This window comes from Pelobates fuscus, chromosome 8 (genome assembly GCF_036172605.1).
Source record: "Pelobates fuscus isolate aPelFus1 chromosome 8, aPelFus1.pri, whole genome shotgun sequence".
NCBI classification, from domain to species: Eukaryota; Metazoa; Chordata; class Amphibia; order Anura; family Pelobatidae; genus Pelobates; species Pelobates fuscus.
Window position 1 is genome coordinate 137,630,570 of NC_086324.1, and position 135,239 is coordinate 137,765,808.

General features: G+C 40.8%; 1 protein-coding gene across 1 annotated transcript; it reads left to right on the forward strand.

The window, feature by feature from the left end:
- The first annotated feature begins 25,534 nt into the window (after positions 1-25,534).
- On the forward strand, positions 25,535-112,107 carry LMTK2 (lemur tyrosine kinase 2). The gene is made up of 14 exons (XM_063430342.1): positions 25,535-25,880; positions 46,788-46,912; positions 48,302-48,446; positions 53,440-53,513; positions 55,955-56,073; positions 56,253-56,340; positions 81,493-81,626; positions 88,831-88,915; positions 90,216-90,337; positions 92,462-92,611; positions 97,312-99,991; positions 101,254-101,392; positions 102,706-102,951; positions 111,299-112,107. Exons 1-14 carry the CDS (start codon positions 25,781-25,783, stop codon positions 111,325-111,327), a joined length of 4,236 nt encoding a protein of 1,411 aa, XP_063286412.1. The 5' UTR covers positions 25,535-25,780; the 3' UTR covers positions 111,328-112,107.
- Positions 112,108-135,239: the final 23,132 nt, after the last annotated feature.

Below are 135,239 nucleotides of genomic sequence, written 5' to 3' on the forward strand. Positions count from 1 at the left end.
CCACTTGATTTCTGCCGCCAGAGACCTGAACTCTAGTGCATAATCCACCAGTGTTCGGTTCTCCTGTCTCCTGTCTCCTGTCCTGGCGCAACAGTAATCTGGCTGCATTAACCTTTCTACCTGGAGGGTCAAATGTTCTTCTAAAAGCAGCTACAAATGCGTTATAGTTATAAACTAATGGGTTATCGTTCTCCCATAGTGGGTTGGCCCATCTCAGAGCTTTCTCAATGAGTAGGGTGATAATAAATCCTACTTTTGCCCTATCTGTAGGATAAGAGCGAGGTTGCAATTCAAAGTGGATACTAATTTGGTTTAAAAAACCACGACACTTCTCAGGAGCCCCACCATAGCGTACTGGGGGGGTAATGCGAGAAGAAGCACCCACTGTGGCTACCTCTAGACCTGAACCGACAGGAGAAACAGGGATCTCCTCTGGTGGGTTATTGGCACAAGCTAATAGAGCCTGTAGCGCAAGCGCCATCTGATCCATTCTGTGATCCATGGCTTCAAACCTAGGATCAGGAGCAGCCAGCTGACTGTTTGTACTTGCAGGATCCATTGGCCCTGTCGTAATGTCAGGATCGGGACAGGGATCCAACACGCAGAGTACAAACAGTAGCCAGATACGTATACCGGACCTTAGAATGGCCGGACTAACGTAAGTAGTACAGTATAGAATGATCAAAGACAAGCCGAGGTCGAGGGTAACAGAAGACAGGTAAGCGAGAGACAAGCCGAATCAAGGGTAACAGAGATAAGCAGAGTAAGGTAAACAAGCCGGGTCAAAACCAAAAGGGATAATAGAATACACAAACACTGAGTGACTAGAACAAGCTAGAACCACGACAGGGCAATGAGCTAATGAAAGAAGCTCTGTTAAATACCCTGTTCAGAGCAGTAACCACGCCTCCGAGGCGTCCTGATTGGTCCTGCAGCAATTGACTGACAGGTCGTTCCGGGGGAGTGTCCTGATGACTACTTCCTGCCTAGATGCTGTAAAAGGCAGTCACTCCCTCGCGGCCGGCCTAGCATGACCGGATAGACCGCGGGGAAGGGAGCCATCAGACCGTCTGGATGGAGGAACAGCTAAGTCTCTGCCTCTTTCGGAGGTAGAGACCACAGGTACCCTGACAGTCACTTGGCAGATATGGATTGACACCTATCCTAATGATCCCTGATACACACTGACACAGAGCAGAATAGAGACTGTTCCCCCTACATCAGGTCACTTGGCAGATATGGATTGACACCTGTCCTCAAAACCCCTGATACACACTGACACAGAGCAGAATAGAGACTGTTCCCTGTCCACAGAGACCATGATACACACTGACACAGAGCAGAATAGAGACTGTTCACCGTCCACAGAGACCATGATACACACTGACACAGAGCAGAATAGAGACTGTTCCCCCTACATAGGGTCACTTGGCAGATATGGATTGACACCTGTCCTCAAAACCCCTGATACACACTGACACAGAGCAGAATAGGGACTGTTCCCCCTACATAGGGTCACTTGGCAGATATGGATTGACACCTATCCTAATGATCCCTGATACACACTGACACAGAGCAGAATAGAGACTGTTCCCCCTACATAGGGTCACTTGGCAGATATGGATTGACACCTATCCTCAAAACCCCTGATACACACTGACACAGAGCAGAATAGGGACTGTTCCCCCTACATAGGGTCACTTGGCAGATATGGATTGACACCTGTCCTCAAAACCCCTGATACACACTGACACAGAGCAGAATAGGGACTGTTCCCCCTACATAAGGTCACTTGGCAGATATGGATTGACACCTGTCCTCAAAACCCCTGATAGACACTGACACAGAGCAGAATAGAGACTGTTTACCGTCCACAGAGACCATGATACACACTGACACAGAGCAGAATAGAGACTGTTCCCTGTCCACAGAGACCATGATACACACTGACACAGAGTGTCCGCGTGAAATAGGGCCGTGAGTAATGACGTCACGGGTAGCCTGCCCATAGTATCGCATAGGGTGGAAGAGCTGATAGGACATCTGAAACGTATTGGGATGGAGATGCTTAATTGTTCTCCAAAATGCTTGACACCACCCCATAGTGAATCTCTGCAAACTTTAATACCATCAGAGGAGGAAGAATGTGGCAGCCCACTGGGATTATTCGAAAAATTTCAAATTGATGATTTTCCAGACCCTGGGGTTGACATTAGTCCAGATTTACATCTTGTGACCCATGAGGATGTTCCAGGCACTACTTGTGAAATAAAGACAGATAATAAAGTGAATGATCCTTCTCCTTGGGACTTGCACCCTGTCATTGAAGGTGGAGTAGGCAATGGCAAGAGCATGCTGTGGGTAGTCAGTGCAAACACTCTCTTCCCGGTGAATAATGAGGAGACTAACTATGATGACGTTATTTGCGTTGAAAGTAATGATGCCAGAGATCTTTTGAAACCATATGGAAGGAACGAATTGGTTAAAAGAAAGGCAAGAGACCACCTGCATATAGACAAGAATACGCATAAGAGAAAGAAGAGAACAGGTGAAAAAGAGAAGCTGCAGACTGCCTATCTGCAAATAGTTGAGTTATGTCCTGAAGATGTCCGTGTTACCACAGTGCAGACTCTGTTTGATACACTACTGAGGAGAGTCAGAGAAACCCCAGATCTTCACGTATTGGATGAGTCGGTGCGTGGAGTTGCAGAGAACGTAGAACAAGAAATATTTAAACTTTTCCTGTGTACTGACAGCAGATATACATAGGGTCACTTGGCAGATATGGATTGACACCTGTCCTCAAAACCCCTGATACACACTGACACAGAGCAGAATAGAGACTGTTCCCTGTCCACAGAGACCATGATACACACTGACACAGAGCAGAATAGGGACTGTTACCCCTACATAGGGTCACTTGGCAGATATGGATTGACAAATCCCTGACAAACAGCTACCACATGCAAGGAAGGCAGCAGGGGCGCAAATGACCCACTCCCGACGCGGGAAGGTAGTGACGACAAATAACAATACAGGACTCTTTAGAGGCCCTGTAATTGTAATCAGTCCACTTGAAATCCTTTAACTTTGATCAATTGGAGGGAAGTCTGGTGCAGAGCCACTGACCCATGCGCAGGGCCAGCCTTAGGCCTTTGGGCGCCCTGTGCAAGAAATCTTCACCCTGTCACACCCATGTGCAAGAAATCTTCACCCTGTCACACACACACAGGCAGACAGCCATACACACGCACACACACAACTGCGACTGACTAGGTTTGTCACCTCCTCAAAAGGACGCATGAGCCTACAGGCATTGCGCATGAGCGTCCAGTAACGTGGCAAAAAAATTCCCAGCTCCCCAGAGGCTGTCCTAGCACCCCGGTCATACAAATATTCATTAACAGCTTTTTCTTGTTGGAGCAGGCGGTCGAACATTAGGAGTGTTGAATTCCAACGTGTAGGGCTGTCGCAAATCAAGCGCCTCACTGGCATGTTGTTTCGCCGCTGGATATCGGCAAAGTGAGCCATGGCCGTGTAGGAACGCCTGAAATGGCCACACACCTTCCTGGCCTGCTTCAGGACGTCCTGTAAGCTTGTGTACTTATGCACAAAGCGTTGTACGATCAGATTACACACATGTGCCATGCACGGCACATGTGTCAACTTGCCCAACTTCAATGCCGCTATAAAAAATTTTCCGTTGTCACACACCACTTTGCCGATATCCAGTTGCTGCGGAGTCAGCCACTTTTCCACCTGTGCGTTCAGGGCGGACAGGAGTGCTTGTCCGGTGTGACTCTCTGCTTTCAAGCAAGTCAAACCCAAGACGGCGTGACACTGCCGTATCCGGGATGTGGAATAGTACCTGGGGAGCTGGGGGGGTGCCGTTGATGTGGAGCAAGAAGCAGCGGCACAAGAGGACTCAGCCGAGGAGGTTATGGAAGAGGATGGAGTAGGAGGAGTAGAGGAGGTGGCAGCAGGACTGCCTGCAATTCGTGGCGGTGTCACCAACTCCTCTGCAATGCCACGCATTCCTTGCTTGTCAGCCGTCAGCAGGTTTACCCAATGCGCAGTGTAGGTGATATACCTGCCCTGACCATGCTTTGCAGACCAGGTATCAGTGGTCAGATGGACCCTTGCCCCAACACTGTGTGCCAGACATGCCATGACTTCCTTTTGCACAATCGAGTACAAGTTGGGGATTGCCTTTTGTGAAAAGAAATTCCGGCCGGGTACCTTCCACTGCGGTGTCCCAATAGCTACAAATTTTTTGAACGCCTCAGACTCAACCAGATTGTATGGTAAAAGCTGGCGGGCTAATAGTTCGGACAAGCCAGCTGTCAGACGCTGGGCAAGGGGGTACTGAAAAAAGGAGATAGGGCCGCACTAAATCACATCAATTTAAACACAGGGTGCTACTGGGCAAGGGTCAGCAAAAAAAAAACAAGAAATGTATGCATATAGAAAGAATCCCAGGCACTCACTGTGATTGTTCTTCAAGCAGGTTTATTGCAACGTTTCGACCTCAATGAGGTCTTTTTCAAGCAAGGGCAAGGGGGTGACTTGGTGACATTGGCTTCTTACGCTCAAACATGTCCTTGACAGAAACACATGACTGTGGGCAGATGAGCGGGAACTGCTCAAGGCGGGAGACGGAGTGGCGGATGGTTGAGAGGGGGCAAGAAGGACAGCAGTGGTTGACGTGGCTGAAGATGCTGGACCAGGAGGAGGATGGCGGCTTAGAGTAGGCGTGCTGCTTGTACTCATGTGTTGATCCCATAGGCGTTTGTGATGTGAGATCATGTGCCTACGCAAAGCAGTTGTACCTAGGTGGGTGTTGGACCTCCCACGACTCAGTTTCCTTTGGTACAGGTTGCAAACGGCATCGCTGTTGTCAGAGGCAGACACACAAAAAAAATGCCACACTGCTGAGCTCTGCAATGACGGCATTCTGGTGGTGGACACAGCATGCGTTGATTGGCGTGCTGTCGGGCTGACCCCGGGTGCCGATGCATGCTGTCTGACTGTGCCACTAGCTCCTTGCGACGACCCCCCCCTGCTTCCAACTCGTCTCCTCCTCCTCCTCTCTGTCTCCCCATCTGAACTTTCGCCCTGTTCTTCTTCTTGCCGAGCGGGCACCCACGTGACATCCATGGACGCATCGTCATCATCAACCGCTTCGCTTGTATCTGACAACTCAGAAAAGGAAGCAGCAGCGGGTACAACATCATCATCATCACACCGTACCTCCATGTGTTTAATGCTGCCTGCCTGAGACATATCCCTGTTATCTACATCCTCTAGCAATAATGGTTGCGCATCACTCATTTCTTCAAACGGGTGTGTGAATAACTCCTCTGACATACTAAGTAAAGCGGCTGTGGTGCTAGTTTTGGTGGTGGCGGCAGGCGGGTGAGTGCTATCTTGAGAGGTGCCTGAAGCTAAGCTGGAGGAGGATGGTGCGTCAAGGTTCCGAGCGGAGGCTGTACAAGATTGGGTGTCCTGTGTTAGCCAGTCAACTAAGTCCTCAGAACTTTTCAAGTTCAGGGTACGTGGCTTCTGAAAACTGGGCATTATTCTAGGGCAAAAGGGAATCACAGCACCACGACCACGACGGCCCCTGCGGGGTGGCCTGCCTCTGCCTGTAATTTTTTTGGGGATTAGTGGTACTATGCGTGCAAGCTACTGTGAGACCAGATATGATTGGCAATGTGCACTGGAACAGTTCTGCAGAGCACACGCTGAAGGAAGGACTGACAGAGCCGCTTGAAGACAAGTAACTGCTATTCAATCTATAACAGTGAAAAACCAATTTTGGTTTTAAAAGCACGCTATAGAGACACCAGATATGATTGGCAATGTGCACTGGAACAGTTCTGCAGAGCACACACTGTAGGCCTGAGACACCCGCTGAAGACAAGTAACTGCTATTCAATCTATAACAGTGAAAAACAAATTTTGGTTTTAAAAGCACGCTATAGAGACACCAAATATGATTGGCAACTGTCAAAGCACGCTGGAACAGGTCTACAGAGCACACGCTGAAGTAGGCCTGACACCCAGACGCTTGCAGACAACTAACTGATCTTCTATTACAGTGAAAAAAAATGATTTCTTTAAAATCTAGAGCTTAAGCTATTGTTAAAACAGATATGAGTGGTGGCACTGACTGTGCAAATGGGCAAGGCATCCAACCTGACACAGAAGCTGGCAGGCAGGCAACTGCTCTTCTATTACAGTGAAAACAAATTATTTATTTTAAATGTAAAGCTTAACCAATTGTTAAAACAGATATGAGTGGTGGCACTGGGCAAGTAGGCACAGTATCCAATGTGAACCTCACACAGAAGCTGGCAGGCAGGCAACTGCTCTTCTATTACAGTGGAAACAAAATTTTGGTTGTAAAAGCACGCTATAGAGACACAAGATATGAGTGGCAACTGTCAAAGCACGCTGGCAGGGTTGTGCAGGGCACACGCTGAAGGAAGGCCTGACAGAGCCGCTTGAAGGACACTGACTGTCTGCTATTAGCTTACACTGGAAACCTTTTTTCTTTGTAAAAGCACGCTAAAGAGACACCAGATATGATTGGCAACTGTCAAAGCACGCTGGCACAGGTCTGCAGAGCACACGCTGAAGTAGGCCTGACACCCAGACGCTTGCAGACAACTAACTGATCTTCTATTACAGTGAAAAAAAATGATTTCTTTAAAATCTAAAGCTTAAGCTATTGTTAAAACAGATATGAGTGGTGGCACTGACTGTGCAAATGGGCAAGGCATCCAACCTGACACAGAAGCTGGCAGGCAGGCAACTGCTCTTCTATTACAGTGAAAAGAAATTATTTATTTTAAATCTAAAGCTTAACCAATTGTTAAAACAGATATGAGTGGTGGCACTGGGCTAGTGGGCACAGTATCCAATGTGAACCTCACACAGAAGCTGGCAGGCAGGCAACTGCTCTTCTATTACAGTGGAAACAAAATCTTGGTTGTAAAAGCACGCTATAGAGACACAAGATATGAGTGGCAACTGTCAAAGCACGCTGGCACAGGTCTGCAGAGCACACGCTGAAGTAGGCCTGAAACACAGACGCTTGCAGACAACTAACTGCTCTTCTATTACAGTGAAAAAAAAATATTTATTTTAAATCTAAAGCTTAACCAATTGTTAAAACAGATATGAGTTGTGGCACTGGGCTAGTGGGCACAGTATCCAATGTGAACCTCACACAGAAGCTGGCAGGCAGGCAACTGCTCTTCTATTACAGTGGAAACAAAATTTTGGTTGTAAAAGCACGCTATAGAGATATGAGTGGCAACTGTCAAAGCACGCTGGCACAGGTCTGCAGAGCACACGCTGAAGTAGGCCTGACACCCAGATGCTTGCAGACAACTAACTGATCTTCTATTACAGTGAAAAAAAATGATTTCTTTAAAATCTAAAGCTTAAGCTATTGTTAAAACAGATATGAGTGGTGGCACTGACTGTGCAAATGGGCAAGGCATCCAACCTGACACAGAAGCTGGCAGGCAGGCAACTGCTCTTCTATTACAGTGAAAAAAAATTATTTATTTTAAATCTAAAGCTTAACCAATTGTTAAAACAGATATGAGTGGTGGCACTGGGCTAGTGGGCACAGTATCCAATGTGAACCTCACACAGAAGCTGGCAGGCAGGCAACTGCTCTTCTATTACAGTGAAAAAAAAATATTTATTTTAAATGTAAAGCTTAACCTATTGTTAAAACAGATATGAGTGGTGGCACTGGGCAAATAGGCACAGTATCCAATGTGAACCTCACACAGAAGCTGGCAGGCAGGCACCTGCAATTACATTACACAGGAAAAAAAAAAAAAAAAAGCAGCCTGATGTTATAGCCCTAAAAAGGGCTTTTTGGGGTGCTGTCCTTACAGCAGAGATCAGATGAGTCCTTCAGGATTGTAGTGGACACTGAATACCCTAGCCTAGCTATCAATTTCCCTATCTAATCAGCAGCAGCTAAACTTTCCCTCCTCTCACTAAGCATGCATCTTCCGAATTAATCGAAAATGGATGCTGGGAGGGAGGTTGGAGGGTGTGGAAGGGAGGGAGTGCTGCTGATTGGCTGGAATGTGTCTGCTGACCGAGAGGCACAGGGTAAAAGTTTGCCCAATGATGACGAATAGGGGGCGGATCGAACTGCGCATGTGTCCGCCCGCCGCGGCGAACGCGAACACGCTAAGTTCGCCGGGAACTGTTCGCCGGTGGACAGTTCGGTACATCACTAACACTGACACAGAGCAGAATAGGGACTGTTCCCCCTACATAGGGTCACTTGGCAGATAGGGATTGACACCTATCCTAAGGATCCCTGATACACACTGACACAGAGCAGAATAGGGACTGCTCCCCCTACATAGGGTCACTTGGCAGATATGGATTGACACCTATCCTAAGGATCCCTGATACACACTGACACAGAGCAGAATAGGGACTGTTCCCCCTACATAGGGTCACTTGGCAGATATGGATTGACACCTATCATATGGATCCCTGATACACACTGACACAGAGCAGAATAGGGACTGTTCCTCCTACATAGGGTCACTTGGCAGATATGGATTGACACCTATCCTAAGGATCCCTGATACACAATGACACAGAGCAGAATAGGGACTGTTCCCCCTACATAGGGTCACTTGGCAGATATGGATTGACACCTGTCCTCAGGGACTCTGATACACACTGGGGGGGACCTACTGTCCTCCCCCCGCCCCCACCCTTGTGCAGTGGGTGGGGGCCATAAAAATAATGAGGGGGGACCTACTGTCCTCCCCCCCGGCACCCACCCCTGCGCGGTGGGTGGGGGCCATAAATCACAATGGGGGGAGGACCTACTGTCCTCCCCCCGCCCCCACCCCTGCGTGGTGGGTGGGGGCCATAAAAATAATGAGGGGGGACCTACTGTCCTCCCCCCCGACCCCCACCCCTGCGCGGTGGGTGGGGGCCATAAATCACAATGGAGGGAGGACCTACTGTCCTTCCCCCGCCCCCATCCCTGCGCGGTGGGTGGGGGCCATAAAAATAATGAGGAGGGGACCTACTGTCCTCCCCCCCGGCCCCCACCCCTGCTCGGTGGGTGGGTGCCATAAAAATAATGAGGAGGGGACCTACTGTCCTCCCCCCGCCCCCATCCCTGCGCGGTGGGGGCCATAAAAATAATGAGGGGGACCTACTCTCCTCCCCCCACCCCCACCCCTGCGCGGTGGGTGGGGGTCATAAATCACAATGGGGGGAGGACCTACTGTCCTCCCCCCCGGCCCCACCCCTGCGTGTTGGGTGGGGGCCATGAAAATAATGAGGGGGGGGACCTACTGTCCTCCCCCCCTGGCCCCCTTCCCTGGGCGGTGGGTGGGGGCCCTAAAAAAAACAATAAGGGGGGACCTACTGTCCCCCCCCAGCCCCCACCCCTGAGTGGTGGGTGGGGGCCCTAAATAAAAATCCCCCCCCAATCAAAGGTGACTAGGGGTCCCCAAGCCCCTAGTCACCCAGCCCCCCACCCTAAAAAAGTTACCCCCTACCTACCCCCCTCACCCTAAAAAATTGTGAAGGGGGAATAAAATAACTAACCTGTAAAGAAAAATTCAACTTACCATTTGACGTCTTCTTTTTTCTAAAATCTTCTTTTTTCAGCCCCCAAAAAGGGCAAATAAAAAGTCATAAGAACCGACACAATAAAAAAAAATAAAAAAAATCCATCTTCACCCATGGAGGGCTCCGCGCAGACTGAGCTCTGCAGGGTGGGGAAGGCTTATAAAGCCTTGCCACGCCCTATAATTAGGCTAAGAACACTCTGATTGGCTGGTTTAAGCCAATCAGAGTGCTCTGTGTCATTTTACACAGCGTGGGAAAGTTCTTTGGAATATTCCCACGCTGTGTAAAATGACAAAGAGAACTCTGATTGGCGGGCTTGGAATCTAACCAATCAGAGTGTTCTGTGTCATTTTACACAGCGTAGGAAAGTTCTTTGGAATTTTCCCACGCTGTGTAAAATGACAAAGAGCACTCTGATTGGTGGGCTTGGAATCTAACCAATCAGAGTGCTCTGTGTCATTTAACACAGCGTGGGAAAGAAAGATCTTTAAATAATCTCCCAGTCCAGTGATGGCCACAGCTGGTGTGGACGTGGTCGGTGCCAGTCGTGAATATGTTGCAGTACAACTGCATGGTGCAGGAGCGGATTCAGAACCTAATCTCAGGAGGGCCACTGGTAGATTATTTAAAGAAACAATCCAGGCACAATAACCACTACAGCTCTCTGTAGTGGTTATGGTGCTATGAGTGTCATGGTGCCCTCCCAGGGAATAGAGACAATAGTAGAGAATAGGGGCAGTAGTGTGTGTGAAGGGTGCAGTGTGTGAGGGGTGGAGTGTGTGTGTGTGTGTGTATTTAGGCCTCTGCCCCTGATCTGCCTGCTTGGCTGACATAATCAGAAGTGTTTCGCTGAGCCAGTCACAATGCTTTCACATAGGATTGGCTGAGACTGTCAAGGAGGCATATTAGGGGCAGAGCCAGCACAAGTCACAGTCCTGGCCAATCAGCATCTTCTCATAGAGATGAATTGAATCAAGTTCAGTTTCTCCGTGCAGAGGGTGGAGACACTGAATGGCAGTGCTGCTCACTGTGCAGCTCTGCCTCAGGAAGCACCTCTAGTAGCTATCTAAGGAGTGACCAGTGGAGTTATCACTAGGCTGTAATGTTAACACTGCATTTTCTCTGAAAAGACCGTATTTACTGCAAAAAGCCTGAATAGAATGATTCTGTTTACAAGAACAAATACAATAAGCAGTAGTTGTTCTGGTAACTATAGTGTCCCTTTAAATATTTTTTAGATAAGAATTAGTCTCTGAGTAGTGATGCCGCGAACACAAAATTTTTGGTTTGCGAACGGCGGACGCGAACTTCCGCAAATGTTCGCGAACCGGCGAACCGGGCGAACCGCCATAGACTTCAATGGGCAGGCGAATTTTAAAACCCACAGGGACTCTTTCTGGCCACAATAGTGATGGAAAAGTTGTTTCAAGGGGACAAACACCTGGACTGTGGCATGCCAGAGGGGGATCCATGGCAAAACTCCCATGGAAAATTACACAGTTGATGCAGAGTCTGGTTTTAATCCATAAAGGGCATAAATCACCTAACATAACTAATTCACAATGGATGTGGATTGACACCTGACGTATGACATATTGGCACCTTGACATATGGATTGACACCTGTCCTCAGAGACCCTGATACACACTGACACAGAGCAGAATAGGGACTGTTCCCCCTACATAGGGTCACTTGGCAGATATGGATTGACACGTGTCCTCAAAACCCCTGATACACACTGACACAGAGCAGAATAGGGACTGTTCCCCCTACATAGGGTCACTTGGCAGATATGGATTGACACCTATCCTAAGGATCCCTGATACACACTGACACAGAGCAGAATAGGGACTGTTCCCCCTACATAGGGTCACTTGGCAGATATGGATTGACACCTATCCTAAGGATCCCTGATACACACTGACACAGAGCAGAATAGGGACTGTTCCCCCTACATAGGGTCACTTGGCAGATATGGATTGACACCTATCCTAAGGATCCCTGATACACACTGACACAGAGCAGAATAGGGACTGTTCCCCCTACATAGGGTCACTTGGCAGATATGGATTGACACCTATCCTAAGGATCCCTGATACACACTGACACAGAGCAGAATAGGGAGTGTTCCCCCTACTTAGGGTCACTTGGCAGATATGGATTGACACCTTTCCTAAGGATCCCTGATACACACTGACACAGAGCAGAATAGGGACTGTTCCCCCTACATAGGGTCACTTGGCAGATATGGATTGACACCTATCCTAAGGATCCCTGATACACACTGACACAGAGCAGAATAGGGACTGTTCCCCCTACATAGGGTCACTTGGCAGATATGGATTGACACCTATCCTAAGGATCCATGATACACACTGACACAGAGCAGAATAGGGACTGTTCCCCCTACATAGGGTCACTTGGCAGATATGGATTGACACCTATCCTAAGGATCCCTGATGCACACTGACACAGAGCAGAATAGGGACTGTTCCCCCTACATAGGGTCACTTGGCAGATGTGGATTGACACCTATCCTAAGGATCCCTGATACACACTGACACAGAGCAGAATAGGGACTGTTCCCCCTACATAGGGTCACTTGGCAGATATGGATTGACACCTATCCTAAGGATCCCTGATACACACTGACACAGAGCAGAATAGGGAGTGTTCCCCCTACTTAGGGTCACTTGGCAGATATGGATTGACACCTTTCCTAAGGATCCCTGATACACACTGACACAGAGCAGAATAGGGACTGTTCCCCCTACATAGGGTCACTTGGCAGATATGGATTGACACCTATCCTAAGGATCCCTGATACACACTGACACAGAGCAGAATAGGGACTGTTCCCCCTACATAGGGTCACTTGGCAGATATGGATTGACACCTATCCTAAGGATCCATGATACACACTGACACAGAGCAGAATAGGGACTGTTCCCCCTACATAGGGTCACTTGGCAGATATGGATTGACACCTATCCTAAGGATCCCTGATGCACACTGACACAGAGCAGAATATGGACTGTTCCCCCTACATAGGGTCACTTGGCAGATGTGGATTGACACCTATCCTAAGGATCCCTGATACACACTGACACAGAGCAGAATAGGAACTGTTCCTCCTACATAGGGTCACTTGGCAGATATGGATTGACACCTATCCTAAGGATCCCTGATACACACTGACACAGAGCAGAATAGGGATTGTTCCCCCTACATAGGGTCACTTGGCAGATATGGATTGACACCTATCCTAAGGATCCCTGATACACACTGGGGGGGGGGGACATACTGTCTTCCCCCGCCACCACGTGGTGGGTGGGGGCCATAAAAATAATGAGGGGGGGACCTACTGTCCTCCCCCCGGCCCCCACCCCTGCGCGGTTGGTGGGGGCCATAAATCACAATGAGGTAGGACCTACTGTCCTCCCCCCGCCCCCACCCTTGCGCAGTGGGTGGGGGCCATAAAAATAATGAGGGGGGAACCTACTGTCCTCCCCCCCGCCCCCACCCCTGCGCGGTGGGTGGGGGCCATAAAAATAATGAGGGGGGGACCTACTGTCCTTCCCCTGCCCCCACCCGTGCGCGGTAGGTGGGGGCCATAAATCACAATGGGGGAGGACCTACTGTCCTCCCCCCCCGGCCCCCACCCGTGCGCGTTGGGTGGGGACCATAAAAATAATGAGGGGGGGACCTATTGTCCTCCCCTCCTGGCCCCCACCCCTGAGCGGTGGGCGGGGGGCCCTAAAAAAAAAAATAAGGGGGGGACCTACTGTCCCCCCCTAGCCCCCACCCCTGAGTGGTGGGTGGGGGCCCTAAATAAAAATTCCACCCCCCCCAATCAAAGGTGACTAGGGGTCCCCAAGCCCCTAGTCACCCACCCCCCACCGCAAAAAAAGTTACCCCCTACCTACCCCCCCTCAACCTAAAAAATAGTGAAGGGGGAATAAAATAACTAACCTGTAAAGAAAAATTCAACTTACCATTTGACGTCTTCTTTTTTCTAAAATCTTCTTTTTTCACCCCCAAAAAAGGTCAAATAAAAAGCCATAAGAACGGACGCAATAAAAAAAAAAAAAAACAGCGCAAAAAAAATAATGCATCTGCACCCATGGAGGGCTCCACGCAGACTGAGCTCTGCAGGGCGTGCTCTGTGTCATTTTACACAGCGTGGGAAAATTCCAAAGAACTTTCCCACGCTGTGTAAAATGACACAGAACACTCTGATTGGTTAGATTCCAAGCCCACCAATCAGAGTGCTCTTTGTCATTTTACACAGCGTGGGAAAATTCCAAAGAACTTTCCCACGCTGTGTAAAATGACACAGAGCACTCTGATTGGTTAGATTCCAAGCCCACCAATCAGAGTGCTCTTTGTGATTTTACACAGCGTGGGAAAATTCCAAAGAACTTTCCCACGCTGTGTAAAATGACATAGAGCACTCTGATTGGTTAGATTCCAAGCCCACCAATCAGAGTGCTCTTTGTCATTTTACACAGCGTGGGAAAATTCCAAAGAACTTTCCCACGCTGTGTAAAATGACACAGAACACTCTGATTGGTTAGATTCCAAGCCCACCAATCAGAGTTCTCTTTGTCATTTTACACAGCGTGGGAAAGTTCTTTGGAATTTCCCCACGCTGTGTAAAATTACACAGAGCACTCTGATTGGTTAGATTCCAAGCCCACCAATCAGAGTGCTTTTTGTCATTTTACACAGCGTGGGAAAATTCCAAAAAACTTTCCCACGCTGTGTAAAATGACACAGAGCACTTTGATTGGTTAGATTCCAAGCCCACCAATCAGAGTGCTCTTTTTCATTTTACACAGCGTGGGAAAATTCCAAAGAACTTTCCCACGCTGTGTAAAATGACACAGAGCACTGTGATTGGTGGGCTTGGAATCTAACCAATCACAGTGCTCTGTGTCATTTTACACAGCTTGGGAAAGTTCTTTGGAATTTCCCCACACTGTGTAAAATGACAAAGAGCACTCTGATTGGCTTAAACCAGCCAATCAGAGTGTTCTTAGCCTAATTGCAGGGCCTGGCAAGGCTTTATAAGCCTTCCCCCGCCCTGCAGAGCTCAGTCTGCGCGGAGCCCTCCATGGGTGATGATGGATTTTTTTTTTTTGCGCTCGTTTTTTTTTTTTTTTTTTTAATTGGGTCGGTTTTTATGGCTTTTTATTGGCCTTTTTTGGGGCTGAAAAAAGAAGATTTTAGAAAAAAGAAGACGTCAAATGGTAAGTTGAATTTTTCTTTACAGGTTAGTTATTTTATTCCCCCTTCACTATTTTTTAGGTTGAGGGGGGGTAGGTAGGGGGTAACTTTTTTGGGGGTGGGGGGTGGGTGACTAGGGGCTTGGGGACCCCTAGTCACCTTTGATTGGGGGGGGGGTTATTTAGGGCCCCCACCCACCACTAAGGGGTGGGGACTGGGGGGGGACAGTAGGTCCCCCCCTTATTGTTTTTTTTAGGGCCCCCATCCACCGCTCAGGGGTGGGGGCGGGGGGAGGACAATAGGTACTCCCCCCATTGGGATTTATGGCCCCCACCCACCGCGCAGGGGTGGGGGCCGGACAGTAGGTCCTTTTTTTTTTTTTATAAAAATTAATATTTCATATATCTTCAATCTTTAAAGCATCCAATATCTTCACAATTCTTAAAGATAAGTCTTGAATATTATATTTTATGGCTTCAATGTGCGTGTTTTTAATTACGTTATCTTTCAAACCCATGTATATTTAAACAATAACCAGCTGTCAGTTACATTCATTAATATCTCGGAGTTAATTTCTTGGAACAGATTTTTAATTTATCATATTATATACATAGTATACTTTCTAAGTCCTGTATCCCAAGCAACTCTTGTACAATAAGGAACCCATCCTCCTGTTTACATTGATCAATCTGTAATTTATGAGCCTGCCATTATATTGCGGCAAATGCATATCTATCCAAATGAGGCATGCCCAGGACCCCCTTTTTCCTAGTTGCATATAATAATTTCCTTTTAATTCTTGGCTTTTTTTCCAGCCCAAATACATTTTTCTGTAGTTTTAGATAATAGTCTGACGAAAATGTAGGGAATTTGATTTGAATCATACGAATAAAATATAACCACTTGTGACAAATATAAGCCTTGACTATAATTAGTGTTCCCATCCATGATATTAATAGATTTTTCCCAACTTGCAATGTGTCTGTTAAACTCTATCAATGGAGAAATATTTATTTCCCATAGTTAAGTTATAGAATCCGGTAAAAAAAAAAAAAAAAAAATCGAAATAGGTGGTGCCTTGATTTATGATCAATACCTTTTGGCACTGGGTGGATTGGACATTTTCCTATAGAGTGATGCCTAATTATTAAAACACAAGCCACATTTATTTGAGCCAAGATGGTTTTCATAAAGGGGAAGCTTGATTTCTTATTTGGAATTTTCCATTGCAATGCATTGAAGTTAGGTTGCCAAATATTATTGATGTAGAATTATTGAAAAATCTTTATTGAACTTGTATTGAATTATTGTACTAACTCCATTTTAACTGCACACTGTGACAAATCCTCCATTTTGTCCTCATAACCTGACTTCTCCATATGAAAACTACATTACATGACAGAATTGCTCAGCACATCTAACACAATAGACAAAGACTGTATTTTTCCATAAAGACATGATTAACACAGGAATTGCTGACTTTCCCTTAACTTGATCACCGACCGTGTAAAATGACGCTCAAGACCCCCTTGTCCCCACCCGTGTCCAAAATAATACCACCTCTTGGTGGGTGGACACGAAGCTAACCACTTAGTTTTTGATCCAATTAATAATATTGATGGGTGGACACTGATATAGTCACATAACGTTTAATCCAATTAATGATGTTTATTTGTTATTATCTGATATTCAATGATGATGTCATTTTGCCTCTAAAAAGATCTGCATCTTCTTTTTCCACCCAGATTGTATTAAATTTTCTGAAGTGCTTTTAACCTGAACTCCATGTGTCAGTGTGAGCTTACTTCTGCGTATACGCAATTTAATCATCTCAGATTTGGACAGGAACAGATAGACATTTAAACATATTTGTTTATTTCTAAATTAATCTACATCAATTTGGCGCCCAGAAGCGTGGGGCATCGGGCTATGGCCTCTGGCCGGTGAGCCGTCCTAAGGAAGATGCTGTTGGACGGGGGAATCCTGGGGGTAGGAAAGGAGACTGATCACCTCCAGGTACACGGTAGAGACTTCTGCAGAGCCACCGGTATGTTCCGGCCCCTTTGATTGACCCGTCCACGTGTCTGTGACTGCTTCCCGGGAGGACATCAAAGACAGGTAATATCTTGCCCGGTGTCTCGTTACTCACTTGTTTACCTGCATTTTAGTCTATCTGTTGCCTGGGTGTGTTTGAATTGTTTGCCTGTTTCCCCATTTTGAGATAAAGGGGGGTGGACCTGCAGGGGATTTGCCTGGGGTTCTCTGTCTTGCTTGTTTTCCCCTTTTTGGGATAAAGGGGGGTGGACCTGAGAGGACTTGCCTGGGTCTTCAGTTTGTCAGTCTATCTGTTTGTATTTTACCCCTTTTGGGATAAGGGGGGGTGGACCTGAGGGGATTTGCCTGGGTCTTCTGTTGCCTGTTTTACAGCCTAGCTAGCTTCTTGGTAACCCACAGCTTCGGCTGGGGGGAGTCCGGTTTTGGTAACCCACAGCTTCGGCTGGGGGGAGTCCGGTTTTGGTAACCCACAGCTTCGGCTGGGGGGAGTCCGGTTTTGGTAACCCACAGCTTCGGCTGGGGGGAGTCCGGTTTTGGTAACCCACAGCTTCGGCTGGGGGGAGTCCGGTTTTGGTAACCCACAGCTTCGGCTGGGGGGAGTCCGGTTTTGGTAACCCACAGCTTCGGCTGGGGGGATTCCGGTTTTGGTAACCCACAGCTTCGGCTGGGGGGATTCCGGTTTTGGTAACCCGCAGCTCCGGCTGGGGGGATTCCGGTTTTCTTTGGTAACCACAACCCTGAGCGCTGGGGCTGGTGGAATTCCAGTTTTCTGTTTATTTGTGAGGGGGGCTTAGTCTTGTGGCAGGGGACTCTGTTTCCTGGGGGAATTCAAGTAGGCATTGCTTGTTTTTCGCATCACGTGGTAGTGAGACTTATAAGTGGGTTTTATAGGGGCACTACGGGAGTGAGGATAGAGGTGGCCACATTCTTGTGAGCTACTGTGCAGAGGGAGGCTGACGGAACTCGGACCGGTGTCAGTTGTTTTCCGTGGCCGCTGGTAGTGAGACTTACGAAAGTCGTTCTCCGAGCGGGGACACTACGAGGTTGAGGGAGGTGACTTTGGAGTAAGCACACGAGTAAAGGAAAGGGATTACTGTTGATTTCATTTGAACTGTGATGCATGCACTGTATTTCAATTGTATTGTTGTCTTGTTTGTTTAATTAGGAGTCTCATGAACTCCTGTGTCTGTCTCTAAGGATTTTCCTTACCTTTCATCTTTTCTACACTTCCTATACTATTACACTATCCTCTACTATTTCTCTTGTGAGAGAAGTGATTGGTCACACACTTCTCACCCCACTCCAATCCGTGGCTACCACCTCGGGTACACGGAATTAGTGACTAGTCTGCGTTTTGGGAAGATGCACTTGGAGGGACCCACCCTTTCTGAGTGGCAGCTGACCATTGTAGATAATCTGTTTAATCTTCTTTCCCCTATATCTGGGATGCCTGTATAGGAGGGGAATGGAATGGGGTTAAGAAAGCCCAATAAGGGCTGGCTAGCGCGTGTGATCTAGTTGAAAAGATTGCTAAAGTGTGTAAAATTGCTGTGCCTTCATGTGGTAGATTGCAGCTAGAATTCAGCAGGAAGGTTGGGCTGAGGAAGAACTAGATCACAAAGGGTTAAGAATATATGTATATTATAATAATTGTTTTTGTATTTTGTGTTAGCCATTACCCTGGTAGAGGGTGGGGGTTTTGTATTGAGTTCCACTGAGAGTATTACTATATTGTGATTGACCTGACTGGATCAGGGATTATTTCAATTATTGCTATAAGTATGGGTACCCTAGGTGTATTGTCTAAATGTTGTGTTTTTTTTGTGTCTATTTGCTTTTGCAATAATTGTAACGTAACTGTCTTTCCAGCACTGACATGGTTAAAATGTCATGCTTGCAGTCCCCCCTCTCCTACCCCTCCCTTTTTGCCTTCTGTGAGACAGGGGAGGGAGGAGGAGGGGGGGCGTGTTTGGGACTCAGTGCGATTCAGATTTGTGTTCCGTAGAGTTATTACTGATAAGACTTAGCAATGGAATTTTTTGCTAGAAAATATTCTAATTGTGTATTTTGTTATTTCAATTGAAGTTGATAGGATCGTGTGGGAGACTAGCTCACAAGATTACATTCCACCTTTCTGAGGCTGTATTTCCTTTCGCGGTGCAAAGTATTTTCTCCAAGACTGTTGTATAAGATAAGGAGTCGGGGATGTAGCTCAGTGTTTATTACGAAGGTTAGGAAAGTGAATCTGATGCAGGAATAGAGAATTATTTGGACGAATTAAGAATGTAAAGGCAAGTGTGATTTGTTGCAATACTATGCAATGTGGATAGAGGGAATATGCAAAGTTGTTACGTTAGATTGTGAAGAGGAAAAGTGAATTGGTAATTGTTTGAATCCCGTGAGTTTATTTTTTGCACCATGTTATTTCAAAGCTTCACGGGCTGTTAAATGTATAATGCTTTCATTCGTCAGCTGAAATGCCCTAAAAGAAAATGGCCCCTAGAACAAAAGAAGGTTGTCCTTAAAGAGACACGTCAGTCCTGGCTCCTGCCCTCACTCTGCCCTTAGTGAGGTCATATCCGCCCATATATATATCGTGAATCCTACTATTAATTTCCCTATATCAGGAAAGTGTCTGTGAACAAGTGTGTTTTAACTTTGTATAAAAAAAAAAATTGATAACATGATGGAAGAGGGGTTATCTTAAAGAACATTTACTAAAAGAAAGTTCTAATAAACAAAGATTTCTTGAACAAATGGTAATACAATTAGGGATTGGTTTCAAAATGTTTTGATTTAATTGAAAAGGAACCAGTTAACATTCTAAGCATAACTATTAACAAATGAATAAGGTGGGAGTGTGTTCCAATCTGTTTTTTTTTTTTGTTTGTTTTTTTTACTGGATAATGTTTGCCTCCAGATTAAAAGACTGACTAACATAATTTTTGTTGTAAGCCCAGATATTTTATTATTGCATATGCATAGGAATTGAGACTTTGGGCATTATAGTGTATTAATTCTAAGATCTGTTACTAGCAGCAAGTGCTTAGCCTTATGCCTATCCCACGCATGCTTAAACACTTCTACTGAGTTAACCTCTACCACTACAGTTGGAAGGCTATTCCATGTATCCACTACCCTCTCAGTAATGTAATGCTTCCTGATATCATTTTTAAACCTTTGTCCCTCTATTTTTGCGACTATGTCCTCTTGTTATGGTAGTTTTCCTTCTTTTAAATATAGTCTCCACTTTTACTGTGTTGTTTCCCTTTATGTATTTAAAATGCTTTTATCATCTTTTCACCAAGCTATACCTGTCAAGGTCCTTTAACCTTTCCTGGTGAATTTTACCCTGCAATCCATGAACCAGTTTAGTAGCCCTTCTTTGAACTCTCTCTAAGGTATCCATATCCTTCTGAAGATATGGTCTCCAGTACTGTATCCAGTATTCTAAGTGAGGTCTCACCAGTGTTCTGTACAATGGCATGAGCATTTCCCTCTTCCCACTGCTAATACCTCTCCCTATGCAACCAAGCATTCTGCTAGCATTCCCTGCTGCTCTATTACAATGTACATTGTCATCAACAGCCAGAAACTGGAGAACAAGAAATGTGAATTAATGTATAGCCATTTATAAGCTTAACAAAATCTCCATTATCTTTTCCATTTATTTTCCAGAAGACAATGTTATTTGTCTAGTTCGTATGTTTTAAAGATACATTATCAGTGAAGAGTAGAATAAATTTTATCCCATTTGCGAGACATAAAAATTGTGATAATGTATATTTGTGATATAAGTAGGAATTACATTTTGAGATGTTAGATATAAATTATTAAATTAAGAACGAGAGTCAGGGATAGCGTCTGTCTCCGCGGGCACAAGACCCCGTGTGGAGAAATGGTGGGCAAGCCATCATGGGCCACCCATGGGAGTGAAACGTTCGAGGCTTGTGGAGACAAGATGAGCATGTTAGCCTTTTATTATTTTTCTCTAGGGAAAGCATAGGGCCAGTTAATAGTTGTTGTACATGGGCTATTTGCAGCCTCCATTGCATTTCTACCTAGTCTTGATTTCTGATGTATCCTCCATTGCTACATCACCTGTCTGCTCCCTTACCTGCCCACCCCCGCTTATTCCTCCCACCGATCCCTCCCCTTCATCTGCAGTCCCCCACTTTCTCCTACTACCCCTCCCTCTACTCCACCTTCTCCTCTCTCCTCCTACTTCTCCTCTTCTCCTCCTCCTACTCCTCCCTCTACTCCACCTTCTCCTATCTCCTCCTACTTCTCCTCTACTCCTCCTCCTACTCCTCCCTCTACTCCACCTTCTCCTCTCTCCTCCTACTTCTCCTCTACTCCTCCTCCTACTCCTCCCTCTACTCCACCTTCTCCTCCTCCTACTCCTTCTTCCTGCTCTTACTCCTCCTTCTTCTTCCTACTCCTCCCTCTACTCCACTTTCTCCTCCTACTCCTCCCTCTACTCCACCTTCTCCTCTCTCCTCCTACTTCCCCTCTACTCCTCCTCCTACTCCTCCCTCTACTCCACTTTCTCCTTCCACTCCACCTTCTCCTCTCTCCTCCTACTTCTCCTCTATTCCTCCTTCTCCTACTCCACCTTCTTCTCTCTCACTCTATCCGCTACTCATTCTTCCATCTCCCCACCACCATATCTATATCCTTTATATGCTTCCTCCCTTCTTATTCCTTACCAATTTCCTCCACCCATAGACAACTCTGCCTCTACCTGACAACATTACATTTTGAAGGAAAGTTGCTCTGGCCACTCTTCCGCCACTTCCCAGGGGGGAATACCACACTAACGAAAAATTATTCAGACATGAAAGAACTGTTTTGGGCACTCTCAAGGAAATAGTGCGGTCCTGACCCAGATTCCCATGGAAGTAAGACACCTGTAAGGGAGGTGGCTGTCCCTCATGTTTTTTCTTTATCCCTCATGTTTTTTCTTCATTAAGGCCCCAGAAATCTCATGAAAGGAACACATGAAACACTAACAATCAATTTGCAACTCTCTACAGAGGGGGGGTCAGCAAGAGAACTGTAAATAGAAAGACAAATACCCCCCAATCTCACACAGAAATAGGTGAGGAAACCTCTTCTACTGCTCCTCATGGTTGCTTTGAACAGATGAAAGAAGAAACAAGACACCTTTCAACAGAGCATGCAGTAGCTTTACCAGATCCTGACTCCACTCTGTTTGCGGATAAAGAGGAAAGGTACCATACTGGATTTGCTGTTGCTACAGAAGATCAGGTACGTCAAGCATCTTCACTTTCCTCACTCACATCTGCTCAAGACGCTGAACTGACAGCCTTCTCAGTGGCATACAAAATGCCTAAAGGAAGACATGCCAATACCTACACTGACTCAAGACATGCCCTGGGTGCAGCACATTATTTTGGATCAATCTGGAAGATAAGAAGCACCACTCAGCTGACTAAAAGCTGCCAACCAAGCCACAAGTGCACCAAGGGAAGTGGACAGAATGGTGTCCGCTAAAGAAACTTCTATACTCACCATGTAGATCCTACCTACAGATCTCAAGCTTCTAAAAGAATGACAAAGCAGCTGCTGACCCTGAAGAAATACAAAGCTGGAAAAACAGAAAGGGGCAACCCTTGAAGACGGGCTGTACTCCAACATTCTCAAGCTCTGTTTACCCAAAAACATGTACTGGGCAGTGAGCCCATGGAACTTTATACCTATCCAAGACCCTCATGAACTCTTTGATCTCTAAATACTCTAAAGCACCTAGAATTACTCCTCTAATCACCAGTCACTGCCGATCCTGTGTTATTTGTGCCAAGGACAGCTCAGGCAGAAGAGGAGGAGAATCCTAAGCACCTAGCTAACTCTCAATATCCCTTTCAAGAATCCAGGTGACAAAGAGCTACTGGGTCAAATATGCACTAGTTATAATAGACATTTTGTCAGGATGGCCAGAAGCCTAGCCGGTCTTTAATGTGACAACCAAGACCATATACCCAATAGTGCATTGTGAAAGTTGCAGAGATCACTCAGTGGATTCATTGTTCCAGATTCAAGACTCTCTCTCTCTCTGCAACATGAGAAGTAACATTTGTTGATTTTGACACACTTTTGACTCTAAAGAAAAAAAGATACCAACAAGTAGGTGTTTGATGGCCATAATAATGCCTGACCACTTGCCCTCGATGGAAAGCCGAGGACCCCAAAAGGAGACCTCGTGAAGCTAAAGAGATCCAAACGCCAAGCTTCCTCAGGATTATTTGCCCATCCTGAGTTTGTGGTGATATTAATATTGACTAAATGATCCGAGTCCACCTACGCTGATGTAGCGTGGGACAGGTTTAATACTACACCCTAGCCAAGGTTATTATGTCAATACACATAATACATGACAAAGTACTCTTGACACACCACATTCATGCTTCAAAACATAAAAAGGAGCACCCCTCTAAAGGGAAAGTTTGATATATATATATATATATATTGATGCCATAGGTGAGCCAAGGGGGGTACCAGATTTTGCAGTAAAGGGAAAGTTTGAGTCCATTTTCCCAACCGTCACTGCTAATAATAATAATAATATTTTGATTTGCATTTATTATATCTATTGCAACCAACAACGTTTACCTGTCACCATGACTTGTTGTGCCTATATTCCAGATAACACAGGTCCATATGGTAATGTAAGCTTGTCTATTTATGATGTCCCTCTGAAGAACTAAGAAGACTTTAAGAACCGTTACTTCATAGGGTTTTGTGCCTTTGGGCTAACCTGTCTTCTGAAACTAACTAATAAAGTTTATCTCTTAGAATATTAACATTTCATAGGGGGGACTGATGTAGAATTATTGAAAAATCTTTATTGAACTTGTATTGAATTATTGTACTAACTCCATTTTAACTGCACACTGTGACAAATCCTCCATTTTGTCCTCATAACCTGACTTCTCCATATGAAAACTACATTACATGACAGAATTGCTCAGCACATCTAACACAATAGACAAAGACTGTATTTTTCCATAAAGACATGATTAACACAGGAATTGCTGACTTTCCCTTAACTTGCAACATAGTATAATTTGAAGGCCATGAGAACACAGTAGTAATGAAATGTTCTATTCATAAGAGACCTTGCACCTGGCCACGAGGCCTGAGATCACCGACCGTGTAAAATGACGCTCAAGACCCCCTTGTCCCCACCCGTGTCCAAAATAATACCACCTCTTGGTGGGTGGACACGAAGCTAACCACTTAGTTTTTGATCCAATTAATAATATTGATGGGTGGACACTGATATAGTCACATAACGTTTAATCCAATTAATGATGTTTATTTGTTATTATCTGATATTCAATGATGATGTCATTTTGCCTCTAAAAAGATCTGCATCTTCTTTTTCCACCCAGATTGCATTAAATTTTCTGAAGTGCTTTTAACCTGAACTCCATGTGTCAGTGTGAGCTTACTTCTGCGTATACGCAATTTAATCATCTCAGATTTGGACAGGAACAGATAGACATTTAAACATATTTGTTTATTTCTAAATTAATCTACATCATTATGATCAATGTAATTTGTCTCGGGCCAGATTGAACTTCCTTTTGTAGTGGGATTTCCTTATTCAGAATTGGAATATTAAATGCCAGATTTTGTGCCACATTTTATAATCAATAACATTTGGTTTAGGCCAGACTGAACTTTTTCCTATAGAGACATGCCTAATTAGTAGGGAACAAATCGAATTTGTGCGACTCAAGACAGTTACCATTTATGAAAAGCAGAATTCTCCATTAAAATGCTTGAAGACGTCGGTGCCGAATTTGGTGTACTATCACTTGGCTAATGCCAAATTTAACATTTTCAAACTTTTAAGATGGTCGTTTCGCACATAAAGAAACTGGGAGCCAATCTGAATAAGAAGCTGAATGAACAGGAAGCTAACCGCCGCCTTTGGTTAAGAAGCCGTCTTAATAAGACGCTAAGATCAGCATATTTTAGATTGTAAGCTCCTTTGGGCCGGGCCCTCTTTACCTAGTGCTTCAGTATGTCAATCATATTTTGTTCGAATTCATTATTATTAAAGAGCCAACACATTTCGTACAACAGGTGGCCTAACCTACGAGTTAGACGCACAGGAACAGAGGGCGTTCAAAGGAGCCTTAACTCTAGTCTAGAGGGAGTCTAGTGCCTGTTTGCTTACCTATTGTACATTGCCCCAGAATAAGCACCATATAAAGAGAGAGAGGGGTGTATATATAAATACAGTATATATAATAATAATAATAATATATATATATTTTCCCCCAGAGTCCACTCATGTTTGTATTTCCTTGTTGATCACCATCAGGCCAGGTATTCAATCTTTACTCCACATTCCATTTACATTCCTCACTTCCACCCAACTCATCCAGTGACATCACTGCTCTCACCTTGACTGACAAGCCCCGCCCCCTTCCCAGGTTTTTTTTTTTTACTGGTGAAAACAGATACCAGGCTCGCGTTCCTATTGGCCGCCGGTTCTGCCAATCGGAAGCCGCCTCCCCCTCCCTCCGTAGCTCCCGCCTTCGCCCACTGCGATGTCAGAGAACATGGCGGCCGTTGTGTGGTGAAGCTGGTTCGGGTGCTGGTCGCAGTGTTTGGCCCGGAGGCCGGTTCACTATGAGCGCGCTGGGGGTTATGGTGACGGACAGGCCCGGGAGGATGTCGTGGCGGTGTCTGGGTGACAGCGGCGGGCGGTGTTGAATCCCCGGACTGTGTTGGTGCTGCAGCCCCCCGTTATAGCCAGTCTGTCAGCCGGTGTCCGCGCTGTGTAACCCCCCCAGAGACCCTCACACCGCCCGGCTCTGACATGGCACGGCAGCCGGCACTGCGCCCCCTGGGCCTCGCTCTCTGCATCATACTGGCTCTGGGCAGAGGCCAAGCGGCTCCACTTCCTGAAACAGGTGCAGGTAAGCAACCCTGAGCAGCTAGGACTGCAACTCACATCAATCAGTGTAATTATACCTGGGACAGGTGCAGATTAAGAAAATGGATACAGCCCTTTACCTTCATACCATGGAAACTGGCTAGCTGGGTTAAAAACCTGCTTCCACTACCTTCATTTAGCTGCTAAGATTGCAACTCCCATCACACCCTTAGTGTAGGGTTATTCTTGAGACAGCCCTTTACCTTCATACCATGGAAACTGGCTAGCTGGGTTAAAAACCTGCTTCCACTACCTTCATTTAGCTGCTAGGATTGCAACTCCCATCACACCCTTAGTGTAGGGTTATTCTTGAGACAGCCCTTTACCTTCATACCATGGAAACTGGCTAGCTGGGTTAAAAACCTGCTTCCACTACCTTCATTTAGCTGCTAGGATTGCAACTCCCATCACACCCTTAGTGTAGGGTTATTCTTGAGACAGCCCTTTACCTCCATACCATGGAAACTGGCTAGCTGGGTTAAAAACCTGCTTCCACTACCCTCATTTAGCTGCTAGGATGGCAATGTCAATCACACAATCAGTGTCGAGTTACTATTCATGCAACAGGTGCAGGTAAGGAACACTGACAGAGCCCTTGACCTTCATTTAGCTGATAGGACTGCAACTCCCATTACACACTGTTAGTGTATAGTTATTCTTGAAACAGGTGCAGATAAGGTAGCCTGGGACAGCCATTCAACTTCATATCGTGGACATCAGCTATCTAGGATAAAAACCTGCTTCCCCTACCTACTTTTAGCTGCTAGGACTTCAAGTCTCATCACACACTATCAGTTTAGTTATTATTCCTTGAACAGGTGCATGTACATGTTCTGGAGGTGAATTCTCTGTATGTTTTGGACTTTCCCCTAGCCCCAAGGCAGGTTTAAACTACACCCCACCCCCCCCTCCCATCATCATTAGTGTGATGTGAATAATATATTTTAAGCTGGTGCAGTCATAAGACCATTTTTTTTTTTTTTTTTTTAATTCCCACAATTCTTAGGAGAGGATAATAGGAATTTGATTTACTGAAACAATGTAAAATAGTGGTGTGAAAATATATCCTTTTTATGTCATTTATTTTTGTTCACTCACACCCCATGGGGGCAACATGCCCGTGCATTAGGACTTCAATTTTATTCTTAGGTGCGGATGATAGGAATTTAATATCCTGAATCAGTTGTAATTAAGATACAACTTAGGGCACATTCTGCAAGCCTTTTCATTAATGCCATAAACAAAAGCCTCTTGCGCTCATCAGATGTTATGATTGAAATTACTATAACCCCACCAGAGAATATAAATTGCACATCCTCAAACAGTGTCAGGCAATAGTAGAGTACTGGTGGTAAACTCTGGACTTGGTATCATAAGGTAGCTATTTGAGATCTACAATCTTTCTTTCCATTTCAGGGTTCCCACAGGCTGTTATTGGACTTACAGTACCATAAGTTGCCTGTTACATTTATCAATAACTGGAAATTGTAGCCCGAAAAGCTTGAGGGTACTGTTACTTTTCTTTGTAGTTATTGATGGATCTGTAACATCACATTATAAAAGTTGTGCTTCCTGAACCAGGTGCATAGTAAGAGTTTGGACAAGACCTACGCTTCAAATAATCTTGTATAACTGATAACTTACTCCAAACCCTTTATCTGTAGTTGTTATGACATCAAGAGTGCTATGTTGCTGTAAGGAGTCAAATTGCGTTTGATTGTTTTGACTTTTTAGTTTTTACCTAGGGTCTGCCTGGTGCAACTCCCTGCATCCTCTACCAATGATGGAAAGCTGGAAGCACCTAAGCAGGAGCTTTTTTTTTCTCTTTCTCTAGCTAGCTGTAGTGGTTATGGTGCTTAATGTTCCTTTAAAGCACCGCTCTCTTTATACTAAAATTACGGTAATATATTTAATTCCGTAATCTACTAGAGTACCAAAGGTTGCATAAAACACAGTATCCCTCCCTGCTGACTAAATGTAGAATTTTCAACTGTTGGGAAATATGTTCCACATGAGCCAAACAGTCAGCTGTGTGTCATGGAAAGTAGTCGACTACAGTTCCAAAGTTTAACGTTTCTGTTCTATGCAAATTATTTAGAGTTGTTTAGGATGCACAATTGGTTATTCGTTTTAAACAGCTGTGTAAGGTTACATTTTTATATTTCTTCATAATTATGACTGGCTATGCTGTTCTTTTGTTAGTAGTATTCCTCCTTGAGTTTTTCCCCTGCAAGTTTTTTCAAGTTTTGGATCTCTGTTCTATAAGTCATCGCCACGCATGAAAAAATATTGCTAAGTTTTGCCAGTCAGAAGGACTAGCCCACACCTTTATGAATTTAAAGGAACACTACAATGTCAGGAATACAAATGTATTCCTGACACTAAAGATCTGAAATTATTGCTTAGGGCCCTCTGTCCTTAGTTTGAAAAGTGTGAACTCACTTTTTTTTTTTTTTACTAACGCCATCAGGGTTTTGTCGTGGCTGCCCCTGCCCCTGCTCCACCTCCTTGGCTGAGATCATCATCAAATTTGATGATCTCAACCAATCCATAGGAAATCATTAGGAGGCTGTGCCAATCAGCATCTCCTCATAGAGGTCCATTGAATCAATGCATCTCTAAGGGGCTTTTCCATGCAGAGCGTGGAGGCGCTGAATGCCAGTGCAGCACTGACACAGGATGCATCTCTAGTGGTTGTCTGTGTGACTGACACAGGAGGTGTACCAAGGCACCAATGTAAATACTGCCCTTTCACTGAAAAGGCAGTATTTACATTAAAAAGTCTGCAGGGACATGCTATAGACACTATAACAACTATGTTAAGCTTTAGTTATTCTGGTGACTAGTGTCCATTTTAAAAAAGAAAAACTGAACTGTTTAGTAATTTTCTTCTAGATTTTCTATCTCATCACAGATGAGTGGTCTAGCGGGAAAATCTAGTTACAGTATGTACCTCTTGTGTGCATTTTTTCTCAATTGGAAGCCAGTGATAGCCTGTGTCAGCTGACTTTTCCAGTCTATCATCGGTGTCGAAGGCACTTCCTCGTTGAAGCAACTGGCTGGGACAGAGAAAAAGGGGCCGAGAAGATGGGTGCTGTCTCAACAGTTTTAATGTTAAATTGTTTATAAACGGTTTAACCCTTTAAGATAACACGGTCACCAGGATTCCAGGCACAATTACAACTTCATTGGGATTGTGTCCGGAGTGTTCCTTCAAATGAATAAACATACCAGAAAGTTCCGGGCACAGAAGATCTGATCTATAATGACTTGTTGATTCTTCTTAAGTGCAGTTTCACTGCTCCGTTTTGGTGGCACCAAGGCCAGGGTGTTTGTGTCTTGTAGAGTTGCCTTTAACTGTGTAATAAATTTTGTAGCTGGTTACACGTTAATCATGGATGTATGCAAAATACATAATCACAAAATGCTGTACTAAGGCCCATGACCTCTTAATTTCACCGTTTGTATGACTATCCTCTTTGCATTATAGTTCCAAGTCACTTATCTATTGTACTTTTTTTTATTTTATTTATTTTTATCTGTACCCTGATATCCATAGCAATAAAAATCAATGCAGCAAACAATGTTTCCAATCTAGATGGCAACAAATATTTCTTGGTACTTCCTGTCGTTTCTCCAGGAAAAGGAATGTTTTTGACTTCTCTTTGCAGGTATGCATGCAGGGTAAACCTGTTTGTGTCAGGTATATTGTTTTGTTTAAAATACTATTAAAATACCAAGTTTATCAAATTAAGCTTATTGTACCAAACACTTCATTTAATAGTTATTTTTTTTTTTTTTATCTTCTCCCAGTTTCAATGCAGTTTGCTCGATATGTTGGCTTTGAATGAAAATTACGAATATCATCTATATTTTCAGTAGACAGATGACACAGGTGTTTTGTTTTATTTTTATTTTTTTATATCTAGCTAGATATGTTTGAGAGTTTTACTGTTGGATAAGGGGGCATTTTTACTGGGTTTTCTCATTGTAATTCAGTTGGTAAAATATTGGAAACTGTTATCTGCATAACTCAAGTAGAAGGTAGTGCTAAAACCACTAAGTGTGAACTGTTTTAATCGTCAGATATTCTGGAGTCACTAAATGGTAAATTTGTTATAGCAAATCTAGACTTTTTTTTTTTTTTTTGGGCTCGATTATTTTCAGTTCTACAGGTAAATTCTTCTGTGGTTCACTTTATTCACTATGAAGTACTTTTTGTAATTGCATTCAGCCAGATGGGTCACATCTATTTTCAAATGGATCTCATTGTAGCCTTCATTGTTTGACATGCTATTTTTATCATAAGTTGTGTACAACCTTTGAACATGAGACACTAATACCATCTGTCCTTGGCACACAGCTTTATAATACTATTATTATTTTTTTTAAATTCTTTTATTTGTGCATAGTGGGAACAAACATGCCTGCACTGCCATAATAGCTGGTGCAAGCAAATATGAGACATATTATAACATAGGTGAGGCACTGAAAAACATTGCACATTTTATGTTTGTTGGAAAATCTGAATATATATATAACATGTTGTGTGTTTATACATTAAGCAGACTGATATGCTTCAACATATTGAATAATGAAGTTAGTGCTTAGTTGCGTGAGTACAAGTCATCTCCCTAAAGTCGTTGTGCGTCTGGCTAAACTTTCCTGACATAGATTATGTAAAGTAAAACTTGCTAGATGCTAGGCATGTCTGGTCTAACAGTGTAGTAAAATAAATACAGCATTTAGGCATTAGTAGTCAGGTTAGTTGTGTGGTCAGGTGAATCCCTGTCTCCCCTGACTGCAATAAGTGGGTCGGGTTTAGGACCCTGGGTGATCTATCCTGCCTATGCTTGTCCATAATATATCCATAGCAATGCATGGTATATCTCCTGGGTAAACTGGTGATATGGGATATCTGCCTGGCTGCATCCGTAGCAGTAATGGCTGAGGGTACAAAAACTTTTCACAATTCTCGATTGCTTATAGCAGAAGAAGCCAGGTTTGACATTTAAAGAACAATACTGTTTTAAGCCTGCAGCTATGTATAGACATATTGACAAATATTATAGTTTAAAATGATAATAAAAATGCATCAAATACCACAAGTAGTAAAGTTACTAAAGGAGATCACTGATAACTGTGCTTATCTGCAGAAAAAAAAAGAGGTGTGTGTGTGTGTGTCTACTGGACGTTTCAGATTATGCAAATATAAGCATTCAAATGTGTGATACAGGCTAGTTCTAGGTACTCTGCATTAGTTTGCTAGTCGACTGCAAGTTATTACATGGAAGAGGTATGTAGCATAGGTGGGCAACGAGCCTAAACTAAAACAAAACATGTACACTTTTATGCCGTTAAAGCGCTGGTCAGCATTCTGTAGTCAAAGTCCTTGGTCGGTGACCTGTCTTGGCCAGCAGCTATCTCACAGAGTCATAGTCAACCGATTCCCTGGATGGGCATCTGTAGTACATACGTGTATAGTCCATTATGGTTGTGCTCTGCTCTCCGCGTAAGTCCCTTGGGCTTTGCCCAGTTGCTAGACAGTGGTGTGGCATTCCTCTGTTCGCGGTGGATGTCGCAGGGAGCCTGGCTGAGAGCGGAGTTGGCGGCTCGGACGGAGCAAGGTAAGTCCATCCCCCTGCCCCGGGCCAGTAGCAGGGCCGACATCTTAGGGCCACGGTCCTGGCTTTCACGAGGGGCCAGAGCTCTCTCCCTTTGGGAGTGGCAGGGGTGCAGGTGGTCGGCCGCTGAGTGTGGCGGCGATGTCTCGGGGTTGCTCCCAGCTTTGCCTTCAGCCTGGGTGGGCCAAGAGTGGACGGGACAGGCTTTTGTGAGATCGCTGGGCCTGAGGGGGACCTCTGTGTCATCTGGCTCTCACCTCTCCGGTCCGCCCCCAGTGGTTGCGCTATTTTCATTGCGGCTATGTTTCAGGGCTCCCCTGCGCTGTGGTGGTGCGGGTGGGCATAGTTTGCTCGTAGTTGCCGCCAGAATTCCCAAAAGTGTTTGTCCAGCCAGGCGAGTATGTCTCCGGAATGTGGGAGCCATGCATTCTCCGCCCTGTTGACTTGGTCGTGTGTCTGCAGGACTGCTCTTACGGCTTGTCCTCTTGTTTGCGTGTGGGTCACTTCTCCCAGTGGGGACCGGGATGAAGTGTCCGACCTGGTAGGCTTGTGATTTGTTTGCAGTGCTGACTTACAAGCTTCCGCCGTTTTGGAGGCATTGCTTGAAGAGGTCGCAGGCTTAGTCAGAGGGTGCTGGGCTTTGGGTTCGCCATCTGGCGGGGACCGGGATGACTCCCACCGGTCCATCGAAGAGAGAGAGTGTTCCAAGCGTACTAGTGGCTGTGTGCGATTGGCGATAAAGCGGCCTATAATATATTTTATTACACTTTTTTTCAGTGACTGTATAAATATAGGGGTTTGGACAGATATTTATGAGCAAATTGAAACATGAACTTCTGGATCCCATTGACTTGCAACAATACAGTAAAAATCAGATCTGCTTTTAGAAGCAATTTGGTGGCATCAGAATCCTTCTGTCATAGTTACTTGTTGGCAATGCCATTTATCATATGCATGTTATATGAAGTTAGGTATAGTAAATACTCGCAAAGCTTTATGTAGCACCAAGTTTCTGCACCTGCTACTTTACATAGATATCCTATGTTAATATTAAATAGACTTTATGGTGTAGTATCCTATAATTATGTAAAATCGACTGCATGCAGAAATGAGTAATCAGTGACTCAACTGTAGTAAGCATTTGGGAGGAAATCTGACACATATACAGTGTGTGTGTAAATTTTTTCTTTTTTTTAGATAAAGGCAGTGACTTATTCAGAGAGCAAACGTTGGTAGTCTCTGGTTTTCCATTTTGTCTGCTTGGATCTAACTGTACTCTGCTTCTTGTTTTTGCAAATTTATGGCTATTTCCCCCTCTCTTCTCATGTTAAAGGGACACTATAGTCACCTGAACAACTTCAGCTTAATGAGGTTGTTCAGGTGAGTGCTACAGCTCCCTGCAGCCTTTTTCTTGTAAGCACTGTATTTTCTGAGAAAATGCAGTGTTTACATTGGAAGCTTGGAACACCTCTTGTTGCAGTCAATCAGACGGCCACCAGAGGGACTTCAGAGTTCAGAGGCCCTAAAAAGGCCTCGTTCACGTCTGACGTATTCACGCATGGGTGAATACTTCAGACGTGCTATCAGCACACAAAGCACTGTGAACGTGCTTTGTGTGCTGAGGCTGTCATCACTGCGGTGGGAGTGGCTTGAGCTGACAGCTGAAAACCGACGAGGAGGACCCACAGGGACTCTTTCTGGCCACAATAGTGGTTGAAGGGGGGGGGGGGGAGGAGACGGCGGGTGGGGGCCATGAAGATAATGAGGGGGGAGACCTACTGTCCTCCCCCTCTCCGGACCCCACCCCTGTGTGGTGGGTGGGGGCCCTAAAAATAACAATAAGGGGACCTACTGTCCCCCCCGGCCCCCACCCCTGTGCGGCGGGTGGGGGCCCTAAATACAAAGGGGGGGACCCTAGTTAACTCCCCCTTCAAACAAAAATCTCCCTACCTTACCCCCCTTACCCTTAAAAATAAGGAGGAGGGACCTTTAACTAAAAACCTGTAAAAAAAAAAAAGAGACAAAAACAACTTGCCATTCGATGTTTTATTTCTTCTAAAATCTTCTTTCTTCAGCCCCCAAAAAGGCCAAATAAAAAACCATAACCGACGCAATAAAAAAAAAAAAAAAAAAGAGCCATCCAATCAGAGTGCTCTGTCATTTTACACAGCGTGGGAAAGTTCTTTGGAATTTTCCCACGCTGTGTAAAATGACAGAGCACTCTGATTGGCTTAAACCAAGCAATCAGTGTTCTTAGCCTAATTGCAGGGCGTGGCAAGGCTTTATAAGCCTTCCCCGCCCTGCAGAGCTCAGTCTGCGCGGAGCCCTCCATGGGTGAACATGGATTTAATTTTTTTGCGCTTGTTTTTTTTTTTTTTTTTTAAATTGCGTCGGTTATTATGTTTTTTTTATTTGGCCTTTTTGGGGGCTGAAAAAAGATTTTAGAAGAAATAAAACATCGAATTGTAAGTTGCTTTTATTTATTTATTTATTTATTTATTTTTATTTTTTACAGGTTTTTAGTTAAAGGTGAGGGGGGTAGGTAGGGAGATATTTTATTTTTGGGGGGGGGGTGAGGGGTGACTAGGGTCCCACCCCCTTTGTATTTAGGGCCCCCACCCACTGCTACACTATATATAGTGTTTGGAGTAGGAGGGGGGCGGGCACACAGCGAGCTCAGCTTGCGAACGCACATGCACGGTAAAGCGCTGTGTCTTCATAGGGCGGCTGTCAATGCCGCTCTATGAAGAACCCGATTGGTGCAGCGCGAAGCCGCGCATGCGCACCACATCGCGATGACGCTTCTCTCAGAGAAGCGTCCTATTGGGCCCCGCGATTTCGTCATTTTGATGAAAAAGGCGGCGCTGGAACGGAGGTAAGTTTTTAATATAAAAACGCTCCGAAAATTATTTTTAATAAATGAAAGTTCATATAAAAGCAAGAAGGAAGGCTGGGGGACCTGTCTTTCTTGCTTTTATATGCTGACTATAGAGTCCCTTTAAATGTGCACTCTGGTTACTTAGTCTTACAGAGAAGGGGGGCACATTGAGTGCAAATTTACATATTTTATTACTTTTTAGATGGCAATCTGAAACTTGTATGCTAGCTGCTTTTTTTTCCAGATTACTTAATAGTAGTATAGTTGCAACAAGCCCTGACATTATTCTCATTCCTTTTCATACTAGGCCAAAGGACACTGTTTATATATCCATCCTTTGGCATTTTGAGTTTGACACTCCTTTCCTTTCCATTGGTTGATGCCTTTGTCTTCGTTATGCTTTATGAAGAGGGCCCTCTATAGTGGTTATGGTCCCAGGAGTGCCTGTACCCATCCTACCCCCGGGTGCTTGCATGCATTCTGTTGTTGGAGAAGCCAGATGTCTTCATGGAACAAAGTGGCTTCGATATAGGACCTTGCTCATTGGTTCAATGAGTGCGACCTTACTTAGCCCAGTGGAGCTGGCTGGATTCTCCAAAGGCACAGACAGCATTTCTGTGTGGGACCGAAGAAAGTTAAGTTGCTCTATAGTGGTTTTAATTACTCTTGGCACTATAATCACTACCACAGGCTGTAGTATTTATGGTCCTTGGAGTATTCTTTTAAGGCAATGCATAAAAATGTAGTACTTGTTAAAAATACTTGCAATCTTACTTAAAGGGAAACTATAGAGCCAGGAAAACAAACTTGTTAACCCTAGCAGGTAATTATCGCAGTTTATAAAAACTGCAATAATTAAGTGCTCAAGGTGATGGGAGTGTGCACCCAGACCACTTTGATGAGCTGAAGTGGTCTGAGTGCCAACAGTTTCCCTTTAGTGTCTTAGTAGAGCAAAATTGGCTGAATTGTGTGGGGGGGTTTGTATTGTCCCAATTTAACACCACTCAATTGTTCTCTGCATACCCTATACCAGGCATAGGCAACCTTCGTCACTCCAGATGTTTTGGACTACACTTCCCATTATATTTGCTAGCGTTATGGGGGATGTAGTCCACAACATCTGCAGTGCCGAAGGTTGCCTACCCCCTGCCCTATACCAAAATTAAATTTCACTTATTTCGCTTTGAAATCTCTATTCGGCTTTATGGGGGCCATTCCATTTTTAAACGGGAGGCTAGGAGAACAAACTAAGACATCATATATGTATTTTTGGCTTCCAGAGCAGTATTCTACATTGAGATAACTGACTACTGAATGAGCGCTTCCTGTTGAATTTCAAGTCACTGAAGAAGTGTTGTTCAAACTTGTGGGAAATATAATATATGGAATTATGTACCATATGGCAAACTCTATGCAGGCTTATACATCAGGTTGTCTTGATGTCCTTTTAACAGGGAGACTGGTACAAACAATACATGGTATTAGATGTCTGTATTTAAATCAGTCTGCCTGTTCTGCTATAATCAGACTCTTGCAAGCAGTTTTCATACACACACAGTTCGGCTGGACATGTTTTCTCTTTCTAATCTTCTTCTATAAAAGGAATGGTGAAAAATACATTGTTCTATATTGGAATGGCTAAGTACAAACGTTAACCCAAACACAATATGGTAACAGCAAGACAGTGAAAATAAAAATTACTGTATGTTCTGTAAAGTTTAATGGGATAAAATGTCTATAACCATATGTGTAGGGAACATGTACTGAAAATATTTGGTTACAATAATCATTGTCAAAACAGGCCACTGATAAATTTAGTGGGCAACATATTTTGCCTAAAGACTGTGAAAGATATGTCTGCGTGATCCGATATTGTGTATCCGTATGGTCGTTTATGAACAGTTTGATACTTACCTTCATGTGTAGGGCATACACAGCTCTAGTTGCCTAAATTGGTATCATAAAGTAAAAGTCTATCCCTCTGCATTATCATGCCAACTCATACCATTTAACAGTATTTGTTGGCTCTCAGTTCATTGTAGTAGCTACCGTATAGCGTGTGTCCCTTTAAGATCCTGTAACCAGGCTATTGCTGTTGCAGTAACCCTATCCCAGGCCGGACTGGGTATACTTTGTATATGGCTACGGACTGATGTGTATATACACTGATCAGCCACAGACCAGTGACATGAATAATTCATTATATCATTACAGCAAGAGCTGTCAAGTGGTGGGATATATTGGGCAGCAAGTGAACAGTAAGTTTTTGAATTACATGTGTTGGAAAATCAAAGTGACTTTAAATCGGGCCAAATAGAGAAGGCTAAATGACTGGGTCAGAGCATCTCCAAAACAGCAAGTTTAGTGGGATATTCCGTGTATGCAGTGATTAGTACCTACCAAAAGTGGTGCAAGGAAGGACAATCTGTGAAACAGCGTCAGTGACATGGGCGTCTAAGTTTGAAAATCTCTCACATAATAACATTAACACACTCAAAAGAACTTAATAGAATAAAGAGAGAGAAAATACATCTGGAGAACAAATATCCTTGTAGTGCAGCTAATTAAAATATTACTAACAAGGCATGCCCACCTTAATAAGTAGCAGTGATAAGAATTGTAACTAACACATCTCTGCAGTAGGCATCAAAAAAGTAGAGCATTGAGAACAAAAAAGACCAAAATGAAACTGGGAACTGAACGTGTTTCACGTTACTGGACACATTCTCAAGATGTATCAGAGCTGGTCTGGCTCCACAAGAGACCTACACAATATTGGGCAGGTTGTGGCTAATGGTTAGAGGGACACTAGGCACCCAGACCATTTCACCTTTGAAGTGGTCTGGGTGCTGTGACCCTGTCCCTTTAATCCTGTAATGTTAACTATTGCAGTTTATAAGAAACTGCAATAATTGCATTGCAGGACTAAGACTGCCTCTAGAGCCTGTTAGAGGCACTTCCTGCTTGCTAGGTGACTTTTGGTCAACTGATGCTGGACGTCCTCACGTCCATAATATCCCGACAGGAAAGCATTGCACAGATTTGTATTTCTAGTGCTCAAATATCCCTATGATGTTGTGGCTGATCTGTGTGTGTGTGTGTCTTTGTACGCTTGTGTGTTGCCATGGGAATTTCTCAACAGCAATTTGAGTAATTAAGTGCCGATACTGTAAGGAAGCTGAGAGTAACGTCACATAGGAGGTACATACAGCACCCCCTCTTGCTATAATGAGGAGGCACTGGACCAGGCAGGTAGATGTTTGATCTGCCTACCTGTCATAGGGTTGCAGGACACCACTTTTATACTCAGTTGACTGGTGCACATGCTTACTGGAGTACATGTACCATGCTTTTAGAACTAGAGCTGTACACCACATTACTCGAGTTAAAAGGAAAAAACCTGTAGGATAGGAGGGTCAGACCTCAAGGGTGGACTCTTTAAGGAATATATTACATTGGATGCTGCTGCCCATGTTTTACATGACCACACTTTGCTTATCTTATGAAAACCCAGCATATGGCTGCACCTTGTATTGTTCATCACATAGTACTGTCCATCATGAAGACCTAAATAATACCACAGCACAAGACAGAAAATGGGTAGCTGTAAAGATGCCTTGCATTAATAGTGGGATGTTAATATTTGATATTTCTATGCTTTTATCTCCAGGTATGACTAAAGGTAAGAACTAGATTAAAAGGATAAGCATGAAAGAATAGGTATTTGGGCTCATAAATAATGTATTGCTTGGTTGTCACAAGACATTGGGTGTGCTTGAAGGTAGTGAACTGGATGACTTGCCTTGTTTCTCTTATTGAAACATTAAACGTAGTATCATTTGAGCATCTCTGTACATTTTTATGATTGGCCATACCCATACAACAGGAAGAATGCTTCCAAACCACATTTCTGTTACGTTTTGTTTTTAGATGGTTTTCTCTATGTTCATTGTTCATGCTGGTATTTAATGTGGTGCAATTTCCTGGTGTTCAGCCTCTTGATAATGTTTCTGTGCTGTTTGAGATTTGTAGACACACCAGGAATAGTAATAAGCCTACCCTCCGTTACTCTGTCTGCCTGTCGTATGTTACTTTGCATTTGAAAAAGGCTTGATACACATCTTTACCTAATGGATGTTTGTAAACTACTCCTATTTGCTGTGTTTTTTTTTTTTTTTTTTTAAATCCGTGTTAAAGGAACACTATAGTCACCAGAGTTACTTTAGCTAAATAAAGCAGTTTTAGTGTATAGATCATTCCCCTGCAATTTCACTGCTCAATTCACTGTCATTTAGGAGTTAAATCACTTTGTTTCTGTTTATGCAGCCCAAGCCACACCTCCCCTGGCTATGATTGACAGAGCCTGCATGAAAAAAAACTGGTTTCACTTTCAAACATATGTAATTTGCCTTAAACAATTGTATCTCTTTCTCTGTAAATTGAACTTTAATCACATACAGGAGGCTCTTGCAGGGTCTAGCAAGCTATTAACATAGCAGGGGATAAGAAAATCTTAAAGGACCACTTTAGTGCCCTTGAGGGTACCCCCACCCTCAGGGACACCCTCCCGCCGGGCTCTGGAGAGAGGAAGGGGTTAAACACTTGCCTTTATCCAGCGCCGGGCGGGAAACTTTCCTCCTCCTCTCCTCCTTCCTCGCGACGTCATCGGCTGAATGCGCATGCGTGGCCGGAGCCGCACCCGCATTCAGCCGGTCGCATAGGAAAGCATTCACAATGCTTTCCTATGGACGCTGGCGTCTTCTCACTGTGATTTTCAATGAGACAGCCACTAGAGGCTCTGGAGGCTGGAATAACACTCAGTATAAACATAGTAGTTTCTCTGAAACTGCTATGTTTATAAAAAAAAAAAAAAGGTTTAATCCTAGAGGGACCAGGCACTCAGACCATTTCATTAAGCTGAAGTGGTCTGGGTGCCTAGAGTGGTCCTTTAATTAAACAGAACTTGCAATAAAAGCCTAAATAGGGCTCTCTTTACAGGAAGTGTTTATGGAAGGCTGTGCAAGTCACGTGCAGGGAGGTGTGACTAGGGTTCATAAACAAATGGATTTAACTCCTAAATGGCAGAGGATTGAGCAGTGAGGCTGCAGGGGCATGTTCTATACACCAAAAATGCTTCATTAAGCTAAAGTTGTTCAGGTGATTATAGTGTCCCTTTAAACACTCACATTATCATAACCACTACAACTCTTTTGGAATGCCAGAAATATCCTGCCCCCCCTCCATTGTAAGATGTGAAATGTCAAGAGAGCATACTGAAGTTCCTGCTTAGGAAGTTTATCTATACACCAAAAATTGCTTCAATGGATGCTATAGTCACACAAACCACTTTCTCATTGAAGTGTGCCTGTTTTTTTTTTCTCCCAACATTTGGAGGGGCAGACAATAGGTTTGTGGTTCAGGGACACTATTGTTTGAGGATTATACTTTTGTATTTCTAACATTATAGTGTTCTTTTAATGCATATGTTTATTTTATTACTGCATAGGCACCCCAATGAAATAGAAGCTCTGCAGTTATCCTCCCCCCATTTTATTGTAGCATAATATGCACTTATTTCCCCCCACCTGTTGGAATTTCTGAAGTCTGTGTATTCAAGAGAACATCATTATCCTACTAACAATTGCTAATCTTTGTTTTAAAATTAGATTTAGTCATTCTCCCATCACTGTGCTTGTGGGCAGAAACTCTTGTAGTACACTCATTCTGTGAAACATGTGAATTGTGTTTTGTTTAAATGAATTTGATGACTGTGAATTGGTTAAACCCACTCACATTTTTTACACCATTGCTTTATTTTATTTTTTCCTTGACTACTGAATAAAGCTTATAATACATTGGCAGAGATGGAGTGCAGCATTGATTAAACATGTTTTCAATGGTGTGTTTTATTTTACACCATATTTGCCTTTGTGCATCTATAACTTTTCCTGACTTTACATTATTGTGGGTTTTAATGGTACAAAAGCTGTATGGATGGCTAATGCCTCGTTTCCACTGAGCGGATCGGTTCGGTTCAGTTCGGTACGGTTCGCTATTTTGGGTGTTTCCATTATGAAAGTGGTCCATACAAGTGAACCGTACCGATCCATTCAGGGTCCTGCTTCAGATGTAGGGCCATAGAAAATGGAACGGTTCGGTTAGGGTGGAACTACTATAGAATCCATTGATTGGTGGACAGGAAGAGCATTTTTTCTAAACCCTGCATGGCCCTGAAGGTCTGACTTGCAGTGGAAACGCTCACCAGAATGGGCTGGTCCATTCTAAACCTTCCAAACTGTACCAACCCGAACCGATCCGCTCAGTGGAAACGAGGCATAACAGTCTTTCTTTTAAATTGATGCTGCAGAATCCTCAGAAAACCTTAACCCCTTAAGGACCAAACTTCTGAGATAAAAGGGAATCATGACATGTCACATGTCATGTGTCCTTAAGGGGTTAAGTTATGTATTTTCTTATTTATTCCTCCCCCCCCCCCCCCCCACCCCTTATTTTATTTGAATTAAAAAGGGAAGTCTCTACGCCTTTGTCTTAAAATACGAAGCAATGGATTTGTCCATTGTTTTTGTTTAGTGTAAATTTGGGAAGCTCCACGGACGCCTGTGTGATAAATGAGGAAAATACATAACCAGCTGTTAAAAATAAATAAATAAAAGCTGTAGAAATGTCAGCAAAAGACTGCAGTAAGATCAGAATGCTCACTGCAGCAAATAAAATGTCATGAATCTCCCCCTTCCCCAGACTGGCCTCAAACCTTAGGTATGATTCTACATTCCAGTGTGTATAAAAACTGGTTCATTCTAAAAAAAGCGAAGTACGCGTTTGTCTTATTTAGCTAATATGTAACAGATAAATCACATTTTCCACTATAAAGCATAGTTTTTTATCTAGCTTGAAGTACAACATAAAGGAACAAATGACCTACAATATATCAATATATACACAGGTACATCAGAGGTTTCATTTACAGAGGAGCTAAGTAGGCATTTATTTTAACTTGTTGACTTGCATTTTTAGGCATATATGTTTATTTGTGTTTGAAATATTTGTCTATCATATAATTAAAATAAAAGTGTGTGTGTGTGTGTGTATATTTTGTTATTGTAATCACTCTTTTGGAAACGTTAAATGAACACGAAAGTCACCCAGGCCACTTCATCTCATAGAAGTGGACCTGGGTGTAGTGATCCTTTTACTTTAATCATTCAAGGTAAAATACAAACACATCATTGCTGTCTTTACAGAACTGAAATGTTTACCTTTAAAAGATTTAACACACCTCCAGTGTATACTGACACCCACTGGAGGCAAACCACTGAGTAAAACTATCATGTGCCCTTGATAGGAAAGCATGGATTCAATGATTTTCTATGATGAAGCTAGGATCCGCAGCACTTGCCACACATGCACATCAGGACCATAATTGGTCAATTGCTGAGGAGGACATCCCTTCTCCATGAGTGGGAGGAGGAGAGGTAATTGGTGCGTAGGGAGCATTGACGCTGGAAAAAAATAAGAAAAATAAAAGCTTTTTACTATGGCATACATGGTGACCTCTATAATTAGGGAAAGGGGCACTAAAACATTAGGAATATAGGCTTGTATACCTAATGATAGTTACTTTAAATGCATATTGTATTTTTTTTTTTTTGTCAACAGTAACATAGGAATATATTTGCTAGACTGATTTCAAAGTAACTCCACAGAATTCACCCAATAAACACTTGTTCTGCAAAAACTGCAATTCACGAATGCAGCATGTCTTACTATTTCTAGGCCTGCTTTTATAGTATCGATATCATATATTTTATAAACAAACTACAAAAGTTACCAAGTTTTTAAGCCCTCTTTTTCGCAGAAGAGAATTGTCACTTTACAGGGAAATACATCCGAGATTGTGCCGGAGATAAAGTTCCTGTTTGAGCGAACCCCTCAGTAGAGGAAAAACAAAGTCGTTAGCACATAGCAATTAGGCTCAGTGGTGGGTTTTAAGCCATCAAATGTCTCTATCAAGCTATAAACTAAAGTGCACCGAACAACATATTATATAGGCAAGTTTAAATCTTGAATAACCAATGAGTGTTGGGTTTGCATCACTCGGTGGATAACAATGAAATTAACTCCTCTTAACACCGTGGTAACTATCTCTTACTAAAGTGGTTAAATTACATCCAGTCACTATTTAAAGATACGTTATAAAACACTTATCATGCCAGAACATTTCTACATGTAACTTACAATAGTTAAGTGTAATTCTATAAATTATAATCACAATATAAAGTGTACAATGTACTAGGCCACATTTTAAAGAAATAGTGTATAATATTGGTATAGTGCATTTTGAATTGGGACCATATATTCATTTTAATGTCCTACCATACATAAAAAAAAAAACCACACACGCACAACCCAGTGTATAAAGTTAATGTGATGAAAACCGGTATTGGCAAGATTTAAAATGTAATATAATTAATTTATATATTAAGTTAGAAAATAAAGACCCTGTAAAGTGCAAAATGAAGGTAATGTAATCATAGCCTTAATCCAAAAAAAAAAAAAGGACAACACATTGAGACAGAAGGTATAAAGGATACTGCTAAAAAATCGTAAATCTTTATTTAGATAACAAAAAAGCACAAAGAATTCAAAACAAAACAATCAAGATAGACCACTCAAAGCACACAATTCTTTGATCCTAAAATAGGAGCGAAGTAGCATGGGGCACAATATTGTAAAGTAGTGGTTTCAAAACCAGTATATTTGTATTTTTTTTTTATGTTCCCTCATGCCCCAATGGAGATACTAACGAAACCTGTGCTGTTGGTTTGCCATGAAAACCACTGTCCTAAAGGGTCCCTACTCTCATGGGCACTATTAAAACAGACCAGTACAAAAAAGGATCTAGTATCATGAGGCTGTTTTATAGGATCACAGACACGGGTGTCTACAAGGTTGCCAAGTCTGTCATAGACAACCTCAGCACACCCTAAAATATGGTGTGCCTACATATACCCATAGATCTAAAATATAGACCTATTTCAGCATAAAGCTCACAATTGTAGAGTAATAATAAAGGTAGCCTGATATCTGAATTGCAAGATTAAATATATGAAATAAACCTATTCTCAAAGTCGCCCAACCTTTTATACGTGTTTCGGTTAAATGTACAAAGTTAGGCCTAAATAAATATTTATGCATTTTTAGCTTTATCCATTATACCATCCAGGCTGTGTTCTGATATGGTTCTGTCACTCTGTGGATTAATTTATATTTTGTGCAGTGCTATATTACTAGTAGAAATGGAACATCTGTTTTTCTCCAGAGAAAACCTATGAAAAATTATTTGATTTCCATTTATTGACATTAAACCTACATTATTTGCACTTATAGGTTTCTATTTTCATTTTTTTGTGTATTTTTGATATTTTGTATTTTAATTCTTGTTTTCTTTTAATCTATATTACTGTTTTCAATTTTTCTTTAATTTGTATATTACATTCTATTATAGAATATTGTAATGCTTACATATATTGAGATGGAGCACAACTGCAGATCTCATAGGACTTAGATTGTTGACTAGGATAATTAGAGAATAGAATAGGAACTGTGTATTCAATTATGGATAATGAAGGTACTGTATCTTTAATTACTTCGCTGTTTGTTTAAACGGAGTAAGCAGCTTCTGACATACATTCAATATAGCACATTGGAGTTTGCAACGGAGGAAATTAGAATGAAGTTGAAGCAGGGGATTCGTTTTGGAGTTAGAGATAGCAGGCCTGAGAGCAGGATGTTGCATGAATGCTTAACAGACTTGAGAGCAGGCTGTAGCTGGAATGCTTAGCGGGCTCGAGAGCAGGTAAGCTCTTATTACGGATGTAGCAATTTACTTGGCTTCCAAGGGCAAAAATCAGGTTCCCAGAGTTCTCCTCCGGGGATGGAAGTTTCGCAAACAGGATGAGGAAGGTCCAGATACTAGCCGTGGTCGAGGAGAGGAGAAGGAGGGTATGTAGATTTCCTGTCCGGTTCGGTTCACAGGTAGAGGTTTGAAGAAAATCTTTAGCCGGTTTGATATCGCGGTAACGCTGTTCAATAATCCAGCGTCTTGTATCTGGCGCGGTCGCATTATGTAGCGTGGGGAGACCTCATCAGAGAAGAGGGTGTGGCTAGGCTCCGTCAACCCGTAAGAGACCAGGAAATACCGGTAGTTCAGGCATGACAAATATATGTTAGCTAGCTTAGCCAATTGCAATTTTATCATTACATCTAAGCAATGACCATTAAAATATACTGTAATCATTCTCCCTCAATATTAAAAAAGAAAAATGATGTCATCCAAAAAACACAAAACAAATCCTCATAATTTATTCTAAATGAAAATTCAATCTTCAAAAAGAACTGCATTTGTGAGGTACAAAATTGGCGTAGCTACTTCCAACATGTTTTGTCTTTTTTCCACAAACATCCATGCAAAAAAGCCATTATGTTGCTAATCACACCGCCCCTCCCCTCCAAAAGCTATAATTAGTCATGCAAATAAATGCAGTTAATCTATTATTGTAACGTACGTTTGGTATTTTGCATACCCATTCGTTCGTATGCTCCTGAAAGGCTAGGGACTTGGTGATTATAGCCCGTTCGCCTGGAGCGCTGATTTGTCCGTTCCCAAAATCCAAGTTGCATTAGGATATATCCAGTGGTTGGTTTGTCACATACCCAAACATCAGTCGATACTTGATGAAAGGTACAATGGGAAACTTTTGTTCTGGCCAGATGGCCTGTTTTTTTACACATCAGGGGTACAGTCAAACACACTAATAACACTCCCCTAACCCGCCCATGAATTTCTTAGTCAGGATACCCTTGCATAAAACATAAAATATTAAAATTCCATAAAAACACATATAAGACATGGAGGAACCCCTACAAATAATATATCCCCGGATAGCTTGAATCTGAGCACCCAAGTTGTCCAACTTAGATCCCCACGAATACAGCGGAATCGCCACCAGGGTAAAGTTTTGACCGACCGCTTATGAGGCGTCTGCCCAAATCAGTTTCAGTGCTAGCGGTCGGTCAAGTTTAGGAGTTCCAAACCGAACAAAAAGACGAATGAGTCCCCTGGCTCATAGGTAGCATTTGTTCCCCTTGTTCGTGCGAACAAACCTACCGAAAAGCGATCTCCTGGCTTGTCGTGGAACGAAGCAGGCGTTTGAAGTTTGACCAGTGTTCGCGCGTATCTGACAAGTATCTGAATTAGTTTCTGACACTCGACGACCAACTCCCGCTGCTTGCTTTTGTGTGACAAGATGGCTGCCGTTTTCTCCAGCATGGGGTGTTTGATTATACAAACGGTGGCTCCACAGGGAGAGCACTTAAGTCTGTGTTTTCTTTGGACTTAATGAGCCAGGGGGGTGGTCAGTGTTCGGTAAATCCATCTACCAAATGCAGGGAAAATAACTTGGGGAATAAAGTATATAGTTTTGTCACAAATAGTAAAATGCATAAAAGTTTCATATTGTGTCTGGAGTGCCCCTTTTGTTACTTTTTAAAGCCGTTTTGGGAACCAAACAACAAAACGTGTCCTTATCTCAAGGACAGCACTGTGTGTGGATTTTCATTGAATACATTTTGAGCAAATACTGCAGACACCACAGGCTAATTGTAATTTGAATTAACTTGTTTACCACAAATACATCTTTACTATATAAACTGATTCCACCAATAATTAAAGGATCACCATAGGCACCATTAGCATTCCAGGCTTTCTAAAGGATAGAGACGTCTAATATGTTAGATTTTTGATAAACACCATAAATTGGATTAATTGTGGCAGGTCAAAATTCAAGGTTCCCCTGGCTTACTCAGTACTACCCCTTTACAGCTACTTGATGCAGATTGTGCTTACTTGGATAATGTGGATGTTAAAATTGTGAATATCACCCTCTGCCTTTGCAAATGTAAAGATCACATGACTGTACCTGGAGTACATCTTTAGATATAATCAGGACATATGTGCCTAGTTTAGTAATTATAAAGTGGAGCTGCTGCTCTGTCAATCATCAGGAATGCGAATGGGAGACATGGCTGGCTCATGCAGAGAGTATTTTGCTGTTACTAGCAGGTTCATGCAGTCCACTTGAAACTTTAGGACCAAAGGCTAGAGCAACAGAATCCAGTAGCTGTGCTGCCTTTTCAGATAACTATTCATTATAGCACAGTTTAAGGAACTACCTGAAATAGCCAATATGTCTGTGTAACTGAACTAATTTAGAATATTTGTTTGATATACCATCTGCCTTCATGACTCATTTTCTGGTGTAAGAATTATGCAAATGCTCATAATGAGTTTATTTTTATTCTCTTCCAGAGGAAGTATCTGCTAATGAAGTCCCATTGTTTTCTATGCTACTGTCTGTGTGCAGTTTCATTGCATTGGTTGTCCTCTTAGTAAGCTGTATATCCTGTTGCAAGGAGACGGAAATAGACTTCAAGGTAGGAGCAGACTTGTTTAACACATTACTGATTCATATATCATCATTTTGTTAGAGGATGTGTCCACATAAAGCTTTAATGTCATCCTTAAGAGCAGAAGACGCGTTGTGCTAATTAGACATTGTAAAGTGGTTTTATGCTGGTGACAGCAGACATTCCTCTTTTTGGAATGTGTCAAGATAAGTGAAACCACTGTAAAACTAAACCACAGTATCTGAGATCAAAGTACAATTTGATGGCTGATTGGGATATTCCAGAATTACCTGCAGTGCTAAAATATTTACCTTTTTTGTTCTGTAAAATGCTAATTTATTATCACATGATTATTAAAGGGACACTCTACCATGGATCAAGGGATTGACCGGACAACACTCCTCGTTGCCCCCCCCCCCCTTTTTTTTTTCTTTCCCTCTCCCTCCCTTTCTTTTTCTTCTAGTACCACCGGATCCATCTTTTATATTCCTTTATGCAACACTGTTATCTTCCTCTCTCTACCCGCCTAGCTAAAATCGGACACCAGGCAGATACATAGGCCTGAGAGATTGGATACGGCCAAAACATATGGTACAGGGGAATAGGTGGTGGCCCTACCAAGGCTTACTGGAAGATAGATACGATCCTGGATCTAGCAAACCAAGAGACCACATACCCCGTCTTCATTTTTTCTTTTTCTCTGACATTCTTTCTTCCTGTCCTTTCTTCTCGCAAGTACTCTGGACCTGCACCCCGGCAGGAGGAGGGGACTGGCAGGAATCCAGCCAGTATATACAAATGGATATAGCTAACTGTTCTAAGCTAGTACAGGCTCCATGCAATGGAAGGCGTACTCGTTCTGTAACGAAGGAATGTACCGTAATCACTGGTAACTGTGTAAACACTTGTCTTCAAGCTTACGGGTGTTAAATGTATCTAGCTAACGCAGCCAGATCCTCGAATCACTGCCACTGTAAATAGTTCATGTAGATTAGTAAACCCAGAAAAACCCTGGTGACAGTGCAAACAATTGTATTATTTGTATGAATCCTACAGTGCTAACAACAGTTTCTCTCTTACAATCGTATATACCTTTATATTGTTGTTTCCTAAACATTTTGTAAAACACATGTGTCAATCTATTGCATGTCTATCAGTGCAAAAATAAAGAATTAAAAATAAATAAAAATAAAATTAAAGGGACACTCGTGCCCAAATACAAATAAATGATTTTATATATTCACTAAAGTGAGTACACCCCTCACATTTTTGTAAATATTTTATTATATCTCTTAATGTGTCAACACTAAAATGTCTCTGCTACAATGTAAAGTAGTAAGTGTACAGCCTGTATAACAGTGTAAATTTGATGTCCCCTCAAAATAACTTAACACACAGCCAATGTTTAATTTTTAGGAGTTTGAAGACCATTTTGATGATGAAATTGACTTTACACCACCTGCTGAAGACACCCCATCGAATCAGTCACCTGCTGATGTTTTTACATTAACTGTCCCAACAGTCTCTCTCACAGTCCCTACACAGCTACAGTCACCCAAAGGTAAGTGTGCATTTGATTTTCTCCATATATAACTACTTATATTCTCTTAAATGGGGGGAAAATGTAATGTTTTGGGGAACTTCGTACCTAACTGAAAGTTGGCTATTGGGGTGTGTGATATAAATTTACTGACCTACCAGCAAGTGGACCTACATGGTACATGTGCAAGGAGGGTATCTTTAGACTATTGAAGTTAGATCGTGTGTGTGTGTTCTAAGCTTAGTACATTTAAAAAAAATAAAAAAATTTAATGACCCTTATATGTGATGTGTGCCTTTATTTTCTCGTGTTGCAAATTCAATAGTTTGCTGTACAGGCTTCTCCTTCTCGTGGTAACATAAGCATGTTATCTTTCCTTGGTTCCTTTTCTCTGCCTTCACAACGTGTAACTTTATTGATGAATGAGGTCAACGAACACTCATGTTACATGTATTTAGGGCTCAAGGGAAAAATGCAACCTGAGAAATATGTACTAAAGTCAGCCTATATGTACTTTTTCGGAAAGGTTTATGCAACTACATAAGCATAACAGCAAGTATATACATTTGTATTACTGTGGCTCTTAAACCAATCTGTCATGGTTTTTGCAAACTTAGCCAAAATTCAGATTTAGGTAAAATGTTTCCAGTTATTTTAACTTTGTGGATGAACTTTGTTCATTTATTTTATTTTTCTTTAAAAAAAACTTACCGTACCTCCAGATGTCTTCAACTATTAATACATTTAATTGCATCAATTGAAAATCTGGTTACTTTTTCCAGGAAGAGGTACTTTAAAATATATAAAAAAATCTTATGATTTTTGCAGATGGATTAAAAAGGAGAGTTCTTGAAATTGAATTGTAGAGAATACGTGCATGCACACACTGTCCCTGTCAGTTTAACCCTGCAGTAGTAATTATTGCAGTTATTGAGAAACTGCAGTAATTACCATGCACATATAACTCCATATCTAGAGGCTGTCATCAGTGGTGTATTTGGGATTTGTGCTGCCCTAGGCACGACTAAATTCGGGCATCCCCCAATTTAAATTTGCCCCATCACTTAGTGCCAAGGCCACTTTTTGTGACTGACAGACACACACCCTAATTGATACGTGCACTGACTGACTCACCCACTGTAATAATTTGTTTCTTCTTCTGTGATTTGTGTGTTATTCCAGTTGATTGATATATATACGTCTTTTGTGTGTGTATATGTATATATGTTGTAACGGGCCGTTTCACTTACAAGAGGATAAAACCCAGTTTAGGCGATAATCCCCTTTTTGAGAGACTGGCACATCTACTGCAGAACACCAAACTCCCGAACTGGATACAAGATAACACTCCGAACTGGAACAGCTGAACAAGAAAAGCATACAATCCGCTTACACTCCTGGCAGTCGGCTTACAATCCAATTCCCCCCAAGAACGAGACGACACTTCATTTTGAGGGTTAAACAGGAACTGAGGACTGGCTCATCCAGCCTGGCTTTTATTTCCAACTCACACATACAGGCCACACCCAGGGGGAGGCATAAAAGAACCAATGACATAGATGTTACCTCCCACACATCCCCTCCCCTTAGTGTGACACATAATCCCATTATGCATACAGTTTAAAATATACTTTTACACAACTTTCCTAACTCTAAAACCATACACATTCACATAAAAATACATATCCACAATCAATCCATTCAGGGGAACAACATATTAAAAAATGCCATGGATCAGACCAGGGGTTCAAAAGTTAGTAAAGTATCTTTTAAAACCCCTAGCTTCCCAGCTCAGACTGTTTTTTACAGAGCCTTCTCTGTGCTGGAGAAGTAATCTAATTATCTCCAGCACAGAGACAGACTCCATTAACCACATGGTTACAGAAAGACATAAAACACTTTAAAATACAGAAAGTTACTTTTTAACCATAACACACAGACATTTCACATATCCCCAGATAGCTGGGATCTGAGCGCACAAAACTACCGAATAGCGCGCAGATCCTATTCACACAGTACAATTGCCATGGAGCTAAAGTCTTTCCCATAGTCTTTCATTATATGAATAGGCTCCATGGTATAGCTATCTGGGGTATCACATTCCCATAAAGTCTGGTCCATAGTCCAAAGGCAAGAGGCAGGCAAGCAGCCCCCTCCAAGGACACGTGGCGAGGTCGGTTTCGCCACATATGTATGTGTATATGTATATATATATTTAGTCTTGGGTCAAAGGCTCGCCATATTAATATGTCGCTATTAATGAAAAGTAATAATACGCAATCTGATTTACGGTTTCTTACAGTTTATTCTTAGTTACTGATACATAATAAAACCACAAAGGATGTTGCATGATCATGGATGTTCAACAGCAGATGGTAATTGCTGGACTCCTGAAATTTGTTCAGTTACTATATAGATATGCCCATACTGACATCAGACTATAACTCTAGCCATATAAGGACAAGACCCCCCAATCCACAAGGGAAAAAGACTCATTGATACAATCTGTTACTTATGCCAATCCAGACATCCATATCTAATCAATAGAAACCAAGAATATGCAATATTCTACACCTACTCACTGACAGGCGCGCACACACTGTTACATACACTAACATACACTCGCTGACCGAGACACACACACAGACACTCGCTGACCGAGAGACACAGACACACACACACACACACTCGCTGACCGAGGGACACAGACACACACACACACACACACACACTCGCTGACCGAGGGACACAGACACACACACACACACACACACTCGCTGACCGAGAGACACAGACACACACACACACACACACACTCGCTGACCGAGGGACACACACACACTCTCGCTGACCCAGACACACACACACACCCATACACTCGCTGACCCAGACACAGACACACACACCCATACACTCGCTGACCCAGACACAGACACACACACCCATACACTCGCTGACACAGACACAGACACACACACCCATACACTCGCTGACCCAGACACAGACACAGACACACACACACACACACACACACTCCTCAATTATGATCCTGTCCATCAGGTCCAGTGTATCTGCTGGTCTGTTCTGGCTGAGTGGGCTGCTGGCTGTACTGTGCTGGCTCTGTGGGCAGGCGATCAATGAAGACAGCGAGGGAACTGAGCTTTTCCTGCTCTGCTCCCTCTCGCACTGCTTGGTGATGCCAGGGCTGGTGTGATGTCATAATCCTGCTCCCGGCAGCGCAGGGTGAGCAGAGGACAGCGCTTCCTCGCAACCTGGGTAGAATATTAGCAGTTGAATGTCTCGGAGAGGCCCTGTGATTGGCTAAGCGGCCGGCTCTTGGGCCCCCAAGGATGTGAGGCAAACAAAGCATTTGCCAGGGTGCTTTGAGTGGTGTTTTTTGCTGCCCCCCTGAGTTCCGCCCATGGCAAATGCCTTGTTTGCCTCGTGGCAAATACAGCCCTGAGTGTCATTGAATGAATGCTTTCCTGTAGGTATGTCCTGATGTGATTGCGGCGCTCGCCGTGCATGCACATTAGGTCCACTGACGTCAGGGATGGAGGCGCAAAGGTGGACATCGGCACTGTATTTCGGTAAGTGAGGAAAGGGTTTTTAACCCTTTTTGGGGTGTGGGAATGCAATTTTGTATTCCTAGCCTATAGTTTACCTTTAATTTAACCCTACTCACACCAATATATTGTATGTATGGCCTAAAAGCGTTAATGCCCAGTATAGTTTAAACCTAATATTATGACCTAACATAATGAAGTGATTCAAATTATTTTTCTTATAACAAACCAATAACCCTTCCACTTAACAATAGCTTGTGTGCACCTTATTGTTGTGTGTATGTATTCGGCTCCTTTCTTGCAAATGAGAATATGGTTGACCCACTTAACATTTACTTTTGCTTGTTTTCTCATTTGACATCAGATGCAAGTAAAGTTTTCAGTTATGCATTGTGACATGTTTGTCAAATTTGGTTCCGTGTGATGTAAATGTGATTTGCTAGACTTGGAGTACTGAAATTCAAGCCAGCTCTAGCTATTGTGCAGGTTTTAGAACCAAGGTTAATATGTACAATTTAGTTCCGATTTAGAGTTCTATTGCACTTCATATGACCCAACAATGTTTTTTTATTAAAACTTAAACGTCCTGAGATCTGTTAGTTGTCCATCCACAGTAGTTAGTATCAAAAATCTACCATAAGCCAGGCATATCCAATAATAGACTTATTCCTATTATTGTCAGATCCATGAGGATTTGACAGTTTCTATCTGTACATGGTATGTCCTTTAATTTTCCTATATTAAACCTAGATTTTTAACATCTCTAGTCTGTTAAAGGTTGGTGGTGATCACATATTTATTCAAGTTTAGGGTGTTAAGATATGCCTAGACCAGGCTTGCATTTTATTGACTGGTGTTGTGACATGACCACATATTAAATAATGTTTGTCTCAGATGTAAATTTTGTTAGATTTACACACTAGCAAAAATCCGCATAGAGATTGTCCAACATGATGGGTCGCTTTCCCTAGGACCAGCAAGCAATTAAATTAATCCAAACTATTATAAATAGACTCTTGCATGCGAGTTTTTGGTTTTGTTCAGTCTAGTCTGAAATTATGGGTAAAGGTGTTTTTTTGTTTTTTGTGATCGTCTCTAAAAACAAAAATCCAGAGCATAATAGAACTGTGCTCTGCTGCGATTGTAACTCAAAATATGTGAAGACATCGGGCAGATTGCAGCTGTGCATTTCACTCTTCCTTCCTGAATGTCTTTGTGGACTTTATGAATGAAGCCTGTTGTACTCTGCTGAATGCCACGCATTTTCTTCGTGCCGTAACTGCTATCCCACGCAAAAAAATTAAATGCTGACAAACGGTCTCTTCTTACAGACACAATATATATGACAAGGAACGCAAATTGCCATTATAAAACTAAAGTGTTTCTCACAAATAGGACATCAACTCTTCAAGGCGTAACTTTTTTTTCTTTTTTCTGTTTCTAACCAGATGTGTCTAAGTCCCAAATATCTCGCCATAGTCTGAGCTACATTCAGGAAATTGGTAGTGGCTGGTTTGGAAAGGTAAGTTTGTTTTGCATTGTTATTTTACCTTTTAAATTAACTTAATGGAAGAGAAGGCTCTAGGCTTTGTGTGTCTCTCCTCCTTCTCCAGCAAGTTTTAAAAAAATGTGTTTTTGTTGCCCCCAAAATCTATTAAAACCTAATTGTAATGGTAATTTCTCCATGTAGTTTGCACTATTACTTGGTTGAAATTTGTATCCTTTAGTATAACAGAATATATAATGTCTCTGGAAGAGTTAGATGACTGGAGATTTTAGGGGTTTGTAGAATTTCAGGTCATTGAAGAGATATAAAAAAGGATTTTAGTTTTCATGTAATCATAGAAACATTTTCTTATAAGCTCTGGTTCTTCTGCTTGGGATTTTGGTTTTTCATATAAAATGTTACCATTTGGGATCTGAGTAAAACCCAGGCGTTAATGGGATAGCATTGTAAGCTCATTCACAAGTGTGACTGACCCAGTTAATCAGTGATGTTACAGGCAGCGTCCCGACAACGATTATATAAGTTATGAAGCATAGTATTCTATACAGTGGAGCAAATTGGGACTTGTACTATGATCAATAAAATAAATAAATTTTAAGTAAAGAGAAATTGCTTCACCTGCTTAAAGGAAACTTGAAAAATGTAGAGTGATGTTATTGTATTTTAAAAATAAATAAATATATATATATTTTAATGGTGGAAGATGCAGATGGTACATCTTATGCCATGGTTGGTTCAAAAGTGTAGATGGAGCCTATGTTGTGGGAGACCTCATGCTTGGTGTCCCATAGCTGTTTGAAATAATGAATGACTAAATTCTTAAGAAAAAACAATCCGTGCAACATACTTGAGATGGTTTAATAAAGAACAAGATATGTAGTTACAAGCATATTAAACGTTTTATAAATTAACATTCTATGAGTCACTGTATCAGTTATGTTATCAGTGTCTCCTTTAAATGCCTGATGCAAGCAAAAGGTAAAGAGTTAAAAATAAATTAACTATGATGTGTATTTCAGTAATGCCATGATAATGCAAGTATTGAAATACAAATTTAGTTTTTTTTTTTTTTTTCCCAGTAGATCATAAGTATTTTGAATTTTATTTACGTTTTCTGGCAAATTAATAAAGTTTGACTAGCAATACTGTAAATGGCCAGTTTAATGTAATGCGCCTCTTTGAAAGTCAAATTTTTTTAGAATTTGAATTGTATACAAATTATTGTATCAAAAATAAGTACAAATCATTTCAAATCGCATACTATTACGTATTTTCTGTTACATAAAAAAAATAAAGTTAATAGCGTATTGTCGTGCATATACATCCATATATGCATTTCTTTTTGTTAAACCATTCTTTAATCCATGTTTTCTATCATTTACTTATTAAACCATTGGATAAATATCAAATCTTGCTTAGGCTTTTTAAAGACCTGTTCCTGTTTCTTTAACCTTATAACAAACAAAATTAGCAGAAAAGACAAAATAACTAAGGATTTACACACACTAATTATATATATATATATATATATATATATATATATATATATATATATATATATATATATATTAGTGTGTGTAAATCCTTAAGTTCCCCACATTTGCTACCCATCTCTCCCATATTCCCATTCTTAGGTTAAAGTAGTTGACCCATATTAAGATATCCTCTCCGTTTCACGGTGCCTCTAAACTTGATGCCCAATCTTATCCCGAAAGAGGATGTCTGTACTTTTCCAATATCTTGCTAATGCTATTTTAGACTTTATAAAAAATGTATAACAATATATATTTTTGCTTGTAACAGTCGTGAAATTACTTTTAGTTCATTTGTGCCACCCCAGTGAAAACCTGCACCAAAATAACCAAGCCCCATGAAAGATTAAAACAACTATTGCCCAACCTTTAATGAGCAGTATAGAAATGTCACTTTTACATTGAATCCTTACAAGAGAAATTTGCATACTTCTAGCCCAATTGACATTTCCAGAGTAAAAAAAAAATGTATCGAGCCCATTACATCCCTGAACTCCGTGTTCATGGCACACACACTTTGACATAAAAAAACACTGCTCTAGAGAACGCTATTCCTGCAAGAAGCTCATGACTATTATGAATGATCATTATATTGGTCTGCTGAGTGTTCTTTCACTGCAAAATTAACCTGAATCCTGTATAATTTCAAGCAGAGATGGTGTACAATCACTAATTTAAAAAAACAAAACCTTTTTTGCAAATATGATTATTTTATGTAATTCCTTGTATTAATCTCTGTCCCCTTCCACCACCCCACACAATTAATGTAAAAAAGAACATATCAAAGGTTTGTAAAATATCTATTTCTGGAGCAGGAACTATTTTAATGGCCTTCACAAACCTGTCTTTAGTCAGGGAGGAACTGGTGTGCTTCCTTTTATGTTTTGGACTATATAAAGATCCACCATTTCGTTAACTTTTCAGATTCTTCTTGGAGAGATATACAGAGAAAACAGTGTTGCAAGAGTTATTGTGAAGGAATTAAAAGCTAGCTCCAATACAAAAGAACAAGAACAATTTATAAAAAATGGAGAGCCATACAGGTGAGTTTTCATAGTGGTTTTCTGGGATTTTAAATGAAGAATAATTATAATCCAAGTTATTCCACTTCTATTTTATGGAAACCTATACTCTTTCAATATCTTTGATTTCCTCTTTAAAAACATTTACCACTTTTATCAAAACCCATGTCTCAGTAGAATGATTTAATTTGTCTTTGCAGCTTTCTTAATCATCCTAACATTGTGCAGTGTCTTGGACAGTGCCTGGAAACCATGCCATATCTCCTGGTTTTTGAATTATGCGACTACGTGAGTACATAATCTTTATTTTAGGATCTCCAAGCAAAAAGGCTTATATTTAGTACTGAGCATTAGTCATTCGGAAGGAAATGAGAAATGTATTTTCCATCCACAATATGTGTCAATGTATATGTCTATGAATTTAACCTGTAATTCATGCTAATGAAACTAAAGGAAATGCCGCGCATGCGCATTACGTCTCCCCATAGGAAAGCATTGAAAAATCATTTCAATGCTTTCCTATGGGGAATAGAGCGACGCTGGAGGTCCTCACACAGCGTGAGGACCTCCAGCGACGCTCTAGCACAGGGAACCTGTGCTAGAAACTAGGAAGTGCCCTCTAGTGGCTGTCTAGTAGACAGCCACTAGAGGTGGAGTTAACCCTGCAATGTAATTATTGCAGTTTATGAAAAACTGCAATAATTACACTTGCAGGGTTAAGGGTAGTGGGAGTTGGCACCCAGACCACTCCAGGCACCCAGACTACTTCTGCCCATTGGAGTGTCCCTTTAAGTCGTATTTGGATCTTCTGATTGCTACCCTTCCTCTAAAATCAATAAAGTCAAGAAACAAATACTTTGAAAATATTCTGCAAACAATAGATAAATCTAGTACAATAAAGCATGAAGGTCACAAAAAGTGAAAATGGCCATACAGAAAAATACTTTCTTTATCAGACTGGTGTGGAGTGTAGTAGGTTGTATGTTCTCTCCACTACCAGAGAACACTAGGGCTTTATAAAGCTATCAAACCGCACCTATTAGTAACACACTTGAACAGTTTGACTCTTGTAAAATTTTGAAAAATTCAGACTGTTGTGTGCCTTAAAGATCTGAAACCGATCATTTCAGATCACCCTACACATTTGGATTTTCTCCTGTGTTTGTGGACAGAAATGATCTGTTATTTGAAGTTAAATTGTCACTAATATGCTATACATTTCATTGCTTTCTTACTTTTGCAGTGTTTTTGTGGGGGCGAGGGGGTAATTCAAAGTGGCTTGCAGGTGCTCCTACACATACATATTGTGGAATGGCAAGGATGTACGGATCTAATCCAGTTATAGAGTATACATCAAAGGATCAAAACAACCCTCTTGCCTCCCTAAATATAGTAAAATCTTATTTGTATTCAAGTCTGGAACTGCTTGCTTTGTCCCTGTTTCCCTTTGATCTGCCCACTGCCTGCTGACCTCATCAGAAGTGGTGGGCCTGATCCAATCACAATGCTTCCACATAGGATTGGCTAAGACTGCTAAGGAGGCAGATCAGGGGTAGAGCCAGCACAATTCAAACACAGCCCTGGCCAATCATCTCCTTATAGAGATGAATTGAATCAGTGCATCTCTATGAGGAAAGTTCAGTGTCTGCATGCAGAGGGTGGAAACACTGAATGTTGTGGTGCATTCTAGGCAGCACTAATGTGAGGAGTGACCAGTGAAGTTATCACTAGGCTGTAATGTAAACACTGCATTTTCTCTGAAGTGCTTACAGCAAAAAGCCTGAAGGTCTACTAACCAGAATAAATTCAATAAGCTTTAGTTTTTGTGGTGAGTATAGTGTCCCTTTAAATGTAAGAATAACTTTCTATGTATGTACATGCTAGCAATTTGGTAAATACAATGTATAGTTTAAAATTCTGTCTTATGGGAACTGACCATTATTTGGATTCCAGCTGTATTCTGATTTGTTTAGATGGTGATTTCAGCAAGTGAAAACATAAATTAAAATGGATCAGCTTTTGTGGGTTAAAAAAAAAAAAAAAAATCTTTTACAAACATGCAATGCTATTTTATTTTTTTGCAGTGCATTTTCATGAATGCATGCTGAGTAAGACATAATAGATTCAACATTGCTAGAAAAGAGTAGTGGGGTCATATCTAGAACGTTGCACCTTTTTTTGTAATAAGTAATCTGGAAAACACATGCTAGAGATATAGGCATAAACACAGCAGTAATTGGAATAATTAAAAGCTAAATAGATTGCAGATAGCTGTTTAGCTAGAATACAAAACACTTCAAGCATGTAAAGGCATGATGGAGAGATCCAGCTGTAGCAAGATATGCCTGAGAGACTCCAGTCCTATGCCAGACCATTACAGGCTCCAAGTTTTGCCAACTGAAGCATCGCATCCGCCTTATTGGAAATGGTGATGGCTGGTTTGAGTAATCTGAGACATATACAGTATCTGCGGTAAGTATTGGTGGTGGTGGGATATCCCTCACCGGGGGAAGGGGGAGAGGAAGACTCGCAGATGGTCTTCTGCAGTTTCATGTTCTGGCTCAAGGGAGCCCTGGGCTAGGTGATCGGCCACCTCGCCAACGCCTCCACCTAGGCCACAAGAAGGTCCGGTTATCACTGTCGCAGGGAGAGAAACCAATAAGCCCCACCTGCGCCACTACGAGAGTGCCAACAAGTAGGGGCAGGATTAAACCTGGTCAGCTCAGTGCTTTATCAACAATACAGCTGAAAGTCAGATTATTGCATGGAGCACTGGGTTTATGCGACTGCTCTGTATATGGCGGTCAGGCTCCGCCCCTCTACATGCAATGCTTTTTGAAGCTTTAAAATACCAAATCCAATGGCTTTTATATATATTTATATATGATCGTATTAATCTTCCTCTTTTTATTTTAAGCCTTCTATACCAAGCCATTACTGATTCTTTAAAAGTAAGAATTTGGCTACTTATGTGCCAATTGTATATTAGTGACATGCAATTTCTGTGAAAGTATCTTTCCCTATAATTCTCTGTTTTAGCTGCTTACTACAGCTGAATAAACCTAAAACCTCTGGAGTTGGAGAATTGATAACATAAAACAAATTTGCCACATTTTGTTGTTTGGAGCATAAGTGTACATAATGGAGAGTGAATGCACCACATGCATCTAGATTGGCTTTTTATTGATGTCCTCCCACAAGCTTAGTTTAAAAAAAAATATATATATATATATATATATTTTTTTTTATTTTATGACGATTGGTATTTTTCATACTTTATAGATCCTTGAAATTAAGGAGGGCAAATGAAGATGCAGTTTAGTTAAGAATAATATTTGCAAGAGGGTTACTCCTTCAGATACATTACATTTTCTACAGAGACCTGTTATTCTAAACTTACTTTTGAGAGAAAATTTCTGCTTTAAATGGCCATTAAACTCATTCAGACTGCTTGATATTAATTCAGGTGGTCTGGGTGCAGTGGTCCTGTCCTTTGAACGTTTTGTACATGGAACAAAAGCTATGAAATGTAACGGTCTGATTTACCTTGTCAGTGCTCTGCAAACATATTTTTGGTTTAAAGGACCACTATAGTGCCAGGAAAACATACTTGTTTTTCTGGAACTATAGTGCCCTGAGGGTGCCCCCACCCTCAGGGACCTCTCCCGCCGGGCTCTGGTGAGAGTAAAGGGTTAAAACTTAACTTTATTCCAACGCCGGGCGGGGAGCTCTCCTCCTCTCCGCCTCCGATCCTCCCTTTCGGCTGAATGCGCACACGCGGCAAGAGCTGCGCTCGCATTCAGCCGGTCTCATAGGAATGCTTTCCTATGGACGCTTGCGTGCTCTCACTGTGATTTTCACAGTGAGAATCACGCAAGCGCCTCTAGCGGCTGTCAGTGAGACAGCCACTAGAGGATTTGGAGGCTGGATTAACCCTATTATAAACATAGCAGTTTCTCTGGTTGGTTTTCTTAGCATTAAAGGTTTGTCTTGTTGTACAGCGCTGAGTGTAAATAATTGTAATTGCAATTGGCTGCAATAAAGTCTGCAGTTTACTGCTCTACTGTACAGTAATAAAAAACCCAAACATGGGCCCCACTGCTCTCATTTAATTTACGGTAGTTTTCTGCTTATAGTATATTACAGCAATGGCTCAGGAGAAAATAAAACTACTGCTCAAATGTACATTAACCCCTTAAGGACACATGACATGTGTGACATGTCATGATTCCCTTTTATTCCAGAAGCTTGGTCCTTAAGGGGTTAAAGGAACCCTATAGTCACTAGAACAACTATAGCTTAATGTAGTTGTTCTGGTGAGTATAATGGCTCCCTTTTCAGAGAAAAGGCAGTGTTAACATTGCCCCCAGGGATACCTCCAAGTGGCCACTCCTTAGATGGCCACTGGAGGGGCTTCCTGGCTCAGGACTGCACAGTAAGCAGCCCTGCCGTTCAGCGTCCCCACGCTCTGCATGGAGACTCTGAATTTTCCTGATGAAGATGCATTGATTCAGTGCATCTCTATGAGCAGGTCCTGATTGTCCAAAAGGGCATTTGGCCCCACGCCGATTTTAGCCAATCGGGAAAGCATTGGATGGATTGGCTAAAAATCGGGAAAGCATTGGATTGGCTAAAAATCGGCCATTTTGATGTCCCAAAGGGGGCGGAGCCAGCACGGCAACATAAGTGGTGGGTTTAGCACTATAGGGTCAGGAATGCATGTTTGTGTTCCTGACCCTATTGTGTTCCTTTAATCTCAGTGCTGCAATTTTCAAATCTTTATTCATGATTTTGTTTCGATTACATTGATGGTTTTAAGTAAAAGCTGTTCTAAAACAGGAGTCCCCTGGCACAATCAATTAGTTTCCATGGTGTTTGCTCTATGTTGTAACACTCTGCCCCCAAATGGCACTTTAAGAAATAACTTTTATATCAACCAGACTTAAAATGTGCCTCTTTTCTTTTCTAAGAAACAAGCTATTGTGTACTCAGTTTATCTAGAAAAACCTGTGAAAATAAGTAACTATTTAACATTTCACTGTGTGTTTAGTACATTGAGTGCAAGCAATCTCACTTCCTTGTTAAATAAAACCTACAAAGAGAAGATTCCTTTCATGTGTAACAGAATCATTGTAGTACATATTTGAATTCAGTGCATTGCATTTATCTTGGGGCCCCTGTACCTTTCTTAGGTGAAGTGTTGAGAAGGAAAAGGGGAAACCAATACTATTTAAACAAGGTTATTTGCATTAGGGTAGTTCCCCAATTCAGTTGTCCACTTTTGTAACCGTTTTCATTGGCTTCAATTCTCTGTTTGATGGGTGATTCCTAAAACTATAGTTTACACACAAGTCCCTTTTTAAAACAAAATTTAAAAAAAGGATTACTGTGGGTTTTTCAAGTCTTAATGGCACATACCCTACAAGGGTCTGTCACTTTCTTGTAGAGTTTACTTCTGTTGCAGTTTGCTATTTTATGTCCCACCCTTCCCGGCTGCCTCCTCCATAACAGTGAATCTCAACCTTTTCCTAACTACTGTAACCACTTAGTAGATATACCTTCAAAGAAAAACATGCTTGCGTTTTCTTTTGCACGTTTTCTTTAGTGGTATATGAAAGATTAGTTTGCAATAGCTGCAAATTTAGTGTTGGCAGTTATTGAAACCCTCTTCTTCTTTTTTTTTTTTTTTTTTTTTTTCATCCTCTCGCTTTGTCCGCTCGCTTTCTCGCTCTCTCCCAGGTTATTCTGGTAGATTGACCAATCAGAGACTTCTCATTGAGAAGCCTTTGTGGTCAAGCCATATGCATGATTTTTCATTCAAACATTTATGAAGTTTTAGAAGAACAAGCGATCTCTTGTCAAGTGCTTTTCTCTTCCGTTAGCTCAGTGGAGTTTAGGGAATCGTTTCAGCATTAAATTATAAAAGTGGTGGTTTTCTGTAGATTTTTCTACTGATTTACATTTTTATTCCCGCATTTGATGTGTGTTTGATGGCTATGATATGTGTTTGATGGCTACTTAAAGGACCACTCTAGGCACCCAGACCACTTCAGCTTAATGAAGTGGTCTGGGTGCCAGGTCCAGCTAGGGTTAACTAATTTTTTTATAAACATAGCAGTTTCAGAGAAACTGCTATGTTTATCAATTAGTTAAGCCTTCCCCTATTTCCTCTAGTGGCTGTCTCACTGACAGCCGCTAGAGGCGCTTGCGTGATTCTCACTGTGAAAATCACAGTGAGAGCACGCAAGCGTCCATAGGAAAGCATTATGAATGCTTTCCTATGTGACCGGCTGAATGCGCGCGCAATGAGGAACGGAGGCGGAGAGGAGGAGGAGAGCTCCCCGCCCAGCGCTGGAAAAAGGTAAGTTTTTACCCCTTTCCCCTTTCCAGAGCCGGGCGGGAGGAGGTCCCTGAGGGTGGGGGCACCCTCAGGGCACTCTAGTGCCAGGAAAACAAGTATGCTTTCCTGGCACTAGAGTGGTCCTTTAAACATAAACTGAAGAACCTTGAAAATGACTGCAGTGTCACAATGAATTAGAATAGCTTGAGTGCAGCGTTTGCAAAGTACGTAGTGTACTTGAGTTTATGACCTCCTACATTTAAAATGTACCTGGTCCGTATAGGTCTTTCAGGCAGAACTGCCTCTTAACCAGTGCCCTGTAGGCAATTTTTTTAACATGAGGGGGTTAAAACTGAATGCATTGCTGAATATGTATTTCAGGTGTAACCTGGTGTTGTAATAGGCAGTGTAACTCTCCTGTGCAGTTTACTCACACTTGTTTTTAAAAGGCGTAGCTGAACATGGATTTTCTGGGTGGGGACCTTCATGCCTTTGTTTTTATTGAACATCATCCTTGCTAGCATTAATTGGCTTTGTAGGAGTGTTTTGTAAAGGACTGAGGAGCAAGCAAAATTCTGATTTTTACTTGAAGCTGACAATAAAAGCTAAAATAGGGTTTGACCATTTAATTAACATATCCACTTCAGCGTATTGTTGTAGTTATGGTGCTATGCGTGTTAAGGTACTGTCCCGATGGTATTTTCCTTTGCAACTTTTTGGGTAATTTGGAAGTTACCTGTCTGCATTATCAATACAAACCTGGCCAAAATTTCAATTCTGCGGCTTTTCCTGTCACTTTGTCCAATCCTTGAGCTGAATTTGAAAGTTCCGAATATTTTATTTCCCCAATGTAGTAATGTTCACAGTGAGTGCAGCCATTAAAGCCATTCTTATAGATGTAATGGTCTTTCTCCCCCCTCCCCCCCTCCTTTTTTCCCCTCACACATCCATTACATCTACCAAGTTTAATAATTGCAAATTATACATCTGAATATCCAGTGTGACCAAGAGAAGCAAAGATTTGCTTAGACTATTTTCTTCTCCTATTTTAGCCGTTCTTGCTCCCCAACCTCCTCCCTGCATACATCTTTCTAGAATTCACACCATTATTGTACTTCACTGTGTTCTGTACTTATTAATATGACAGAACATCATGCTTTAATCTCAGGATCGGTTAACACCTTAGTAGTTAATGTTTTAAAGTTTTTCTTGTTCTTATCTGAGCTTCTCTTCATGTTCAGCTCACACCCAGCACAGTTTGTGTTCACTGTATCTGTTTTTTTTTTTCTGTTTCGCCCTTGGTTTCTTTTTTTTTTTTTTTTATCCTCACCTATTTTTAGAATGTGGAAAAAATGTTTAGTGGTTTTTTTTTGTTTTTTTTTTGCTGCTTGTGTATTGATTCCTATTTGATCTTGGAACGCTTAAAGGGACACTTTAAAGAAACACTATAGGGTCAGAAACACAAATGTGTATTCCTGACCCTATAGTGTTAAAACTACCATCTAGCCCCCCCCTACCCACTTGACCCCCTGAATATAGTAAAATCTTACTTTTGTTCGTTCAAGTCTGCAGCTGCTGGCTCTGCCCCGATCTGCATGTTTGGCTGACATCAGAAGTGTTGCTCTGAGCAAATCGCAATCCTTTCCCTTAGGATTGCAGATCTGGGGCAGAACCAGCACAAGTCAAACACAGCCCTGGCCTATCAGCATCTCCTCATAGAGATGAATTGAATCAATGTATCTCTATGAGGAACAGTCAGGACACAGAATGGTAGTGCTGCATGCTGTGCAGCACTGCCTCAGGAAGCACCTCTAGTAGCCATATGAGGAGTGGCCAGTGAAGTTATCACAAGGCTGTATTGTAAACACTGCATTTTCCTTGAAAAGACTGTTTTTACTGCAAGAAGCCTGAAGGAAATTATTATACTCACCAGAACCAATACAATAAGGTCACATAGCTGAAAAGTGACTTGCGTCCATCAAGTTCAGCCTTCCTCACATTTGTTTTTTTTGCGGTTGACCCGAAAGAAGGAAAAAAAAAAACAGTTTGAAGCAATTCAAATTTTGCAACAAACTGGGAAAAAAATTCCTTCTTGACCCCAGAATGGCAGTCAGATTTATCCTTGGAATAAGAAGCTATTACCCTACATTGAAAAATTATATCCTTGAATATTGTTTTTGCAAGTATGCATCTACTTGTTGTTTGAACATCTGTATGGACTCTGATAAAACCACTTCTTCAGGCAGAGAATTCCACATCCTTATTTTTGTTACAGTAAAAAAACATTTTCTTCGTCTTAGACAAAATCTTCTTTCTTCCAGTCTAAACACATGACCTTGTGTCCTATTCCAAAGTCCGGTTTGTGAATAGATTTCCACGCAATGGTTTGTATTGGGCCCCAAATATATTTATATAATGTTATCATATCCCCTCTCAGGTGTAAGTGTCCTGGTGACAAGTGTCCCTTTAAGCACCATCATCACTACAGTTCATTGTAGTGGTTATGCAGCAAAAAAGATCTTCAGGTAATTTACTCTGGGCTTTAAGAGGTTTAAAAAAAAAAAAAAAAAGCTTATCTCACAGTGCCTTCAGGTTTGTAGCTCCTTTGCAGCTTTGCAATATAAGCAAAATATGCTTTTGGGTAGCCAAGTTCCCTTGTCACCTTTCCTAAATCTTTATTTTATAAGCCAATATTCATATTTTTTTCCTGAATATATTGTCTGCCAACCTATCTAAATAACATTATAAGCTATATAACCTTAATATGCATTCTATTTGTTAAAATCTTTTTTGTTGTCTTGATTTAAAAAATTATGCATGCATTCCAAGGGATAAAGTTCACGTCATTGCGTTTAAACAGTACAATATTTTCACACGTACAAATGTTAGATGATGGGTTCACTAAATGGATGGATGAGTTGTTAATGATCACGCTATTGGTGTTTGAGGAGTAGTTTGCTTACTTATAACTTTCCCTAGTTAACATTCCACCAAAGTAGCTTAAAGAGCAGCATTTATTTTGTGTGAGCATGTGCTGCCACCTAGCATCAAAGAGTAGAATATCTGTTTGCTGTATCTTTCATGTGCCATGGGTAAATGGGTCACACTCACTTATGTATTGTAGGCGAAAAAAAACAAAAAAAAACAATTTTTTCTAGTTTTTGTTTTTTGCTTTTTTTTTTTTTTTTTAAATAAAGTTTGTACCCAGCTTTTCAATTAACAAGTCATTGTGTCTTTCAAGCTGGCTAAACCATCTGTGCACTTTATTTTTTATTTTTTGAGGGGAAAAACAACTTATGGGACATTTGCTCTGGGACTAAAATTGGTTCTGTAGTGGTTTATAAGGGAATTAATTGGCAGAAAGAAAAACTGATGGATTTTGCTTCCTTAAACTAGAGACTACTCAAATTTTCTGCTGGGACCGCAGTTATACAATGTCAAGTGACTGAAAGTGTATTTAATATTTCTTTTTTTAATTATGTAAATTGGAGGAAGTTATGCACAGGCATACAGTTATCGTGCCCTGGTGCTAAACAAGCAAGCTGTCTACAGTGCATGCTTTCTAACATCTTCATAACAAAGGCTTTTTTTTGTACCTTAAAGATCAGTATGTTCAGAATGTCCTGCATAATGATTTAGTGCACCCACCCATATTGTTAGGGGGGTTTATTTTAAGGGCACAGAGAACTTTCTTTTGATACCATACATAAGTACTTGTTCAATATAAATAAAACAAGAAGGGTAAAAATAAGATCTGTTATAATTTTTACGAGAGTATAGTAACTAAAGAAAATTACCACAACTTTAAAGAACATTATAGCTTTAGGAATACAAATGTATACTACTCTGGATTCAGGGCCCCCTGAAAAAAAAAAAAAAATGGTGGAAAACGTATTCTATGCTTTGCCCGGTCAAATGCTTTTCACAGTGAAGCATTGAATCAAATGCTTCCCTATGTTCAGCGTCAAGTCACTAACTTGAGTCAGAAGTACCAGTTTTATGTCTGCTTCATAATGACTCAGCAAATAGGCTAGAAAATTATTTAAATATTCAAACCTTTAACCCCTAAAGTAAGTTACTTGTATCTACTCATTACTTTCTCTTGAAACAAAGGTACAGTGTGCAAATGTATTTGTAATCACTGTACATCGTACATTACTGCTCACCTTTTACCACCACCTAACCCTTCTGTCAGTCCCTACATTGGCTTCCTATAAGATGTAGAGCTCAATTTAGAATTCTGATTCTTGCTTTCAAATCTCTACATAATGCTGCGCCCACCTATCTATCCTCCCTTATATACAAGTATGTCCCGTTGATACCGGAGAAACTGACGGAAGCGAAGCACAGAGAGATGGACACAGGTTTCTTCAGGAAGGAAGAGATTCTTTATTGGATCACCGATTGGGACTCAGAGGGACTAGTGTCACCAAAATACAGCAAGTTCTGAGCCCCGGACAATAGTGCAGGCTCCTTATATAGGCACATAACTCCTCCCATATTAAGCTCCACCCGCACATTCTCTTGACCAATCAATACAAATAAGAATTAACTTCCTGCTTGACCGCATGGCCTGTCCAGCACAATGGAGGAGGGAAATACTACATCCTGTATTCTTGCACATGCTCCGTACACTACTGATCGTATCTTGCCTCGTGCAACCAACTGATCGATACGTCAGCATATGCACGTACACATGCCACGTGGTAATCTCTGCCTACTAAATTTATTTTTACCGAGATTCCACCACATTCCCCCCTTTGATGCCTCTTGATATTTCACAATTACTTGAGGCATCACTTAACCTTAGTTTGCATACACCGCAAGTTACCTTGAACCAGACCAGACTTAACTTATGATGTGAATCTTCAACACTCATCTTCCTGCATTGGTTCTCCCTGATCTAGAGCCTCATATTTATAAATTGCCATTATCTGTGCAGCAGCCTTCCTCTCTGCTATATTTTCTATCAGGCTTTGCACAGACCTAACTACTAAGGGTATAAGACACGGCAGGAGTAGACACAACATTAAAATCATTAGGACTCCACCTACCACTGCCTTAAGCCCTCCAAACCACTCATACCAGCTACCAAACCAACTGCTTGGATTGTACCCTTTCCATACCTGAGTAGGCACATGCGCTAGTTTAACCATATGGCTAGTAAGCTCAGCTATTGCTTGCCCTTCGTCATCTATTTGAAGACAGCAATTGCTCAGGTTAAACTTCCCACATACACCTCCCTCTACTGCCAAAAGGTAATCCAAGGCTAATCTATTTTGGTATACTGCTGTCCTCATCCTGGTATTATGCTTCGCTAGAAGATTGAGCGCTTGTGATGTCTCGTTAGTAATGATCTCAACCACCGCCTGTAATCTTATAATACGGTTGAGCATATAAATAGGGGTTCTATAACCAAAGGTACCATCTTCTGCCCACGTGGCTGGCCCATAATAATCTATAATACGCTGGGGAGGCCATTCATTATCTTCCCAGGCGCCTATTTCTATGGGTCCCCTTTTCTTCCTATGATTCACATCATACACTTTAACACCTAAAGTCTCACCTGTTTCAATAGGTAACAAGAAGAAGGATGGTTTGAGCATACCCAACACACATGCCCCTTCCCAGTCCTGTGGCAACTCCGAATAGGCTTTCTTACCACAGATCCAGTACAAATTTGCTGGGGCTCTCCAGGTAGATGTGATGGATAGATCAAACCACACATCCTTTAAATTGGCGTATCTAGCAAACGGGTTAGATGGTTCTGAGACATTTGAAGCCGACCACCAAGTTGTATTCTTTGTATCATCATCATAAGCTTTTTGCCCTAGACAAGTTAATTCTCCTACAGAAGTATTATACATCATTCCTTTCCTTGCTATGCAAACATAACCTATGATGGAGGTCTTTAATCTCCACTCAGATTTACCTCTAACACTCATATGATAATCGGCTTGTGTAGATATTAATTGGTCAACTGCCTCAGAACCGGACATTACCTCCTTTGCTTCCCAAGGCCATTGGTCTCCCATGTTAGTACCTCCACACACATAGCAGTTGGTAACATTAAGACTACCGGCAATACTTTCAGCTAAATCAATGAACAGGTTTTTAGCATTATGGGGGATCTTATTATCTATACTCATCTCTTCATAAAAGGAATGGTATACTTGATGAGTCTGGGAGGATACCGTATCAGTCTCTATCCCTATAAACAATACTGTCCCAGGATCTAAACCCGTCCCATATATTTGAAACCCAAATAAATTACCATACTTGTCTAAGAACTTGTCGGGGTTATTTATAAGTATATGGACTGGATTGCATTCCATAGACTTACAATATGGGCTGGTAGGCAACTTAGTCACTATCATGTCCTTGTCTACTGTCTGTCCCCAAGTTGCCCACCCCACACAAGACCAATATGGGCAAAAGTTATAATCTCTATTTGGGCATCTAGGACTCACATATTTATTTTTACTACTGGGACAAATATATTTATCGTTAGACCCATACGTCCTCTCCCATCTAAGATCCCCATATACATACCACTTGATATCGCCTTACATGCATCAAATAGCAGAACACCCGAAGAATATATGGATTCTAATACGGTCTAGTCAACCAAATTGTACGGGGTTGATACTCTGGACTGAAGCACTTAGGTTCTCCTACTCCTAAATGGCACACACTATATTCTATATTTAGGTATCTACATCTTGATACATCTCCTTTACACTCGTATTGTGAATGCCAAATTAGGGTTTGGGAAATATGGTTACCTGTTCTTGTAGTCTTAATGCATACCTCACAGCTAGGAGTGTCGGTACCTCTACCTTCCTGAATATAAAAATACACATAAATAAACATTATCATAAACACATCTTTCGTCGTCATCCTCAGTCTTCGTCCGTGCGAAGGCACCTCAGCTTCCAGGATGTAAGGGCTGCAGGGAATGGAGTTCTGCTCGTCTTCACAGGAGTCCCTTCGAGACTTTCCCTGGCTTATACACTATACGTCGGTGGGCGGACAGGCTTTATTATGGCCTTCTCACTCACGCACCAAATCTCTGAAACAATAAAATTTTGTAATCCACAAAGTTCCTCGTTACTCCGACTGAGTCGTGCGTTTTAACCGGATCTTGCAGGGATTCTCTGGATCTGCTGTAACTTGCCAAGAATCGACTGCTGCTGGTTTAACCCTGGAGTGATGTATCCATGGAGTCACTTCGGCTACTTTTATCGCTGTAGGGGTAGACAAAAGAACAACATAAGGACCTCTCCACTTGGGCCCTAACGGTACATTATTCCACTCTTTAATCCACACTTGGTCTCCTGGGTGGTAACTATGAACTGGGGGATAAATATTCACAGGTAATCTATCTTGTACCCATTTCTGTACCTCCTCCATAGTCTTACCCAACTCTACAACCTGCTGCCGGGTAATTACTTCTCCCAACTGACTCAAGTCCCCCCTTAAGTTACCAAGGTGGTCGCCCATACATGATTTCAAAAGGAGAGAGGCCCATCCTTCTGGTAGGTGTACTGCGGATTCGCAATAGAGCTATGGGTAAGAGAACGTTACACTTAAGTTGGGTTTCCTGACACATTTTAGCCAACTGATTCTTAATAGTTCTATTCATTCTCTCTACCTTACCAGAACTCTGGGGTCTATATGCCGTATGAAGCCTCCACTTTATACCAAGCATATGAGTCAGTTGCTGTAGGCACTGATGAACAAAAGCTGGACCATTGTCCGATCCTATAGAGCAGGGTAGTCCATATCGGGGTATTATTTCTCGTAGCAGGAATCTCACAACTTCTCCTGCTTTCTCTGTACGAGTAGGACATGCTTCTACCCAGCCTGAATAGGTACACACGATTACCAGCAGGTAACGATGTCCACCCGATTTAGGCATCACTGTATAGTCAATTTGTAAATCGGACATGGGGAGTCCCCCCATAAACTGGACTCCTGGTGGCTTTACTGGTCCTTGCCTTGCATTATTTTTAGCACACGTTACACATCTTCGTACAATGGCCTGAGTCAAGTTGGACAATCTTGATATGTAGAAATGTTTTCTGAGAGATTCTTCTGTGCTGTCTCTCCCAGAATGTGTCCCGTTGTGATAATTTTGGACAATTTCTACCGCTAGTGATGCTGGAATGACTATTCTTCCATCTTCTAACTGATACCATTTGTTCTCCAAATACTTTCCAGGTTCAGTCTTTAACCACTCCTCTTCTTGAGCTGTATAAACTGGAGTCCATTGAGACAGTGGAGTTGGTATAAGAGCAGCTATATGCCCCACATACTCCTGTCTTCCTGATTCAGCGGCACGCTTAGCTGTACTGTCTGCCATCCGATTTCCTTTAGTTACATCACCATCTCCTCTCAAATGCGCTCGACAATGTATAATACCGACTTCTTTCGGCTCCCACACTGCTTCCAATAGTTGTAGGATTTCAGCTGCATATTTGATTTCTTTGCCTTCTGAATTCAATAGTCCTTTCTTTATACAAAGCTCCGTGGGCATGAGTGGTTAAAAACGCATACTTGGAGTCCGTGTAGATGTTCACTCTTAAACCTTCAGCCAATTGTAACGCTCGTGTCAGTGCTATCAATTCTGCCTTTTGTGCTGATGTTCCTTTCGCCAGTGGCCGAGCTTCTATCACCTTGTCTATTGTTGTTACTGCATATCCTGCATAGCGGATACAATGATACAATCATGTTGACTTTCAGTAGGTTGTGGCAAAAGGGTAGCTGGATTTAAGGTGTTTACAGTCTCTAAATGCACTCTTGGGTTTTCACACAACATTGCTTGATACTTGGTCATACGGCTGTTACTAAACCAATGATTTCCTTTGTAATCCAACAACGTCTGTACTGCATGTGGGACTCGTACATAAAGTTCTTGACCCAGAGTGAGTTTATCGGCTTCAGCTACTAGCAGGGCGGCTGCAGCTACGGCTCTTAGACAAGGTGGAAGTCCGCTAGCCACTGCATCCAGTTGCTTAGACATGTAGGCAACAGGTCTTTGCCATGATCCCAAGTACTGTGTCAATACTCCCACAGCCATTCTTCTTTGCTCATGTACATACAGGTAGAATGGTCGTGTGTGATCAGGTAGACCTAATGCTGGGGCACTCATCAAAGCCTTCTTCACATCTTCAAATGCCGTTTGCTGTTCTTGAGTCCATAAGAAGGGGTCGTGCTCTGTACCTTTGATAGCTGCATACAGAGGTTTTGCCAGTATCGCGTAGCTGGGAATCCATATCCTACAGAAGCCTGCTGCCCCCAAGAATTCTCGCACTTGTCTTCTATTCTTGGGTATCGGTATTTGGCACACAGCTTCTTTTCTCTCTGGCCCCATAATTCTTTGACCTTCAGAGATATGGAATCCCAGATATTTGACAGTTGGCAAACACAACTGAGCCTTCTTTCTAGACACCTTGTATCCTGCCTTCCAGAGAATGTGTAGTAGATCGTGCGTTGCTTGCTGACATATTTCCTTTGTAACTGCTGCTATCAACAAGTCATCTACATATTGTAACAATACACACTCTCCTGGGATGGACTCGAAATCCAGTAGATCTTGACTTAGAGCTGAACCAAATAGGGTAGGTGAATTTTTAAACCCTTGGGGCAGTCTTGTCCAGGTCATTTGGCGTTTTGAGCCCGTTACAGCGTTTTCCCATTGGAAAGCGAAGATACATTGACTTTCTGCGGCAATTCGGAGGCAAAAGAAGGCATCTTTGAGGTCTAAGACTGTAAAGTAAGTAGCCCCGCCCGGAATTAAAGCAAGCAGGTTATATGGATTGGGTACAACTGGGTGTATACTAACAACCGCATCATTGACTGCTCTCAAGTCCTGCACAGGTCGATACTCATCTGTACCGGGCTTTTGAACAGGCAGCAATGGGGTGTTCCAGGGGGAAGTACAGAATTTTAGGATACCATACCGTATGAACTTATCCAGATAAGATTGGATGTTCTTCTTAGCCTTCTGCGGGATGTGATATTGTCTTAGGCTCACTGGATAAACCCCAAGTTTTAGTTCAATTTTAATAGGTGGAATATTGCGGGCCAGTCCTGGTGGGTTGTTCTCTGCCCAAACTCCTGGTATGTTAAATAAGGACTCATCACTCCTAGGGTTTTGGCTAGTCAACGCTGTATAAAGTCGCCACTCTTCTTCCTTTGGTACGGATAATGTCATAATACCTGAAGGTCCATTAAACTTTAAGGATGTTGTTCCATTTGGTAGGAACGTAATCTGCGCTTGTAATTTAGATAGCATATCACGTCCCAGCAATTGGACTGGACATTCAGGCATATAAAGGAATTGATGTTTTACTACGTGGCCTCCCAATGTACAGAGTCGACTTTTAAGAACCGGTTTTTCAGCACTTCTTCCAGTTGCTCCTATTACAGTAATAGTTCTTCCAGATGGAGGAGCAATTAGATTAGTCACCACTGAATGTTCAGCACCAGTGTCGATCATGAACGCACTCCTTTTTCCCCCTATTGATACATCGACCATAGGCTCCGCTCGACCAAGGGGGATGGAGCCCGGTCGGTATCAATAGTCCTCCATGACCGTGTCAGCCAATCCTACAAAGTCCCTACCTTCTCTATCGCGGGACCTTTGCGCTGCTGGATAATACCTATCTTCCCTTACACTTCCTCTGTTCCCATTACTCCCTCCGGGGCCTCCTCTACCTCTCGCTCTGCCTCTAAAGTTTCCGTAACCTGCCCTGGGTAAGTCTCTCTCGTACTGCTCTCTTTGCGGACACTCGTTTCTCCAATGCCCTTCTTCCTTGCAATACGCGCACTGATTCCTACTCAAAGGCTCCCTATTCCATCTACTATCGCCTCTATCTGGGCCCCGTCTATCTACGCCTGTGATCGCTACCGCTAGCATATCTGCCTTTTTACGCATTCTTGCGCTCTTCCTCTTTCTTCGTCTCTGTTTCCCTGTTCATGTACACTTTATTCGCTACCTCCATTAGTTGGGTGATAGACATACCTGCAAACCCTTCTGTAGCTTGCGCTTAATATCTCCGTAAGCTTGGCTGACAAAGGCGGAGTTCACCATTCGGGAATTATCTGCGTCTTCCGGATTAAAGGGGGTATACAAGCGGTATGCCTCCAATAATCGGTCATAAAAGACACTGGGCGCTTCATCACTTTTCTGAATCACCTCAACTGTCTTCGACATATTAATGGCTTTCTTTCCTCCGGCTTTCATGCCAGCAATTATAGCGTCTCTATAGGCTCTGAGTTGAACCATATCAGCACCATTTACATTCCAGTCGGGATCGGTGTTAGGATAATGTGTTGCGGCCCATGCTGCTGGATTGGCTTGATTCAAAGCACGGGCTCTGTCCTCTAGCGCTTTAATGGCCGCTTGGTTAATCCTTTTCCTTTCCTCATTATTTAACAAAGTCATTAATAACTGCTGGCAATCAGCCCATGTCGGGTTATGTGTCTGAACTATTGAGGTGAACAGATCGGTCATAGCTTGTGGTTTCTCAGTGTACGAGGAATTGTGGGTCTTCCAATTTAAGAGATCGGTAGTCGTGAACGGGACATATACGAAGACTGGGTCAGCATGTGCCATTTGACCTGCGGCATCGATATAGGCTGACCCGGGATTCAGACGAAGAGGCATCTGATAATGTTTTAATTGTTGGGTACCGGTCAGTTGTCGGGTTAGTATGGGGCTACGTGGAGGAGCGTCAGTTATGGGTTCCAGTCGGGGAGAAATAGGGCATGAGGATGTGGGAGCTTGGTTTTGGGAAAAAATAGTAAATAAAACACTTCGAGCCGAGCTAGAAGAAGCTTGACCGGAAGTCTGAAGTGGCGCCAAATCAGGATATTCAGATCTAATGGGGGTTGGCTCTAGTTCCGAAAGGGGAGATTTAGTACGAGAGGGGGTGGATTCTGTTCTGGAGGAGGAAGCGGAAGTGGATGAGGGCAATGAGGGAAGGGGTGCAGGACTTCCTGCATTTGCGTCACTTCCTCTTAAAGGAAAGTAAGGGGGCGGCAAAGGGATCTCGGACTCAGGGGGCGTGTCCAAAATGGGCCTAATACCAGTCCTAGTGGACAAACAAGTCCTAGCCACCATGAGGCGACATTGCTCCTCGTGGCATGTCTGGATCCATTTTGGCGAGTCATTTACGGCCTGTCTCCAACAATCAATATAAGGAAACTGCCCGTAAAGTTCAGGCCTACCCGATACAGCCACGTGTAAGCGCTGTACCAGAGTTGGATCCAAACTGCCACGTGGCGGCCATGCCGCAACCAAAGTAGGCCACTCCCTAGTACACAAAGTGACCAAACGTACAGGAGACATTTTAACCCCAAAATCACATGTTTTGAATCCCTTTTTAAAATTCTTCACCATACAACCTAAGGGATCCGGAATCGTTGACTGCGACGCGCCCATACTTATCAATGGAACGTCGCTGACAACGAATACTATGCACGCGTACTATTCAACAGTCACACCCGTTTCCTCTGGCAACAGCACCACGTGGTACGGTTACCAAGTGAAACGTACACAATAACACAATAAACACTCAGGGAATTCCCGTACACACACAGCTGTTACACCAGTCACTAAATAATCAATATTATGCCCTTTGGCGAAACTATACAGTCACCCACGCTATAATTCTCTATATATGAATTACCCGTCTATAACACACCCCAGTAACATCGTCTTTTACAAATAGCGGTTACAGTACGGTTAGCATAGGTCAAAGCACAATTTAAGGTCACAATACAATTATTAGTGGTTATGGTGTTAAACATGCAATGGACGACAGTGATTAGTACTTATATACAGTGTCAGTAAATATACAGGGTTATGGTACCGTGCACTATGATACAGCAACACACTATTAACACTCTCGCTAGACGGCTGAGCTCGCGCTATCTAACAAGATATACGCTTTACTAAACAATCTTTAACACATTTACAATTCCCAACTAAACTATTGGCCAGTACCTTGAATGGACTACCTAAAACTATCTACATCCGTTTTGGTTAGCCACACTGCCCAAGCACCACATATAGCGAGCTAGAGGACCGAATTTACACAGACGCCTCTTAGTCGATTACTATCAAAAATCTAGTGGGTTCCAAATTTACACGCCTTCCCACTTAGCCAAGATAGGTTGAGAGCTAGCGAACCGAATTTACACAGATGCCGCTTAGTCTCCCGGTCCCTCCGACCTAGCGAACAAAATATACACCCTAGAACGCTAGTCTAGACAAGACACCGGTGTCCGGCTAGGGCTATTTACACCAGAACCCCGCCTGACTAACAAAATCAAACGGTCTGACTAAAGAGCGTTCGATCGAGCGGTGCGCCTTCGCTCCTTCCCTCCGACAGAGGGGGCAGATTCCATACACAATTCAAACCCCTTATGGGCCTACCGCACAATCGGTATACCCCTAGTGGGTCTGCCGTCTAAAACAGCAGTTGTCTTACCTCCTCGTTCCTGAACCTGAGTTCACACTCATCGACGGGGACACCCCAGCACTTCTTACGTAGAGGCCGATGATCTCCTGGACAACAGACCAGTGGCGCCGAGACGAAGGGAGGTCCACGCAGAAGTTCAGGGGTGCAGCCGTAGAGAACGTGGGCAAAGATAGACCGTCTCACGCCTCTGCCTCTCAGCTACCGTTGAACGATGAGCTTCCCGGCCAATGCACCAAATGATACCGGAGAAACTGACGGAAGCGAAGCACAGAGAGATGGACACAGGTTTCTTCAGGAAGGAAGAGATTCTTTATTGGATCACCGATCGGGACTCAGAGGGACTAGTGTCACCAAAATACAGCAAGTTCTGAGCCCCGGACAATAGTGCAGGCTCCTTATATAGGCACATAACTCCTCCCATATTAAGCTCCACCCGCACATTCTCTTGACCAATCAATACAAATAAGAATTAACTTCCTGCTTGACCGCATGGCCTGTCCAGCACAATGGAGGAGGGAAATACTACATCCTGTATTCTTGCACATGCTCCGTACACTACTGATCGTATCTTGCCTCGTGCAACCAACTGATCGATACGTCAGCATATGCACGTACACATGCCACGTGGTAATCTCGGCCTACTAAATTTATTTTTACCGAGATTCCACCACACCGTCTAGGCCCTTACGATCTGCTGAAGACTTACGTGTATCTTCTGTCCGTACTCCCACCTCTGATGCTCACCTTCAATATTTCTCGAGGGCTGCACCGTTCCTGTAGAACTCTCTTCCCTCCTCCGTTAGATGCTCACCCAGTCTCCACTTCTTCAAAAAATCGTTAAAAACCCACTTCTTCATAAAAGCATATCACTTAAACGGTTAATAGCTCCCGACTGTTTCCTATTCTGCAACTGTCACTAGTCTAATACTATCCTTACTTTTTTGTGACATTATTCCCCACTCCCTCTAGCTTGTAAGCTCATTGAGCAGGGCCCTCAGCCCCTCTGTTCTTGTGTGTCCAACTTGTCTGGTTACAACTACATGTCTGTTTGTCCACCCATTATAAAGCAATGCGGAATTTGATGGTGCTATATAAGTAGCATAATATATTTAGCAATAATATTTACTAGTTTCTATTCTATGGTGCTGTATGCATTTTATGCACGGCAGTAAATTTGTCTTTGTCCATTTGCCTCTGACATTTGGAAGTACTAAATACATGGTTTAACTTTTCAACTAGTGGAAAGTGTAAGTAATTGAATATGTTGATGTTCCATTTACTGTATAGCTCGTTTGCCTTACATGGAGGTGTGATACTACTATTACTTGTTTTGTAAGAATTGCTGCAAGGACTTGTACCTTATCTCTAAGCAGTGTGTTTAGGTGTGTTTACCCCGAAACCTTTTGGCTCATCGTGGTCTCTGAAGCACTGCAATTGGAAAGCATTACTGTGATATTTAAATGACCTTCAATCTTTTGGCAGGGTACAAATAATCTTTTGAGTGTAGTGTTCGCTATTGACTGTATTGTATAAGAAATATTTTGCCTTTATCTATTTACAGATAAAGAATTGTTCATAATATAGTTTCACACTGGATTTCAACTATAATACTAAAGTACTTGGTAATGACATTCTAACAACTTTACAGATTCAGGACAGTGCATTAATAGGAGGCAGTAAATGGCGTTGCTCACCTACTCATTAGTATATATCCAGAACACCTTGCAAACCGTTTGGAAATACCCAGTAGCTGCTTTGAGATCTGATTAAAAGAAATATTACTTTTAGTAGTTAAGCCCCCATAACTTAATCTCAATTGTTTAGTGATCATAGACCCGGTCTTGCTTTATAGGTATGTACTGTGCTAAAGAATTTCCCTCGATGATCCACCTGAGAGAGGCTGAAAGTGTCACGATGTACGTGACCTATCTCCAGCTTATACAGGAAAAGCTTCCTTATTAGGAAGATGGTGACCATAGAGGGACTTGAGAGGATGGGCACTGTAAAGAGGGTCAACAGTTTGTTTTCCTGGCACTATAGAATCCCTTTAACCTATGCCGTTAAACCACTTTCAAAGCCGGTTTTCTGGCACTATAGAATCCTACAGTGCCACCCTCCCGCGGCGCCTCCTCCCACGGTGCTAAAGGGTTTAAAAAACCCTTCAGTCACCTGAATCCAGTGCCGATGTCCCACGGCACTGGGTTAGGCTCCCCCTCATTCCTCCCCCACCAACGGCAGCCGGTGGGGGAGACCTAATGCGCACTTGCGTTAGGATTTCCCTATAGGAAAGCATTAAGCAATGCTTTCCTATGGAATCCGGTGATCCAGCGTAATTTAAATGACCAAAAGTCGTCTAAGCACCTGTAATTTCCGTTTAGTTGGTGACTGGCAGACCGCCACTAGAGGTGGCGTTAACCCTGCAAGGTAATTGTTGCAGTTTTTCTGTAGGGATAAGGGACATGGGATATTGCACCCAGACCTCTTCAGTGGGCTGAAGTTGTCTGGGTGTCTACAGTGTCTCTTTAAGATGATGCCCAAAAACCTGCAGACCCCATTACTACTTAACTGAGAGATCTTTTAATCTTCTCCAGAGTAATATGTTACTACGCGTCTCATACAAAGTACTGTCCCTCTTGTCTTGGGTTTTCTACACAGGAGAAACTTGTCTGTCACCAATGATTGTTGTCCTGATATGGGTGAAATTGATACTGCTGCTGTGGACATTTAACTTCTACTTGATGATGAATGGGGTGCTGTGCAGTGATTGCCTGGAGCACCCTGGTTTGATACAGATTTGGTGGATGGTACCCACAGCCTACTAGCAACATTACTACAGCCTGTAGTGGTTATGGTGCTTGGACTTCCTCTTTCAAAATTTCTTAGGGATGCCAAAGGCCTGGTTTGACTGATTCACTGCAGTACCAACAAATGAAAAATAGATTAAAAGGTACTCCCATTTTAAATTTGTTGTAAATCCCTAGGCTTTGCTCTGTGAGAAACGGGCTCTTGCCAAGGTAACAAGTAACTGATGTTCACTTATACAAAAACTGTCATAATTCTCTGTGTAATATTTTTTTTTATTCTTTATTTCATTTTTTGTGAAACAAGGGTTGGGGTTACATATGGGAAGGGAGGTATCAAAAAGTACATTTGTTCGTTTTTATTGTAGCTATGTTGAACATGTTATACACATTACAGTGAAATTCCGTACAGGTTAACCTTTGTTAGGGTGCACATGTCGTGTAGAGGGCCTGAACTTTTGTCCTTCTGGGTGTCCTGGTGTAGGTGTTCTTGTAGTTTATTTGTGGTGGGTTGGACCTGCTGGGTGCTGAGCAGGGAGTGTTGTTATGGGCTGTTGTGTTCAGAGCTTTTAGGTTCCTGTACTTGGACTTCCAATCGTCGTGTGTGTGTCAGAGGGGGGTTTTGGGTGAAATGTTCTGTGTAATATTTTTAATGCATACATCTTTTTAGAGGATTTTCTTCCTTAGTCTTGCTCTATAGGAGCAGACAACAAATGTTGCTTATTAGAGAGGCCTCTGCACAAAGAGGGCTAAAAACAAACTACCTCAGTTAAGGATTGGTAAACCAGGGATGCACTGAAGTTTTTAAAGTAATGCACAACAAGGCTATATATCAATACAGAAAATAAAAGATTGTATGCAAAACAATTATGACCATTCTCCTTTTTACAAGGGTTATTCAAGCTCCATATCCACTACAACTTATAGTGATTATTATAGTGCTGGAATGCTATGGTTGATGTCAGACTGTCTTCAAGTGAGTTGACAAAAACATATGGATTCCCTGACATCTGAAAGCCCATTCCCTTAGCTGAAGTCATACCGAGCAATTCTCCGATTATTTGTATGGGATAAGCAGAATCTGTTGGACAGAAATATTTCCAGCTTCTTTGGTAACGCCAAACTGACATAGGACACCCCCGCTCAATGCGGCGGACAGGAGACACCGTACGTACGACACAACCCTACATAATGCCATAAGGACCCCTACCCGACGTAAGTACACGAACTACCGAGACACGGAGGGGGACACCAAGGTAAGCCACCCAGGGGAGGAAAAAGCACACAGGGAACAGAAACCTAACACTTCGCAACGATACACACACACACATACACTCAACTAAGGCCCGTCAAACCTAACAAAGAGAGATACCAAAATACGGGAACGGGCACCACTCACCGACCACCGATGGACACAAGACCTCGGCTTAGCCAAATAGGGAAAAGCACACGGGAACCGAATCAGCCACACAGATAGACGCACCACATTAGCTTGCCACCCAGGACCGAAGCAGCCACCCTTAGTGGCGGAGATACCAATTCGGCCAGAGCACACAATGACAACCAGATACCCAAACAAGCTAAAAAGAAGCGGAACCTAGAGTCCCGCAGCGCCCAGAGCACACAAATTACCGAGACTCTCATAGCCGAAGGTAGGGCAACATAGCCAGACACACTCACAAACTACACCTATTACAAGACCAAACGAGATTAGGGTATAGCCAAACACGACCACAACACGACAAGAGACACAAGGCAGTGGATACTCGGCAGCACGGGTAACATACCAAAACACGTACTGGAGCAACACAATACAGGTAAAAAGCTTGATACATGCCCCTCAGAAGAGAAGGCACTGGGTAGAAACACTCTACCAAAGATCACCAGAGTAGACAAGACAACGGTGCGCCATGAGCACTAACAGGGTCAAGTGCGAACAACTGACCAAGCATAAGCAAACTGTCTTTACACCAGCATGAACCAGCAGGCCTCTGCGTAGGCTTCGTAATGCATACTGACAAATGCACCGAATATATGCGCCCCTGCGTGGGCAACCCATGCTTACTCATACACGAAGAAGCCACACGCACATATGCTACGGCAACAATAAGAAGACAAAAAACTAGAACATACAGCCGTAAAAATACTCAGAGGGCATAGACCAGTTGACAATATGAACCAATAAGATATGTCATGTTATACAAGCTAAGACTAATTCGCTTCTGCGTAAGCGACAAACTGTTTATACCTTTACTCACCATTGCTTATGCCCCTGCGTGGGCAAATATTTGCTTTACTATAACTCAGTTCGATATATGCGTTTATATTGTGACAACAATAAAAATATTCAAAACAAACTGACATAGGCTTCCTTATGGGGAGCCTTTCCACTTTGCCATGTTTTTTTAGATAAAGCTCCCTATTCCATTTTAATGTTAATTTGTGTTATGTAAGTGGCAACCTGGCTTTTATAATCAGGGGATTGAAGAATTTCACTTGTTTTAACACTTTACTTGGCAATCCTAAGTATCTGCACTGAAGACTAATATTTAACTTGCCTATCGGACCATGTATTGTAAAATATGAAATAAATGACCAGTGGTAGTCCATAAGAGTGCACTGTGTATTCTGCATGAATTTGAGATCTGAAACACGATGAGTTGAAGGCTATTAAGCTGTACAACTTAACTAATAATAACCCTGTTGACTGATTAGATCTAAGTAATGTATTTAGTTGCTGCTTTTTGAAGCATCTCTGAAGTGCAAACAGCAGATGAACCAGCTGATGATATGCTTCTTTTCACAGGGTGACCTGAAGTCTTATTTAAGTAATGAACGAGAGAGGCTGAATGGAGAAGCTGAAATTATGTTGCTTCAACGTATGGCTTGTGAAATTGCAGCTGGACTTGCCATCATGCACAAGCACAATTTTGTACACAGGTATGTGCACATTTAAGAATTTCACTTTGCAATAAAAGACAACATTTTGCCCAGGGAACGTTTACTTTTTAAAATCTAATTACTTAAAATGCGTTTTTTGTTTTGTTTTTTATTACATTATATTTTCATTTGCATACTGGATGGGTCATCAGATAATATTCAATTAATTTGTTTGTGAAATCTTTGTCCCAGCTGTTATATATCATTCCTATTGCAGCCCTCTTTATAAGGGATATGGAAGAGTTAATTTATGTAAACTAGTCAAGCTGTTATGAAAAGAATACAAATATCCAACTCCCAAAAATACGAAAAATGTATATGAAAAAATACGAGGGGGGAGGGGATTTAGATGATTTGGAGTTTGACAGTAACTAATGACTTCAAACATTTCTTCAGCTGCTTTGTCCTTAATGAGTCTATGTAGACTTACTAGAGACTTCTTGCTGATGCATACTTTAAGCATTTTATGCTTATTAACATCCCACAATTACCCTTTCTTAAACTGCTGCTTTTCAGATAGCAGAAGGTGATGTTGTTGAGTAGCTTCTTTAAAGGAACACTATAGTGTCAGGAATACGAACTTGTATTTCTGGGGACCGGAATAGAAGTAGGTCGGGCAGCGGTTTGCCGCGACCAAGGTAAGTATAAGATTTTTGTGTCGGCATAGTCTCTATGTTTCAGTGCGGCCACGCCGTCAGAATTGCGGGGAGCCGTGACAATTCCATAATATTCTTCTCATATTACTGCTTCTCTTTAAAGCAAAACTCAAAGCGCCATTACCATTTCAGTGCATTGTAGTTATGGTTCCAGTAGTGAACAGTTTGACTTCTTACCAGGTGTCTCACTGTCTGAGAGCGATCAGCTGACACGTTCAGCCAATGAGCTAGCCCTGCATTTCTGGGTGTAGCTTAGAAGAGCTAAAGTAAGCTCCTGCTTAGTAGGTTCCAGCTCTTGGAAGTAGTGGAGGTGGCGAACGGCGCCCAGCAGCCCACAGGAAAGACGTCAAACTGTTCTAATGGAGTATTTTTGGGTCAAAGCTGCTGCCCCTGTAATTGTGCTGTTGAAAACAGTTCTGTTTTTGAAACACTGCACTGTATATATTTTGCAATACCCATGCTTACTAGTTACGGTCAGACAGCTGCTAAGGCCTTCCAACATACTTTTACATGCGCATGCAATTTCTGATTCTAATCGATTCAGTATGTTTCTACCAGATGCATTTTACGGTCAATGCTTCATAGAGAAGCATTAATATGGAAATTCCAAGGGATTTCTGCACATGCATCCTGGAAACTCAATGCTTCTGAGAAGCATCTGATTTGGACACAGATTGTGAAGCTTGGAGGATCTGTTGCAGTGGGGAGATTCTCAAGGCTCTAGATCATAGGTAAAATAGATTACAATTTTTTTTATTTATTTTTTTTAAGGAAAAAAAGAAAGTTGACGGAGAAGTGCAGTAGTCTAAAATGGTTTAAACAAAAAAAAATGTATACTATCAGCAAGGCTTAAATTTGTAGTCCTATGCTAATCACCAGGCCTTAAATCTTACTCGCCGTTGCAAATATACCCTCCGTGGCTGGATTTCCTCTAACCAGGGATAAATTTTCACGCTCCAATGGGGATGTTCTTATTTTTTTTTTTTTTTAATACTTAACACACTATGTGTGAAGACCTAAACTAAATTTCAATAGCAATTTTGTTGCATGAATTTGTGCTGGCCTGCATATTTATTTTCCCCCCTTTTTACTCCCAGATATCTGACTTTGAGTTGTTTGTTGTCCCGTGACCTCTTGCATAAAGAGATCTGTCTAGACCAGTGTTCCCAAACCAATCCTCAAGACCCACCAACAGTGCAGATTTTGTCAGAACCTCCGTTGGAATAAAACGGGAAAATGCATAAATCCTGGATTGTTAGTGGGTCATAAGGACTGGTTCTGGAACCACTGGTCTAGACCTTGCCTAATCTATCTTATGATGCAGACTACATGGTTTCCTGAAAAAGTGTATACTACAAAATGCATTTGAACTTGATTTTTATAATTTTTGGTTTCGGCTTCATAAAAGACTTTAAGTGCCCTGTACAAACTTAGAAACCAGAGAAACACTAATTTGTTTTTATATTTTTCAGTAGTAACTGTTTAGATTGTCCTCCGATACCATAAAACCAATGAGAATTTTTACTTGATATTGATGATACCCTGCTGACGGACTCGACTAATACTGTCCAAATTTGGATGGAATTGATATTTCTAATGTGGTAGTAGTAATGGGTGGCCCTTCTTTGTTCTTTCACATGGTCTGACTGTAGTGAACGAAGCATATTCTTAAATAACATTTATTGCGTGACCAGCATGCTTGTTATGAAACTGAGAATCCATAACTCAGACGAACCTTGTGCTAAGATAAGGTGCTATCCAATTACACAACTCTTGTAAGTAAATTGTCTAGTGACAGATGCTTCAGACCATCACAGCAAAATGTGCTTGATTTACACTTTTAACAATATACTAACATGCATTCTGAATTACGGTACATAAATATTTTTGTAATTCATTTGATTGCTATTTAAAAGCGAAAACTACAATTTTCCTTTTTCCATATGAAATTGGAGAAATCTAAAATAATCACCTGCTTCTGACACATCTGACTTATGTGGAACCATAATATTTATTAGTTAATATTTATATCCCTCCCCTTTAATCAAATCTGCAAAAAAGTTGTGAACGTTGGTATTTACTTCAAATGAGTTCATGAAGTTAATGTACATGTAAAGTCTTAAAGCATCTCCTAAGATAATGGCGCACTGGCTTTAAATACCTAGTTTGCAGTTTACCAAATATTGAATTTGCGATCCATGTTTTTTGAATGACTGATCTGTTTAAAAAATGTACTTGAAAATGATTCTGTTTGCTGTTATCCGTTATGTTCTTAAAGTGTTATGTCTCTTCTTAATGGAGACTTCAAGTACCATAGTAGCCTTTGTACTTTCTATAGGTTACATGGAAGTCTCATGTCTCTTTGTGTGAATCTCCCTCTCTCAGTTGTCACAGGGAGAGGGTTATGCTTCCACCTGATTACCAAAGTTATTTTATGGTATTGTGTGCATGCTGGGCCTGTGCACGCTATACTCAAATTTATCTGTTGGCTGTGTCACTGATGCCTACTTGTGTGGGCGCTTTTAGGCGTATACCGGTTTGTCATTGACTAGATTGTCTTCTGATTTAGGATAAGGGTGTGTAGATAATGGGTATTAGGAATGCAACTGCAATTCATGTTGGAAAACAGAGCGTTCTAAAACCATATTTGCTCATAACCGTTTCTAAAACCTTTTTTATATGTTCGGCAACATTATCTGGGAGTTGTCACAATTAACAGGTTTACATAGTTAAATGGTTACTCCAACCACCACAATCTCGTATGCTTTTAGAAGTAGTCATGGTGGTAGGAGTCAATATGTTCCGCGTTTCTTCTGGAAATTCTGCACAAACTGAGATATATTTGCACCTTGGTGCCAAAATTTCCATCATTCGCCAGTGCTGAATTGGATTTTTTTATTTATTTTATATACCCTTCCTTCACCCACTTCCTCTCCTACCCCTTCTCACTGGGTGTGCATGCGCTCTGAGATGGGCAAACAGTACACTCAAATGCTTCTCTGAGAAGCATTTGATTGGGTCACGAACAGGCACTGCAAATGTCAGTCAGGGCATGGAGGGCAGCACTGTGAACTTTGCTTGGCTGGATTCCAGGTAAGTTTAACCCTTTATTTTTAGTTTATGGGGCGGGTTGATAATGAAAATCCAATAGTGGCCACTGAATATGTGTGGTAATCTTTGATTATTTTCAGGCTCTGTAGGTCATTATGATTCCACCTCAATTATTTCCACAACACTATTAAATGAGCAGATGCATATTAATTATCCACTTATTATTTGTACACTTTCATTAAACAAACATTCTGTACGGCAGTTGTTATGAAGATTAAATATACACAGGGTACTGGTGGATGTGTGTGTACCTACACATATTGCACTTGTGAGTTGTGTTTATATGCATACTTTTGTATACTTTAAACGTGCTTTCTTGGTTTCCTTGAACTTGCATTGTATTATACATCATGTAAATTCAGAATCCTTGCAGATCACTAATTCTTGAGCAATGTCATCAAGTGTCTATTGTATTATACGAATGGCAATATATTGTCTACTGGTCACACATAGAATGGTCTTGTCTTCTGACTATTGTAGGTCCTTCGACTGCTAAAAAATTTGAAGCAAACCAATTTTATTTTTTTTAATTTATGTATGTAGATCTATCAACCCATCTCCCTTTCCAACCTGGAAATGCAAGATGTTTGCTTCTGGCAACAATATCCTGATGCTGTCTGAGTGTGAGGCGAATCTCCAGCATCAGTGATTTTGTTGTTAGTAGTAAATTAAAGCAGCCAAGTCACTAGCCTATGGATTATGTTACAGTCCTTTCTTTTTATTGATATTGCTGTGAAGATCACACCTTTTCTATTTTGTGTGTGTATATGTATGTGTGTGTGTATATATATTCATCTCTCATGTCAATTGTTCAATTTATTTTAATAGGTAATTTATTTTAGATTTTTGCCAATATATCACTTTTAAATTGCCATGTAATGTGTTTACCGGGATATGTGAAAATGCATTCCTTGTCTTATATTACTAATTTAAATACATAAATCCATGGTATAAAACTTTTTTTCTTGCAATTGTTTTCCATTGTGAGTTTTAAAATGTGTATAGCAGGTCTCAAATAATGATGTGCAGAATGTATTGAACCTCTTTTTTTCAAGGTGCATAAATGTAGTTAAAGGATGAGGAGGTACACATTAGATTTTAAGTGAAGCAAGAGGAAAATACTTTGGTTAAAAAAAAAAAAAAAAAGAGAAATTTTATTCTTTGTAATTGAAAAGCCACCTATCCAGCCAAAAGCGGAAAGGCTGTATTAGAATAGGAGCGGAAAATAAATATTCCTGCTGACTAAGAAGCCCTTCATTTTTAGACTCTCCTGCCACTTGGCTGGAGTAAGGAATAGCAGACTTTCATCAGGAGGACTTATTGAGCATTTGCCCCTCCTATCCGTAAGCCTCTGCCAAACAAGGAAAACCCTTGTTCCTATATATACACTAATTAACATTTTAAAATTACACTGGACATCGAACTGTCGCACACATCCTGTGTTTTTCACGGTTATGTCTGTAATCAAGGTTTAAACCCTTGCCATCAAGCATGTATAAGGTCACTTTTTTCACTTAAAGGGTAATTTAAGATGCAATTTCCAGTGTCTGTTTTGAAACCTGTTCTTGAAATGTATGAAAGGTTAAATATCACTCCTGAATGCTCTGCTGAACAGTCTATGTACTTTAGGTTTAACATGTCTAGTTTGTGCAAATAATAATTTCATTTGAGCATGTTTGTTTTAACAATATTGGCTTTAAAGAAAATATACTCTTGTTTTTACCTAAACTTTGTCTTGTATTGACTAATTTTGGAAGGCAAACACAAAATTTGGAATGACTTTTTTGTTTTAGTTTTTTTAAACAATTCTGAACATGGCATTAGCATGGTGACCCCATTATCAAGTGCAAAAATTATCTTGCTGGCTGCTGTTTTTAAAGGGACACTGTAGTCACCAAAACAACATTCGCTTAATGAAACCGTTTCGGTCATATAGATCATGCTCCTGCAGTCTCACTGCTCAATCCTCTGCCATTTAGGAGTTAAATCCCGTTGTTTATGAACCCTAGTCACACCTTCCTGCATGTGACTTGCACAGCCTTCCTAAACACTTCCTGTAAAGTCATCCAAAAATGATCCTTCCTTTATTGCAAGTTCTGTTTAATTTAGACTTTCGTGTCCCCTGCTATGTTAATAGGTTGCTAGACCCTGCAAGAGCCTCCTGTATGTGATTAAAGTTCAATTTAGAGATTGAGATACAATTGTTTAAGATAAATTACATTTGATTGAAAGTGAAAATAGTATTTTTTTCATGCAGGCTGTGCCAATCAGAGCCAGGGGAGGTGTGACAAGGGCTGGATAAACAGAAACAAAGTGATTTAACTCCTAAATGGCAGTGAATTGAGCAGTGAAACCTGAAAAGTATGATCTATACACTAAAACTGCTTCATTAAAGGACCACTCTAGGCACCCAGACCACTTCAGCTTAATGAGGTGGTCTGGGTGCCAGGTCCCTCTAGGATTAACCCTTTTTATTATAAACATAGCAGTTTCAGAGAAGCGTCCATAGGAAAGCATTATAAATGCTTTCCTATGCGACCGGCTGAATGCGAGCGCGGCTCCTGCCGCGCATGCGCATTCAGCCGATGACGTCGCAAGGAAGAAGGAGAGGAGGAGGAAAGCTCCCCGCCCGGCGCTGGAGAAAGAGGTAAGTTTAACCCCTTCCTCCCCCCAGAGCCCGGCGGGAGTGGGTCCCTGAGGGTGGGGGCACCCTCAGGGCACTCTAGTGCCAGGAAAACAAGTGTGTTTTCCTGGCACTAGAGTGGTCCTTTAACCCCTTAAGGACCAAACTTTTGGAATAAAAGGGAATCATGACGTGTCACACACGTCATGTGTCCTTAAGGGGTTAAGCTAAAGTTGTTTAGGTGACTATAGTGTTCCTTTAATATAAAAAATGCTGACATAAATTCTGACAAGTAACTTGCACTGTGGGAAGTAGGGGTGAATTGGTTTTGCCTATTGCAGTCCTTGGGGATACACTGAAACAGCAAAGTGTGAACCACTGTTGGTTTCTTACCCACAGGAGTTAAATGTTATAGGCTCCACAAAAAACTTAATGAAGCAGTTTTGCTGTATAGATCATGTCCTTGCATTCTCAATCCTCTATCAGTCATTTTAAAGTTGAATTACTTACTTTATATAGGCCTAGTCACACCTAGTGTGGGTAGGGCTGCATAAACAGAAATAAAAGTAATTTAACTCCTCAATGGCAGAGAATTGAGCAATGAGACTTCAGAGGCATGATAGATACACTAAAACAGCTGCATTAAGCTAAAGATAGTTTGTCTATAGTATTTCTTAATATCTACTGTTTGTTAAATGTGTATTCCACATTTAATATCTCTACTGCTGTCTTTAAACTTAGTGTTTTGTTTCACTTTTTGTAAGAGCCTTTTTTCCCTCTTTCATAATCCACAATGCTTCTGTTTATTTTTCAGTGATCTAGCCTTACGAAACTGCTTTGTTACATCAGATTTAACAGTAAAAATAGGAGACTATGGAATAGGACTCAGTAGATATAAGGTAAGCCGTTTTTAAAATAAAACAAACAAACGCAAGGCGCTTTAATTACCAATAAAGTGCTTAATCATATAAGTGCTTATTATAACATAGCTTCATACTTCATAAATAAAGCAAACTATTCCTAGCCAAACCAGTGATGCGCTAAAACATCTACTTATGCATTATTTGTAGCTTCACCTTAAAAACATTTTAATCCTGTGAAGGATTAAAACCACTGTTTAATGCAGAATCCTGTTTAATGCAGAATGTCTATTCAGCCTTTGTCCACATCACAAAAAATAATTTTCTGCTTTTGGACAGCACTCACATAAAGCAGAGCCACATCTGCCCGGCTCTAGATAAAACAAACTTGAGAGGGGCACAAATCCCACAATGGCTCCAGTAGATAAAGCAGAGGAAGCAAAAAAGGACAGAATAACTTTATATACCACTCTTATTTTATTCATATAAACAAGTACTTAAAAAATCCATGTGAGTTCACAGCAAAGTAAACTCGCTAAATGCATTATATTATGTAAAAGCTCCGGGCTTGATAAGAGCCGATCATGTGTGCTTCCATTTCTCTCGTAATTGTCCTACCTCTCTTTCATTGCTTATATTACTACAATTCGTAGAAGTCTAAAACAACTTGATATCACACCTTATAAATATACACATAATGTCCAAAATTGTAACAATAAATGTAATCTTAAACCACATTATATTACACACATTGCACACAGTTCTACCGATACATTACTAAATATAATTACTTCTAAAACACAATGGTTTTGTTTTAGAAGTGATTGTATAAGGTTGCGTCTTTATCGATGCAGTATTTTTGTATCCAAGAGAATTCTGCATCATTTTTTTATTTTTTTTATATATATATATATGTGTGTGTGTGTGTATATATATATTTTATATTTTTATGCCGATGATACTCCGAAGTATAAATGTTTTTTAACTTATTCACTTTTTTTTTCTTCAAGTCAAAGCGCATGATTGGTTTGGTGTATAGGAGCTTCACTGACTGCTTTTCAGATAGCTCACAATTTGTTTTTGTTCAGTCAGAGTACAAAAATGGCATAATGTTCATCTTATGCTCTTTTTTTATTTTTTTCTGATTTACATTTATTGCTCTTGTCTGCTCTGCAACTCGTACACACGAAGGAAAGAATGATGGCAGCAATAATAATTTTGTTTGTTGCAAAATAATCTTTCCCCTCTGCCATTATTATCTGCAAACAATATAAATATTTTTGCTTTTCTTATTTACATCTTTTTTTTTTTTTTCCTTCTTGCCTCATGAACATTTTAGGATGATTACATTGAGACCTCTGAACAGAAGCGAATTCCAATTAGATGGATGGCTCCTGAACTGGTGACATGCTACCAAGATCGGATCATTGTAGCAGATCAAACTCGACCTAGTAACATATGGTATGGAACAAATGTATTCTGACTGCTTAGTAGTTCCTTGGTAGAAGTTTTTTTTTTTTTTTTTTTTTAGAAATGTATCAATGATTTAAAAAAAAAAAAAAAAAAAAAAAAATATATATATATATATATATATATATATATTTATATCTATCTATATCTATCTCAGAGTGGAATGCCATGTGTTTGTGTTCAGTAATTCTAATGTTTGTACCTCAGATTTTTCGTAAATGTGAAATAAGTCTTATTTTGTCCTATAACTGGGGATCACGCTTATATTATGACTCATGGTCCTTATTTAAGTGTTTTCTTTAGCACCCCCTTCTTTTTATTGCAAAATATTTTATAAACGTGGACTGTTGCAATCTCATCACTTACAACCATGGGCGTCCGCATGGGGGGGCAAGAAGGGGGCATTTGCCCCCTTTCCCCCTGGATTTTTCACTATGTCCCCTCCCCACAGGCAATTTTCCCTCTGACTGTGACAGCTCAGTCCGATGGAAAGAAGGAGGGAGGTGCTTAGGCTAAGAGGGGGGTGGAGGGCGCACTGTGAGGCTCTCTTCCGAATACCCACCATTTTCGTGCCTCTATGCAACCACCCCTGCATTCAGGCTCAGCCTCCCTTCGCAAGCTTCACCTCCCACACTCATGCTGCTGACCAAGGAAGAGGACAATGGAGACCACCTCCCAGTGCTCCCAGTACTTGTCTGTAGGGACAGTGTGTGTCAGTGAGCTTGTCTGTAGGGACAGTGTGTGTCAGTGAGCTTGTCTGTAGGGACAGTATGTGTCAGTGAGCTTGTCTGTAGGGACAGTGTGTGTCAGTGAGCTTGTCTGTAGGGACAGTGTCAGTGAGCTTGTCTGTAGGGACCGTGTGTGTCAGTGAGCTTGTCTGTAGGGACCGTGTGTGTGTCAGTGAGCTTGTCTGTAGGGACAGTGTGTGTGACAGTAAGCTTGTCTGTAGGGACAGTGTGTGTGTCAGTGAGCTTGTCTGTAGGGACAGTGTGTGTGTCAGTGAGCTTGTCTGTAGGGACAGTGTGTGTCAGTGAGCTTGTCTGTAGGGACAGTGTGTCAGTGAGCTTGTCTGTAGGGACAGTGTGTGTCAGTGAGCTTGTCTGTAGGGACAGTGTGTGTGTCAGTGAGCTTGTCTGTAGGGACAGTGTGTGTGTCAGTGAGCTTGTCTGTAGGGACAGTGTGTGTCAGTGAGCTTGTCTGTAGGGACAGTGTGTGTGTCAGTGAGCTTGTCTGTAGGGACAGTGTGTGTGTCAGTGAGCTTGTCTGTAGGGACCGTGTGTGTCAGTGAGCTTGTCTGTAGGGACCGTGTGTGTGTGTCAGTGAGCTTGTCTGTAGGGACCGTGTGTGTGTGTCAGTGAGCTTGTCTGTAGGGACCGTGTGTGTGTCAGTGAGCTTGTCTGTAGGGACCGTGTGTGTGACAGTAAGCTTGTCTGTAGGGACAGTGTGTGTGACAGTAAGCTTGTCTGTAGGGACAGTGTGTGTGTCAGTGAGCTTGTCTGTAGGGACAGTGTGTGTGTCAGTGAGCTTGTCTGTAGGGACAGTGTGTGTGACAGTAAGCTTGTCTGTAGTGAGCGTGTATGTGTGACAGTAAGCTTGTCTGTAGTAACCTTGTGTGTGTACCTGTAAGCTTGTCTGTCAGTGAGCCTATTTATGTGTATCAGTGAGCTTGATTTTTTTTTTTATGTCAATAAGCTTGTGTATCAATGAGATTGTCTATCTGTTTGTCTGTGAGCCTGTGTCAATGAGCTTTGTATGTGTCTGCATGTGAGTATGCTTACTTTATAATTACATTTTTTACACTGACAGAACCAATATTTGGAATTTGAAAAAAGAAACATACCAATAAAATATGTATAGACAGACACTCTCTCTCTGGTACAATGACTTATCGGGCTGGCATTCCTTGTTTTTCAGGGCTACTTTGTATCCTTAGTCCAGCCCTGCAAAAAGGTGCAGAGCATGCATGACATTACATTTATGCCCCACCTCCCCCCTCCTGGAAAAATTCCTGCGGGCGCCCATGCTTACAACTATACACCGTAATAAAATGCAAGTCTTTCAGATTTAACTAACTCTTCGTTTTTTTTTTTTTTTTTTTTTTTTTTTTATAACCAGGTCTCTTGGTGTCACTCTTTGGGAACTTTTTCATAACTGTACAACACCTTATGAAGAGCTTTCGGACAATGAAGTCTTAACTCATGTCGTAAAAGAAAAAGATGTTAAACTTCCAAAACCTCAGCTAGACCAACCATATGCGGACAGATGGTAATAAACATGACAACTTAATTCCAATTATTCTTTGAGTATGGTTTTCCCCTTCTTTTCGTTATATGAATGCCTGTCTGAAAATAGATTTTATACATTCCAAAAATCCTATGGTTTCAGTTTTTGAATAGCTAATCATATTAAAGGGAAACTCCAGTGCCAGGAAAACGATCCGTTTTCCTGGCACTGGAGGGTCCCTCTCCCTCCCACCTCCCAATCCCCGGTTACTGAAGGGGTGAAAAAAATGTCCCACGTCGCTGCCTGCTCCTCCCCCGCCGCTCCACCTTCTTCCTCTGTCGGCCGGTGGGCGAGACTGATCCCGCCCACCAGCCGAGGAGACCTAATGCGCATGCGCGGCAATGCCGCACCCCATAGGAAAGCATTGAAAATGAATTTCAATGCTTCCCTATGGGGAATAGAGCGACGCTGGAGGTCCTCACACAGCGTGAGGACGTCCAGCGACGCTCTAGCACAGATAATCTGTGCTAGGGACCAGGAAGTTCCCTCTAGTGGCTGTCTAGTATAAAAAAAAACTGCAATAATTACACTTGCAGGGTTAAGGGTAGTGGGAGTTGGCACCCAGACCACTCCAATGAGCAGAAGTGGTCTGGGTGCCTGGTGTGTCCCTTTAACTCACAAGATAACTGTGTTTATTAATGCCACAAAAAGCAAATTTTATACATGCATGACATGGCTTCCCCTTTAAGTTAGTATTTTCTTGGTAAGTTAAATTGTGCACTGTTTAAAGGTATGCATCGGAGAGAGTACTCAATTTGCAGTGCGTAATATTTATTTTAAAAACACACACACACACACACACACAAAATACATTGAAACTTAGTCTTCTGAAAAGAAGAGTCAACAGGTGATGTAAAAAATAGTCTCAGTTGGGGGGGTCTCTGCATTTAATTTTTTTATTTTTACAAAGATCCTCTACCCCCTGTCTGTTCCTTGACATGTCCACTGTATGGCTTGTATAAACGTACCTGAATGTGTCCTCCTTTGGCACTCCCATCTTCCTTCTTATTTAAAAGCAGATAACTATGCCAGGACCATTGTCATAATTTTTGCACTCTTGTTGTTTATTAATATTATGTGTTTATGTAAAATTCTAGTCCTACAACACTGGTAGTTTAAAAATTTGCAAAGGTATTCTCTCATCCTTAAATCTGATCTCCCCCAGTGACATCCTGTCCAAAAGTTAATTATATAAAACATTGCAAGGTACTATTAATCCAGTAGTACTCACATCCAGCATGTTGCCAAATCCTGTAGATTCCATCTTAAAAACATAGCCCGCATCCGCCCCTTTCTTGCACCAGATACTACCAAGGAGCTTGTCCATGCTCTAGTAATTTCCCGCATGGATTATTGTAACCCTCTCCTGATTGGTCTCCCCAATAGCCGTACTGCACCCTTACAGTCCGTAATGAATGCTGCTGCTAGATTGATTTTCCTCTCTAGTCGTTTCTCTCACACCTCACCCCTCTGCCAGTCCTTACATTGGCTTCCTGTATGCTATAGGAGTCAATTCAAGGTACTAACTCACACCTATAAAGCACTGAACAACTCTAGCCCCTCTTATATCTCCTCACAGATCCATAGGTATGTCCCTTCTCGGTCTCTCCGTTCTGCCCGTGACCACCTCCTGTCCGTTGTCCGCACTCGTACGGCCAACTCGCGCTTGCAGGACTTCTCACGGGCGGCTCCCTTCCTATGGAATAGCCTGCCTACCGCCATCAGACTCTCCCCTAGTCTTGCATCTTTTAAGAAGTGCCTTAAAACCCATCTCTTTAGGAAAGCTTATGGCCTCCAAGACTAACCCTTACCTCACATACCTGTCTCTTGCCCTCTCCTAAAGGGCAGCCCACCTTATTTGATTGTAAATTCCTGCCCTAATGTGTTTTACACCCCACCTCCTATAGAATGTAAGCTCGTTTGAGCAGGGTCCTCTTCAACCTATTGTTCCTGTAAGTTTATTTGTAATTGTCCTATTTATAGTTAAATCCCCCTCTCATAATATTGTAAAGCGCTACGGAATCTGTTGGCGCTATATAAATGGCAATAATAAATAAATAAAAATAAATTAATATCAATGTAAGAGGGTTGTTCCATCTCTAGTGGTCCAATAATTGTAAAGTTGGTTTTAGAATTTTCTAACTTTGTTTTTGCCTCCATGTAACGGCATCACCCCCCCGTTATTTTGTTTTCTGTTTTGATTTTTATTTGACTTTGTTTAACCACAACGGCCATCTTTTGTCATGCCACACTACATATTTTGGACCAAAATATATTTTTAGAGCACATTTCAAGGTACATGTACATATATAAATATTTTGCACCTTCTTGGTCCTTTACAGTAATTATGTTTGACATACCACAGCTTATGCTTGTCAGTGAGGTCTAAAATGTTACTATGTTTAATATTGGCAGCAAACAAGACGACTTGTCTCTGCATGTGTGGGTGTGTCCAAACCTGCAAGTCTGTGGACACAGCTCGTCAGAGATTGGCTGCATTCATATGAGTTAGATGCTCGGAGTTGAAGTGTTAGTTGATGAGTGAATAGATTTAATCCAGATGTGGAGCTTGAAATTTGTGTCAATCAGAAACATAATTACTGTAAATGACCATTTTTATTCATTATGCTTGTATCACATCATTCCATTTCACAAAATACATGAATAATATAAGCTTTTGTCCAGATTTCTTGCTGACCTAGTTGTGTAACCAGTGGAATCGCAAACTGAACATTTTGACAGAAGAAAGTTAATATAGAGGACTCCATACCTGAGTGATTCAACCCCAAAGTGAGGGGAAATATAAAAAAAAATGGCATGTCCTAGTCCCCATAAAAAAGAGAAGTTTCATACCTTAAATATTATGCATGCACACTATACTTTTTTATTTATTTTTTATTTTAAGGTATTCCCTAAATAAAAATTACCCACGTCTGGGGTTGCTGTATCTCTCATGCAGAGAGAGCTGGCCTGTATTTTGAATCTGTTCTGCTCTTTTGGGTGGAATCAGTCTGCGTGGCCTGGTTCTCCCTGCAATGGCAGAAGATGAGCTAAAACCAGCTTGAGAACGGAGCGGGGACCCACCGTAGGGCAGGCTTATTGAGCTGTTGTCCGTTCTCAGCACTCTCTTGCGACTTGTTTTTTTGCTCTCCTAAATAAAATAAAAAATTAGGATGGAGGCCTTTCCATCATACATTGATCATAAAAGTATTGTAATGGTTACTGTTACCATTCTTTTAACTTAAAATGCCATGTTGGGAATTTTTAGATAGATCCCCCTCCATTTAAATTATAAAGGAAAAATAGTATTAAACTTACCCTGAATACAGCGCTGGGCAAAAACTCACGGCGCTGACCCCCATCCAACATCACAGCAGCACTTGCATTGTCAAATTACAGGCTTCTCATATATAAACTCTGCACATCCAGACTCGTATTGCTTCTAATCACTGAAATGGTCATGCTAGTTGGAGGAACCCTTTAAGTCTAATGAACAAGAATGTGCAAACAATTTCAATGTGTACACTGTAATGTGTTCTAGAGATCAGTTTTTGGTCCAAGTTGCTTCGACTATTCCTCAAATGAGAGATTCAGATTTCCGTAAACAATTACATTTTATGAGTCATGATACAAAGATGGCCCTTGTTAAACCAAGTAAAATAAACCAGTGGTTTTGCAATAACAATACACAGAGGTAACCATTCAAAATAAATACATGCTCTATGACTCTTCCTATGATCTCTAAGATGGATTACCCCAAGACATTTTTTTTGTTGGTTAAAATGTATATATCTCTTGTAAGTTCCTAGTGGTTGCTTATAAAGCCTCCTTTACCCATAAAACGTTCTGTGCTTCGTCATTGCTTTAGGTTTTTTTTGTTTTGTTTTGTTTTTTTATATAGATGCTAATGTATGAGTCCAATCCATAAAAATGAAACCTGTTTTGTCTTATTAATTTTAGAAAGTGGCTTGGCACCAATGTCTGTATTGTACTTAGTTTCCAAAAGATTATCTAGAAGGTTAGAATTCAAAGTGAATTTCAAATGTAAGGCCAAAGTAGCCGAATTGAAAGCATTCTTTGCTCAGGGAATGTTTCTATTTATACCCTGAATTTGCCTTGAAATCTCACTTTAGCGAATAACTCTGTAAATTTTTGCAGACTGACTTGTATTGCTTTTCTGCTTGATTACATTTTCTGATATTTTAATTCTTTCCATGAACATTTGAAGCAACGTCAGTTTTATGTGGTTTGTGTCTAATAAAATATGCTTAGTTCACATGTGGGAACAACAAATGAGAAATCTTAGATTTACTTATACAAATACTTGGCAATGTGCTACACTTGATTAAATCTGCTACATATTACTTTATTGTACAATAATTTAGTAAAATTGTTTTTTTTTTTTTTTTTATTTTATAATTTTGTTCAAAAATCTGCAGATGTGCATTGGCCGACATGTATGGCAGTCCACCTTTTATATGTACAGGCAAACAAATTTATGAAATTTGGGCCTAACTTTAGACCACTTTCAAATTAGAATTCTTAAAGTTTTTCAAACGAGAATTCTTTGTCATTTTTATATTCTTCAATTGACTTTCATGATAAAATGATCAGGTGCCGGATTGCATGCAAGTAGGAGCAAATTCTGTAAATTAATAAATTTTGTCATTCCTTTCTTTAAGGTTCGAAGTTTTGCAGTTCTGCTGGCTACCTCCTGACAAACGGCTTACTGCTGAAGAAGTCCACAGACTACTCACGTACCTCCGTATGCAAAGCCAGAAGGAGACCGAAGTAGACTTTGAACAGCGTTGGAATTATCTTAAGCCAAACACGAATAATCGACAACCGTCAGCAAATAATCTGGCATTTCCAATCTTAGAACACTTCAGTGGCGATGAACTAAGCCATGAACTGGATGAAGTGCTTACTGTAACTGAAACTAGCCAGGGACTCAGTTTTGAGTACGTGTGGGAGGCAGCCAAAGAAGATCACTTTGAAGAGCACAGTCAAACGGACTCTGATCACACGGTGAATTATAATAGTATATTTTTCCCTGTGCCTGTAGATGTTTTGCATAAGCCTGTTTCTGACCTTGGTCAAGGAAAACGGGAACACGTCAGCAGAGATGATACCCTGGCTGTCCCAGAGGTAGTGCCAGTATTTGATGCCCACAATGTTTCTGTAGCAAATGATTATTACATTCAGTTAGAGGAGCAAGGTGAAAGCAATTTGGACTTTGATAACCATGCTCCTGTTTCTAGAGAACTTAAAGGGGAAAATTTGCAATTCATTGCTCTCAATGATCTTCATGCCGGTAGGATAAAGATGAATCTCTCACCAAAAAGAGTGGAACAGTCCAGTATTCCAGAATATCTGCATGTATCTAGTCGTACAAATGTTCCATTCAATAATGTAGTCCAGGACTTGGAGATGACAGAAACTCTTCCAAGTAAAAAATTAGATTGTGATATGTCCGGACATAATGGCATCTTTTCAGATTCTGAGTCTTCTCAGCGATATTTAAATGTTCGTCCTATTGTGGATGGAAAGCAGAGTTTAGAGACTGAAAACTTTCCATTAGGGGATATTACAGACTTGAATCTAGAATTACAGAATTTTGAGGAACTTTCAGAAAATTTTCTCTTCCTTAAAGAGAAGAATTTATTGTCAAATAATATATCCGACAACGATCCTTTGTCTCAACAGTCAGCTGGCTTGGAGAGAAACAGTTCAGGCAATACATTTAACAAATTGCACAGAAATAGTTTGGACTTTGAGCTAAAATTGGCTGAACTGAACACCTCTTTACTTGAGAAATCAAGTCCTATTTCCTTGGATAATAGATTAACCAAGGCAAATCTCACATCACCTGAGCGGACGCCGACTTCATCAGTCCCGGAAAGCCCAGATCTTAATTCTGAAAAGATTTTTAGTTTTTTCAGGGCTTTAGACTCTGATTCAAGACCCAATTCAAGTACTGAAAGTATACATGCAAATCTTCAGTCTGTGAGCCAGAAAGATGGTTTGAAAAACTTATTTGATTCTGGTAACCACATTTTTGTGGATGAAACTATTGATTTGTACGTATCATCTGACACAGAAAATATTCAGCAAAGTAAAGGTGGGCAAGGTTGCCTTGGCTCTATAGAAAATTGTACTAGTCTAAACAATGACAAAACTGTAAAGAATGTAAATGAGGAATTTGTTTCAAATAAAACTGCTTCGTCTGATTCAGCAAGTCAAGATAGCCTTCTGGATGACAGTATATCAAACTTTACCCAATCGTTGGTGCCATCCATAGGAACTCCAGACTCTCTAGACTCATTAGATGTTCAAAATGTTTTAGAATCCTTAGAAACAGAGCATACACATAATGTGCCATCTGACAAACCTGCAGATAGTGGGTATGAAACTGAGAATCTGGAATCTCCAGAATGGACCTCTCATGCGAATACTATGGAAAATTCTGATGAGAGGAACAGTGTCTCAACAATTGTAACTCCAACTATTGTCATCTCTGAGGTTACAGAAAATGATTTTGAAATGGATAACGATCAAGATGATCTGACTCAGAGATCTTCAAATGGTGGACGAAGCACTTACCGGGACTCTGCTTACTTTTCAGATGACAATGAATCTGAGAAAAAGCCTGATATAGCTACAGATATATCGGTTTTGCCAGCCAAAAGTCCTGAAATGGATACAGCTTTTGTTGCTGAAGTGAGCATGGTTCACATCCACCCAAGTCAATCAGTAGAAGAAGAGCAATTGGAAAATAGACAATCAAGTCCTGGTAACATTGAAGAGCTGGGCCAGCCAGTAGAGTGGGATGGACTTGTGTCTGAGAATTTAGAAAAGAATGACCAAAAACCTTTTCTACCAAATACATCCCTTGTTATTGACAGCACTTTGGATGATGGGGAAGAAGATATTGTCAATCCATTTGGACCTTCAGAAGTTGTTTGTTCAATGGATTCAATTAAAGGTAACTCACTCTTCAGTCACAATGAAGGCCAAAAGTTGAAAGAACCAGATATGGAGGGGAAATATCTTGGTAAACTGGACACATCAGGGCTTATTGATTTGTCAGAGGATGGAATGGATGCTGATGAGGAAGATGAAAACAGTGATGATTCAGATGATGATATTAGAGCTTTCAACCTGCACAGTTTTAGTTCAGATAGTGATGATGAAATAGACCATCCAGTTCCTGTAGTTTACATGGAAAAGGACGATGGAAAGAACTTGAAGAGTTTGATCAAAAGGAATAAACCTACATCAAATAAACTTGCAATCAATGAGAAAAAGAGAAAAAAAGCAGTGTGTTTTTTTGACGACGTCACAGTTTATGTGTTTGATCAGGTAAGATTTTTTTTTTCATTTTTCATTTTTCATTTTATGGGCATGGCTTGTTACAGAAAATATAGTTTCTTGTAAAAAATTTTGGAAACATTTCCAGGACATACTTGAAAAAGAGAGAAATCTCAATGTATCCTTCCTGGTGTGAAATGTTTTATAAATGCATAAATTGGATGGTACTTATAACTTTTTCTCTCAGGTATTAATACTTTGTATTAGGGCCTAAGTTTTCCACATTAACAGTGTTGAGCCAGGGCCGGTGCAAGGATTTTTACCACCCCATTCGCTTCACCCACTTATTTAGACTGACACACGCCAAGTCAAGTAGACAAACACCAATAATGCAGACGCACATACCCACTGACCCATGCGGGCAGACGCCCACCCACTGACCCATGCGGGCAGACGCCCACCCACTGACCCATGCGGGCAGACGCCCACCCACTGACCCATGCGGGCAGACGCCCACCCACACACGCAGATCTGATAATACTGCTATTTGTTGTTTAGTCTAAGCATGTAAAATAAAGTATTGTATTGGAACTTGTTTCAGTGCTGAAGCCTGCCACCAAGTAGCTAAGTGTAAGTTTTTGATGATCATCTTGGGAAGTTTGCAGGTTTTACTGAAGTATGACGTGCTGGGCCTAAGCTTTGAATTTCTAACAGTTCACACTTTAGCAAATATCCTACAAGATTGTAAACCTCTACAGTCATAAGTCTAGTGAGCAATGTACTAATGGAAGTTTGCAGCTTTTTAAAACAGCTGAAAACAGATATCTAATAGTTTTTCACTGACATCCAGCTACAACCTACTTTTATTACTGCTGAAGTGTGTATATATATATATGAATATAATGGATGTATGTCACTGTAGAAATAATCCTTTGCATTGAATCATTTATTGTGCCTTTCAATCCACACACTTTTTTTTTTATCCTAATGTCTAACAATATAGTCACCTTATATCCAAAGTCTCTACTAATGGAATCCTGAGTCTGAATTCTGTTACTAGAAATCCCATAAGTCAATGGGACATTGCTATTCATTGAGTAAAATTACAAGGTGATTTATTCCATTTACTTACATTGTAGACCTGGTTCTACAACACACTCTTATTCTCGTGTTTTAGTCCTTATTCAATGTCTGACCAATAGGTCAGCTACAATCCTTCGTAGTCAGGCAGTTTAAGTCCTCTTATTTTCCTTCACCCTTCTGTTATCTTGTGTGCAAAAGTCACTTTTTTTTTTTTTTTTATGTATATTTAGGAAACTCCCACCAAGGATCTTGGATCTCATGTAGTTGATAAAAATAGTCAAATGTCAAGTAATAACAGCCCTGTCTCACCATCAATGCCAGGCTTCCTTCACAGATTTACAAACTCTGAAAGCTCCACTGATGAAGAAGGTAAGACACTTTGTGAAAATGAATAAATACATTTTTAAAAAGTTTTTTTTGTTTTTTTGTTTTTTTTTTGGATACTCTATAAAAATCTTTTTCGGCTTTGAAGGGAGTGCTTTTGATGGCACAAGGACAAAGATGTTTTATGACCATTACATCCAAATCTTTAGTCACGTCAAAAACAAAGCTTCCATTGCCTATTGGATGCTTTTCACTAGCATGGCATGAAATCAGACGTCCAGTGTGCATAGAACTGAACTTAGTACAAAATGCTTGTTCCTACCTGGCTAATAATGCCTCGGTGATGCTGCCAGAGGTGGACTCGGTATATCTGCACATAGACTCCAGGCACAATGATCACTTAAAATAACTGAAGTTGTAATGATGCTTGGAGTAATCTTTTAATTTTTATTGTAAAAAGAGGATAGCATCTCAGTATGCATAGTCCAGTACTAAAATTTGCACACACAATGCAATGGAACAAAATTTGTAAATGTTTACAAACCCCATTGGGGTAATTACTTTTAGGAATATGGGCCTTGATTTTTTATTTTTGAATAATCTTTCCAAATTTATTTAATTTTTATTTTTTGGGAGGAAATCAAAGTTGTAATGGCTTTCATTTGATTGCACCTGGTTTGCATAAATTTGAAATAAAAAAGAAATTGCTCTTTCGTTTTAGTTTTGTTTATGGGGACATATTCATATGTTAACATTGTCCAGCAATCATTTCATGTTCGAGAAGAAAGGGATAAATGCTCCTTCAAGGTTGGGTGACTGCCTCAACTCATTGGTGTTATTATAGTGCCTGGAGTTCCCTGGCATTATTCTTCCATTGCGTGAGGAAGTGTTTTTGAATAGTTTAACCATAAACAAATGTCTGCAGCTGTCCTTACCCTTAGCCTGAGCAGCTGTGATTGGGTGAGGGTGTCAGCTGGCTGCTTCCAGCTTATCTCTGACCCCGTTGCTGGTTTGTTTGTATGGCTAAGAAATAATGTAATCTGTGCCCTAACCAGTGGAGACTGGGCTATGTGCAGCCAGCAACCCTGAAAAATGGATTATCACTGAATGAAGGGACGGTGTCGGGGGACTCTAGGCACAAAACCAAACAAAATTGCCAATACATCAGTATCTGGTCTTGAGGTACAATATATCCCAAACTATAATTATGTTTATTTTTCCTCTGTCTAAAAATTCTCCACTTGACTGACCTGCTGTAAAGATTGTATTCAAGGTAAATAAATTGAAATGATCACAATCGTGAGTGAATCAACTGATTGTGACTAATCTGTTTTTATTTTTCTCTTCTCTCCTTGCAGGAGGGGGGTTTGAATGGGAAGATGACTTTTCTTCACCTGATCCTTCATTTCTTAACAAACCAGCACAGAACCTAATTGGTACCAAAATTTCTGTTAATCCTTCAAAATACTTCTCACCTCCACCCCCTACTCGGGGCCCTGATCAAAATTGGACACACTCCTCTTATTCGCGATTCTCTATTGCACCAGCAAATATTGCAAGTTTCTCTCTTACACATCTAACTGATTCTGATATAGAACAAGGAGGTAAGCAGTTTATACATGCAGAGGAAAACTCTGGATTCTAAGGAATTACATTTTCAGAAATATCTAAGGATAGTACACACGTCCCCCACCCATTCTTCGTAGTGTTTTTCTGGCAAACACATTGAGAGAAAAAGATAAGATATGTTTCCCAGTCTTTAAGTGAAGAAGACGAAAGCCGCTCAAACAATCTCGTGTAGGGATGCCTTTTTACCCACACCCAAAATGTAACAAAAATTCTTAAGTGAAAACGCTCAAAGATGTTAAAGGAGTGCTAAGCTATTTTTTCTTACCTTTAACAACCTACATAATCTACGTAATAAATCACAAGTAGTGTAGATTGCAGCCATAATTGACAATTGAGAAAAATAAATGTTGGGGTATAATGACTAGAGTAGCTTGTTCCTGTAGTAGAAAAGGCATATGTAGATGGTCTTAACGACTGCTCAGGCCAGCAACCGGAAATGAAGTGCCGCAATGTAGCGGCACGTCACTTCCGGAAGCCAGGGGGTAAGGGCAATGTGAAAGCTATTGGCACACAAAGATGTTGATCGGTGCCATGTGATTCCGGAAGCAAATAAGCATACAGATTTAAAAGAATACATTAACATGAGGACGCAGATTTGAAGAAGCTTGATTGCGAAACGTGCCTTGGCTTATGATCATACTGGACTATTTGTAATGCATACTTGTTTTTATGGCGTTTAGTTTCAATAAATCTTCTAACACACTTTAGTATGGCATCACCCAGCTCGTGTCCCAGGTGGCTGGATCTTATGTATGTAGTTAGACTTATGTAGTTTATCTTTGACACTACATTTTTACACCTCAGAGCCTTTGTACAAGGTGAGTATTTTTTCACTTTTTATCCATATTGGGATTCAATACATAATTGAATAATGGTCTTTTTATGTTTTGTGTTCTCTTGAGATTTGGGAAGCGATATTTAGAAGAAAGGTGAGGTGCTGCCTTAACAACACAGCTGCACACATGATTGAGACAATTATAATAGGTTCCATGATATGTGGATTCTCACATTGTTTTACATAATTGTCACTTATGGTTTCAATCTACGCTATTTGTGATTTATTCTATTTTTCAAATATTTCACGTATAAGCTCTAGAAAAAATATATATCTACCTTACATTGTTACAGGTAAGAAACAATCTCTAAGCACTCCACAAACATCTGAGTGTTTTCACTTAAAATAAATGTTGGTATATCGTTGCAAACCGTGATCCAGATCGCCATCCAGTTGTTTTTTTTTAGTTTGTTTTTCTTTTCTCTTGCTTTGTTTTATAGTGAAGGCAATGGAAATCTTTGTGTCTTCCACTGTTTTTTGCCCGTTATCCACGCAATGGAAGTAGACAATGGGCTTCATATGATTTTGTGTACAGACCTGGTTTATTTTCATTATATCCTTGTCATTGTCATCATGCAGCAATAGCAGCAACTCCAGGAAGGATATTGATCGATTGAGTATGCAAGGGTCCACACTGCAGTGTCACAGGCAGCATGTGCATATCTGTCCCTATTACCTCATTAGCAGTGTGGCGAGGGAAGGCTTCAGGGATCCCCTGGTTCTGGTAAAAGTACTTTAAAAACCATTTGGAACAGAACAAAGGGCAGGCAGCACCCATAGCCTTCTAAACACATAACCAATATAGCATGCTGAAGTGTTTATGGCTTTGACTGCTCTTTATGAGCTTTGGAATGCATGAGCAAACATTTTATTTATTTTTTTTAGGTTAAAACTGGAATCTCCTTTATTTTGCAATTGACAGCTGAACGATGGTCAGTTTGCCAGATAATCCGTTACTTTTCAAAAGAAATTGGTAGCACTTTGTCTCTTGTATTATTATTATTTTATTACTTGTGTAGCGCCACCAAATTCTGTAGCGCTGTAGAATGGGTGTACTAACAGACTTGTAATTGTAACCAAAAAAAATGTGCAGTAGATAAGTTGGCGCAAAAAATTAAGATAAAATATAAATAGGTTTGCAGTACCCACAATATACCCAGGTAATGAGGTACAGAAACAATCACAAAACAGAAAAGTGCTGGTGCGCATACATATGTACAGAACCCCTCAAATGTTGAGAAGTAAAACAGATGATACAGTGCAAGCAAGTGTGATCCCTTATAGGGTGTCTACAAGCCCAGGTGTATATGTGTATATACTTAGTCTGTTACACTGTACAGTTGATATCGGTAGTTTAACCCGTTCAGGACCGTCAGCGGTAAAACGTGCGTTTGGACCGCTGACGGTCCTGAACCGTCATAACGGTCTGGGGCTACTTACCTGATCGCCGTCGGTCCCACGGCGGCGATCAGTGCTCCAACCGGTCCAGGGGGACTGCCTGTCTGCCCGGGCAGTCCCCCCTCGGCAGATCAGGACCCCACGGCCATGTGATCACTCGATCACATGACCGCAATAGGTGTCTGTGTATCTGCCTGCAGGGGGACTGTCTGTGCTGACAGGCAGTCTCCCTGCAAGTGAAAAATCCAAAAAATAAAGTAAAAAAAAAAACTGTGTAAAATCAGTGTAAAAATAAATAAATAATGTGTGTGTATATATATATATGATATATATACATGTATTATATCTATATATAATATATGTATATGTATCATATATATGTCATATTAAGTGTATTTTTATATTTATATATACGTAGATTAATATAAAAATACACTTATATTTAAATTACACACGAATATATACAATATATATATATAATTGCTATATATATGGTATATATATATTATTATAAAATACAAATAATATGTTAATAAAAATAAATAACAAAAAATAAAAATAATTTTTAATAATTATAAAAAAATATTTATATATGCAATTTTATTCTAACAGTATTTTGATATATATATATATATATATATATATTTATATCAAAATATACTTGGAATGTAATGATATATATCTATGTATAAATAAATAAATAAAAACAATACGAAATATACATATGTCCATATACATAATTACATAAATAATTTCATAAATATACACGTAGACGTCAAATATATAAATATGTATATATATTAAAATTCTACATGTGTATTTATGTAATATTTTTACCTAATTAAGTAATTTTAATGATTGCAATTTGAGGGACCTGCCTGCCAACCCAGGCCGAAAGTCCAGATAATTTAATTTGCTAGCACTGTGTTTAACCCTGTAACTTTCTATGACACCCTAAAACCTGTACATGGGGGTACTGTTTTACTCGGGAGACTTCGCTGAACACAAATATTAGTGTTTCAAAACAGTAAAACATATCACAGCGATGATATTGTCAGTGAAAGTGAATTTTTTTGCATTTTTCACACACCAACAGCACTTTCACTGAGGATATTATTGCTGTGATACATTTTACTGTTCTGATACACTAATATTTGTGTTCAGCGAAGTCTCCTGAGTATAACAGTACCCCACATGTAGAGGTTTTATAGTGTTTGTGAAAGTTACAGGGTCAAATATAAGGCTTGATTTTACTTTTTTTTTTTTATTGAAATTTGTCGGATTGGTTAGGTTGCCTTTGAGAGCGTATGGTAGCCAAGGAATGAGAATTAGCCCCATGATGGCATACCATTTGCAAAAGAAGACAACCCAAGGTATTGCAAATGGGGTATGTTCAGCCTTTTTTAGTAGCCACTTAGTCACAAACACCGGCCAAAGTTAGCGTTTCTTGCATTTTTAACACACAAACAAATATAAATGCTAACTTTGGCCAGTGTTTGTGACTAAGTGGCTACTAAAAAAAACTGGACATACCCAATTTTGAATACCCTGGGTTGTCTACTATAAAAAAAATATGTACAGGTTAGGTGTGTTTCGGGGATTTATGACAGATAACGGTGTTACAAGGTCACTATTGATACATTTAAAATATATATATATTGAAACAGCAATTTCCTACTTGTATTTATAGGCCTATAACTTGCAAAAAAAAAAGCAATAAAGCATGTAAACACTGGGTGTTTTTAAACTCGGGACAAAATTTTGAATCTATTTAGCAGTTTTTTTCATTAGCTTTTGTAGATAAGTAAAAGATTTTTCAAGTAAAAGTCCAAAAACATGTTTTTTTTTTTTTTTTTCACCATATTTTATTATTTTTTTTAAATACAATATTGGACATAATACAAATAATGGTATGTAAAGAAAGCCCCTTTTGTCCTGAAAAAAACAATATATAACTTGTATGGGAACCGTAAATGAGAGAGCGGAAAATTACAGCTAAACACAAACACCACAAAAGTGTTAAAACTGCTCTGGTCCTTAACGTACAAACATCGCAAAAACAGGCCGGTCCTGAAGGGGTTAACCCCTTCAGGACGGAGTCAATAGTGCACGTTCTGATCAAAACAAAACGTAAACAAAAACTGGTATTTGCGCTATATGTCTGTTCACCCGTAGTTCCCATCTTTCATATTAAATGCACCCACACGTATTATATATCATTTTGTTCAGGAGAAACAGGGCTTTCATTCCATATCAAATATTTATATATGAAACCTAATTTATTATGAATAAAATTTTAAACTCTGAGAAATGTTAATTTTTTTTAAAAAATTTGTAGTTCCGCCTCACATTTTAGCTGTAAATGTCATAATACTGTTTTACTGCAAAAAAAATGCACATATTTGTAATCAGCGATGTCTCACGAGTACAACAGTACCCCCCATTAACAGGTTTTATGGTGTTTTGGAAAGTTACAGGGTCAAATATAGAACGTTCCATTTTTAAATTGAAATTTGCCAGATTAGTAATGTTACCTTTGAGACGGTGTGGTAGCCCAGGAATGAGAATTACCCCCATAATGGCATACCATGTGAAAAAGTAGACAACCCAAGGTATTGAACGTGGGGTATGTTTAGTCTTTGTTAGTAGCCACTTAGTCACAAACACTGGCCAAAGTTAGCGTTCATATTTGTTTTTGTGTGAAAAAAGCAAAAAACTAATATTTGGCCAGTGTTTGTGACTGAGTGGCTACTAAAAATGACTGGACATACCCCATTTGCAATACCTTGGGTTGTCTACTTTTGCAAATGGTATGCCATAATGGGGGTAATTCTTATTCCTGGGCTACCATACGGTCTCAAAGGCAACATAACTAATCTGGCAAATTTCAATGTGAAAAAAATGAAATGCAAGCCTTATATGTGACTCTCTAACTTTCCAAAACACCATAAAACCTGTACATGGGGGGTACTGTTATTCTCGGGAGACTTCACTAAACACAAATATTAGTGTTTTAAAACAGTAAAACATATTACAACAATAATATAGTCCATAAAAGTGCCGTTTGTTTGTAAAAAAATGCAAAAAAACTTCACTTTTACTTAAAATATCATCGTTGTAATATAATTTACCAGTTTTAAACAGTAATATTTGAGTTCAGCGAAGTCTCCTGAGTAAAACAGTACCCCCTATGTACAGGTTTTATGATGTCTTGGAGAGTTACAGGGTCAAATATAGTGCTTGCGAATTAAATTCTCTGCACTTTCTCCCTGTGTTGTCAGGCATGTCAATCAAATTTTAATTAATCAAATGACATAATTATGTTAAAAGATTACTTAAATATGCACGTAGAATTTTAATATATATGCATTTATAGGTATTTAAATTCTACGTGTATACTAATGTAATCTATTATGTAATTATATGTATTTATCTTTCTATATATATTTGCGGTTATTTGTATTTTATATATAGATGGATATATAGAATGTCATTCTAAGTGTATTTTGTTACCAATATATATTTTAATAACAAAATACAGTTAGAATAAAATTACATATGAATATATAATTTATTTTAAATTTAGTTTCAATATTTTATTTATTTAACAATTTTATTTATTTATTATTGTAATTATGTGTATATATATATATATGTGTATAATATATATACATATTATATATATGTAACGTCACTCTAAGTGTATTTTAATACTAATATATACTAATATTACTATTAAAATACATTACGCATGACGTTACATATATATTATATATATATATATATATATATATATATATATATATATATATATATATATATACATATATTATATATATATATATATATGCGCATTTATTTTAATTTTACACATGTCTAATTATTTTTTTTAATTCTTCCCACCAGCAGGGGGACTGTCTGATATTTCAGACAGCCCCCCTGCTGGCAGATCCATAGCCAGTTATAGGGGGCCATGTGATCGCTCTTTGAGAGCGAACACATGGCCCCCGGGGGCCTGATTTGCCGTGGGGGGGCTGCCTGGGCTCTGAGGCAGCCCCCCAGAAGAGGATCGCGGCGGAGGTGAGTACCGCCGGACCTCCTGGGCTGCAAGCCGTTACGGCGTTCTATGCCGCCGCAACGGCTTTAAAGCCCTTTAAAGCCGCGACGGCATAGAACGCCGTAACGGCGTTAAGGAGACAAAAGTAGGGGGGAGGGAACAGAGAAAGCACTCCTAGTGCAATACAATTATTAAAATTTAAACTAAAATAAACTCTCTTTTAAGAATGCAACTCACAAATGTAGAGTGGTATGAGCCCCACTCTAAGCTATCTCGCCCAGGGAGGATCAACCCCTTTGGTACGTGGGATCTGAGAAATGCTCCTGTGACTCCAGTGTCAGGCAAAACATTTATTAAAAATAAAAACAACTGATAGTCAAATAATAAAAAGCACAGTCCAGCTGCAGCTCACCACACCATGGGGAGTTTGATAACAGTTCAGTGTAATCTCTCTCCTTCTGGGGCCGGTCCTGCTGGCTGGTGTGTGTATTCAGTTCACTTCCTTGTATCCTGATACCAGGTCACGTGACGCGTTTCGTCCCGCCTCTTGGGACTTTCTCAAAAGAGCAATGTAATTGTAACCAACTGGACATACAGGAAACGAGAGGTGGAGGACCCTGCTCAATGTTGGTTATAACCTTTATTTTTATTGTATTTTTTTAATTAAATGGCAGGAGGTAGGTAAAGTATGGGTTTACAGAGACTTTTCCTTATTTATTACTTTGATTAAAAAAAAAAAAAACTATTTGAACTTCCATAATTAAGCAATAGCCAGTGATAAGATAAAATCCACTGTCAGTTTGCGTTGGTAGAATTTTTCTGCAGGGCCTTACAATAGTTCAATGTCACCGCTAATCTTCCAATAATGTGTGATTTGAGCAGATGTGTGCTAGTCTGAGAGGAAAAACAGGTGTAGCTTGTTGCTGCAGTTAATATTTAATGCTCAAATATTCTCACAAATCGGTTGGTTAAATGTACAGTGTGCAGTAGTTTCCCTTTTTACATTTTAAGCTGCAAAGAGTGATTCCTGGCCTTGCAAGGTCCCCCCTTTTTAGATTTGTTTCTAGTCAGTATGAATGCATGTTCAGTGAAGAAACATTTATTTCCTTTATAGGACACTCCAGCATTATAAACAGAGAAGCATTGGATGGTATGGTTTATACACCAGCTATGCTTCTTATAGAGAAGTATTGAATCCAGTACTTCTTGTCGACATGTAGTGCTTTCCCCTAAAGCACTTGAGTGCATTGGAATGTTTCTTTAATATGAAACTGTCTAATGCCTGTCAAAATGTAACCCATTCTAAATTGGATTACAGTCTAAGCACCCTAGTAATTTAATCTTATTTAAGTGATTTTGGGGCAAACATACAGCCACTGGATGTCAAGGAAAAAATAGATTCAGTTATTGTAAGTAAAACAAACTTATGTCCAGTATTTGCATACATGCTGATGTTGGGTGCCCATGACCAGTGCTTTCCTTACATTAGATTTAACGCTACTCCCAGATATGCATTAGATTGGCAGATTGTGGTGATTGTCACAAATGCATTAGATGTCCTCGATGCAGTATCTAACTGGACAAAATGTATCCTGCTTGGTGACTTCATTGTCAAAGGATTAGTTTGCAACTGTTCTGGCTTCCTTCCCCCCCCCCCCCCCCTTTGATTTTTATTTTTTTATTTTATTTTTTTTTACAATAGCCATTGGCTCTTACTAAAATGATTTAATGATGCAGTTCTGGGTCTTGATCTATATGTTAAGAACAAATTATTTTTGATTTATTAAATTTCTTTAAAGTTTACTTGCTAAGAAATCATTCTGTTTGCTTCTTTGCTTTCTGCTTTTCAATTAATTTCTATCTGTAATGTTTTCAATTTATTTTATTTATTATTTTTAAAACTGTGAACTATAAAGAATGTATCCGTTCGATGCGAAGTCCATACTTGGCTTTTTTTTTTTTTTTTTCATCTATAGTTAAAATAGTTATTGGTCTGTTTATTGATTACCCTTTGTGTTTTCTGGCTTTGCAGGTAGCAGCGAGGATGGAGAAAAAGACTAAGAACCTATGTTTTCAAGCAGGTGCTGGGGACTACTTGCTTTGTGGAAACCTACAAATACTTGACTTTTTTTTTTTTTTTAATGAACTCTTTCGAAAAGAGATCTTAGGACATAAAGCATGAATACTGTGACAGAAGTGAACATTTACAGGAATCAATGTTGTAAATTTTCTTTATTAGTACTATAAGTGCAGTCAACTTCTTTCCAAAATGTATTTATATGTTCCTGCTTTAAACTACTTGAAGCATCCTTCAGATTTTATTTTCTTTTGAAGGGGGCAAAAGGTTATTTTTTTTTATTTTTTTGAGACTGAATTTAAAGCATTAATGCTGTATCTTAGAAGTTGAGATTTTTTTCAGTTTATCCCCAGTCTCCTTCCCTCAAGTAGTCTCTAATGTAGTTAAACTTTAGATTTGCCATTTAACCCCTCTGAGAACCAGATGGGATGAGCAAAGGTTTGCAATGCCAGTGTTGCTTCACCCCACTGCCCTTTGATGGGTTAATATGTCTGCTAATGAAATAAAGTGTGTTTTCAGTGATGTTCCCTGTAAAAAAAAAAACACTATATATCTTGCTCTATTGCACTGTGTAATGTTTCTTGCATATCTATACCTGTACAGAGATTTTTTTTTTTGTATTTAAATAATGGACGAAGGGGTTAAACACTGCTGACATGATTTTTAACTGTACAAGGTTGTCCATGCATTGAAAGGGTGTTCAAAAGCTGCTCCTGGGACTTGCAATCTCAGCTTCTCATATGCTGTACCATTGTTTTTTTAATGTTTTCGCTTAAAAAAAATATATATATATATATTTTTTTTTTTCTTCCTTGTCAGGTGAAGAGATTTTTTCACAGTTTTAGTATGCATTTCAGAAATGCATACTATGTCTTGCTATTGAAATTCATGGATGGGAGATATGGTTTAAGAGCAAATTATACCTATATAATCTGACCTTTTCTATATTATTGTTATGGGGAGTGCGGTTTCCCAGGAAAAGGCATGTTGTTTTCCACTATGTGACGTAATCAATAGGGGTTCTGTAAAAAGCGTAATTGTTAGCACTTTACTCTAGATTTTTTTTCCCATTATTAAGAACTCCTGTGTGTTTGCCAGTGGTAACCCATTTGATGTCCAAAGTCTTAGTGGATGTTTACAGCACCAAAGGGATGGGGGGAATTTGCTGAAGAGGGTTGAGACTTAAATAGTCCCCGTTGACCCATACAGCCCTAGTCTGAAAAAAAAAAAGAAAAAGAAAAAATACCTGCCTTGGTATATTTTAAATTGGGGCAAAATAGTCAAGGCCACAGAGGCATTGACTGAAGATGCCAAAGTGGAATAAATATATAGGACAACAAACCCTAGTTTTAATCATTTGAGTGGAAGATAGGCTGAGCACTCCTAGGGTCAAATGCACAGTGTGTTGTAAATATGGTTCTTTCCTTGATGCACTCATATAATGCAACACAAAGTCTAGATTCTTCCTGAACTTGACTATGACGTGTTCCCATGATTGGAGCAGTCTATTTATTTTTCTGCTGCTATATGTTTTATTGTGAAACTTGTATGCAATACTACATGCATAGCTTTTACCTGGAAATGTACTCTGTTTTAAACTGTTAACCTTCTCTCAAAGGTGCAACGAACACTGCTGGTCTTTATTTTTGTTTGTTTGTTTTTCCCCCTCTCCTTTCATCTGATGATAATGATGGTTTATACAATTTTGTTTGTTTGTAATGTGTGGCTGGTGTTTTATGTTTTTGTTCTCGGGTTTTGGATTTTTTTATTTTTAAATCATGGCAAAAAGAATACATGTATGCATCAAGCTGTGGCTCTGTCCCTCCTATTTGCAAATGTGCTTTTAACATTTCAAAGGTGTACCATAATGGACTGCTTGTCACTTGCAAAGAAATGTTATTTTTGTTCTAGATATCCAATGGCACAATGATTCTGCAGCTATTTATGAACTAATTGCAGCTCTTATATTGTATAGGATGCTGCTTGAAATCTCCTAATTCTAATCTCCCAAGGTATTCATTTGGGCACATGGGTGTATTTCTATGCTCTATTGAGAAGTGTGTATTTGTATAATCTATACTACACACACTGGGCTGATGTATGTATAACAAGGAATTTATGGTCCAGGGTTATTGCTCATTGAAACTATAATGTGGATTCTCAGTCTTTGGAACGATTGCTTGTAATGGAAGTTTTTGTCTGATATTTAATTGTATAGAGGTGAAGGTACACTGGCTTTTGCACATTAATCACTGTATGATGTTTTCTATTTAACTATATATAGTTTAAATACTGTTCCGTGGGCTTGTTAATCCTGTTTGTTTTTTGTTGTTGTTAACCGATCGTTTACACTGGCTCCTGTGCATTCTTCATTAGCCTGTACACCGTTTCAGAAATCGCTCTGTGCTGATAATGTTTATAATATTCAGAGGCTTTATAATTGGGTAGACTGTCACTAAATCATTCATGAATATGTAGCATGTTGATCTTTTAGGAGTTAAAATTGCTTTAGTTTACCTAATCATGAGTCCAAGCAGTGAAATGAAACATTTGTCACCTTTTTGCAAAAGAGAAACTCACTTTACTTTTCTGTAACAAATTTACAACAATAGTGACTAGTCCATTTTAATTTGTTTATTTCATTAGCTGTGCTTTTGTCCACACTACCATAATCTGCAAAAAGACTTTACAACGCACATGCCTTGAACAATTTAGCCAACTTGGTTTAAATCTCTCGTTTTGATTTGGCTTGGAGGGAAGATTTTGATGGCTGCATACGTCAGATTTATTTATACTGAATACAGACTGGATTCACCCCCACTGAAAGAAGTAAACTTAAATGGTTTAGGGTGCCTGAAGTCTATACGTACAGTGATTCACTGTGAAATGCCGCACATACAGAGGGTAAACCCATTGCTGCTGGGGTGCAATTCCACCTCTGGCAGCATTTGAGTTCCAGGTCGGTATGGTCTACTCTGATGATTTGGCATTTGTTGCTGTAAGGCACAGAATGTCTACCTTATGCCACCCATGTCCTCTCCTCAGCCCGCTTCCCTGTAATTATTCGCATCGAATGAGGTGTAATTACATCAGTGGAAGAGCATCGGGAGCTGGCTGGAACAGGGGTAAAATTTTAGGTATTATGGGGAGGGACACTGATATAGAAAGGGTTACTCTGGCCAAAAACAGTATTTTACAGCCTACAAAGTAATTATGGCACTAAAAATATTTTTATAGAACATTATAATTGTACATTCAAATAGGCAAATAGAATGCCATATTTGCTTTTATTACGTCTTTCACTAGACTAAAATATGAAATTGTCTTAATTTCCTTCCACCATGTTGTATAAAATGAAAGCCTAATTTGGAAGGTTTTTTTGTTTTTGTTTTTTGTAATTTCTTTTTTGTATTGTGTTAGCCAGATCCTAAGCAAATTTATAGAGCCAGCATTGGTTGAGACCAAGTCCTGCACATTACATGCCATCCTAATGAACCTATTGGCACAAGAAAACGAACCAATTGTGATTAGAAAATAGTGTGAGAACAGTGTAGTGTGGGGGATGGCTTGCAATTGTACGTATGCTCCCACACCGGGTTACTTTTCATCAATTTCAGCTGGATATGTTTGTAAGTACATTCATAAATTTTAGGTAGTCTATTAATACATACATTTGCTGGCACTGTCATTAACACTGTATAAATTGTGTGTAAATTTAAGCTGACTTTGCCATTCACTATATACAAAGACCTTTTGTGAGCAGACAGATGGTATCGCTGGGAATGTGCACATTGTGCATAATACCCCCCGTGGTCCCCACACAGGAAACTTGAATATCTGTGTTGCAAGACACAGGTTACATAGCGCAGAACTTTTGGCCTAAAACTCTGGCTCTGCCAGAGAATAAATGGCCCTTAGAGTAGTGTCCAATACCCAACCACCAACCAAATGTGAGCTAATTGTATACAACTTTATTCCTTGTCAACTACTTATAGACCTATATGTGGTGGTAGCAGTTTGGCTAAAGCAGTTTGTAGTTGAGAGCATTTAGTTAGATGTGACTGCCAGGTTTGCAACGCACTCAGATTTGTAGACATATTGCACTGACCTGACCACAGATTTTTGTTTTTTTTATTGTTATTCATAACTATAAATCAAAAAGCAATCTGTCAGTATTTATAAAAAAAAAGCTAACCCTTTTTCATTTGTTTGAATAATGCCATACTGAGCATCAGTTTTCCTGACCAAAAAAAACAAAAAACACTTAAAGATTAGGGTTTGCTCACCCTAATCCAGAGCCGGGCAAAGATCCACAGAACTACTTGCCTCCCCTCAGTCTGACACCATGGGAGGCGCACCAAGGTCCTGTCAAAGGCTTCTTACTGAGGAGCCTTTTATTGGACCATGCTACTGGCCCAATGCACATGCACGCCCTCTGAGCTGGCAATGGGAGGGAGGAAGGATGTGGTTTAAAAAAAAAAAAAACTGTAGATGGGATTGGGAGGAGGGAGGGCTTTCTTCTGTGTGGGAGGGGAGTCAAGAGCTTCTCCCTTGTAGGCTCCGCATGCAAGGGAGGACCAATTAAGTCTGTCTGTAGCGGGCAGTGCGCGCTGATGACACTTATTTTGTGCACAGCATTGACTGGCCGTCTGGAACGTAGTACTTGGGCTGCCTAACTCATATGTGCCAGGGGTGCTACTTGCAGACACCCTGCACATCCAGACTCCTACCAACACGACCACTTCAAAAGGCAGAAGTGGTCATGGTGTTTGGAGTAACCCTTTGTCATAATCAATGTGTAATACATTGACAAGGAGTACACACAAAGTAGTGTCACTTGCTACAAAACACTCTCCTGTGCTGAATATTAATTATAAGTATAATGCTTTGTAGCATAGGTGTGTGTGTGTTTTGGGGGAATAAAGGTTTGAAGGTGTTTAGTTGTAGCCTTACTATAACTTGCCTTAAATAAAAAAAAGCTACAGTTACAATTTATCCCAAAAATATGTTTGTTTCTTTGTTTTGGATTTATTTTTATTTGTTTTGTTTTTTTACTCTGTGTATAATCTGCCATCGGCCTGCATATACAAATAATTAAACCATACCAAACATTACGTTTTAACTTAATTCTTCTCTCTTCTCGACTGTATGTATATGTAATTGAGCAAATGTAAAATGAGTAATTTGTAAATGGGTAAAAAGAAATTGTAGGCTGGGTTTTTCTTTGTAATTTAATACAAATATGTGAGGTGTATGACAATATCCTATTTAATGAAATTCCAGGTTTAATGGTCTTTAAATGGTGTACATTTTTTTTAATTTGTAAAATTTTTACTGTACATTTGATTCTCATGCATAGTGTGATTCAAAATGCTTGTAATTTAAAACACTATTTAATATTCAGAATAAAAGTTATATATTTATAACTTGTGTTGTGTGTCCTTGATTTTCTTTCTTGTACTTTTTATTTATTTTTCTCTCCTCCAGTTAGTTTTTCCAAACCCAATTTTAGCAACACAACTATCAGAGTGTAACGATACGTTTTGTGTATGTTATGCATAAAGATTCCTGCCAGAAATATATCCTTCCGCAGTGGCAAAAATAAATAAATTGATAATTACTTAGGTTTTTTTTTTTTTTTGCATAGTAGTGTATTAAAAGAAATATAAATGACTTGATTGAAAAACTATTCTCCATTATTTGAGGTCAGAGTATCCAAACTGAAGATATAGTTGACTTCATTTTGTTTTCCAATTCTGTGATTTTTAGCCTTAAATTTAAAATTCACTTTGAATTCTCACTTTGGTCAAGTTTATGTAAACTGAATGTATGCTTTATTTTGTGCTGCAAACAAACCATACACACCCCAGTTATATACTATAATTATACAAAAACAAAGCATGGAGAGACTATATACCAACAGAAATACAAATATCTGCCTGGGTGCTATTACTCACAAGTACTCCTTCTAGTACCAACATAAACATCAATATTGTATGAAAGAGAATGCACACCAAAATCAAAAAAGTATACAATTATTTAGAAAACCCACAATTGGTCAAAAATTTATATTACAAAAAATGGCAATACAAAGGCAAATACATAAACAACAGTAATAATTTACCAGAGAAGCACGAATCAAAAATAACCCCCCAACGTTTCGGCACCAAGGGCATTTATTTTTGATTCGTGTTTCTGCCATATTAGGCTTGTGAGAACTCTGGTAAATTATTACTGTTGTTTATGTATTTGCCTTTGTATTGTCATTTTTTGTAATGTACATTTCGTGGTGCTTTAACGAAAAATGGATCAGAAAGAGAAGAAGAGGTTCTTGGAGAGGAAGAGAAGAGGAAATGTTAAATCTGTCTATTTTCTTATGTTGCTTTATGTGACTTGTAAAGATGTTGGTCTGCTGAAATGTAAGTTTCTGAGAAACTGGCATAATTTACTATGAAGAAAAATCTTTTTAGATCCGTTCAATACAACCACATTAATGAACACATTTTAGTCACATTTTTAGTCATCTAATGTCCTAAAATATATAGTCTCTCTTTCTCCTCCTCTCCCCCCCCCCCCCCTCCCCACTTAGGCACCTTTATTCACACAGCACAGGCTCAAAGGTAATGAGCAAACAGATCATGGTTAGTATTGGCAATTTTGCCAATATTTATATGTTGTATTCCAATGGATGATTACATATATAATAAAGATACACTACAGGGTTAGAAAGACAAATGTGTGTTCGTATTGCTATAGTGACCTAGTCACCATTTAGGTAACCAGTTCCCTGCAGGCAGGGTTTATAGGTTCATTTTACCTTTTCTCCCATGCAGCACTGGCCTTAGACATTCCCATCTGCCTCTTCGGCTAAGATCATAGAGATGGATGATGTCAGCCAATCCAATGCTTCCCCATAGGTGGAGCATTGGGAGGCTGCCCGTAACGAAAGGTTAACCCTGCAATGAAAACATTGCTGGTATTGCAGAACAGCAATGTTTCACACTGCAGGGTTAAAACTGGTGGGAATGTGACCCCCAGACCACTTTGGATGCCTTTTAGTTTCCCTTCAATGGGACACTGTCATGGCTTACCTGGCCTTCTGCTCCCCCACTGTGATCCACCCACCTTAAATCCACCCACGCTCCTTCTGTTTTTTGCCGAATTTGTCCTACTTGTGGACATTTTCCCAAGCAGGGTAAACATCCTTCATGACCTCAACGTGTTGGTGTCTGAACAGGGGGATACTCTTATACTTAATAGCTGTCGCTGGCTAGTTACCATAGCAACTATGGTGCATTCTCTGTGGTTGCTATGGGTGGAGAGCAGAGGGACTGCCAGTGGGACATCTCTTCTGGTCCCTCATCTTTCAATTTCTCGGCTTTCAGTGTTTACTGAGGAATTGAGACAGGTGGTAGGAATTCCCGTTTTTAAATAGGTTTTTCTCACAATCTATACTTTTGCTAGCAAAACTGCTGGCATAATATATAGATAGAATTTGAAGCTTTTAAAAGATCTAAAGTTGTATATTTGAGTTGGTCTTTAAACAAATGCTTAATCTTAAAGGAAATATTCACACTCAAAATTAAGTCCTGTGGTCAAACTCCTACTTCTTCTCTTGTGCAGCAGCAATGGATCTAATATTTATCAACCCAAACATATAACCCTCCCATCCACCAAATAAATAAATAAAATGTTACCTGCACACTATACAGAATCCCTATGCACATTTAAATAACTGGCCTTTCATTTAAGCTGTTGATTACTCCAGCTGCTATTGCCATATTTTCCAAATGTTGGCAATAATGGATTTTGAAGTTTCCAAAATGAAGGTCTTTGTTGACTAAAATTGAGTTATGGTATCCGATTGACACTTTAACGTCAACATTTTGATAAAATTATATTCCTGGGGTGGGAGGGATGATAAATATCCCCTCCAGTATTAAATTTGGATGCCTTTAATTGTATAGTAGTTGTCACTTTAAACCTAAATGTACTCTGCATGTTCACATGTTAACAGGTTGACCTCTGTAAGGGAGATGGTTGGGAGAGGATTTAACAAGCTTGGGGAAAATATCTGCATTTTTATTTAAACTTTTAAAATGATTTCCATTATTTAAAAAACAAAAACAAAAAACTACTTGTGACTGTCATTTTGTTCCGTAGCAAGTTTGTCAAATACTGGTTGCATACTAAACACACAATGTGAGAAATATTTTGAATGCCTTTGGCTTTTAAATGTTTTTTTTTTTTTTTTCTTTCTTCATTATTTGTGTAGTATCTGTTAATATCTAAAGACATGCTTGGACATTTCTCTAGTCTAGAGGATGGATTGGCAGTAAACTATGCTTTTTTTTTTTTTTTCCGATAACAAATATTGGACAAGTGCAACAATGCCAGAATTGATAAGGGACAATAAGGTTGATGGAGTGACCTTGCTTTTGCTGCTGTAGGGCATATGCATGTAAATAGATTTTGTGAAGATAGTCTCCACGTATATTTGTGAGGGTTGTTGAAAAAACAATCACTTGTCTATGACCTAACAAAGCATGGGGGAAACTCTCTGGTCTTACATGACTGTTACTTCAGATACAACATCAATGCTTATTTTCCGTCTATTAGGGTTACTAAGCATCAGTAGATAACAGTCCAAAAGGTTGATCATGAGAGTTTAATACTACTTTTGCTTATTTAAAGACCTTTTTTTGTTTGTTTTTTAGTGGCAGATCCATTTTTCCTAAAATGACATTAATGTACTCGACAGTGTGTTAAAAATGTACAATAAAATGTGATCAAATTGGATGGATTCTGTTTTGTAAAGTTACTAGTTTCTATTTTTTTTTTTTTTTTAGCAGTGTAAACATTTTTTTCTTTTTATATACGGAGACATCACGAAGTTGGCTTACATTTTCATGGAGTATTGGTCTGTTGCAATGAAAAGTCACTGCTAGAGAGATTACATTTGAGAACATATTGCGTATAAACTACTTTGTATGTCTTGTTCTGGATTCATGAACATAGTGCTTTTTTTGTTTTTTCTTCAATGAGTTCTACTTGTCTCCCATAATATTTTGTACAAGGTGTCCCTTTTTTCTAATACATGTGGCTGTATAAGAATGTACTGTGCACTCTTAGAACGCATTGAACAAATTTTATCTTCTGCATTAAGAATTCACCTTAAAGCAGGATATTTTACCTTGCATCACTGGACTAAGATCAGAGATAATGCCTTGTGGGGGAGCAGGTACACTATTGTGCTTGATTAAATGTTGGATGTCAGGCAACATTGCGTTGTTGCTTTCTTTTGTAGAGCCATTTTTATAGCTTGCCTTCCCTTACAAAGTAATTCACTAAAGTGAGAATTCAAAGTGAATTTCAAATCACAGAACTGGAAAAATTCTCTAAGACTACTATGCTTTCAGGCCGGTTACACTGGCCTCCATTTCGAAATGCACTTTGAAATCTCACTTTATGAAAATAAGTGCTTTAATGAAAAATAATCTGTATGTTTGTCATTCTCCAGGGTTGGATACAGAAGACATTTGAAGGCAACTGATGCCTGATTCGTCAGTAAGTATTGCCCCTGTAAAATACCGATCCAGAATTTGCTATATTCATCCTATTTGTGTATATTTTCAATTTACATTCCTCAAAAAGAATACAGTTCCATAAACATGGTAGCCCTTGGTCAATTAAAGATACTTTTATATTTTGATCCTTAACCCCTTAAGGACCAAACTTCTGGAATAAAAGGGAATCATGACGTGTCAGACATGTCATGTGTCCTTAAGGGGTTAAATGTCTTGCGGTTTAAATCTGCCGATGCTCCATATTCTTTATTGCTGGAATATTCTGGTTGCAAATAATGCCATTGGTGTTCAAGGGGTTAGTTAAAATTTCAATCTCTGAAAATGAGGCTGATTGTTTTTTGTTTTTTTTGTATATGTTCATGAGACATGATGGCAATATATCTAGCATCAATTCTAAAGCCTTAAATCTTTTAAAATAAAATTGTTTGAGGTGACAGTTGTCCTTTATCAAGTAAAGTAACTTTCATCAAGTTTGAAAGTAAAAATGTGTATTTTGTTAGTCCGTTTCCCTAGCGTCTGTTGCGAACCTTGTTATCCAAGCTATGTCCGAGCTGGCTCTAATCTCTTGGTTCATGTTCCTCTCATATTATTGAGGTGGGCAGGGTATATATTGTTAGGTGTCTTGCCCAGGGACATTTACTGGTGTAGTAGTCAGACTACCACTGTGCAAACCAGAAGACTGCAGTCAGTGGATGTAGCAATACCTAGTGTATATAAAATCAGGAGGACCTGAGAATGAGGAATAAATAAATCACCCAAGAGGGGTAAGAAAATAATTTTTTATATAATCTCTATTAGGTTTATGCAACATCTGATCAGATACTGTAACTAAACCCCCATTATATTTACCTAGGCTAGGTGTTTAAAAAACTAAAAAAACTATTGCATTCTGTGAGCTTTGAAATGTCTGTTTAGTGACTGTGACAGTGAGGGCGCTTGATCTTTTTTTTTTTTTTTTTTATTCTTTATTTTTGTTGTGCAAGTTATACATTTTGCTTGGATAGCCACAACAGCTAGGTCAAGCGTGACTTTAACAAGTGTAACATTAGTATGACATTTGCTTTTACTGCATATTTTAAGATATGTAAATTAGACATTGAGGAAAAACTTGAGCTTGTAGAGTGTGTTACAATAGCTGTGTCAAGTGTGTTTACTACCTTGATGTGGTATTGATAAGAACTGTCGTTAAGTGCGTAGTATTAGTGGGACTTAGAGTAGGACAGTGGCCAGGAGGTTTCTATGAAGGCTCTAGTTCCACCTGGTTGGTGGCGTTGTCTAAGGCGGTGGTGCCGCGGTGAGCGCTATACGCTGAGTGAGCCTTGTCAATAACCGCTATCAGAGAGTGTGTTATCTTAAGGTAGGGAGGGAAGTACCCATGTTAGGTCGGGTGTGTGGGCCGTACTGTCGGAGGGGTCGATATGCTAGGATTTGAGAGAGGCCGTGACCTGGCCTAGTCCCACATAGGTACTTAGTCAGGGGCGTAGTGTCTAGGACGGCGTCTAGTACAACTCCTCGTCGTAGAGCTAAAGCCTGCCGTGTGCTGTTTGGAGTTGGGGGGGTGGGTGGAGTATTGGAGCCAGCTTTCCGGGCAATCCCGGTATTAGTATGGTTAAAAATAAGAATGAAAAACTAAGAAACATAAACATAATAAGCAAAACATATTAAACTTGTGAGTCTTTTCAAACTGGCGGTGGTGGTTCGCGGACTTTCCTTCCTCTGTGTGCCCCCTGAGCTGGAACGAACGGAACGATGTTGGCTGGGTCCCAGGTTGTTGAGGCTGGAGGGGGGTTGTGGAGGCCCAGTTTCGCCATCACAGTGTCCATCTCTGTTATGGCGTTGACTCTGTATTCAGCGTCCTGGTGTTGTACTATAAGTACATGGGCAGGTCCCCAGCGGTATGTCGTCCCTCTGGCCGCCAGTGCAGTCGTCAGTGGTCGAAAGGATTTCCACCATTGCAGAGTGGTGCGGGATAGGTCCGCATAAAATGTGATGTCCATTCCCTCGAAGCTATAGGGATTTTTTTCCTTTAATGGCGCCCATGAGCGCAGCTTTGTCTTGCCCGTTCAGTAGTTTGACCAGGAGGTCCCCGGTAGCGGTGCCAGTGAGTTGTGGTGGCTTGGGTAACCGAAACATGCCCTCCAGCTGTATCCCTTTTGCTTGCTTGGCGGGTAGCAGGGTTGCAAACAGCCTGCGTAGAAAGTGAGGTAGCTCTGCCTGGGTCAGTGAGTCAGCTATGCCTCGGATTTTAATGTGTTTCCATCTGCGTTTGTCCTCCATGGCAGCTAGTTGGTGGGACAGTGCTGTGTGGGCTGTGGTAAGTTCCCTCACCTGTGTCTGGAGGTCTGCCACCTGGGTTGTGTGAGCTTGGGTGAGTTGTTCAATGGTTGTTAAACGGGCGGTGAACTCTCTGACGTCCTCTCTCAATTGTGAGATTTCTGCCGATAGTGACTGGCGCAAGCCTGAGAGGAGCGAGGTGAGAATCTCCGTGGTCACCGGGTGTCCCCCTGCCGGCTGGCTTGGCTTTGCCGGCTCTCGGTATTCTAGAGCCTCTGTGCAGTGTAGCGGGAAATCGTCCGTGCTGTCGGAGTATTCGTCCATGTCGGCCGCCATCTTGGGCCCCACTGCTCCATGCGGCCGTCGGAAAAGTTCACTGATATCCGCGGATTGCCGCGGCCGATCCGGTCGCAGTTTTTTTGTTTTCTTCCCCATTGGTGTTGGGGTGCTGTAGTGCTGCTTGCAAAGCAGTAGGCAGCTAGTTTGGTCGGTTTTTTGGGGTGTTTAGTCGTCCGATTGTTGGAGCACTGCGGGCATGCGACTGATCGGGCTGAGTGCTGGCTCCGCCCCCCCTTGATCTTTTATTTTTATCGCATTCAAATTAAAATCTATTTAATCTTAAAACTTAAAGGAACACTTTAGGGTGTATTTCTAACCCTATAGTGTTAAACCGACAATTAAGGTGGCTTGCTTTACATATTTAATAGGCTTTCTAGCTGTTTTCTACACATTTTAGAGAGATTGTTTCAGTCTTCGGAATTGTAATGACTTCTAGAGTAATGGGAGGTTCAGTACTATGTTGGAAGCCTGGTTCGAGTTGTTGAACCTGAAAGATAATAGTTTGTAAGTTGTGAAATAATGAGTTAGAGGTGAAATAGACTGTAGTCTTTGAAGGCCAACTTACTGCTTAAATATATATATATATATATATATATATATATGTGTGTGTGTGTGTGTGAATGCCCTATCTCTACCACAATATTTACAGTATCCATATCATTGGAATCGAGGACCAAACCTGGCAGTCAGGCAGAACCATCTGAATCCATGCTAACAGACTTTTTGTCTATATACGTTCACTCCCTCTTTCCAATAAGATTTCCGGTTTGACAAGTAAATAGAATTGTATCTAGATCTGGCCTTTAGCTGATGCTATCATTATTTTAAGACGTTTATCACTCTGGTTGTGTGCTGGATAAGGTCATTGCAGCAGATGTGCTTGATTAAATTTCATGCTTTAATACCAATTCATAATAGTAGTTATTCTCCTACCGGGGCTGCTATCATACTAAATTGCACAAGACATTTAAAACTTGGCAAAGTAATAAAAGGGCAAGTGTTTTTCTGTACATTTCCGTCACAAAGGAAAAGTATGTAGTTGGATTTTAAATCTGGTTATTCTAATACAAAAAGAAAAATGTTGCTTAACCCCTTAAGGACCAAACCTCTGGAATAAAAGGGAATCATGACATGTCACACATGTCATGTGTCCTTAAGGGGTTAAAGGACCCGGACACCTGACTGTTGTGTGGGAACGCCTGAGAGCGAAGATTATAGAACAGTTTTGACATTTTTCGGTCCCAGTTGATTACTGAGACTTAAAATGGATAATTATCACCTACCAGAAGACTTCTAAGGACAATGTTTCACTAAATTACAGTGAATGACGCAGGGAGCATTATAATAGAGCTATACATTTCTTCCAAAAAATAATTGATTTTTTTGGTTTATTTGTTTACCTATAATTAAAAGTAGAATTTAATGGATGATTTTAAGGTTAATACACACAACACCACCGTACACAATTATTTTGGCCTGTTTATTAAAGCTGATTTACATTTGAAAACTGGGGTTGGAAATCTCATTGCTCTTAAGATTCTTACTAAACGTTTTAACACAGTTTGTTGCTTAACCTTGGTTATGGAGTAAGCAACAATTCTTTTTCATTGAGGGTATAAAATTGGTGGGCTCAGCCATGACTGTGAAGTACTGCTAATTTAAGTTTATTTTGGTAATTCTTTTTTTTTTTTTTAATTCTTTATTTTTGCACTCGACAGGAAAGGCAGAAGCAATACGACATGTAGGCTTGCGCAGAAGCCAAATTATACAGGAACATATAATCAAAGACAAATACATAACACCTTTGGCACTCACAACAATTCACTGTATGCAGTCTGTAATACCTGCCCCCTATCGAGGGATTTTGTTTTTTGTGTGTAACATCAATTAAGTTCCTTACTGTTACACAGGAGAGGCATAGCGAGAAATAGCGGTAAGGCAAATCCTGTGCAATAGTATACAATGTTAGTTAACCCCTACCAGAGCTCTTATCGTACCAAATACCAGTCCTACAGATAATCCACCTCCGGCATTCCAGGCTATCCGCCTCTCTGCAAGTATATTGTACTACTAGACAGGTCTTGTACCTTAATCAATAGCCCAGAGGCCACCCAAAGTAGGATGAGCCCCAGGGATCCCCGTCTCTCCAACATGTCCCATGTCTGTGCTAGGAAGGAACCACTTCCAATTGAACTGAGACAACACAAATGAAAGAATAACAGAATAGAAGAGAAAACCCCTATACATATCAAAAGTTTTGTGGAAGTATAAAAAGAAGAGAAGAAGAGAGAAGAAAGAAATAGAAACAAGGATTAAGGAATAAAGAGGGGGGGGGGAGGGAGGGCTGACGAGCTAGGGACCCCCCGAAGTAGTGTGCGTGGTCCCATCCCATTAAGTATCCCCAGTGCCCGGGGCGCTATTGTCCCACGGTTCCCAAACTTTTTGGAAGGCCGCCACAGTCCCTCGCATCCTGGCAGTAAGATCCTCCATAATCCTGCTGTCCCTTATTCTAGAGATCACCCCCCCGAACTCCGGTCCTCCAGGTGTTAACCAAGCCGCTGCTATAGTTCTACGCGCACTTAAGGTGATTGTTCTCACCAATCTCTGTTCTTTCCTGGACCATCCCTCTATAGTTCTATTTAAAAGATAGATCCATGGGTCTAGGGGGAGGGGTCTGCCAAATGTCTGTCTCATTAGGTTTTCAACAGCCTTCCAGAAACCCTGGAGCGCCGGGCATTCCCACCACATATGGAGATACGTACCCCGGAAACCGCAGCTCCTCCAACAATCGTCGGAGTCTAGTTTGTGCATTTTGTGTAAAATGACCGGGGTAGTATACCATCTGAGCATGGTTTTCCATGCCTGTTCTTGTTGTGTGACGCATATGGAGGCGCTCTTGGTGGCTTCCCAGATTTCCTGCCATTCGATACCTTCGAGTACTTCCCCTAAGTCCTGTTCCCATTTGTCAATGTACGCCAGTCTACCCCATTCTCTAGTTTCTGTACTAAGGTGAGCGTATATGAGGGTGATCATCCCCTTGGGGGCAGATGCATCTCTACAAAGTTTCTCGTAGAAGGTAAACTGCCCCTTGGCCGCGGCTATAATATCTGGTTTCCTAGCAAAGTCCCTCACCTGGAGGTATCGAAAATAATCTGTGGGAGTCAGGTGGGTGATTTGTTGAAGGTCTTGGAAAGGGATCACGGTCCCCCCTCGATAGAGTTGGTAATACCGTTGAACCCCGGTTTTTTCTATATTGCGAAAATTCCTCGGGGCCATACCAGGTGGAAATGCTCGATTCCTAAGTAGCGGAGTCATGGGGGAGGGGGATGAGGTGAGTCCGAATTTGGTGCTGTTCACATCCCATAATCGTAGAGAGTTAAGGATGGCCGGGCAGGTTACCCTGACCTTGGGCCTATGTTCTCTCGGGACCCACATAGTGAATTGGGGAACATCAAGACCGACCATCAAAGATTCTAGTTCCACCCATCTCCTGTCACCCACAGGGGAATGCCACATAATCACCTGGGACAGCTGGGCCGCCAAATAGTAATAGTACAGGTTCGGAAGCCCCAATCCCCCTCTATCTTTACGCCTATACAAAACTTGTCTGGCTATTCTATGCCGCTTATTCCGCCATACGAAGTTACATATCGCCCTTTGTAGCGGTTGTAATTGAGATTTCGTGACGCGGACGGGGAGGGCTTGAAACAGGAATAGAATACGAGGGAGGATGTTCATCTTGGCGGAGTGAATACGACCCAGCCAAGAGATAGATTTATCGGTCCATTTGTCCATGTCATTCATTAAAGCCCGTAGCATGGGTTCATAATTACTAGAGTACAGTCGGTTCGGGTCTGCCGTCAAATGAACTCCCAGGTATTTGAGGGAGTGTGGTTCCATTCGCATGTGGTAAGCGGTCTGTATCTGAGCCACATCTTCAGCTGTCATGCCGATTGGCATCGCGCTGGATTTTGGAATGTTTGCTTTGTATCCAGATAGGTCCCCGTATTCTCCTATAACTCTCTGTAATGCGGTCATCGACTCGAGCGGGTTCGTAACGGTGAGGAGAACATCATCTGCGTAGGCAGATACGGTGAATTCTACCCCTCCGACTTCTACTCCATGGATGTTCGGATGCCTGCGAATCGCCTGTAGAAGAGGCTCGAGGGCCAGCACAAAGAGGAGGGGAGAGAGAGGGCACCCCTGCCTGGTTCCATTATGTAGGTGGAAAGGAGTAAGCGGGGCCCCTGAGATCTGTATCTGAGCCCTTACATCATGGTACATTGCCCTCGTGATGTGCACGAACTCTTCCGGAAATCCCAGGTGTGACAATACAGCGAATAGGAAATTCCATTTGACCCTGTCGAAGGCCTTCTCGGCATCGATAGATATTACCAGGGAGGGCGTATTCGTCGCCACCTGTTTCCAGATCAGATCAACCGTTCGCCTTGTATTTTCGAACAATTGTCGGCCTTGTATGAACCCCACCTGATCGGCATGTATAAGAGTAGTCAGAAGTGGGTTCAGCCTGTCTGCCTGTATTTTGGCCAAGATCTTCACATCATGGTTAATCAATGATATAGGCCTGTAGTTTTCAGGTAGGTGTGCATCCTTATCCGGTTTGGGTAGTAATATGATCGTAGCCAATGACATGTCAGGGCCCAGTCTTCCTCCCTGTCTTAAGGAATTAAACAGCGTGGCCAGGTGAGGTGCTAGCTCCTCCCTGAAGGCCTTGTAGTATGAGCCATCATAGCCATCAGGGCCAGGTGCCTTGTTCCCTTTAAGGCTCGATATGGCCTTGTCTACCTCCTCAGTACTGATCTCCTCCGCCAGGTTCTCGGCAGCGTCCCCTGACAATTTGGGCAAGTCTAGTCCCTCGAGAAATCGTTTTATGCTTCGGTCCTCTTGGCCTCCCATCAAGTGACCGTTCGGGGAGTGATTATACAATTGTTTATAATATTCTTCAAATACCTTTGCGATGTCTGTCGGTTTTGTTTTCGTCGTGCCATCTGGGTGTCTGATGGCCGTGATGTGGGGCCGTTGTTGCCTGGGCCTAAGCGTCCTGGCCAATAGCGTATCCATTTTATTGGCTTTATCGAAATAGGTCCGTCTGGACCATGTCATGGCCTTAGCCGTGTCATCTAGCAGAAGTGTGCGTATGTCCCGTCTGACTGTCTCCAGTCTACCGTGTATTTCAGCGTCCGGGGTAGCCTGGTGTTGCTGCTCAAGGTTCCTCAGCCGTTTAAGCAGAGTTTCCAGGTGGAGGTGTTTTTGTCGTTTCTTTCTTGTGGCCAGTTTAATCAATTCCCCTCTTATGACCGCCTTGTGTGCAGCCCAAATCGTGCTGTTGCTTACGTCAGGTGTGGTGTTGACCTGAAAGTAATCCGTAATAGCCTTCCGAATGCTGTCTAGAATCGACTCATCTCTCAGCAGCGATGAATTCAGTCTCCAGGACCATGGGCTCGCCGTGCAAAGATTACCTAAGACTATAGATGCGTCAGCGTGGTCAGACCAGGATATACTTCCCACCTCTGAGCTCGAGAGCCTGGAAAGGCTAGCTGCATTTATTAAAAATAGGTCTATTCTAGAATAGGTGCCATGGGGAGCAGAGTAAAAAGTATAATCTCTGTCCATAGGGTGCTGCGCCCTCCAAGCATCCACTAGTCCTGTTTCCGCAATAAAGGTCTTAAGCTGGCGGTCCTGTCCCCCGCGTCCCTGCGATCTCGGTCCTCCAGCCCTGGAACTCCTATCCATCGCCGGACAGGGTGTAGCATTAAAATCTCCCCCCATAAGGACCATTCCGTGTGGCAATGCGGCAACCTTATCACGCAGTGTAGACCAAAACCCAGCATCAGGCTGATTCGGGGCGTAAATGTTGATCAGGTGTACAACGTGTGAGTGGAGAGTCCCGGTAACTATAATGTATCGTCCCTCCGGATCCGCATCCTGGGCAGACAGCTGGAAGGGGCAAGAGCGTTTGATAACTATAGCGACACCGTTCCGTTTGCGATGCGACCTGGCTTCAAAGGAGCCCGTGTAGACATGGTCTCGTAATTGAAAAGTAGCCTGTTTAGGTAGGTGAGTTTCCTGCAGGTATACAACGTCGGAGTTCATCCTTTTTAGGGCCCTAAACATTAGACGTCTTTTTTTGGGAGCGTTCAGACCCTTAACATTTAGAGTGGTAATCTTAATCGCCATCTTGTGATAGATTACTCACCGCTAACGCTCTGCTGCCACTGTTTGTATTAGGGAGGATCTCCTGAGCAGCCGGGATCCGCGTCGGGATGGTCCACTCGTCCGCCCCCCCCCCAGGAGCGAAAAAGGGTGGGAAGGGTCAGGATGGGAAAAGAAAAGAGAAAGAAAGAAGAAAGGCATCCGGACAAAGTCCGATGCGGTGAAGATTCTGGTCTTACAACTCGCCAGAACATTTTGGGTAGCGAGGGCCCTCGTTCCCTGCACGATCAACGCGTGGAGGACACTGAGGATCCCTAAAGCCCCGCCTACCCGCGCCCTAAACATGCTATAGAGACCTTACCAGCATAGTGGTATCCCGCCCCCTACCATCCCGGATCCCACCCGATGAGCATAAATTACGGTAACCCCTTTACTGTATTTTGGTAATTCTATATGTGTAAATACTGGTAATACAACTCCTCAATTCAGGTTCTTGAACTGCCCCTACTACACACTAAGATGATACGTTCCCAGGTGTGTCGAGCATAGACCGAAATTAGTATTGCGGCTTTGATGAACCGCGATTTACTAGGTGTTTTTCATGTGCTGCTCCTGCTACTGCCAGCGATTGGAGGACACACATGAACCATCCATGCGTGTTAGCCTGCCATCTTTGTTAATTTTAGCTGATACGGTATTTGTACATTTGATACGTGATTGGAGACGTTCATTTTGCAGTGGTTTTCTAACATGTTTTTGATATTTGGACAGCTTTTTATAGATTAGTTGAAACTATGGCAGACTAAATATAGCAAAATCTTACCTTTATTGCAAAGAGGTTGGGTGGGGAGGAGGGGCTAGATGGTGGTTGTAACACTGTATGGTCATGTTTTGTTTCTGACCCTATAGTGTTCCTTTAACGCCTTAAGGACGGCGGGCATGCTATGCCGTCCTTGAGGACCCGGCTCTAAACGCTGGTGGGTGGCATAGTAGTACATCCACGCTGTCTTTTCCACTTACCTGCTCGTTGGCGATCACGATGGGGGGGACTTACCTGACATCCCAGGAAGTCCCCCTCCTGCCGATCCTGCCCTCATGGGCCATGTGTTCGCGAGGTCCTTGCGAGGACCTCACGAGGACCTCACGATCACATGGACGGAAAAGCCGTCCATAGCAGTGCAAGCAGGGGGAGTGCCTGGAATGACAGGTAGTCCCCCTGCTGCCTGAAAAAAAGTTTAATAAAGTGTAAAATAAAATATATACTTGGAATATATATGTATGTATGTATGTATGTATGTGTATATATATATATATATATATATATATATATATATATATATATATATATATATATATACACACACTTACACATGCACTGTCTAAGTATATATTAATATCAAAATACACATAGAATTATATTAATTAAATATATAATTTTTTATATATATCAAATAAAAAATATATAAATGTTAAAAATTAAAAATAAAAAAATTAAGTGTGTAATTTCGTTCTAACTGTATTTTGAGATTAATATTGATATCAAAATACACTTAAAATGAAATATGTACATAAATGTGTGTATATATAATATAAAAATAATTTTAAAATATAATACATTTTAAAATGAAATATATATGTACATAAATGTGTGTATATATAATATAAAAATAATTTTAAAATATAATACAATACAATTTTGGTCACACCTCTTGTCTCTTTGCCCCCCCCCCCCCTCTCATCTTTTTCCCCCTCCTTACCCCCTATGTACACGCCTCTTAGTCCTTGTATCCGCTACTCTGGCTGCTAGCCAACAGTTAGCCAGGACATACTGGATTCAAGTACTGGGGACAGTTTACTTTAGGAATGTTTTTTGTTACTTATTAAAGTATTGTTTTAACGTTTTATTTTCTAGAGCTAACGATACTCTGACGATTGCAACACTTTGTTTGGAACGTCTTTTGTTAGACCAATATTTAGTATTGAGTCTCATCTTTCTGGACAATTTTCTCTCCTTTTTCATATTTTAATTCTACATATATATTTATGTAATATTTTTACATAATTAAGTAATTTTATTAATTACAATTTGCACGACCTGTCTGATAACCCAGGCAGAAAGTCCAGAGAATTTATTTAATTTGCTAGCACTATATTTAACCCTGTAACTTTCCAAGACACCAAAAAACCTGTACATGGGGGGTACTGTTTTACTCAGGAGACTTCGCTGAATACAAATATTAGTGTTTAAAAACCGTAAAATGTATTACAACGATGAGATCATCAGTGAAAGCGATGTTTTTTGCATTTTTCACACACGAACAACACACTAATGATATTCTTGTGATACGTTTTAGGGTTTTGAAACACTAATATTTGTGTTCAGCGAAGTCTCCTGAGTATAACAGTACCCCTCATGTACAGGTTTTATGGTGTTTTCAAAAGTTAGAGTTTCAGTTTTTTCACAATATTGAAAAATTAAACTGAAAAATGCAAAAAACTGATTTGAATGCCATATTTCTATGAAAATATAAGTGTTTTTTTTTTTTTTTTTGGTGGGTGGGTTTAACGGCCCACATAAACTAAAATGTTTAAATGGCCCGTGCCAGCCTTAGAGTTTTACATGCTTGATTTACTACATCTTACCTACCCTTTATTTTCTAGTGGCCGATGGGAGATTGCTGCATGCTACATCTTAACCTTGCCTCCTCTGTCCCATCTCCTTCATTCTAAAATATTTCCTTATTTACTGGTTCCTTCACAGTGACATGTACTTTGACAAGTGCATTAGCCCGTGATTTCTGGTCCTTCCTCTAATTAGTGTTTCTCCAATAAAACCAGCTGTGCATGTTATCAAGAAGCACAGCAAAGTTTCCAGGAGTTCAGCTAGCAGTATTTATAATTAGAAACTGGTAGCCGAATTACAAGTTTCAGAAACTCCTTCTCTGATCAGAACTGATGCTTCACACAGAGAGCTTTGAAATCTGCTATGCAACCCCTACTTTATTCAGTGTGCAGACAAACCGGGATTTTGAAACTGACAGATTTACCGGTGTTTTATCAATTAAAGCGTAGTCAAGATTTAAAGGTTAATGCCAAAATAGGTGAACTGAAAGTATAAGTGGCTTGCATTTTTCCACTTTAACTATCGTGGTCTAAAATGATAGTCTTCCTTTATGTTTTATGTAACTATATTGTGTCATTTGTGCCAACTTGATATTTTCTATTACAAGTATTCAGTATACGAGTCAAATTACGGTTTACTGAAAGAATACACAGGATCGTTAGTAGATGTTACCTATCCTTTAATTTCCAGCGGACGATTGGAGGTGTATATATAAACAGGCTGTGGCGTGCCTGGCATAGAATTGAGTCTCCTGCAGAAAGATGAAACATGTCTGCTCCTAAGCAACAGGGGAGCAACTTGGAGAGGCGCCTGCACAGTCAACGATCATTGGAGCCCTTGTGGTAAGTGTCCTGATGGGCTTTGGGAAGACAGACCATTAATAGTGGTAATTTGAATGCAGAGATTTTGCTTTTTTAATATAAGCATATTTTATATCATCAAAAGCACGATGTTTGTCAGTTTTCACACAGGTATATATGATTTTATGCTAAATATTTTATTACAAGACTATTTAAGGAATTTTACAAATTATTGTTGTGAATGACTACTTAATAAAACGATATACAGTGATCATTGGAAGAATGTTTCTGTAATTCACAACTCCCCTCTTTTTGTTAAAAGGCTGAGGAAGTTATCCAGGGTATTTCCAGCCATGCTACTCGAGGCTGTGGGACTTTAGTTAGATCTTCACCACGGTTCCCCTGGATTGCCTCAGTCCACAAACGTAACAAAACCTTTTTTGAAGGCAGGAAACTGGGAAAAGATATCTGGGATGGTTGTATTTGAAGGAAGATATCATGAAAGTATCACTGATATCGAACAGGTTTTCTAGTATTAGTGATTTCAGAAACAAAGCATCTTCAACAAGAAACTACAACATATATAGTAGTTGGAATAAAAATAATCACAATAGCTCCGCTCAATATTTTCTTTCTCAATAGACCCAACCCAAAAGTTCAATCCCATTCCTCAAATAATCCTGAGTCTTGGGTTAGGTCAGATGCTATCTTTCTTAAGTCAGCAATGTTTTGATGTATGGGCCTAGCATGGTCAGACAAGATAAAACAGCACATTCCCTCGAATGCATCACAACCATGCTCATGTTTTAGCAAAAGATAGTCTATGGCAGCCCTATTTTGTAATATGGCACGTCTGTTGCTCTGTACATCCAATAGCATTTCCTCAATAGTATTAAAGGGACACTATAGTCACCTGAACAACTTTAGCTTAATTAAGCAGGTTTGGTGTATAGAACATGCCCCTGCAGCCTCACTGCTCAATCCTCTGCCATTTAGGAGTTAAATCCCTTTGTTTATGAACCCTAGTCACACCTCCCTGCATGTGACTTGCACAGCCTTCCATAAACACTTCCTGTAAAGAGATCCCTATTTAGGCTTTCTTTATTGCAAGTTCTGTTTAATTAAGATTTTCTTATCCCCTGCTATGTCGATAGCTTGCTAGACCCTGCAAGAGCCTCCTGTATGTGATTAAAGTTCAATTTAGAGATTGAGATACAATTATTTAAGGTAAATGACATCTGTTTGAAAGTGAAACCAGTTTTTTGTTTTTTTTTCATGCAGGCTCTGTCAATCATAGCCAGGGGAGGTGTGGCTGGGGCTGCATAAACAGAAACAAAGTGATTTAACTCCTAAATGACAGTGAATTGAGCAGTGAAATTGAAGGGGAATGATCTATACACTAAAACTGCTTTATTGAGCTAAAGTAATTTAGGTGACTATAGTGTTCCTTTGGGGCCTTTTGCTAAGGCACAAGAAACTGAATTTATCATATAGAAAAATATACACACTAATGAGCAGGATACCACACCTGAAAAACAGGGAGGATATCCTACTAAAATGGGGTAAAGTAGGAGATCTGAGATGGACTACTATAACCACTGACTGCTAAAAATAGCTACCACCTGAAGCTACAGATAGAAAGATGCAAATAGGAGTAACTATGATAAAGATCAAAAGTCAAAACAGGAATACAGTGGAGATAAACTATAAGTGGGGATAGTGACAGAGCTGAGAATAGGTTAGAGTGGACGAAGCTCTTACTTGATAAAATTTAATTGAGGATATAGAAACGGAGTCTAGTACATAAGTGGAATCCAAAATGATATATCTTCACCAAACTAAACTGAATGGACTTAGTTAATGGGACATGAAAATAGCAAAATGATGTGGTCAATTAATATGGTTGTATTAGCTTAAAATACAGACGTGTTACCTTCTATAGTAGAACTAAAAGATAAATCTGATATAGCTGAAAATAGTGATATGGCATCGGTCTAATCCCTCTCTGTATGGGAAAACCGATGTATAATTCTGGAATGTTGCAATATGGGTCTCAATATTAACACAATGTAAACTCCGTGCAGCACGGTATGACAGAG

Excerpts from the sequence above, each read along its gene's own strand:
- LMTK2 (XM_063430342.1), top strand. The coding sequence starts at position 25,781 with ATGGCACGGCAGCCGGCACTGCGCCCCCTGGGCCTCGCTCTCTGCATC. Across the intron at positions 81,627-88,830 it reads AAGCACAATTTTGTACACAG|TGATCTAGCCTTACGAAACT; the intron begins GTATGTGCACAT and ends TTTATTTTTCAG. Across the intron at positions 92,612-97,311 it reads CAACCATATGCGGACAGATG|GTTCGAAGTTTTGCAGTTCT; the intron begins GTAATAAACATG and ends CCTTTCTTTAAG.